This window comes from Ipomoea nil, unplaced genomic scaffold (assembly GCF_001879475.1).
Source record: "Ipomoea nil cultivar Tokyo-kokei standard unplaced genomic scaffold, Asagao_1.1 scaffold2403, whole genome shotgun sequence".
Lineage (NCBI taxonomy): Eukaryota > Viridiplantae > Streptophyta > Magnoliopsida > Solanales > Convolvulaceae > Ipomoea > Ipomoea nil.
The window spans coordinates 412087-552521 of NW_017618831.1; the positions used below are offsets into that span (position 1 = coordinate 412087).

The 140435-nt window shown below is 36.0% G+C and overlaps 19 protein-coding genes across 35 annotated transcripts in view; 9 read left to right on the top strand and 10 right to left on the bottom strand.

Moving 5' to 3' along the window:
- Positions 1-13314: 13314 nt before the first annotated feature.
- On the top strand, positions 13315-18377 carry LOC109152292 (nuclear transcription factor Y subunit A-1-like). Of its 7 annotated transcripts, none has more exons than XM_019299890.1 (6): positions 13315-13391; positions 14524-14822; positions 15721-15844; positions 16211-16279; positions 16786-16950; positions 17647-18377. In XM_019299890.1, exons 1-6 carry the CDS (start codon positions 13347-13349, stop codon positions 17965-17967), a joined length of 1023 nt encoding a protein of 340 aa, XP_019155435.1. In that variant the 5' UTR covers positions 13315-13346; the 3' UTR covers positions 17968-18377. The 7 variants fall into 7 exon arrangements, with proteins under 7 accessions (XP_019155435.1, XP_019155436.1, XP_019155437.1 ...); XM_019299891.1 differs by having other exon boundaries at positions 14524-14815; positions 15726-15844; XM_019299892.1 differs by having other exon boundaries at positions 14524-14815; positions 15729-15844.
- A 528-nt stretch (positions 18378-18905) lies between these two features.
- LOC109152291 lies at positions 18906-22949 on the bottom strand. The gene is made up of 5 exons (XM_019299888.1): positions 22832-22949; positions 21602-21916; positions 20789-20990; positions 20150-20378; positions 18906-19415 (listed from the first exon to the last, which is right to left on the bottom strand). The coding sequence occupies exons 1-5, from the start codon at positions 22925-22927 to the stop codon at positions 19172-19174; spliced, it is 1086 nt and encodes a 361-aa protein (XP_019155433.1). The 5' UTR covers positions 22928-22949; the 3' UTR covers positions 18906-19171.
- Positions 19151-29859, top strand: LOC109152287 (calcium-dependent protein kinase 8-like). Of its 5 annotated transcripts, none has more exons than XM_019299883.1 (10): positions 19151-19234; positions 24704-24709; positions 26922-27230; positions 27469-27592; positions 27691-27834; positions 27914-28066; positions 28153-28268; positions 28345-28512; positions 28700-28930; positions 29584-29859. In XM_019299883.1, exons 2-10 carry the CDS (start codon positions 24704-24706, stop codon positions 29737-29739), a joined length of 1407 nt encoding a protein of 468 aa, XP_019155428.1. In that variant the 5' UTR covers positions 19151-19234; the 3' UTR covers positions 29740-29859. The 5 variants fall into 5 exon arrangements, with proteins under 5 accessions (XP_019155428.1, XP_019155426.1, XP_019155424.1 ...); XM_019299881.1 differs by lacking the exons at positions 19151-19234; positions 24704-24709 and adding exons at positions 25828-26088; positions 26339-26423 and having other exon boundaries at positions 26601-27230; XM_019299879.1 differs by lacking the exons at positions 19151-19234; positions 24704-24709 and adding exons at positions 25828-26088; positions 26339-26397 and having other exon boundaries at positions 26601-27230.
- A 2303-nt stretch (positions 29860-32162) lies between these two features.
- On the bottom strand, positions 32163-38412 carry LOC109152293 (adrenodoxin-like protein 2, mitochondrial). 5 transcript variants are annotated; one of them, XM_019299898.1, is made up of 9 exons: positions 38167-38412; positions 37968-38037; positions 37786-37871; positions 36428-36483; positions 36192-36298; positions 35704-35753; positions 35516-35598; positions 35294-35435; positions 32163-32283 (listed from the first exon to the last, which is right to left on the bottom strand). In XM_019299898.1, exons 1-8 carry the CDS (start codon positions 38233-38235, stop codon positions 35321-35323), a joined length of 636 nt encoding a protein of 211 aa, XP_019155443.1. In that variant the 5' UTR covers positions 38236-38412; the 3' UTR covers positions 32163-32283; positions 35294-35320. The 5 variants fall into 5 exon arrangements, with proteins under 5 accessions (XP_019155443.1, XP_019155445.1, XP_019155444.1 ...); XM_019299900.1 differs by having other exon boundaries at positions 32276-32291; XM_019299899.1 differs by lacking the exon at positions 32163-32283 and adding an exon at positions 34947-34962.
- A 2225-nt stretch (positions 38413-40637) lies between these two features.
- Positions 40638-41931, top strand: LOC109152295. The gene is made up of 3 exons (XM_019299902.1): positions 40638-40750; positions 40841-41207; positions 41675-41931. Exons 1-3 carry the CDS (start codon positions 40685-40687, stop codon positions 41710-41712), a joined length of 471 nt encoding a protein of 156 aa, XP_019155447.1. The 5' UTR covers positions 40638-40684; the 3' UTR covers positions 41713-41931.
- Positions 41932-42860: 929 nt separating this feature from the next.
- Positions 42861-44390, top strand: LOC109152212. Its single transcript, XM_019299800.1, has 3 exons — positions 42861-42895; positions 43223-43301; positions 43855-44390. Exons 1-3 carry the CDS (start codon positions 42872-42874, stop codon positions 44388-44390), a joined length of 639 nt encoding a protein of 212 aa, XP_019155345.1. The 5' UTR covers positions 42861-42871.
- A 1452-nt stretch (positions 44391-45842) lies between these two features.
- Positions 45843-51454, top strand: LOC109152286 (sulfite reductase 1 [ferredoxin], chloroplastic-like). Its single transcript, XM_019299878.1, has 8 exons — positions 45843-46205; positions 47477-48259; positions 48349-48645; positions 48906-49103; positions 50087-50221; positions 50303-50419; positions 50536-50694; positions 50987-51454. Exons 1-8 carry the CDS (start codon positions 46020-46022, stop codon positions 51050-51052), a joined length of 1941 nt encoding a protein of 646 aa, XP_019155423.1. The 5' UTR covers positions 45843-46019; the 3' UTR covers positions 51053-51454.
- Positions 51455-51529: 75 nt separating this feature from the next.
- Positions 51530-52035, bottom strand: LOC109152297 (photosystem II 5 kDa protein, chloroplastic). The gene has a single exon (XM_019299904.1). The coding sequence runs from the start codon at positions 51938-51940 to the stop codon at positions 51635-51637; it is 306 nt and encodes a 101-aa protein (XP_019155449.1). The 5' UTR covers positions 51941-52035; the 3' UTR covers positions 51530-51634.
- A 4184-nt stretch (positions 52036-56219) lies between these two features.
- Positions 56220-59950, top strand: LOC109152290 (protein RETICULATA-RELATED 4, chloroplastic-like). The gene is made up of 8 exons (XM_019299887.1): positions 56220-56883; positions 57486-57554; positions 57996-58127; positions 58279-58332; positions 58435-58479; positions 58866-59005; positions 59418-59543; positions 59642-59950. Exons 1-8 carry the CDS (start codon positions 56347-56349, stop codon positions 59697-59699), a joined length of 1161 nt encoding a protein of 386 aa, XP_019155432.1. The 5' UTR covers positions 56220-56346; the 3' UTR covers positions 59700-59950.
- Positions 59951-60012: 62 nt separating this feature from the next.
- Positions 60013-63874, bottom strand: LOC109152288. 3 transcript variants are annotated; one of them, XM_019299886.1, is made up of 4 exons: positions 63745-63874; positions 62784-63566; positions 61350-61895; positions 60013-60572 (listed from the first exon to the last, which is right to left on the bottom strand). In XM_019299886.1, exons 2-4 carry the CDS (start codon positions 63564-63566, stop codon positions 60477-60479), a joined length of 1425 nt encoding a protein of 474 aa, XP_019155431.1. In that variant the 5' UTR covers positions 63745-63874; the 3' UTR covers positions 60013-60476. The 3 variants fall into 3 exon arrangements, with proteins under 3 accessions (XP_019155431.1, XP_019155430.1, XP_019155429.1); XM_019299885.1 differs by having other exon boundaries at positions 62784-63579; XM_019299884.1 differs by having other exon boundaries at positions 62784-63587.
- A 10440-nt stretch (positions 63875-74314) lies between these two features.
- LOC109152267 lies at positions 74315-78768 on the bottom strand. Its single transcript, XM_019299856.1, has 3 exons — positions 77857-78768; positions 76366-76914; positions 74315-74513 (listed from the first exon to the last, which is right to left on the bottom strand). Exons 1-3 carry the CDS (start codon positions 78709-78711, stop codon positions 74412-74414), a joined length of 1506 nt encoding a protein of 501 aa, XP_019155401.1. The 5' UTR covers positions 78712-78768; the 3' UTR covers positions 74315-74411.
- Positions 78769-83919: 5151 nt separating this feature from the next.
- LOC109152214 lies at positions 83920-88213 on the bottom strand. Its single transcript, XM_019299801.1, has 3 exons — positions 87356-88213; positions 85803-86336; positions 83920-84021 (listed from the first exon to the last, which is right to left on the bottom strand). The coding sequence occupies exons 1-3, from the start codon at positions 88211-88213 to the stop codon at positions 83920-83922; spliced, it is 1494 nt and encodes a 497-aa protein (XP_019155346.1).
- A 3171-nt stretch (positions 88214-91384) lies between these two features.
- Positions 91385-94659, top strand: LOC109152433 (protein TRAUCO). The gene is made up of 3 exons (XM_019300125.1): positions 91385-92530; positions 93659-93898; positions 94367-94659. The coding sequence occupies exons 1-3, from the start codon at positions 91423-91425 to the stop codon at positions 94459-94461; spliced, it is 1443 nt and encodes a 480-aa protein (XP_019155670.1). The 5' UTR covers positions 91385-91422; the 3' UTR covers positions 94462-94659.
- Positions 94660-97261: 2602 nt separating this feature from the next.
- Positions 97262-103001, bottom strand: LOC109152369 (ABC transporter G family member 12-like). The gene is made up of 9 exons (XM_019300015.1): positions 102612-103001; positions 100726-100805; positions 99862-100323; positions 99359-99481; positions 98991-99122; positions 98546-98833; positions 98192-98464; positions 97769-97876; positions 97262-97685 (listed from the first exon to the last, which is right to left on the bottom strand). Exons 1-9 carry the CDS (start codon positions 102883-102885, stop codon positions 97323-97325), a joined length of 2103 nt encoding a protein of 700 aa, XP_019155560.1. The 5' UTR covers positions 102886-103001; the 3' UTR covers positions 97262-97322.
- Positions 103002-104241: 1240 nt separating this feature from the next.
- Positions 104242-110586, bottom strand: LOC109152370 (ABC transporter G family member 15-like). Its single transcript, XM_019300016.1, has 9 exons — positions 110006-110586; positions 108152-108231; positions 107270-107731; positions 106941-107063; positions 106705-106833; positions 105800-106084; positions 105455-105724; positions 105265-105372; positions 104242-104835 (listed from the first exon to the last, which is right to left on the bottom strand). Exons 1-9 carry the CDS (start codon positions 110247-110249, stop codon positions 104473-104475), a joined length of 2064 nt encoding a protein of 687 aa, XP_019155561.1. The 5' UTR covers positions 110250-110586; the 3' UTR covers positions 104242-104472.
- A 3217-nt stretch (positions 110587-113803) lies between these two features.
- On the bottom strand, positions 113804-117377 carry LOC109152371 (exosome complex component RRP45A-like). Its single transcript, XM_019300017.1, has 7 exons — positions 117092-117377; positions 116325-116534; positions 115917-116012; positions 115715-115829; positions 115493-115573; positions 114816-115004; positions 113804-114485 (listed from the first exon to the last, which is right to left on the bottom strand). The coding sequence occupies exons 1-7, from the start codon at positions 117226-117228 to the stop codon at positions 114048-114050; spliced, it is 1266 nt and encodes a 421-aa protein (XP_019155562.1). The 5' UTR covers positions 117229-117377; the 3' UTR covers positions 113804-114047.
- A 7788-nt stretch (positions 117378-125165) lies between these two features.
- LOC109152368 lies at positions 125166-130261 on the top strand. The gene is made up of 10 exons (XM_019300014.1): positions 125166-125974; positions 126072-126196; positions 126338-126400; positions 126667-126756; positions 126908-127073; positions 127184-127373; positions 127621-128459; positions 128653-129249; positions 129328-129393; positions 129934-130261. Exons 1-10 carry the CDS (start codon positions 125795-125797, stop codon positions 130039-130041), a joined length of 2424 nt encoding a protein of 807 aa, XP_019155559.1. The 5' UTR covers positions 125166-125794; the 3' UTR covers positions 130042-130261.
- A 2534-nt stretch (positions 130262-132795) lies between these two features.
- LOC109152215 lies at positions 132796-133335 on the top strand. Its single transcript, XM_019299802.1, has one exon. It carries the CDS (start codon positions 132796-132798, stop codon positions 133333-133335), a length of 540 nt encoding a protein of 179 aa, XP_019155347.1.
- Positions 133336-139994: 6659 nt separating this feature from the next.
- The window catches only part of LOC109152367 (heterogeneous nuclear ribonucleoprotein H-like), a 3516-nt gene continuing 3075 nt past the window's right edge, over positions 139995-140435 (bottom strand). The window contains exon 3 of the mRNA XM_019300012.1: positions 139995-140435. This exon is cut by the window's right edge and continues 61 nt beyond it. Coding sequence (XP_019155557.1) covers positions 140181-140435 — 255 coding nt within the window. The 3' untranslated portion in view covers positions 139995-140180.

A 140435-nucleotide genomic window follows, 5' to 3' on the forward strand; every position in this document is an offset into this window, starting at 1 on the left:
ACTAGTTATGCAAGCTAAGTAATAATAAATTTGAATGTGTGTACAATGTTTGCGCATATATGTTGCAAAGTTAAAAGATTTATTTATGTATTTTATTGTATTCGTACGATTTATTAACACACACATTAATACAAGGTTTATAAATGCATCTTTGTATTTGAATAAGTATGGACATAATCGTTACAAACATGTTTGCCAACTTTTCTTGACGTCGAAAGAGATAAAAGTCATTTATATATTCAATTATTATAATCTGAGGACGTAGTTAAAGTGGGCGCAATTGGTTACACGATATATATAAGTATGACATAATCATTATATTACAAACACGGTGGATTGCCAACTTTTCATGATGTGTATAGCTTTAAATAGATATATAAAATTTCATGACATACTAGTTTGAGATGATGGTGAATAGAAGGGGTTGTGGGCTTGTGGAGTTGTGGTGAATGAGTGATGGCAAACTAGATATTTTGAAAGGAGGTGTTTGAGATTTTATCTCCTCATCGAGATTTGACAATTGAATAAACAACTTTGATCTTTTTTCACGGCATGTAAAGTTGGCAAATAACGTGTTGGTAATGATTATAGTCATACATTCATAGTTATTCATAAATAAAGATGTGTGTGGCCCAATGCCCCACTTTAATATATTGTCGGGTTATGACAATTAAATAAATGTCATATATCTTTTTCCATGTCATGCTAAGTTGGCAAAATCCCATTTTTAATTAATGATTATGGTGATACTCATTCCAATACAAAAGGTGCTAATGTGACTCACACCCCTAGAGCTGTCAAAACGGGCCTGGCCAACCCGTCGGGTTGGGCCCGTTTAACCCATATTTTACATGGGCTGGGTTGGAGGATTTCCAGCCCGTCCCGTGTAACCCGTGGGGGATACGGGTTATACAGGCCGGCCCGTATAACCCGTATCCCCACCCACCACACTTCCAAATGTGTTGTATAATTGGGGATTTTATTAATATTTAAAAACATTGTTGCTAATAAGACTTAAACCCTTAACCTTTTACTTAAGTTATTAAATTATTACTATTAAAACCAATTATGCTAATAACACATGTTGAACATTTTAATATAATTATCTATCTATTTACATTATTCACAAGCAATATTAAATATATAATTGATTTATATTACATTTATTACAAATATTAATTAATACAATTAATTATATCTTTATATAAATATTAATTTAAAGTTTATTTATTATATAAATTACATAAAGTAATAAATTATATATTTTATAAACTTTATAACTTAATACTTTAATAGTATATAGTATATATTATAATTACAAAATAAAAAATATTACATGTAAAATATATTAGTATTAAATATAAATTAAATAAATTATAATTACATATTAAAAACTAAAATCTAATTTTATATGTATATATGTCATATGTGTATATGTTATATGTGTATATACATATTTGTATATATATAAATATACATATTTGTTCACCATGGTTAACATGGTTGATTTAAAATAGTCTTGGCTACTAATTTAGAAGTCATGGGTTCAATTCAAGCAAGGATAACATAAAAAAACATAATCGATATGATGCACGGATAATTGTCCAAAAAAAAAAAAAAGAATAAACTGGCTGGCCCATCAGCCCGTCCTACACGTGTTGAGTTGGGAAAATCCTAACCCGTGAAAAAACGGGTCGGCCCGTCCCGTCCCGTTTCTAGTTGAACCCGAGACGGGCCAGCCCATATGGGCCGGGTTGGCCCGTTTTGACAGCTCTAACTACCCCCACTTTAACGGCAATTTATATCCTACACCACGGCGCGCGTTGCACTATGCGCCCAGATGCAAAACGACGTCGTCTTAAATTTTTTTTTTTTGAAATTTCCCGCCCCAGTGAATGGCAGTAGTTTTTTCTTAAAAAAAAAACCCGCTGTTCAAGAATGTACATAATGTTATACTAGAATACACATAATGTTATACATGAATGTACATAATTATATAACAAAATATACATACTCTTTTTAAAAGATAATACACATAATCTAACATAATACATAATAAACATAAACATTTAACATAATACACATTAACTCTTAACATAATACACACAAATTTTCTGATTCGGATGTACATAATTGTATAAAAAGAATGTACATAATTGTATAAAAAATACACATAACTGTATGAACCAATACACATAACGTTGTGAACAAATACCCATAACGTTGTGAACAAATACACATAATCTCAGCAACTTCCTACCGCGCCTCCCAACACTACCCCAAAACAACGTCGTTTTGGGAGGCGCGCGGCGCACAGTGCTATGTGCGACGTGGTGTAGGATATAACGATGGCACTTTAACTCCTTAAGATATGATAATTGAATAAATTAAACAACTTTTATATATATATATATATATATATATATATATATATATATATATATATATATATATATATATATTTTTTTTTTTTTTTTTTTTTTTTTTACGTCATGCAAAGTTGGCAAATATCTTGTAGCAATAAAAAATATATGTTCATACTTATTCAAATTAAAAAATGCTCATGTGAGGCACTGCCCCAACTTTATCTCCCCTTGGGATTTGACAATTTAATAAGCAACTTTTATGTTTTTCCACGTCATGAAAAGTTGGCAAACAATGCGTTGGTAATGATTATGGTTATACTTATTCTTCTCCCAAATGTTTATACTTATTCAAATATAGATATGCTCATGTGGTACATTGCCCCCACTTTAACATCTCGTCGAGTTACTATGACAATAAATAAATTACATATTTCTTTTTTCACGTTTTGCTAAGTTGGAAAATAACCCGTATTTAATGATTACGTCGATAGTCATTCAAATACAAAGATACATACGTGGCCCACTATTGTCCCACTTTAACTTCGGCCACCTCGTGATATGATAATTGACTAAACGACTTTTATCTTTTTCCACGTCACGCAAATGTGCAAATATCGCATTGATAATGATTATATATGTTCATACTTATTCAAATAAAAAGATGCTCATTTGACTCACTGCCCCCACTTTATCTCCTCCTCGGGATTTAACAATTGAATAAAAAAAATTTCCTTTTTCCACATCATGCAGGTGGTTGCAAATGTATTTGTAATTATTATGGTCATACTTATTTAGAAATAAATATACTTATATATATGGCCCATTGTCCCATTTTAACATCTCGTCTGGTTATGACAATTGAATAAATGACATATATCTTTTTCCATGTCATGCTAAGTTGGCAAAAAACACGCTTTTAATGATTAGGGTGATACTCATTCGAATACAAATTAAATATGCTCATGTTGCCCACCGGCGCCACTCTAACTCCTTCTCGTGATATGGTAATTGAATAAATAACTTTTATCTTTTTCCACGTCATGCAAAGTTGACAAACATCGTATTGGTAATGATTATATATGGTCATACTTCTCCCATATATGGTCATACTTATTCAAATAAAAAGATGCTCATAGGGCCCATTGCCCCCACTTTTTCTCTTTCTCGATATTTGACAATTGAATAAACAACTTTTATTTTTTTTTTTTTCACGTCATGCAATGTTGGCAAACAACGCGTTTGGTAGTGATTAAATTATATATATCTTTTTCCCCTTCATGCAAAGTTGGCAAACAACCCATTTTTAATGAATATTATGATGATACTCATTTAATTTGAATATAAAGATACTTATGTGGCCCACTACCCCCACTTTAACTCTTCAACACGATATGATAATTGTATAAATGCCTATTATCTTTTTCCACGTCATGCAAAGTTGGCAAACATCGTGCTGGCAATGATATGATTAAATGTGCCAATATGGTTATACTTATTCAAATAAGAAAATTTTCATGTGGCCCACTTCCCCCACTTTATTTCTTCCTTGAGATTTGATAATTGAGTAAACAACTTTTTTCTTTTTCCACGTCATGCAAAGTTGGCAGACAACGTGTTTGTAATGATTATGGTCATACTTATTCAAACATCTCATCACGTTATGACTACAATAGAAAAAATGACATATATCTTTAATTTTTTCCACATCATGCTAAGTTGGCAAACAACCAATTTTTATTGATTATGCCCATACTCATTCGAATATAAATTAAAGATGCTCGATCTTCTGACCCATTGCCCCCACTTTAACATCTCGTCGGGTTATGACAATTGAATAAATGACATAGATCTTTTTCCACTTAATGCAAAGTTGGCAAACAACGCGTTTGTAATAATTATGGCCATACTTATTCAAATAAAAAAGATATTCATGTGACCCACTTCCCCTCACGTTAACTCCTCCTTGGGATTTCCACGTCATGCAAAATTGGCAAACAACATGTTGGTAATAATTATTGTCATTCTAATTCAAATACAAAGATTCTAATGTGAATCCCACTTTAACATCTCATCGCGTTATAACAATTGAATAAATGGCATATATCTTTTTTCAAGTCATGCAAAGTTGGCAAACAACGTGTTTGTAATGATTATGATCATATACTTATTCAATTACAAATTAAGATTCTCATGTCGTCTACTACCGGCCTCCATTTTAACTCCATATATATATGACTTATTGAATAAATGACTTTAATCTTCTCTCCGTCTTGCAAAGTTGACAAAATTTTAACTACATAGTCAAATAAAAAGACACACACACAGAGAAAAATTTAATAATTAATAAGAATTATTCTAGCATCACATGAGTCGTGTGTCCGTAAGTACAAATAAAAAATTTAATCCCGCAATTTTCTCTATATTTTTAATCTAGTCCCTCAATTGACCAATATTTATCTCTTTAATGCAACAGAACCTTTTATTTGTAACACTATAAATCCATTGCTCCTGCATCAAACCAGCATGACATGTTGAGGATGAGTCCTCTCCCGTAGGCTCATCCGGGCATGAAATCTCAATGTTGAAGAAAGAGTCACTTGATAGTGACAACATTGATGAATATCGTGTCGTGTGTGGTTGGAAGAATTCATGGCGGGGCAATGATCACTCCATTGCCTCCATGTTTGCACAAATTCTACAACCTATGCATTGCTAAATGGTTGATGAAAAGCCGGACATGTCCTATTTGCCCGAGGATATGTAGGGTGGATTAGGGTTAGGGTTTATGCTTAGCACCATTAGGAATCTCCCCAATATTTCCCTTCTTGTTTGTAACAACCATATTTAGGCACTCTTGTAAGCTCGATCGATACCTGATCTCGGTGCTTTCTAGTGTTTCGAGTATTCTTATAAGCCCAAGACTAGATCTCAATGCTTTCTAATAAGCACCTGATCAATGTTAGCACTTAGGGTTTCAGGTGCTATGATCTTGTAAACTCGAGACCTCAGCTGCTAAGCTCGAGATCAGACAATAATACTTCCTGGTATTTGGATCTTTGATCTTGTAAATCCAAGATTAGATCTTAGCGCTTTTTAGTAGGCACCCGATTGATCTTATTAGCACTTAGGATTTCATCAGGTGCTATGATCTTGTAAATCCGAGACCAGAACTGTTAAGATCGAGATCAGACAATAATGATAACAATTGAGGTCTTAAAATTATAAAGTCTGCAGTAAAATTAAAACACGAAAACGAAAGATGTTTTAGGTAATAATGTTACAAACAAGAATGTAAATATGGGGGAGGTTCCTAATGGATCGGAGGAGCTTAATTAGCATAAACCCTAACCCTAATCCTAATCCACCCTGCATATGCTCCGGCAAATAGGACATATCCCGTTTTTCCTCAACCATTTAACAATGCATAGGTTGTGGAATCTGTGCGAACATGGCGACAATGGAGTAATCACCGCCCCCGCCGTGAACTCTTCCAAGCACACACAACACGATTCATCAATGGCGTCACTCTCAATCTCCTCTTTCTTCAGCATTGAGATATCGTGCTCGGACAAGCCTACCGGAGCGGCCTCCTCCTCCTCCTCCGCCTCCGCCTCCGCCTCTTCGCCGCCGCCATCGCCAATATCGTTCAAATCAATGACCTCCACGCCATGATCGGTGTCCTCCATCGCCAGCGTTCTCGCCGCCATCCTCGGACTCCGCGGCGGCGACACTAATCCCCTGGGGTCGGGAGTGATTTCCAAGATCATCAAAACGAGCAGCCCGTGCTGCCAGTTGCCGTCTTGGGCGTCGGCGAAAGCCATCGTCGCCGCGTTCTGAGCGATTCCGTCGACGAATGCGGCACCCAATTCATCACGGTACCGGGCGAGTGCGCCGGAGAAGAAGGCCAAAGCAGTTTCCGGCGAAGCCAAATCTTGCCGAGGATTGAAGGGAAAACTGGTTGTAACTTCGGTCACTTCGAAGGTTGGGACGTCTTCTTGAATCATCTGATGGAAACTAAAATTGCCGATGTTTGGTTCGGCATGGCGGTAGCAGAAGACGTAGCATCTTCTTACCATTTTGTCCTTTGTCAAGAAACTGAAATTTTTTTCAGAAAGAGATTAGTGAGGGCAAAAATGTAAAATTACTGATTAGTGACAAGCATTTTATTATATAATTTTATACAATTTAATCAGAGTTTTACTACTCCAATCAAGACTATGTGGTTTAATAGTACCCGGGTTGGACTTCTATTTGAAAGGTTATGAATTTGAGTCTCAGTGGAGGTGTTATTGGTTCTTTGTGTTTCAGTAGGTTGAGAAAGTATATGAACAGATACTACATTGTAATAGAATCAGTAACATTCAAAAAAAATAAGAGTTTTACTACCTGATGTGGCGAATATTGATAATCTACATTTTTTTATGTGGTTCCAATACAAATTTTTACAATAAAAATTTGAATAAAAAATGGAGTACACATAGTATTTTCCATTTAATAATTATTTAGCAATTTCATGTTCCAAAATAATGATCAATTGAAAATTTCACTGCACAAAAAAAACAAAAAAGCAATTAATATAAAATTAATACTAAAAATGGTTCCAATTATTCCATAATTTCCAAATCTGGTTAGCCCAAAATGGTTATTCAATTATGCAAAATTTTACCCATTTCAATCCTACGACGTTGCTTACATCAAAGACTAAAATTGAGTAAAGTTTTGCTTAATCGATGAAGCATTTTGAGTGAATTGATAAACGATGACCAAATTAAGAATTATGACATAATCGAAGAACTATTTTGTGTATTATCTCATAAAAATGTAAAATTACTGTTTAGTGACAAGTATTTTATTATACAATTCAAGAATATCTTAGCAATTTCGTATTCCAAAATAATGATCAGTTGAAAATTTCATTGCACAAAAATGAAGAACAATTAATATATATCTATCCGATCCGTATATACACAAACATATATAACACAAGAAGTTTAATTTTTACAACTTTAATTAATTAAATTGAATTGAAGAATCAAGCAAGTGGAGCGAATTACAACTAATTAAACAAGTGGGTGGGACTATAGTTAAAATATTTAGTTCAAAGTTCTAATAATCAATATAATTCTCCATTCACAATTGCAAAAACTCATGGGTGAAGATTGAATAAAAATAATGGATACAAATGGTACTCATGGGTGAAGATTGAATAAAAATAATGGATACAAATGGTAACTTTAAATATATAACTAGATTAGTCACATACCGATTGACGATGATGGTGAACAGAGGTGTTGAGAGTTTCTGGTGATTAACGATGGTGAATCGCAAATTGAGATTAGAGGTTGATTTTGAAATTAGATGCTATGTATAGATGGAAATCAGCGATGGTAGAAAGCGAATTGATGAAGGTCAGAGACTTTGCGTTTTGTTGCTATGTGCTAATGGAGATCAAGGATGGTAAATCCTAGGTTGATGGCGACGCTATGTATCGATGGGAGTCGGCGATGGCGGCATATCATAGATGGAATTTAGGGTTTTGAAAATAGTTGTTACGTACTAATGGAGAGCGGCGGTACCAATTGGACAACAGTAGATTTAAGGTTGGGATGGAAAATCCTAGGTTGATGGAGATGTTATGTATCGATGGAGTCTAGGGTTTTGAAAATAGTTGTGTTACGTACTTGTTGGTTTTAGGGTTTTTGGGTCCAGGGAGGTCCAACACAACCTTAGTTGGCGGATTCACCTTTCAAAAATAGAAGTGAAATAATAGCTCTGTAAGTGTATGTGTATTCTTGGCCTGTTCTCGCCGTCCCCCCGTACACTCCTAAGGGGCATCCTTTTTATAGTGGGATCTCCTTTTGGATCATTCAAAAAGTATACATTTAAGGCCATAAATTGGCTCATTAATTCTAGGGGCCGTTGGGCTGCCGTTACTGGGCCTCCCAACGGCTTGTTGACCGGGCCTCTTAAATTGACCTCTTTATTGCTTAACAGCTATCTCCGAGCTGACTGCCTACTCGTGCCGACCCCTTACTCGCGCCGACCTCCGGGTCGAGCCGACCCCTTGGTTTTAGCCCCTATCCCTCTTGGGCTTTTCTTTTTTCTGGACATGGCCCTTTCTCCTCTTGGGCCTCTCTTCTTCTTGGGTTTCTCTTCTTCTTCCTGGGCCCCGAGCCCACGGGGTTCACACCCCATCAGTACTAATGGAGAGCGACGGTACCAGTTAAACAATAGTAGATTTAGGGTTGGGATTCGTTGAGATTATGAATATGTAATTTTTATTAAATAAAAATTTATTTTCAATTATATATGTAATTTTGTCAAAGTTAGTGGGGACACTTGACCCACCGATTCTAGAAGTTAGTGGAGGCGTGTAAGCATCATGCGAAAGATATAAGAAATCCAACTAGGTTGCACACCTCCACTACCTCCCTTATTGGGTCAAATTCCCTCTTGTTTTGGGTCATGCAATCGCCCCACTCCGGCCATTTCTTTTACACTTTTCTAAAATTGGTGGGTCAAGTATCCCCACGGGTCGTTATATCGTGGACTGCGGTGCACGTGCACCACGGTCAAAACAGCGCCGTTTAAATAAAGAAACGGCGCACCGTTAGTGTTAACGGAGCACGCATCTTTTTGTATGTTAATTACCAACTAACACTACAGTATATCTAAACTGACATTGCCTCACATATTATTTTTATATTATCAAATGAAACTGTAGTTATATCAAAATAATATTGTAGTTGTGGTGAAATGAAAGTGCAGTGTATATAAAATGAAACTAAATAACATTTCACATATTTGAGTGTATATTGTACAATGAAGCTGTAATTATATCAAAATGATCATGTAGTTGTGTTTTAATAAAACTATAGTGTATATAAAATAAAATTAAATAACATTTTCACATATTTGAGTCTATAAATATCGAATGAAACTGTAGTTATATCGAAATGAAACTGTAGTTTTGTTGAACTGAAACTGCAGTGTATACAAAATGAAACTGAATAACAGAGTTATTTTTTGCTGAAGGGTGCGGAACGGCGGGAAACTGATGCCGTTTCTTTTTATTAAACAAAACGACGTCATTTTGATGTGCAGTGCGTAATTAATTATGCACCATGGTGCACGATATAATTTGTCGTATCCCCACTAACTTTGACAAAATTACATATAAAATAGAAAATAAATTTGTATTTAATAAAAAAAAAATTACATATTCATAATCTCAACGAATCCCAACCCTAATTTGAAAAAGCAATGGCAAATCATGGATCGATAAAGATCACAAACTTTGAAATTAGTTGCTATATATGTACTTATGGAGATCAATGGTGGCATATCATAGATCGATAGAGATAAGAAATTTTGAAAGTATATGCTATGTACTAGTAGAAATCGGCAAATCGAAGATGGAGATCTAAGATTTTGAAATCAGTTGTTACGTACTAATAGACATCAGCGATCCCAATTACTTATGATCGGCATGAATTGAATTTTAATCAAATTGCTTTGGGTCGGTTACCAATGTCAGTATACGCTTAGCAAAAGGTGAAAATTGTGGGTTAGAATCCGTGCTACTCTGATACCAGTTGGCATGATCAAGCACTTACTACTTGCTAGCCTCAATTGCACAACATGTTGTCATTTGAAAATTGGTTTTAGTGGTGATTGTATATGTGAGAGGGTATATATCCTCACACCAGATATATCATCTCAGAGGAGTGGATCAAAAGGGAGTGAATAGTAAGTGGTTAATCATGAAAGTATATAGTGTTCGGAATAAAGTTCTAAAAAAGTGGTTGGAGAATTGTGAAGTGGTTCAATGATAGAAATACGAACAATATTCAAACGGAGGGCTTGGACTAAGCTACTTTTGTCTAGACACTATAGTGTTTTCTATGTTAGAAATCACGTAATACTTTCACAACGGAACAAGGGAGACACTACTAAATGCCAATGCCACTCTCATGGTCATTGGTATATCAATTAGCTTTAGATCCCATTCTTATGGTGACCTAAATTAGTTGAGGCAATTGATCAAACATGTAGTGTTCACGTCTCCTTACAATCCATTTTTCTCAAAGCAAAGTTGGAAATGTGTGTGGTGTGGCTATAGTGTTTCCTTATTTTCATAGCAACAACACTTATCCATGATCCTCTTGCATAATTGGGCCCAAATTATACAATAGTTCATACAAAACAAATCATCAAGCTCACAACTATAATCATCATTAAATCATTACACTATCTCATATTGCAATTTAATTCACATAGCATCTATCACAAAAGAAGACTTAATCACACCCCTGTAGGAAATCTAGCTATTCATGATCTCTGTTGAAAGTAAGAAAACTCAAATGAATAATGATGAGATAAATACACTGGGATATATGAATAAGTATGCGAATTCGAATTTAGCTCGTATGATTATATAAGTGATTGAGCTCGTGAAAGATGTCAGTGGGTCAGAGAGTCCCAAGTTGATTATGGTTAGGTGGAAGTGCCAAAAAGTCCCCCTCAAGGTATTAAATGTGCTATTTATAGAGGTGTGAAGGGAGCACATACCAAGGGGTCGGCATGTGCACCACGTGTGACTCATGCACATGGCCGGTTGTAGTTGTTGTCGATTTCCCCCACGTGTGTGAAGGTTCTTGGTGTCCCTGTTCCTTCTGCGGTCGGGTAGAAATAGTGAAATCACTACAAAAAATTCGTTGATTTCTGACGTACCTTACGGACAAAAAATATGATTTATAAATGGACACCGAGAAAATCAACCTGGTGAAGAGGACCCGACCAAACTTAATTGGGTCCAAGCCCGAGTCCTGAGCTTGGCACTTTGGAGGTCCCATGCTGAGCTCCGAGCTCGGCACCTTGAGGAGGTCCAGGGCCGAGCTATTGGGCTCAGCCTTTGTGGCTTCATGGACGGTTGTAGCGCGCATAGTGGAGCATTAGACTCGATCAAGGAGGTCCAAACTACCCTCCATTTTCTCGCCGAAGCGGTTGGGGCGCGACCTAGTATAAAAACACTACTCTTTGTCTTATTAGGGGATCATGCATGACTCAATTCCCTTGTAATGCTATTACACGAGTCTTAATACGATCTTGTCCCCGTAACAACTATTTCTTGCATAACATTCAATATTGTCTTTGTCTTTGTCTTTATCCCTTATTATTCTATATTTATTGAGTTATTTGAGTCGGGCTACCCGTGTCAATATAATCCATGAGCCCCCATCATCGGAGTTTGATTATGTGACCACCCATTTAGAATGGTAATAAAGATACCATCACACTACATTGGCTAATTTAATTAAACTTGAGTTCACAATGAATGTAATATATATACAAGAATCAAACCTTCAATTAATAATTGTATTAACAACCCGTTTACCAAATGCTTCAAACTAATTGAGTTTAAAAGTTCTTTAAAAAAAAAAAAATATTTATCAACAAGAGAGAATGACGCCCTAAAAGCCAACTACGTACTCTACACACCAACTATCCTATGATAGCAAAGTGAGCAAACACAAATGCAATCATCCATCCAAATCTATGGAGTAATTAAGCCCCCTCCCTAGTGCATTTCGCACCTCATTCTTTAATCTACTCTTTCATTGGCTTTCAAAAAGAACATGATTTAATTTTTTATTTTTTATTTTTAATTTTTTTGGAAACAACACCATGATTTAATATGTACTTTAAATCTACGAGAAAGTATAGGGGTACTAATTGGTAAATAGCTGTTAGCTGATTGAGTTAATATGTTTGATTAGTTGATATCATTAGCTTATTGTAGAAAGTTGTTTGGTAAATTAGCTGTTAGTGCATATCTGATTGCATGCAAAACGACATTCTCAAAAAAATTATCAAAAAAGCTATTTTGAACAACTTTTTAAATTTTAGCATTTTGGAGCAATAAACTCTTACAAAAAGTTAATTAATCAAACACTTATATTTAAGGGATAAAGTACAAATAAGCCACTAAACTATTTGGAAAAAAGTAATTAAGCCATCGAACTCAAATAACCCCCAAATAAGCCATTGAACCCGGAAAAAAAGAGCAATTAACATTTTTAACAGGTTAACTCCAGATTTTTACTGACTGGATTGCCAAATGTTTATTTTATTTACGTTTTTTTTATTATTATAATCAATCTACATAGTAATATATTTTAAAGTAATTAATCAAAGTAGTTTTGTCTTGTCTAGATCTAATTTATTTATTTATTATTATTTTTTAAAACAAAAGATCTAGTGAAAAAATAATAATAAATAAACAAATCAAATCTCGACAAGATAAAACTATTTTGTTTATAATTATTTTAAAATATAATACTATCCAAGTGGATAATATTAATAAAAATAATAATAAACATAAATAAAATAAACATTTGGCAATTCAATCAGCAAAAATTTAGAGTTAACCTATAAAAAATGTTAATTGCTCTTTTTTTCAGGGTTCAATGGATTATTTGCTCTTTTTTTTCGGGTTCAATGGCTTATTTGATGGTTATTTGAGTTCGATGGCTTAATTGATGTTTTCCAAATAGTTCAGTGGCTTATTTATACTTTATCCCTATATTTAATCAAGTCAAACATCTAATAGTGGTCAAATAAGTCAAAATTGACTGATAATTGCCAATAATTGATCAAAGGCAAAAAAAATAATATATTACTCCGTATGTTACTTATATTTTTTATATTATTATTTTCTCTTTTGATTATATAACATAATATCGTACAATAATATAGATTTTTTTTTTCACAAATTAAAAAATTACCAAATTTCAAACTTCTCCGAAAAGATATGAATGGTTAGGCCATTTCCCAAATTTCACTATTCTTGGTGTTTATTATCCCAGACATTTATCGCCAAATCGCAATTATCCAAATTATTAAGGGGGAAATAAGCAAATATAGAAAGCTTTACATCCCGTTACGTGTCGGTGGCGGAGCTCGTGAGTGTACGAATTTATGAAGTGTCGTCAGTTCCTTGCGTCATCTGTTATCGGTCACTCGGTTAGTCTTCGCACCCCCCCCCCCCCCACCCCCCACTCCCCTTCTCTATCTCTCTCTTCCTAATTTCCACAAAAAATTTTAAGAGATATTTTTCATCCAATCACTAATCTCTCTCGCATCAGGTAAATATTTCCCTAATTTCGAATCTTTTTTTTGGTAAATCAAACTACCCAATCCCAAATTTTAGTTCTTATTCTTCTCTCTCACTAACAATTTAGGAATTTGCGGCCTTGGGGGGTCTCAAATTTTGCTACTTTTAGGGTTAATTTTGATTCTCGTGATTATGCCTGTTTAGATTGATGCTTTATGGCTTTTGAGCAGAATTTATGCTCTCGATGCTGTTCCATTGCTATGTGACATTCTGACATCAAAATAGTTAATTTTCATCTTTGACAAATGGAAAGTTTATAGCTTTATTTACTGGGTTTTATTGAAAATGGGTTGCCAGATTACAAGAAGGTATGGAGTCTATGGGATTTGATGTAAACAGTAAATATGGAGTGTCTGTGGTTATGACTGTGTTCTGTTTTACTGATAAATCAGCTTATAATTGTGTTATTAGTAATAATTGAGCAGCTTAGGAAGTGATTACTGTGGTAATTGGAAGAGTTTAGAGTAAAACATAAATGTTAGGGTGTATTATATATTAATTATACCTATAGTTTCTCTTTTTGGAGTCAACTATTTGTACTTGCACAAAAGGCGAAATCCCTCGTCCCGGGCCCACACCTTGGCCCGACAGGATTGTGGAGGGGTAAATCACGGTGACTCAGCAGCTTGTTAGTTGGGAGCCAACTATGTTGTACTAACTTGTGTCTTTCTGGTAATGGTACAATTCATTGTTAATCTTTGCTGTGTTGATTTTGGGTGTGTCATAATGTTCTTTGAGTAATGCATTATATTTGGGTTTCTTGTGCTGCTTCTGAACATAGGAGGCAATTGTGAAATGGAACCTTAAGCATACAAGCTTCTCATAATTGTTTGCGGAAATTGGAATTGATATTTGTTCTAGTCATAGGTGCTGGATAAAATGTTCGTATGAAATTTATGACACTGCTTATTTGCTTAAACATGTTTTGTTGGAAATCTTAATTGACACTGCTTAAACATGTCTTGTTGGGAATTTATTTAGGAGATTTGGTTTTCGTTCTCGAAGTGCATCAAGATTATGCAACCGAATTCCAAAACTGCAAATCTTGTGGGAGCCAATCCACATAACATTCCTCATTCCGCTGACTCTGCTGAACCTTGGTGGAAAACGGCTGGCTACAATTCTGTTCCTCCGGGCATGGTGCAGGGAGATGCTTCTGATTCGTCTTCTCTCGAGCAATCTCTGGACGACCAATCACAATCTGATGGTGGAGTAAATCCCGAAGGTGATGACGGTACTGAAAAATCACAAACTAGCAAACCTTCGCTTCAAGGTAGGATGTAAGTAGTTCTAAAATGAACAACAGAATAACACATCTTACTTTAGCCAATCTCTTCAAAGTATTCTGTGGCACGTGGCCTTGACGTTGAATTCTTTCTTCTATTTTTCTTACTCTATTTCTCTTCTACATCATTGCTTCACACAAAACCCGCCAACTAAAAGCTATTTTTTACCAATAGGATAGTTGAAATGCGGTATGCTGCTATCACTTCCAATAGGACTGCACATTTTTTTAAAAAAAAAAGTTTTAAGGTTCTTGTATGCTTATATCCATAGATAAAATGAACCATGACAATAACTTATTATGCTATAAAGCAATTAGTTAATTTAGACAACTTAACTTCTTTGAGGTATAGATGGAGATTTTGTTATTGCTTCACAGTGGGATGTTCCTCTATCAAACAATTATGAACTACAATATGGTTCATTTCTGTGCCCAAAAAAAAAGACCTTTTTTGTGATATATAGTCTGTATTTGTACATAAAGATATAGCAAACTATGAAGGATTAAGCTCCCTATCAAATTCTTACCAATGAAGAACTCCTAATAATTGGAAATCAACATAATTCCTAAGAATCGGGGATCAGCTGAAGAGTATAATCAGGAACTATACATTCTTTGCTAGCTGTACTTTTCTACTCAAGAAAGTAAATATCAGATTTTCTGTAGTTTCTGTAGCAGTTGGGGCTCATGGCCTAGCTTTGGTTCTTTTATTTCTTAAGTCATGAAAAAATAGCTTAAGACATGAAACACCATTGGTAAATTTCCCGCCTCCCAAGCCCATACAGACAGGAAAGAAGTAAAAAAGAGAGGTCTAATTTGACCAAATTCTTTTACGTAAATGTTATGCTCTCATCTTGTTTATGTAGTTATTACTAATGGAATCTTCATTTAAGGTTAGAAGGAAGTTGTGGAGGACAAGTAGATAAGAATCTTCAGCAAGTTGCATCAGTCATTCCAGATGGAAGTGATGAGCACCTAACACAGCCACAACAGCTTGAATTTGTTGGACATTCAATTGTAAGTAATTTTATAAGGCGTCCATGGGTAATTGTTGATTAGTAATTCTCTGCCCGCATAGGCAGCTCAGTTGGTCACGGGGGTGAAGTTTGGGAACAATGACCCAGGATCGAGTCTCACCAGCAGCAATGTGGGAGCAATCTCTCAAAGTGAGGGGGGCTCCTTGTGCGCAATAGGCAAAGGTCTAGCTTCTGTGTTCAGCTAAGATACCATGATTTACATCCTCCCAAATGCTTTGTCGGGCCAGGGCGTTTGGGGTCCTTGGGGTTGGGGATTCAACCTTTTGGGAACAATGATAAGTAATTCTCTGTGGAATAAGATGCCTCAATGATCTTCATGTGCCTGATTTGATGTTTTGACTTTCAGGCTTGTGCTCCAAATCCATACATTGACCCGTATTTTGGGCAAATGATAGCTGCTTATGGTCAACCATTGGTATGCAAAATTGTTCTCGAGTGAATATTTTGGTCACATTTTGATCTGAAGCAATTCTTTATTTAGACATGGATCTTTATCTATGCCTTTTTGATTCTTGTGTTTGGAATATTAGTATTTTCATTTAATTTTAATTATGTGGTATGTGGATCTTTCTACCTCTTGTAATTCTTTTAGGATGGTTGCATAAATAAGAAGCTATTCGATTTTACTCGGGCCTCTGTGCTTCATAGGATATTGTGTATAGGAACGATCATTGGTTATACTCTTTAATCTCTGGTTCATAGGGCAATTACTTCGGTTCCAGTTTAATTTTTAGTGTTTCTCAAGCATCAAGAGTTCATTCTCGATGAGCTTTGTGTGTTCTTTTTAGAAGATAATAAACTGCTAAGATCTGAGGGATTTTTTTAATGGATAGATTGTCAGTTTTTGTACATCTACTTCGGGAAGAACAGTTTTAATTCTTTCTTTAGTAGCTTGAAGCTAACAAATTATTCGGTGATCAGGTTCCTCCTGATATACTTGATATGCACCGTATGAGGATGCCTTTGCCCCTCGAAATGACTCAAGAGCCCGTTTATGTGAATGCCAAGCAGTATCATGGGATTCTTCGTAGAAGAGAGTCACGTGCTAAAGCTGAACTTCAGAAGAAGCTCATAAAAGTTAGAAAGGTTAGTTTTCTCGACTTTTTCCTCGGAAGCTTTGATTTGTTTTACTTGATGCATGTGCTACATCTCGTAATATGAATTCAACACACCGGATAAAATGCTTATGTGTCTATCTAAACGTCATATTGTTTAGTTTTTAGATCAAAACTACAACTTGATATGAATAAGTGCAAAATTTTTAAACTTTGCCAAATTAGAACTTCAATTAATAATGCACTTTGTATTTACTTTCATGGCCTTCAAATTAGCTGTTCAAGCAATTTAATCGCAATTCTACTGTTCATCTCTGCTGTTATTTTTCATAGGAATAAGGATCAAATAGGCCACTCAACTGCACACCAAATTGCAATTGGCCATCGAACTTAAAAAAATGCAATTGGGTCCCTGAACAACGCAAACTCATGCAATTCAACCCAAAATGACCTGTTTACCTAAAAACATGCTGACGTGTTTTTAAAATTATTTTTTAATTCGGTGACCGTCACGTCAGCACGTTTTCAGGTAATCAAGTCATTTTTTTGGATTGAATTGCGTTGTTTAGGGACCCAATTGCACTTCTTTTGAGTTCGATGGCTTAATTGCAATTTGGTGTGCAGTTGAGTGACCTATTTGACCCTTGTTCCTTTTTTATAATAACCTCGATGCCAATTGCCAAGAAGCCTATCAACAATTGCATGCCTTGTGTTTTTCTGTTTGTAGCCATACCTTCATGAATCTAGACATCAGCATGCTCTGAGGAGAGCTCGGGGTTCTGGAGGGCGATTCGTGAAGAAATCTGATTCCAATGCTCCAAAGCAGACGGGCTCCGGTGGATCTCTCTCCCCCCGATCCCTTACACTCCCTGGTCCCGAATCTTTCCCGTCTGGCGCTTCAAATAACTGTCAAGAAGCAGTACCTAAGCCTCATCTTCATCAGTACATAAACAGCGGGGGCAGCTATGGAAGCCGATGCTGCTCTCAGGAATCATTATATCACGTGCATTCTGCCGAGTCCTCGGGAGGAGGCTCCACACGCAAGTAACAGTGAAGCACCTCTCTACCCCAGCTGTCGCCACGCAATTAGCTTCCGGTGAAATGTAGGAAGATCGAATACGATCCAACGAGGAAGCCATGTATGGATCTCGGGCGTTCATGCTGGGCGGCAATTCATTCCTGGCTCATGAAATCTTTAGCTCTTCTGTTTTGTTGTTCGAAGTAATGGAAGTAGGTGTAGGATTATGAAGCATGTATGTGTTTTGTGAGGTTAATAGTTAATGGATTGTTTATCAGTTAGGAGGATCTGAAGTATAGATAGTGTGATGTAGCAAATGGTTGTGATTTTCCTTTCTGGTTTTGTGGGACTACTGGGATTTGGTCTTTGTTTACCATAAAACTTTTCTTTTTTATATACATAATAATAAGATGAATGGGAATTGAACTTCAAATTTCTTACTTTATGCTATGTAAGTTCACAGGGTCTTTCTTATTATATATTTTTCTTTTTTCTTTGATATATATATTGTGAACCAATATCATTATGCATTGTTGATCTTGCTCGATCGTGTGGTTTATAATGATTTTGACCTAGTAAATATACATCATTGCACCATTGCACAACTGTACCGGATACACCATTGCTCCACTACTCAGATCTTGACCGTCCAATTTCACACTTCAACGGTGCATGGGGTTCACAAATTTACATGATAGTAATGGTAGTTACAATATACATCAATCAGCTATGAGTAAACGTAAACTTGTTTACTTCATTATGGTCTTTTGTCAATTAAGATTATAAGACGAATTTACCCTGTATATAGTCCTTGGTGACTGCAAATTTTCCTCATAATATATTAACTGTTTCATCATATACATATACATAATTTGTTAACTGAAAATATATAATATGTTATAATAGGGGAACAGAGAAGACCTCTATATACTAGTTTTAGAAGCTAAGAAACATTCAGACCCAAATCATAGCAATCAACAATGAAATAAATTAACGGATCTGAATTTATATATTATGCTGATCCATGAAGGGAAAAAGAAGAAAGGAGCAGAATAGGGTCTGATAGTGAGATTAGCATACAAAATTATATCATGCTATGAGGGCCAATCTATCTATTCTCATACCTCAACTTTTGAGATCTGAACTGAGATAAGGAACAGAAAACTTGGCAGAGAGAAGAGAAACTGAACACACCGCTTCCCCTGCCAGTTTATATTCTACATACATTTATAATTTACGAGTTATCGTCATGATGTTGGGGATCACTATCTTCTAAATCATTGATAGAGTCCTCAATGTCGTCTAGGTCTCCCATAGACTCTCCATCTATGTCTTCAGTACTGCCTTCGCCATCTTCAGTCATGTTATTGTGCTCTGTGACATTGACCACGGTTTGTTTGTCCATCATTCCTGATAGAGCCAGACTAGGAGACCACTCGATCACGTCATCAATAATGTTGGAAACCCGCTTTTGATACCTACAAGAAGTATTTCACCATTAAACACAATTATAGCAAAATACTCCAGCATTTTTACACATGGCAATGGTCTATATGGCAATATGGTGTAACAAAACAATATGGCACTGTAGAATCCTAATCATATGAGAACTACTTCCCAGGTGAGAACTTGTGGACGACTCCAAACCATTGATCTGCAAGATCTAATGGATGAGAAATCAAGTAAAAAATGAGTGGGGTCATTTTCATAATTATTACAAATTTTTAAAATGAGCGGGGTCATTTTCATAAATATTACAATATTTTGTTTATTTTCAACTGTTAGATCTACTTAGATCAATGGCTTGGATTTGTCCACAGGTTCTCACCTGAGGCATGGTTCTCACCTGATTAAGGACCTGGCAGTGTAAATGGAGAAGGGAATAGATGGCAATATGGCAGAATACATTACACTGGTTGATCTAAGAATCATTTTTGTGTAGATGGAGAAGGGAATAGATGGCAATATGGCAGAATACATTAGGTTGATCTAAGAATCATTTTCGTAGAGATAGTTATGAATTGAAAAAAATAGTTAAATCGCGCAGGGGAAAGATAAAGTGTTGCTTATTCACTGCATCAAGAGATTTCTCCCTATTAGGCAATTATCCACATGTAATCTACGCCCTTCTCCATTTCCATCCCTCCTCTTTATATCCTTTATTTTAAATGATTTTCTCGTCTAACAATGAACACATAATGAGTCAGTTTACCTGGCTCTTGCAGCCTCATCTGGAGCATGATGCCTCATAACCAGTATAGCAATCACCGCTACAATTGCATAGAAAAGCCTTGCTGACCACTTCGGTGGCTCCCCCTCATCTTTCTTGGGCCAAAACTGGAATAACTCTTCAAGAGTTGCTTCCTCAGCAAGTATATTGGGGAAAAACCAGACACGCTTTCCAAAAAGAATCCATATGGTACCAAAGGTTAATGCTCTCACTGCAACATACAAGAATTCCTCAGTTTGTTGCAAGTTGCAATAAAAATAATTGACTCCACATCAAAATAAGTGAATTCTGTTATAACTCATTTCGACCTGATGGGGTAGGCCAATTCATGGGTAGCCTAATGAAGATGAAAGTCATGAAACTATATGTACAAACTCACATGGAAGATATTTTAAATTTTTTTTTTTTTCATTCACTTTTCACTTTAATAAACCCAAGTCCCAAGATGAAGATACTTGGACTAACTTAGAAGATAATGAAGTGAATATATAGCTTAATATCATTATGCTTCAATCTTTGAATGTCTCTACTACAATTGCTTAAACTTGTGCAGAGGAAGCAAAGGGTAAAGAGGCATACAAATCCAAGAGTAAAGATGAAAATAAGCATCAGATAACTTACATAAAAGAAGGCATAGTATGAGGAGGAGGAGGCTGGCACATGAGTAGAGTATAATGAGCTTGCACCGATGGGGATACACAGGAAATAAGCAGATTGCTAATGTCAAAACTGGCCAGGAAAATGAGAGAAGCGTTTGCCAAAGGGCACTTCGTTTTTCAAATGTCCAAGCAAAAAAGGCATCATTTTCAGAGAACACTTGATCCTGCTTACAGAAATCAGGAAAAGTAATCTTAACTACAAGGTATGACTAATTATAAACAGAAAAAAGGGTCTTTTTTTATGTAAGGATAAAAAATGAGGACCACTGGCTTATCAGGGTGTAAAAGAGGCATCTCTATTTATCTATTGATCCATTAAAAAGCTAATACCTTGAATGAGATTCAATAGCAGATCAGGATAACTAACTATAAGCTTTTTCTCAAGGCCAAGAAGGATAATACATCTAGCAATGGTGAGAAATACCACCAGATTCCAAATAGCTTAACATGTCACATTATTTAGAAATATTGTGAGACAGATTAAAGACCTTTGCTGAAAGCAGAACATTCACGAGTATCCTTCAGATCACAAAGTTTTGATAAACTCTCAAAATATATTCTATAAAGTTAGTATTATAGTATGGATAAATATGATAGGAAGATAGTTATACACTGCTGACTGGGAGAGAAAAATATGATAGTATTATAGTATGGATAAATATGATATAAAGCCATAACAGTGCATAAAAATCAAAGCAGATAGTTATACACTGCTGACTGGGAGAGAAAAATAGATCTCATATAAATATGATGGTTTGAGTAGAATAATACATACATGATATATCTCCAAATGCGCTGGCCAAGTAGACAACTTTTTCTTTCCAGGCCGAACAATTTTTACTACACGGTCACAACGCAGTAGTAGATTCTTTCTAAGCAAAGTATTTGCAATATCATCAGTTTCCAAATTTTTATCTGATTCCAGTATATCTTTAAATTCTGGGTGATTTCTCATAAAGCTCACAAAGTCTTTTCCTCTGAAATACTCAACTCGAGTTTCCTGCAGGACAGCCCATCTTGACATCAAGTCCTTGTGATCTCTCACTTTCTCGGCAAATGACTGGAAAACATCCTTCTTTGCAGATTGTTTCTGGAATTGGGATTGAATACATAAAAATTAAGATTACATAGGGATTTTTTTTTTTTTTTTTTTTTTTAAATACGTGTATAGGAAATTAAGCAAGAAAAATAAATAAGACTAGAATGACAATTTTAATTTAGTCAGCAAATAACAGTTAAAGGTTGAAAAACACAGGAACAATGATAACTTGATGAAACTCACCTGTGCTTATGCACACTCAATTCTTTGGTACAGAAGGTCAAAATTTAAGACAGATTATTTGCTTTCTAGGCAATCCTTTTTCTGTCTACCATTAACACTCCAATAATTTTGATGAGATAATTCTATTTTATTTCTTCATCTATTTTCATTTAGTCATACATAATGATTGCTTCATGCATGACTTCCAATAATTTTAACTCATCAAAAGTTTGAAAGATCCAGATAATTATATTTTGTTCTGGCCAGCCAATGTTTCAGCACCATATCTGTCAGAGAAAAGGAACTTCAAAAAAAAAAAAAAAAAAAAAAAAAAAAAAACTAATTATATATTGCGATTTTTCTGTTGGGTGAAAACTATGAAGAAAACCTCCTAGATGGTACTTATTATCCCTCAGCAATTGCGAAAGAACTACTGTGAAACAGCAATTTATAGGATTTTTTTTTCTCATTTTTTAAGAAACCTGACCAAAAAATCACATGATTTAGATTTTAGACTCAATAACGTTCCAAAACAAAGAATTTTGTTATCCATGAAGATTGAAATTGAAGTAATTCCTCAAAAAGGAACAATTCTCAGCATTTTCACGGATCTATCTGGAGAGAAATAGATTACAATTGAATGACCTCATAATAAAATAACGGGAATGATAAAGCATACGTATCGATACAACAGGGTGATGGATGCATGAATGTGTATGCATAGATGAGGAGGTTGTGAGTTACCTTTGGAGGAGCATCGCCGGTGGGATTCGAACCGTTCGGTACAGAACCGGCGGATCGCCGGACCCTCTTCTTCTCTGCTCCTGCCGGTTTCTTCATCTCTCTCTGAATGCGTTACTGACCGCCGATGCACCTTAAGTTAATTCATGAAATTGGGCTTTACCTTTGGGCTGTTTGAAATGTGTTAAGCCTACAATGGGCCTGGTGTGGATTTTAATGTCTTTGTTTTTTACAATTTTACTATATAACCAAGATTTATCAACTTCAATCCTTATGCTATGGACCTGTGTTGCATTGTGAACACGGTAACGGTGTCGTTAATGATACTGTTATTTTCTATTTTTTTTTTTATATTTTAGACCGCTTCGATATAGGAATATATGTTCATAATTGTAAGTTCATAATGTCAGAGCTCTGTGTTCATAATTCCATAATTGTACATTCATACTTCCATAACTGTACATTCATAATTTCGTAACTGTACATTCATAATTTTCGAAGCCCTATGTTCACAATTTTAGAGCTCTATGTTCATAATTTTATCACTATATGTTCATATTGTAAGTTCATAAAGTCAGAGCTCTGTGTTCATAATTCCATAACTGTACATTCATAATTCCATAACGATACATTCATAATTCTATAACTGTACATTCATAATTTCATAACTATACATTCATAATTTTCGAAACTCTATGTTCACAATTTTAGAGCTCTATGTTCATAATTTATCACTATATGTTCATAATTGTAAGTTCATAATGTCAGAGCTTTGTGTTCATAATTCCATAACTTACATTCATAATTCCACAATTGTACATTCATAATGCCACAAACGAATAACGCCGTTAACAGCGAGACAAAATCAAAAAAATAAAATAAAATAAAATAACAGCAATGCCGCGTTTTCCTTGAAAACAACGTCGTTTTGGACTTGTGTCTACAATGCATTGTTGACACGAGTCCAAAGCATAATTTGCGTATCAACTTTGCGCGGGCTATATACAATCAAGATATGAAACATGTATAAAGATTTTATGATCCAATAGTACCAAGTTACTCTCTTATGTGAGAAGTAATAGGTTTGAACCTTGGTGGAGGTATAGTAAGTTAGTAACCTCTCTAACTTTGTAAAGAAGCAATTACACCCATGAAGAATACCTCCATATCACACAAATTGTCTAGGCTTCTCTAGAGATTACCTTGCTTAACAAAATTAACATGATATAGGCAAAAGGTATCAGCTAAGGTCCAACGCAAAGGACTTGAAACTAAAAATGTTCTATTCTAAAAATTGCAATACACCATTTTATCAAGCCAACTTTGTTAGTAATTTTATGTAATATTGTTACTAACATTTGTACTTTAGATTTTATTGATACTAAAAGTTATGAGTTTTTAGCTCTTAATTTATTTTATTCTCTTAGGCTTAGGAGCTCTATTCTTTAATTTGAATAGTTTAAATAATAACCCGAGAAGTTACGTTACAAATAGTTAAGTTAGTTCGAGTATTGAACTGAATGGTTACGTTTCAAAAAATCAAGAAAAGACTTCGAAAAATGAAAGATCATGAGAGTTCAACGAGACGAGACGAGACGAGACGAAGAGTATAAGATTTTAAGATCGAAAGTTGCAAAGTTCAAATGGTGGAAGGGCATACTTTTCAAGTAAAAAGACTAGACAATTTGTGCAGAATAAAAAGATATGTTCAGTGCAAATTGAGTAGTATAACAGTTGGAAAGTCTGACGCATAAAGCTACTTTCAGAAAAATTCGCTGGTCACTATCCACTTATCAATAGACGTTTGAAATAGGTTTCTCTCCAACGGATCCTTTTCAAAACATGTATAAATACCTTCATTCAAGACTTAAGAAGATGTTGGTCTATTGAAGTGAATACTACAATTGATTCAAGTGTTCTTAACAAGTTCAAAGTAAGACCATTGAGCATCCACATTAGTTGGGAAGAATATGAGGATAATGTAAGAGTGATTAGGAGAGAGAATGTGGGGAAGGGAGGAAAAAAAATAAAAAAACCAAAATAAAAAAACAAACGAAAAAATAAAAATAAAGAACTGTCAGGCGCGCCGGTGTGGGCGGGTTGCTGTGCGCGAAACGCGCATAGCAGCCCCTTTTTCTTTTCTTTCTTTTTCTTCTTTTTCTGCCATTATCCTTGTATTTGCAAGATAATTATTTCCACAAATAACTCTACCCCACATTTGTTATTATCTCCATTGAGAAGAAGTCATTATGAAATCTCCCCATAATATGCACAAGTGTGGATGCTCTTAGAAGCTTGGGCTACTTAAAGGAGAAGATCTAGTTCGTCATCAAAGTCAAGTCTTCTAGTTGGAGAATTAAAGAAACCTTTTCTTTGAAACCTTTGTAATTCTATTATGTAGAAGTAGAAAGAGTCAGAGTAAACTTGGCGTTGAGTTGAAAAGTTCAAGACCGGCTTGGTGTTCAAGGCTTGAACCATTAAACGTTCTTCTTTTACTAAAAGGATTAGTGCAAACCTCTTTAACCGAACCATTATAAAAATCTCTTACTCTCTCATTTATTCATACTCTAACATGACCAAATTATAACTTTTTAAAAGAACAAAAATCGCGTGCATATCACTTAAAATGAGTTAATAATATTCCTGTTATGCATTCTCTACGAAATCTTTCGATTTAATTAAATGAGTAGTTAAATTTTTTTTAAAACTTTATAAGTCTATTCACTCATCTAGACTTTACCCCAACGGACCAACAAATATTTTTCATTTGTTTTATTATTTTTATTTTTTACTCCCTTGCATTAAAAAAATATTAAAATATTTACGGGTAGATTAAATTTCAAAAAAAAAAAAAAAAAACTGTCTAAAAAGCACACGAACGTTGAGAGGTTTGACAGAGGATGTCGTTGGAACGACAAGTCAAAAGAGAGGGAGAAAAAGTAGAAAGAAAAAGGGTCATTCTGTCTCATAAATGGTGGATTTAGAGAGAGATAGAGACAGGGGATGAGAGAGGGGGCAGCAGCAGGGGGTTCAATTCTAGAGAGAGAAAAGTCTGCAAAAGGAGGTAAAAATAAAAAGAGAGAGAGAGATGACCCCCTCTCTCTCTTCTCTGTCAATGGTGAATTCGGTTTCTTCTTCTTAATCACTTTCGCATTCTCTACCTTCTTCTTCATCGTCTACTTTGCGTTTTGGCCTGGAATTCCTCGGAGTTTTCTGCATCCAAATCCAATAATTCACAGGATAAAAGGGCATATATCAAGGTGCGATTTTTTTGTTTTCTTTTTTGGTTTTCGTTTCATGTAGCTTCATTTCTCCTGCATTTCTTTAGTTTTTGAGCTACATTGTTTCTGGGATTTCGTTTTCAGGTTGTTCTTTGTGTTTCTAGCAAATTTTAACGTTATATGTTCGTTAAATGCATTAAAAGCTTCGAAATTCTGGTGTTATTCATTATCTTTTGGGGTTGATTAGCTCATTGGTTTCTTATTTTAATTTTAAATTTTTTCTGGGTAGAATTGCAGAATTTTCCTACATTCTTGGAGAACCCAGAATCAACACTCCCTTTATGAAAGGTTGGCATATATTTTTGTATATCTAGGTACATTGTCGAACTACGTAAATCTTGTCTGTCTTCTTTACTTTCTGCCATTGTTATAGTTTATTGTTCTCGTTAATCTCATTTTCTAAATTATTGGTGAAATTTTACAATTATAATACCAATAATTTGCTCCTTTGGTTTGTTTTGTTTTTTTGGTGGTTTTGATGAAATGCTTAGGAGTTAGAATACAGAGGTGAAATACTCCAAGGTTTGAACTTTTGAATGGGGAATTGCTGTGCAACCCCTATTGGTTCTTCTGGGAAGAGGACTAAAGATATACCTAAGAAACCTAAGAATAAGGAAGCCAAGAATAAGGGAGCCAAGAATAAGGGAAATCAGAATAAGGACAAGAAGAAGCCCAACCCCTTTTCCATTGACAATGGGGCAGCAGATCAAGGGAGTGGGGATTCTAACAACAACCTTGTCGTGTTGAAAGATCCCACGGGGCGTAAAATCCATGAAAAATATGACTTGGGGCGTGAGCTCGGGAGGGGAGAGTTTGGGATCACATACTTGTGCACAGATGTGGACTCGGGCGAGAAATTCGCGTGCAAATGCATATCGAAAAAGAAGCTGAGGACTGCTGTGGATATCGAGGATGTGAGGAGGGAGGTCGAGATCATGAGGCACTTGCCAAAACACCCAAACGTCGTGACCTTGAAAGGCACTTTCGAGGATGATAACGCTGTGCACATTGTGATGGAATTGTGCGAGGGAGGGGAGTTGTTCGATAGGATTGTGGCGAGGGGACACTACACCGAGAGGGCGGCTGCTGGGGTTGTCAGGACTATTGTCGAAGTTGTCCAGGTATTGTGACCTTAAACCAATTACATCTTTGCATATAATTATTGTATCTATGTTTATACTATTCTAGTTTCGAATGAAATTCGTTGTGGAACAAGAAATGGACATAAAAACTCAACTCTCATGGCTTAAAAAAGTTCTAATCTTTGAGTTTCTTTTTGTGGGTGTTAAGAATTTCTAACTCTTTAGTACAACGTTTCTTGGTGCCATCGATAAAGGCTTATGCTTCATTGCGTTGCAGATGTGCCACAGGCACGGGGTGATGCATCGTGATCTCAAACCCGAAAATTTCCTCTTTGCCAACAAGAAAGAGATGGCTATGTTAAAGGCGATTGATTTTGGGTTATCTGTTTTCTTTAAGCCCGGTAAGTGAACATTGATGATGAAATCAAGAAACAATGTTAACCATTTTGCCCGGAAACTTTTATAGTCCTTATGCCTTTGAACCATCTTTCTTCTCTAGGAGAGATCTTTAACGAGATAGTTGGAAGTCCTTATTACATGGCTCCCGAAGTTCTGAAACGCAATTATGGCCCGGAGGTTGATATCTGGAGTGCTGGAGTTATACTGTACATTCTTCTTTGCGGTGTTCCTCCTTTCTGGGCAGGTCTGCTTCGATCTTTATTACTCGTTCAACCAAATCAAAGCATAAAAAGCTTGTTTCGTAACGATCATTATTAATGCAGAGACCGAGCAAGGAGTGGCTCAGGCAATTATTCGATCGTCAGTTGATTTCAAGAGAGATCCTTGGCCAAAAGTTTCTGATAATGCTAAGGACCTCGTAAAGAAAATGCTTGAAACCGAGCCTAGTAAGAGGCTTACTGCTCAGCAAGTTCTCGGTAAATCTTTCTTCTATGCCTTATTTCTATTGTTAACGAAAATGGTTAATTCTAATTTTTTTTTTTTTACAAATCTAATGTTGTAGAACATCCATGGCTACAAAATGTAAGCAAAGCGCCGAATGTTCCATTGGGTGAGACAATTAAAGCAAGACTTAAGCAATTCTCGGTGATGAACAAGCTCAAGAAAAGAGCTCTTATGGTAATTTTTATCTAACAGAAGCTCAAAATGAATGAAATTCTCGACGGTTAAGACTTTGGTAATGTTGCACGAACAGGTCATTGCTGAATTTTTGTCGGTGGAGGAAGCTGCTCGTATAAAGGAAGCGTTTGACATGATGGACGCTGACAAGAATGGAAAAATATGCATTGGAGAACTTAGAATTGGCCTACAAAAGCTCGGTCATCAGGTCCCCGATCCAGATCTTCAGATCCTCTTGGAAGCTGTAAGTGCAATAATTTCCCCAAAAAACGTTGAATAGAGTCCCACATCGAAGCCAGTTTCTCTTTAGAAATGTGTTTTTACAAACAACCTTTGACAGTAAAATACAAAACAACCTTTGATGACCCATAATTCTTTTTAATGTGTGTATGAATTGTTCTTGTTGATGTTTCTATGCATGTTTTCTGCAGGCTGATATTGATGGAGACGGGAGTTTGAACTATGGGGAGTTCGTTGCTGTTTCTGTTCATCTCAGAAGGATGGCTAACGACGAGCATCTGCACAAAGCTTTTTCATTCTTTGATCGTAATAGGAGCGGTTACATAGAGATTGAAGAGCTCCGGGTTGCCTTGAGCGATGAAGACGATGGCAACAACGAAGAAGTAATTATAGCCGTCATGCACGATGTAGATACAGATAAGGTTAGCTTTCATCTCTTGCACTAGATCGAGCTAGCTCTCATATATATATATATATATATATATATATATATATATATATATATATATATATATATATATATATATATTCATTCACTTGTCTATCTGTTTAAACAATGCAGCAATGTAGCTATATGAACCCTAGTTCATAGCGTTGGCAACACGTCTAACTGTCATATTAAACTTTTAGTTGAGACAGAGCATATAGTTCAATTCATAGTATACGAATCACGTGTTGTTTGGTAGTCTATTCATTCATTCATCCTCACAATGATCATCACATTTGAACTTGATGTTTGAACCAACTTATCTCGAGGCTATGTAGCTATATGAACCCTAGTTCACCGTGTTTGCAGTATGTCCAATTATCAGCTTAGACTTTTAGTTGAGATAAAACATAGAGTTCAATTCATAGTACACCAATCACGTGTTGTTTGGTAGTCTATTCATTCATTCATCCTCACAATGATCATCACATTTGAACTTGATGTTTGAACCAACTTATCTCGAGGCTATGTAGCTATAAGAACCCTAGTTCACAGTGTTTGCAGTACGTTCAGCTATCAGCTTAGACTTTTAGTTGAGATAGAACATATAGTTCAGTTGAGGAGTTTTGCGTGTGACATCTTTTGCAGGACGGGCGCATAAGCTACGAGGAATTCGTGACGATGATGAAGGCGGGTACAGATTGGAGAAAAGCGTCCCGGCAGTATTCGAGAGAGCAATTCAATAGCCTCAGCTTGAAGTTAATAGGGGATGGATGCTTAAAGCTCATAAATGATGGTAGATGAACAAGAGAAAGGGGGTCATGCAAACTCTCACAATACAAGCAAGTTATATAATGCACATTCCTTAATTTACATGTTTTTACGTTAATTTACTAAATTAAATGCCTCATTTTTTTATATTTACTTCTTCACCCTTGCCATATGTGTACCCATATTAGGGTTGAATGTTGTGAGTTAGATGTACTAGTGGAGAAAAGGGAAAGTATTGAACTCCAAGGTTCCCATCTCCATGCTTGTGATGGAAGAAGTGAAACAAAGAGAGAATAGGGAAAAGAGCATAAGCAAGAGACTTACAATGGAATCAAACAGTAGCTTTGGCGTTTACGATGGTCAAAATGCTAAAGTTGGCGAATCCGCCATTAACCAAACATGACTAATAACCTTGACGTTGTTAGTTGTATTTCTAACATGTATCACTTCTTGTTTCTGGAATACAGAATCAGAAGAGAGATTTCCATTACGTTATGGTTAAATGTTTTATGCGAGTTTATGGAGATGGCCAGAATGCTTTATGGGTCTATGGTTAACCTAATATCTATGTGTAGAAGGCCGGGGTCGATGGTTAACCTAATATCTATGTGTAAACATGAGATGAAACAACGAGTTGGTGCATATTTATAAGGAATGGAATGAAGTGTTGGACTTCTTCGCAAAATCTTCAATCCTATATTACCGTTAAGGGTATATTAATGTTATATTTTATTTATATGTTTCTCTAATTTGATAATAGAACGATGAACTTTTTTATTTTTTATTTTGAAAAAGGAAACCCTAGAGATTTTTTTTTTTATAGAAAAGATTAAAACGTACAAAAGCATACCCACAATGAGATAATGAGAACATTAAATCTAAGAAGAATAATAATTTTGGAATAATGAATTTTTATTGAACACTTAAGTCATAGAATATGCATGAAGGGACTATTCATAGGAATATAAAGAATCCTAGTTGAGGAATAATACAATGAATATACAAAGAGAAGAATGCTAGTGTGACTAGGAGATAGAGTCTTAATACGCCTCAAGCTTGAGGTTCTCTAGAGAGAACACTGAGCTTGTTCCTTAGATCAATGAATCTTGTTGTGATTATTCCAGCAATTTTTTTTTTTTAACCGTATGCCCTCTACAATCAACTATATAAATAGCATAGACGTTTGTCTTTAGTTTCATGGGAAAGAACCAAGTATATTTGGAATAATCATCAACAAATATAATGAAGTAACAACGATCTTCATTCGATAAAACCGGGGATGGTCTCCAAATATCTGTGTAAATTAAATCTAAACAGACGAACTAGATATGGTGACTCTTTCTAGAGGAAATCGTGAGGGTTTCCCCAGTTGACAGGCAGAACAAATAGAACTGTACTACTACTATCGTTTGATGACTTTGACATTGAACAATGATGTAGAATTTGATGTAGGGCTCTAGAGTGAGGGTGACCAAGACGGTTGTGACAAATTTTTGATGACACTTTGGATGTGGCGACTGTCATTGATTTTTGTAGCGGAAATTTGTATAGTCCTCAGAGCTTTCTCCTCTAAGTAGAACATGATTGGTGGTGAAGTCCTTCATAACAAAAAAAAAAAAAAAAAAAAAAAAGACGGATGGAACTCAAAGAAAACATTATTGTTAGTGGCACAAAACGTTTGACAAACAAGAGAGAATTGGTGAGTTTTTGAACATGTAAAATATTTTGTAATTGTAGGTAACGCGCGATAGATGATATAGAAGTGTTTTCATCTACTGAAAATGTTCAAACCTGTACCATTACCGACTTGAAGAGTGTTGTTGCCGGTATAAGTTTCCACTTGTTGTAGTGAAGAGGAGTGTGGAGTGGCATGATGTGTAGCTCCAGTGTTAAGAAGCAACCAATGTGGTTATTGGCTATATGTTTGCTCTAAATGTAAAATAAATGACTTGTTAAAAAATATAATAAATTTATATAGATCGATCTTGAAATACACAAAACAAATAACATAATTTATTTATTTGATTTCACGCATGCATTATATATATAATATTGGTCTCTGATCGATCTGATCTCTCAGCTTCTCTTCCTTCCAACCCTTGTTCACCTTTGCAATGAATTCCTCCACTCTCCTCTTCAACTCATCATCACCATCTTCTTCTTCTTCTTCTTTATGATCATCAGAAATGCAAACAACCCTATCTGCACCCTCTTCTACTTGAGGATTAATCACTTCCACTACTAAAGCCTTCTTCTTCATCTCAGCCGCCATAGCTTCATTACCACCTTCCTTCTCCTCCGTCCACGTCTGCTCACTAATCTTCCTTTTCTTATTCCTAATTGTCCACTCTTCTTCTTCTTCTTCTTCTTTTTCTTGTTGTTGAGAAATAGCATTGTAAGGATAATAATAAGCGGTATTGTTTTCTTCATCATTATTATCACTGTCGACATCACCGCCATGAGTGCATGCAGAAGAAGTGGTTTTAGCAGGAGGCATGGCGATGAGGATGGCCATGAGGAAGTTGAAGAAACAGAAGACGAGAAGGGAGTTTGAAGCAGCCATGGCGATCAACTCAACTGTGGAACTCAACATCATTGATTAGATCGGGAGATGATGATGGAATGGAATGATCGAGCTGCTGAGGAAGCTAATAAGGTTGATCTGAGGATGGTAAAATGTTGTCATGTTTTTGGGCCTTTTATAGGGCCATTGAAGTGTACCTAGGAAGTCTCTCTCATCTTTTTTTTATTATAAAAGAATAAAAGAATAGGAGAAAGAGGTATTATTGAATTGAAGTGTACGTGGTGGGGAAGCTGATGTAGTGGTTGACTTGGAGATCAGTTTCATGTTTGTACAACAACAATAATAATGAAGAATCTATAAGACCCAATCATATGCAACTTCATAGCAACTCAACTGGTCCTTCCAATTCATTATTTAAGTTAGAGTAAATACCCAAAATGGTCCCTCGACTATAGTTAAATTCACAAATTAGTCCTCGACTTTCAATTTCAACCAATTAAGTCCTTAACTTTGTAATTTTAACACAATATGGTCCTCCGTCTATTTGACCGTTTGTTGACTGTGATTTTTGATGATATATATGTAATTTCATGGTCCATCGTCGGTTTTTTAAGGTTCTGGTTGCATTTTCAGACCACACTGTTACATTTGAATCCACTGCCGAAAGCAATCTACCAAATCCGGTCGCCTTTCTTCATCCTCCCTTTGAATTCAATGTAGTTAAGTTCGTACTAGAGCGAAGAAGACGACGTGTTTCCGAACCAGTGCAACATCATCCTGGAGGCCTCCATGTGCTTCGACAAGAGCTGAAGGTTCTTCTGGAAATCGTCGATCACGGTCAATAAACGGTCAAATAGGTGGAGGACCAAGTCGTGTCAAAATTACAAAGTTAAGGACTTAATTGGTTGAAATTGAAAGTCGATGATCAATTTGTGAATTTAGCTATAGTCGAGGGACCATTTTGGGTATTTACTCTTTAAGTTATTCAGGGGAGATTTCCACTTTTTTAGTCTTTGGATAATATTGGTAATAATATCCTTAAGGGCGGATCTAGGCTCAAATTGTCCCATCTTGCCCCCCTCCCCCCTAATATTTCATTTAAAAAGGTTTAAGTTTTTCCGGCCAATTTTCACCGGTGATTTGGCCGGAAGGACCAAATCTGCTAAAAAAAACATAGTCAAATGACTAAATTGTTAATTTTAAAAGTCACGGACTGAAATTAACACGTCCCTTATTGTCATAGGACCAAAAGTGTAATTTACTCTTTAAAAAATTATTTTGCCGAAAACTTAGTGAGTTAGTGATAGCGTTTATAACACGAAAAATGAATTTGTTTCTCTTTACTAAAAAAAGGATAATGTCAATGTAAACTAGCTGGAAAAGAAAAACAAATAGTCTAAGAATGCCAACGGATCCTTACTTTGTTGTCCTTTTTTCATTGTTTTATTTCTTTGGTTACATATATGGAACTTATATATGAGCTAAAAAGTAAAATATTAATATTAGGTTCTCCAAATACGTGTACACTAGAATCAAACGTTGTATTTTATGATTCTTAGTAAAGTTGTGTATCAAACTTATTTTGGTTGCTAGTACACTAGAATTGTGATACCCTACCTCGACTCCACAAGAAATTATAAAGTAGTACTTAAATTAGGCCAAATTAAATCTCCACTCATGAACTAATTTTTGTAGTGAGTTGTTTGATAACATAGTTAGCATATAAGTCAATTTTAACTTATTTGACAATTATTAAATGTTTGACTTGGTTAAACAATCAATATGAGTGATTGATTAATTAACTTTTTATGACAATTTATTGCTCCAAAATGCTAAAATTTAAAAAGATATTCAAAGCAACCTTTTTGATCAACTATCAATTATCAGTTAATTTACCAAACACTTTTCTACCATAAGCTAATGTTATCAACTAGTCAAACTCACTAACACAATCAGCTAACAACTATTTATCAAATACGTCCAAAAATTTGACTTGACCGTATCAAATTGAGCCTTGTATCCAAATGTGAGTAAAGTTATACGAAATTAACCAGTTTAATTGTATCCCGAGACATCGAGACTTACATCAGCTATACACGAAGTAAACACGGAGGTTTTAACGTTACATCTCTATACCGATTGCTTAAGAATAATACCAAGCTTGGCATTTTCTTCAAATGAATTAATTATGGCGGAAAGAAAGATTAGAGGGACATAAAGACAAGATTAACTTGTCAACCACAAATAAATTATTAATGCATTTTTATGAGATTTTTTTACACGTATTATAACACCACTTTCGATCCTCAAGTAAAATTTATATTGGAGTTACTATTATCTAGAGTTCTCCGCGTATATAGTAATTTTGTCATGTTTAGCCCTAAACTTCTAAATTGATCACCTGTGATCCTTCGATTTTAAATCGTTACCATCCGTGGTCCTAGTTAACCACTCATGGTCCCTCAACTTTCAAAATGTGACCAGCTGGGGTCCTCCTAGAAGGACCGCGGCTAGTTAAAATTTGATAGTTGAAGGGCCATTGATGTTAACTTAGACCACAGATTGTAACAATTTAAAAATCAAAGGATCACAGTGACCAATTTAAAAGTTTAGGATTAAACGTGACAAAATCAATATACTCGGAGGACCCCATATGGCCATATGACATTATCAAATATTTAACTATTTAAGACAGTAGCATAAACGCAAGTTATAGATTTAAGAAACGCAACCTGCGGGAAAAATTGAAAACTAATGAATGGAAACTTGTTAGAAAATACGAACGAAATGATTAAGTGAACATAAACGGATCTGTTAGCTTTTGTATGATGATTAGGAATACACTTGGAAGCTTCTGCAGTTGAATGTCTTAGAAGAAAACTCATTTAACAAATTGTAGATCAATGAACAGTGAAGGTTCAGTGAATTTTCAATTGCGGCTATAACCGCCCATGTATGAAAACTTCTTTCTTTCTCCTTTTTAAAAAAAAAAATAATAAAATAATTTCATGCTAATATGTTGTTATTATACAGGTCAAAGAATTTCAAGTTACAGATACTTACAGCAAAAAGGCCCTTTGACAGATGAGTTTAATGTGGTTTTGGCTTATATCCATCAACGGCAAAATTCCTGGTGGCTGCAGGAAGGGCTAACCGAATTCCATCGAGTTCAGGTTTTGCGACTATTTGACAACCCAGGCGTGAACTGAACACAGAAAATACGTGCATCAGACTTGAATAAATGATTTAAACATTATTAAAAGACAGCGAGAACGGAGAACCTACGTTTCTGTGAGGCCGAAAGCAAGATCCAACATGTCATTCTCTTCGTCGCTTGGGTCTTCTAGTTTATTGTAGTAGTCCACGTCCTGTCAATGCAAGTTACAACAAAAAAGCATGCTGAAGATTCGGTTACTCGTATGAAATTCTTGAAAATTTCGGGGAATGTGAGACAATGACGTATATATGCATACCATCACGATTACATGACAAGTAGAGCAGGCGAGTGACCCTTCACAAGCTCCTGCATAAGGGCGGGCATTATTTTGTTGCATCAAAATGTCGATAAAGTGTAACATAAAGAAACATATATCATGGCGTTGAAGGAACTGTGACCTTGTGTGGAGTAAACTGCAAATACACTACTTACCAGAACCCAAGTCCCCAGTGCATCTGTCATGTACTTTATTTATTGTTACGAATGCATTTTAATTCATTCTCACATATCTTTAAAAGCCAATGTGAATTAACCTTGTCGCAACTGAAAGTCAGATTTATAAGTCTGAATGATACATTCTAAGAGAATAACAGACTAAACTACTGCCAACTACTATGTAGTGTGATGGCACATCTGTTACCATTTTAAATGGGTGGTCACATGATTCCCTGGTGGTGGCGGCATTGATTTTTTGGGCTGAAAAAGATTGATAAAGTATAGAATAGATACTATCAAAGAGCGTACCTTCAAGGTCGATGTCATTTTGATGAGCAGCTTCTAACATAGACATTCCAAGAGGAACTTTTATATGATGCTCTTCTCCATCCTTGTCTACAAATGTTACCGAAATTCTACAAATTGCAAACAAAGACAAATCAGGGAAAAATGAAAACCAGAGGCTTATTTGACACGTATAAATGTTGAGGAAATTCAACATATTGCAAACAGACAAATCATAAAAACAAAGAAGATAGATGAACTTTTGCTCTTCTTCTGAGTTGTTGCTCCCTGCTTCAGAGCAAAATTGTTGATGCCTCTGGAACACAGAAGGGGAAAAAAAGGAAGGATTACCCACAAGAGGAATAAAAAAAAAAATTGGCATTCCCAAAAGATCATTAATTTTAAGTATAAAAGAAACATTTCAATTCCCCTTCCCAAAATAAAAAACCAAAGGGAGATTAAAAATATATATAGCACAATTTGGGTAATGGAACGAACACTTTAGTTGCAAATGAAATAGAACATATAGGTTCTTAAGTGTCTCTAACTTCCATACGACATGAAAATTTCATACAACAAGATTTTCTGCTTCCCCATTTTCTTCTGCTTTGGGGTAAGAGAGAGAGAGGAGTAAAAAGGAAGGAAAAAACTGACGAAAGGGTCTTCGGTTTTACCATTTTCTTCTATTCTGGTGTGAAAAGGGGAGGAAATAAAGACGCAATGCATATTCTTTTGAGATCAAAAGAAAATCTAGGAACAAAAAATAACGTATAGCCTACCGTACTAACTCATATTTCTTGTTCTTTGCTTGCTTACTGTCACTCTAAGAATCTTTATATATAACCACCTTCTTAAACTAAAGTGTATAATGATATAGCAATCCTCCTTGTAATTTGAATACTCTATCAATCTGCATTAGTATACCCAATCATGTATACTACAGAGATTAGTAAATGTCCTGTTCCTAGAACTGCCTTGAGATAGCACAGTGCAACACAATTCAATAGAAGTGAGTTGCTAAACGGAAGTTACAAACTTTAATTAAGTTCTAACTTCTACACACAGTTGATTAAATGAATGCTACAGGCTTTTAACTTAACTTTTAAATAAAGAAAGCTAAAGACACTGAGTTGCCTAAGAAGTCATACTCGTACGTGTTCTTCTCCACTAACATATCAAAGTTAGAGAAGCCTTTCACTTTGATTACATCGGTTACATGAATCCAGTAACATAAACTAGTAAAATTCAGAAGACACAAGCAAATTATGGCCCTGTTTGGTAACACAATTAGCTTATCAGCCAACTTTGGCTTATTTGACCACTATTAGTTGTTTGACTTGGTTAAACAATCAATATGAGTGATTGATTAATTAGCTTTTTGTAACTTATTGCTCCAAAATGCTAAAATTCAAAAAGTTGCTCAGAGTAGCTTTTTAAAATAATCTTTTTTGAGAAAGTCATATTGCATGTAATCAGCTAAAAGCTAATTTACCAAACACTTTTCTACAATCAGCTAATGCTATCAACTAGTCAAACTCACTAACCCAATCAGCTAACAACTAAGAGCTATTTACCAAACACCACCAATAATATATGATAAATGCACTCAAATACTTACTGCAAAAGAAGTTTCCCTGGTAAGGTATGCACTTGCATTACATTTTACACCAAGTATTCTGTACCACTCTTTCGCAGTCCTATCTGCTAATCATAGCAATACTTGAGAAATAAGAGCTCATATTATTCAAAAATAAAATAAAATAAAATAAAACCTAAATCAATGTGATAAAATTCTCATACCATTTACAGAAACCGGATTAACAAGGATGTCAGGGAGGTAGCACTTTTCCTTACTATAATTCCTACTAACCTGCAATTACGCAGCAAAATTTAGTGAGCAAGCAGATAGAGAGATGAGAAATCCATATTATCTCCATGCAATAATGCGCGCGCACACATTTATGTTCGGAAATATAGAGAGAGAAATCGGCATAAATACATAATTTGGCCGGAGCTGAGCGGAGAGGTAGCGGGAAGCTAGCCGGCGGATACCGTTGGAACGGAGCATTGGAAGATTGGTTAGCCGCCGTGAACGGAAAACCTTATAGGAAAACAATAAAAGTGTTTCTTTACTGTTTATTCAATGGAAACTGGAAAGCTCTCTCGAACTCTGGGTTCGGGTCGCGATGGAAAACGGGTATGACCCGTCGAGAAGATTCGAATGAGTTTTGTGTGGTTCTTTTCCAATAGTTATGCTGTGCAACAGAATGTACCATGCGTATGGTGCATACGATGCAAAACGACGTCGTTTTAATTAAAAACGCGCGTTCCACTTTAAAAAAAAAAAAAAAATCAGGTTCGATTCTCGGCAATAGCATTATTGTGGATATATAGTTATGAATTTCTGGATATATAGTTATAAATTTGTGGATATATAGTTATGAATTTATGGATATTTAGTTCATTCATTGTGGATATTTAGTTCATTCATTGTAGATATTTACTCCATTCATTCACTGTGGATATATAGTTATGAATTTGTGGATATATAGTTATGAATTTCTGGATATATAAAAATGTTATTGCCTGGAACCGAACATGATTTCTTCTTTAAGTGGAACGCGCGTTTTTTTTAACCAAAACGGCGCTGTTTTGCAACCGTATGCACCTTGCAAGGTGCATTCGGTTGCACAGCATAATTTGCGGTTCTTTTCCGGCGGAGACCGTGGGAAGTTTGATATCTATTAGTGGGCCATGAAAGGTGATGGGCCCAACATTTCGATGGGCTAATAATAGAAGATCCGACCAAGCTCATATTAAGGTGATTGTACGCCCTGTCCCAAAATGACGTCGTTTTTATAAGTTGTATGGGAAGTTGACGCGACAGTCGTCGTTCTGTCCGTCTAATTTTGTTATAGTTTTTTTTTTTTAATTGTGTTTATGTATATTTTATTAAGAGTTTATGTGTATTATGTATTATATTAGATTATGTGTATAATGTTAAGAGTTTATGTATATTCTACTATACAATTCTGTACATCCAAAACAGAGATTTTTTTTAGAAGTCAACGGCAAAAATGGAAAACGATGTCGTTTTGGCCAGGGCGCACGGTGCACGATATAATTTGTCGTAACATAGTTAGTTTATCAGTTAATGTTGACTTATTTGATGTCTATTAACTGTTTAACTTTGTTAAATAATTAGTACGAATATTTAATTCATTAGCTTTTTGTAACAATTTATTGATCCAAAATGCTAAAATTCAAAAAACTTTTTTAAATAGTTTTTTTGGATCAACTTTTTAAAAAAATGATTTTGAATATATTCAGCTATTATCTGACAGTAGAGCCGCACAGGACCCCCATTTGCTAGGGGCCCAATTTTTTTTAAAAAAAAAGTATTGCAGATATAATCTATTATTTTTTATACTTGATAATTATTTTTTATTCATAGATTGGTTTTAATTATAATTAAAAAAAAAATTAGAATGAATTAACATTGAAATTTTGGTGAATAATTTTGTGTTTAACTATGAACGAAAAATGAAACTTTTAAATTAATTTTGAATTGTATTATTTCTTTGTTAAATTTTTATGCATTATATTTTGAGAAAAATATTTAATTACATTTTTATTTTTGTCATAGGATACAATAACGTGAAGTCCAAATGGATTTGAACTCAATTACCTTAGCGACTTAGTTACATATATTTTCTAGATCGTCTAGACTTCTATATTAATATTTTAGATGTCTTTTGAGATTATGTTTCTTACCGAAATCTCTATCATTATAGTAAAATTTAAATATTAAAAAAAAATCTCTCTCTATCTTCTTGCATGTCATTTTATTATTGTCTTTGTCTTTACGGTTTGCTTTATTATATTTATATTATATCTTGAAATAAAAATAATGAAGGTTCAAATTAAACTATTAGACAGGACCCATATTTATAATGAAACCATTTTATGCAATCAAGTAGTCAAACTCAGTGGAGGTGTTATTGGCTCTTTGTGTTTCAGTAGGTTGAGAAAGTATATGAACAGATACTACAATGTAATAGGGCCAGTAGCATTCAAAAAAAAAAAAAAAAAAAAAAAAAGTAGTCAAACTCAAATATTAACTAACAGCTATTACCAAACACTCCCTAAATATAATACAAGTTTTTAGTAGGCCCAAAATTCCATTTCTTAATTTAATAAATAAATCTTTAATTAAAAAAATAAAGTAAATAAATATTTAAAAAAAAAAAAAAAAACTTGGATTGTTGGTAAAGTTTATATACATCGATACTTTCATGACGGGCAGAAACCTGCATAGTTATGTTTTCTCTTGCTTGACAAGATAATTAATTAATTAATCGGATTTTAAAATAAAAATAGATTAAATAAAAATTCTAAACTAATTACAGTCCAAAATAAATACGTAAATATAATCTCCCCCTCTTCTATTATGCATAGAGTTCCCGTTAACTTCTCTCTACTCCATCTCGGCTAGCTCTTCTTCACTTTTTGCGACGATGGCTGAGTATTATTTTGACGATTTTGAGTATAGCACTTACCAGAACGACATCATCGACAGCCAGGTCAACTAATCATATAATTTTATGCAGTTTGATATAATTATCATATTGAGTGAAACATGTGTATTATTGTATTTGTTTGATGATTTCCAGGGTTTCTATGTGTCGAATGATGTCGGGTTGAAGATACCGTGCGGTATACGGCGAGTCAGCCGTTGCGACGGCGCCGCCTACCAGAGAGCGGAGGCGGCGGCCCGGTTCGCGATTGAGAATCACAACAACGAGAGCGAGAATAATGCGGGGCTCGTGTTCCGGGAGATTCTGAATCTCAACGTGCAACCAAGTGCCGGGAAGATTTATTACATAACAATGGCGGCGGCGGAGGATTCTCACGGCGGCGCCGCCGCCAGCGGCGTGGGTGGTTTCAGCTGCTATCAGGCGAAAGTGTGGGAAAAAATTAGCGGCCGTTATAGAGTTGACGTCTTTAGGCTTGCCCCTTTCCAGGCAGCCAGTTCAACCGGTACATATATACTCCACTCTCCCATTGTTTCATTATTCTTTGAAATTTTGTATTTTATAGAACTTTGAAAATTTGTGCTTTTGATCTAGACTTATAATAGGGGTGTTTGGTAAATAGTATTAGGTGATTGGATTAGTGAGTTTGAGTAGTCTATGTCTAATTCTAGACAAGTGTTTGATAAATTAGCTGGTTGATTACCTGCAAAAATGACTTTATCTGAGTTTTTGAATTTTTGTATTTTAAAACAATAAGTTGTTAAAAAAAAACATTCATATTAGTTGTTTAATTAAATAAAAAAGTTAATAGTGATCAAATAAGTAAAAATCAATTGATATACTAACTATTTTAACAAATAGGGCCTAATTGTTCTTTATTTAATTTTTTTAAGCAATTGTTATTTATTTATTTATTTATTTATTTTTGAAATCTTCTTTATTTTATAATTTCTGGTTTATTAATGTCATTAGCTGGATTCTGTGGAAGGGTGCCGGAATATTCCAAGTGATTTTGAGACATGAGGGTACGGATTCCTGGGATTCAGGAATGAGTCAGCAGCAAAGAAGTATATAGATACATTTGATGGAGAGCTTATGCCATTGTATGTTGGACCAATTAAGCTTGTACAATTGGTTATGAACTGGATTAAAGTTCAATAAACAATATGGATATTAAGATATCTGAGCAATTACATAAGGGTGCCGCTATATATGCACCCCTCTCATTTACACTGCATTTATTAGATTACCACTTAACAGACTTAAGTTAGCATCATATTTGTCACGTCAAAATATTTTGGCAAAGGTGATTGGTTTGATAATCACAATACTACAAGTTAATTAAACTCCTAAATTAGGGTAATCTATTGGCTTTCTTGACTTGAACGAGTCAGTTATATACAATTTAAGCTGGTTTACCTTCTTGTAGTCATTTGTTGGATATGACCACAAGTCAGGCCAAGCATATATAGCTTCAAAAGTGGTGATCGAGTGCGTATAACATGATTTTCATATCAAAAGGTTACGAGTTTTGTTATTGTTAATATCCTCTCAATCGAGCCCATTGCATGCATGCATGAGATTGTAGGATAACAAAAAAAAAAAATGCATAAATAAGTTGACTAATAAGTATATACATCATATCATTCCAAATTGGTGGTCAAAGGATTGAATTCGATCCCTGATGGGAGACATTGATTCTTTAAACTGAAATAGATTGAAAATGCATAGAACAACTGAACAAGTACTATTTTGTAATTAATCATGAGTATTTAAAAAAAAAAAGTATGTATATCATTAATTAATCAAAGGAGAAACCCATATATACAAACATATATATGGTATATGTAGGTTGGCAAGATGGCATCCTTTTATGGAAACCAAATCATATGTTGTCTGTAAACCCTAGATAGCTATCTCCTTCTTTTTTCACCTTCCTCTCGGATCGGATCGGCCAGGCCAGCCACCATTAAAGGTGAGTGTATATACCATACTTGCTAATACACATAAGCCACATATAGCATTGTATACCCTCAAATAGTGGTTTATGTTGTGACATAAAAAAACATTAGTTCTTTAGAAATTTTATATTTTCAATTTACCATTTTTTTTAATGTAGGTTCTCGGTTCTTCATGAAGAATTGTTAGTATATATCGAAGCAATCTCATATGGAAAATCAAGTCCCCGAACCGGTAATTTATAATTATGCAAGAGGGTTTAATTTCCTTCGGTCTTTCTTTATTGTTAATTTTTTTTTAACCACGAGGCGTTCCGAGTCTTTTTCCGAAACTCCATTCGCTTTAAGAGGCATGAGAGCTAATTCCATCTCTAGGATCGTCCCCACAAAGAAACTCCTTTGCCGAACAATCCCTTTTAATATTTTTTTTATTGTTATACCTTAATTATGCATTTTATTTACTGTCATTTTTTAATCATATATAATTGATCAACTGGTTAATATAATTAATTACACATAACACATTGTTATTAGTTTTGACTCTCTTTTTAATATATTGCAGAATTGTATATTGAGAGTAAATGGTTGTTCATGCGATGAATGTTGTTTGAAGTTGAGGACGCTTCTCTTAAAAGTTGATGGTACATATATACTTCATTTATTATTTCATTTTCATAATATATTTATCTACACAATATTCCTAGTTAGAAAACCTAGCTAGTTTAGTTTACTTCCGTATAGTTCTTTGCTAGGTAGAAACATCATAAGGCGGATTTTATTCAAAGCGTACCTTTAAGTAGCGACTGGGGAGTGGGACTATTCTGAATATCAAACTAAATGACAACATACTATGCCTCATTGGCTCGATCAGGACTCCCACGTCTTAGACTCGCCACATACCAATCGGAATTTAACTCCTTTCTGTCAATGTTACGTTATGTTGTTGGCACGACTCAAATTATATTTTCTCTATAATTTGTTATAAGTCAATGATCTTGTAATCTAGTGGTATGAAATGACTCTTACAAATGGGAGGTCATGAATTTGAACCCGTGGGGGACTCTTTGTACTTCTGTAGGTTGAAAAAGTAGATATGAATATATACTACTATACATTGTAACAGAGTTAGTAGTATAAAAATAAATAAAATTATAAGTGGTATAATAAATTAAAATAATTGATTGATTGTGGTAGGAGTGGAGTCCGTTGGCCTAGATGGAGAAAAGAGATGGGTCCTACTAAGAGGAGATGCAGACCCTATAAAGCTTCTAGGTGCCCTTAACCTTAAGGGCAGGGAGGCTGAAATAATGTACTACTGCAAGCTTGAGCTCAGAGACATTAATACTACTCCAGATTACCACGCCGCCGCCGTGAAAACACCACAGCCCAACTCCGCCGAGAAAAAATCAGGTCACCGCCGGCGGCCACCGAAATGCCGGCTGCATGGCAGCGATGATGATGATGAGGAGGAGGAGAATGTACTGTATTCCGGCCACGTGCGTGAGAGTTATGTGGCGGCGGTGCCGCCTCAGGCGGAGGAGGTGGCGGTGCATGCTCGTAAAGAGTGTTCGGTTCCCGATTGCCCTTTCCATGACTGTTATTTGAAGAGTTTAGCTCCGCCGCCGCCGGCGGCCAATAATTATGGGTATATGTTGAGCCCGTATTACGGCTTTCAGCAGCTGCCGCCGGCGCCGTGGGGGTATGGGTACGGCCGGTATAGTATGATGTAATGTTTTATGTTTTTTTTTTTTTTTTTTTTTTTTTTTAATTTCATTTGTTCCATAAATCCCCAATTTATATTTTTAGATGATAATTTTCATTTTTCATGTCTTAATCTTACTCTTTTAGCATATATCCAATCAACCAAAGTATGTATAGTTGGGAGGAAAATTTTGAATTTTAGTATATAAGTTGCACACTCTTGTGCAACTTATACATATAACTGATCAATCATGCATAAAGTATATTATTTTAGGTGGACCATGATTCATAATTTTATTCATATACTCTGTAATTTGTATGAACCAATTATGCATAAAGTATATTATTTCTATGTATAAGATATTTTATTTTTCATACTCATAGTATATTTATTTATACGTAACATTCATTATTTGAATATTTACAAAGTAGTACAATATAAAAACAACTTGAGGGTTGATCAGTTATATGTATAAGGTGCACACTCTTGTGCATTACCCTTTAATATGTGTTGCAATAAAATAGTCTTTCGGAATTGAAAATAGTGAATTTAACGGAGCCGCCTACATTTGAAAATGTTGACCCGCACACGTACGTCCGCCCGCACCGCATCATTGCTTTCGTTTTCGCTTTTGACGCTCAATATTGTCCACATTCAATGTACCTGTCACCCCAACAACAACTAAATTACAATTTCGGTTTTGCCACCATTATCACCCACGCGCCTTCTTTCTCACGCCCCAACAATTTTTATTACTATTTTTTTGCTTATTGAATGAAAAGGAGCAATAGCTTATTTAGTACACAAAGTTTTATATCATAAATATAAATTTGATATCTCAATTATTATCATGTTTACCTTTTTGTTATCTAGTCTAGTTATTATTAAAAGGAAAGTTTTTTTTTTAAAAGAAAATATCAAATTAGATTTGAACAAAAAAAAAAAACAAAAGTTAGCTGACGTGGGCAGCTTAATTGATCACAATATTAAAATTTGAGAACAATGACCCGAATGATGTGAGGGAGCTCATCCTCCCAAATCTGTTGGGCCAGGGCGTGGGAGCTCAAAATGAGGAAACTCGTCCTCCCTGTTGAACATATAACCATTAATGTGTAATCCAACTACCAGCTTAGGCTTTTAGTTGAGATAAAACACATGCTTCAATTGCGACTATGGTCCGCGTGTTGCTTGGAACCCACTGCACACTTGAGGGGGCGTTTTGAGCATATAACTATTAATGTGCAATACAATTATCATCTTAAATTTTTAGTTGAGATAGAACACATGCTTCAATTCCAAATGTTTGGATTCAACATTTAAAAAAAAAAAACCCTTTTAGAAAAAAAAAAAAAAAAAACAAAAACCAACAAAGGAAACAAAACGGAAAGCAGCGCGTGCATATTATTGTGTGCGAATACGGAGCCAATTTACCCTGGAGATACAAAATATAATCTCGTGCCAGGCACGTGACGTTCGCACTTGCATAATTGCGTTTCGCACTTTTCAGTATATAAACTGCGAAATATCCCTCTCGCAGTCCAACTCTTCTCTGTTCTTCATTGTTTCTCAGCCGGAAAATCTCCTCAATCGCCTTTGATCAAAGCTCCTTTTCCGGTAGGGAAATTCTCTCCGTCGTTTTCTGTTTCTGTCGGAGGGGATGACGACGTCGTTTGGAGCAGCAGCGGCTAGGACCGCCATCTCCAAGGATCCGAAGATTCAAATTCCCAGTTGCACCGGGCTGAGGAGCGGCTCCGATTCGCTCCGCCTCAGCAACCGTCTTCACGTGTTTCGCGCTGCCTCGGCTTCGAGTCCTAACGTTTCGGTCATTAGAGCCGTAACGACGGTAAATTTTTCTTCCTCCCCGCCGTCATTTCATCCGTTACTGTTAATTGCACTGTAGAGTGGATGCTTTTGGTGAAAATGTTCCATGTTGTACATGAAATGAGTGGATGGAGCAATAGTGAAGTTTTCAGATCGAGGTTCCACCAGTGTAGTACACTATGCAATGTTTGAGTGTTAGATTCTCATTTAATTTTGGGGCAAAAAGAACAAAAAAAAAATGAAGTTCTATAGCCCTAAGTTGTTAGGGTACAAACATAGCTGCATTGTGTAAAGGCTTTTCTCACTTCGTGCTACCACTGTTCTGGCATTGGAATTTCTATGGCTTTCAGAAATTGAAACATAAAGTAGTGGCTTTGGTTTAAAGAGAATCGAATAGTTAAAGGGGGATTTGACAAAAAGTTGCATTTTTCATAAGTATATATGCTTAAAAAAAAAAAAGGAATCCTGCTTTTTTATTTGACGCAAATTGCATTTTCCTCAACTATTGATGAATGATGCTTAGTAGTTATTTATGGGTCACATTTGAAGATAACTTTCCTAAAAAGTACACTTCTAAATTTAGTATTTTGGGTGAAGTTGAATAAAAAGGCCATAGGTGGATACCATGGCTTTGGATTGAAGGGCATGGAAACCATGGCCATTAGCCAATCATATGGTGTCTCATCAGGTGGGATTTGTCCCACCTGATACACTTTATACTACTCTACTACAAGACTGATAGCTGGGATAGCATAGTGCACTGCTCATGTGCCATGCAGGGGTGACTATGTGGTTTGTTACGTGTATAGGCATTTGTGCCTGAAACAAATTTTTAGGATATGTGGGGTGACTGGGAATGACTGATTTCAGCACAAAAAAATGGTGGTGTGAAAACAAGGTGGGAAAATCCAATAATTGCAATTTACATATGTTGAAAGGCTGTAAGAGTGATGGCACTAAATTTTTGTAATTCTTAGAGCTGCATGTTGGTGAGAAACATCAAACAAAAATAAAATAAAATAAAATTGTGAACCATTCATCTCTACTGATATCAATGCAACCTGTGATTGTGGAATAGAAACATTGAATATGACTCATTTGGAAAATAATATTACTTGATTCTTTGTTCTATGTGTCTGTTTGCCTGAAGCAACACTTGTATTGGCATTTATATCCTATTTCATATCTGCTGCTGGTGAAAGGAAACAACTATACAGTGAAGCTGGTTTGGGATTTACTTCACTAATATAACATGGAGATTTCTCAATCTAATGATTTTTTGTCATTATGCAGCCATCGGAGTTGGACACTTCTGCCAAACCTAAACGTAGCAAGGTTGAAATATTCAAAGAGCAAAGTAACTTCATAAGGTATCCTCTCAATGAGGAAATTCTTACAGATGCACCTAACATCAATGAGGCTGCTACTCAATTGATCAAGTTTCATGGGAGTTATCAACAATATAATAGAGATGAGCGTGGGAAAAGGTCATATTCATTTATGCTCCGAACAAAAAACCCTGGTGGAAAGGTTCCAAACAGACTCTACTTGGTCATGGATGATCTTGCTGACCAATTTGGAATTGGAACCCTTCGATTGACAACGAGACAAACATTTCAACTCCATGGTGTCCTGAAGAAAGACCTTAAGACTGTGATGGGCACTATTATCAGAAACATGGGCTCTACTCTTGGTGCATGTGGTGATCTCAACAGAAACGTACTGGCTCCAGCAGCACCATATGTGAATAAAAGCTATTTATTTGCACAACAAACTGCTGATGACATTGCAGCACTTCTGACTCCTCAATCTGGGTTTTATTATGATGTTTGGGTGGATGGGGAGAGATTTATGTCAGCAGAATCTCCTGAAGTAGTCAAAGCTCGAGAAGATAATTCTCATGGAACAAACTTCCCTGACTCAGCTGAGCCCATTTATGGAACTCAGTTCTTGCCAAGGAAGTTTAAAGTTGCTGTTACTGTGCCAACAGACAACTCAGTTGACCTTTTCACAAATGACATTGGCATTGCGGTTGTGTCAGATGAGAATGGAGAGCCTCAGGGTTTTAACATATATGTAAGAATTTCATCTATCATACTGACCCTTCTTTCTTTTTGCATGTGTTTGAGGGATATTAATGCAAGCCATGTATGACTTCTTTGCAGGTTGGTGGTGGTATGGGTCGAACTCATAGGATGGAGACCACATTTCCTCGCGTTGCAGAGCCATTGGGCTATGTTCCAAAAGAGGACATATTGTATGCTGTGAAAGCTATTGTTGTTACCCAGAGAGAATATGGTAGAAGAGATGACCGTAGGTACAGCAGGATGAAATATTTACTCAGTTCGTGGGGGATTGAGAAGTTTAGAAATGTTGTTGAACAGTATTATGGAAAGACCTTCGAGCCCTCCCGTGACTTGCCTGAGTGGGAATTCAAGAGTTACTTGGGGTGGCATGAACAGGTTTGCTACTTTAGTATGCCAATGTGTAAAATTTTGTTGTTTTAGGATTCTTGATCTTCTCATCCCTTTTGCAGTTTTGCACATTCTCTGTTAATTACCAAAATTTTCATTTTAAAAATATATTTTAATATTTTCATTCCCATGTTGGTGGTCTAGAAGTTACTCCCTAGTCCACAAATGTTATCATGAGATATTAAAATTACGGAGTATATTTTAGAGCTTAAATTTGTTAATGATAATTCCATGTTGTACCTTGGCAGGGGGATGGTAGATTGTTTTGTGGGCTTCATGTCGATAATGGTCGGGTAAAAGGAGAAACTAAGAAGATGCTTCGGGAAGTTATTGAGAAGTATAACTTGGATGTGCGCATCACTCCGAACCAGAACATGATCCTTTGTGATATCCAGCATGCATGGAAGGACTCCATTGCTACAGCTCTTGCACAGGCTGGTCTGTTGGTAAGTCTTTGTTCATAGTATGCAACTATGCATCTGTGTGTCTTGAAGGACTAATTAGATAGCCTCCACGAAACGACCCCAATTACATATTTTTTTTTTTTAATTGCCTAAGTTATAAGGCAGCATTTTGATGCTAGAAATTTCTTATAAATTTGCCTATGAAGCAATCCGTTGAGGCACAAACTTATAAGAGTAATGTTTTAAAAGATAATAGTTTGCCTAGGGGCTGCTCTGTCAGTAAAATAAATACCGAATTTTTTAATTGCCTAGTTAAATGGCACTATTTCTAGGGAGAAAATTTTCTTATTAATTTACCAACAGAGCAATCCATTGGCAAATTTGTAATACTTTAAAAGTCACAATTTACTGACAAAATTGTCTATTGGAAATTAATTGTGCCCAATTTAGCAACATACTTACTGATGACATTCGATCTGTCAAAAATATCCCATCTCTAATCCGATGTTTTTTAAGCATGGTGAAGACATGTAATATAAAGATATAAGTATGGTATACACATTATATAGTAGAAAAGTCCTTTGTTTTGGGTCTCCATCTGTATAAGGTTAGTACCCTTGTGATTCATAAAAGAACATATATGCTAGTATATAGAAATGCCTGAAAACTGTATGATAGATTGATAGTTAACTGGAATTAGAATGCTCTGTTCTCTTGCACAGATTGTGGAATTTAATGCATGATACTTTGTATTGTTGTGGGGTTTAGGAAAGATGTATTTCAGTAAAGTTGAACTTGGGAGGCTTTATCTTTGAGAGTTAATTAGCAGAGCTGATAGTTTTTGTATGAAGCCTGTATAAGATGCGAGTACCTATAACTGAAGGGTGCTCTTTGATTTAAGAGGGAGCTGAAGAAACAAAATTTTACTTAATTTGTTTATATTCTTGGTGTTGATCTGAGGAATCATGTAATTTAAAGTTTGCTAGATGTCTTCTCACAAACCTCCATCTATTTTTTATGTACAGGAACCTAGGCAGGTGGATCCCCTCAATTTAACAGCAATGGCATGCCCAGCGTTTCCCCTGTGCCCTCTTGCAATAACTGAAGCTGAACGTGGAATTCCTGACATTCTTAAGCGGGTTCGAGCAATGTTTGAGAAGGTATGTAGCAGAGACACTCGCCAAACTTAAACGATTCGATCATAATAGCACCATTGCTAAGCTTGGAAGTTTTGGCTTTAGGTTGGCCTTGAGAGTGAAGAATCTATAGTGGTAAGGGTAACTGGCTGCCCTAATGGCTGTGCTAGACCATACATGGCTGAACTTGGCTTGGTTGGTGATGGTCCTAACAGTTATCAGGTAGTTCAAGCTCTATCTTTGTGGGAATATGGCCCTTTTATTAACCCTTTCTGAATTACTGTCCTTATTCTGTGGAGAGAGGAAAGCTGACTAGGTCACAAATTTTCTTTATATAGATTTGGCTTGGTGGAACAACCAATCAGACTTCATTGGCAAAGCCTTTCAAGGATAAGGCTAAGATTCAAGATCTTGAGAAAGTTTTGGAGCCTTTGTTCTATCATTGGAAACAGAATCGGCAAGCAAGTGAATCATTTGGTGACTTCACAACCCGCATGGTAAGAAGCAAAATAAACAATGTTTTGAAATTATCTCATATTTTCCTCTAAAAGGTCAAAATTATCTTTACTTGAAATTACTCAAATAACTAAGAGAAAATCTTTCTGTTTTCTCGGAAAGTTGTTTCAAAGTCAAGAATCTGATATGTTGTGTGTGTGTGTGTATCCTTGAAAACTTTAAGCTTGTAGTTTATTGAAGGACACAGACATAAGATTTTGTTGTGGTGTAAGTAACGAGCTCCCATATATGTATTCCGGCGATGAATTAATGCAAGTTCTTATAACTTGTCAGGGATTTGAAAAACTAAACGAGTTGATTAACAAATGGGAAGGAAGCCTACCTGAGTCCTCATCTTGATATGATGCGAACCTCGATTCTGACAAAGAGACCTGCGAAGAAGCTATGGATGTACGAACTTGCTAGATTTTTCAAGATAAGAGCTCCCATCATCAAATGCTGGCAAGTTAAGTTATTCTCAGCAAAATATGCGAGAGCCTGAGCAAATAAATAGACTGCTGACTTTGTTGTCAGCTCTCTCAATGTAGAGTCTTGGCCTACATTATCTAACAAACCATGCAAGTACGCAGAACCTGCACTCACTTCTTCCATTCGTGTTTTTTTCATTATGCTTTCTTTCTGTTTTGTGTGTGTGTGTGTGTGTGTTTTATATAGTGACTGCATTACTGCTGCTCTTTAGCTTGAATGGAATACATAATTTATCTGGATTTTGCTCAATAAAAGGTCTTTTCGTTATCTTCCTTTCTCTATTACTTGGTTTTAATTTTAGCGTAGAAAAAACAGTTTGTGCTTCAATTTAGGCAAGTATGGTTGGAGTATAAACAAAGCAGGGGAGAAGAGAATAGATTAGAAAACAAGGTTTTACATTAAAACCAATTACAACATATTACAGACAGAAGCAAAGGTAGGTTTCTTGGTTTCTCACTTGTGGCAAATCTTGGCAGTGGGCATTGTCACACAGATAGGTCCATACTTCTTCTTGGCCTCCAGAGTCCCTCTCTTCGGCTCGTCCGCCATGGCAATCTTGGCGATGGAGCACGCCGCCGCCATGGCAACGCCAAAAACCAACTCCCTCCTCCCGTTGCTGCTCTCTTCCCCGGTCTTTGCCATGGCGGTTTCGCCCTCAGACGCCTTCGAGGCCCTGACGGTGAACGCCCCACGGCGGCCGGCGGTGGGAGCCTTGGCGACGGCGGGGAGGAATGCAGGTGACACTGTCATGGATGCCATAGCCTCGGAGTTGTTCTTGATCACTCTTGTGTTGTTTGTGTGTTGTGGAGAAAGAGTTTGGGGGGAGGGGTGTTTGGTTAGTTAAAAAGTGTGCAAAGGGGGGGAAATAGGTGATTCATAGAAATGCAATCCATTTTCTTATCCCAAAAAGGATATTTTCCCCAATGGATTATTGCCATGTGTGACCTCTCTATCTTGGGTGCATCTTTAGTGGTGGATAGACTTCTCCTGTGGGGCACCAATTCCTCTCTAACATTATTTTGCTTTTCTTCATTGTTAACCTTTTCTCCTTGTTGACAACCAATCAATGCATAGATGATGGATGTCTCATGGCGTACTATGTGATAAAACAACTAAACTATATAAACCCATTTTACATTTGCACAAGTATATGTTGAGATGTTCCCACGGCCAACTTAATTAGTTCTTGGGTGGTAATGATAATATAATCAGAGTCTTGATAATTGCAATATAACATTTACACCCAATATGATGAGTTTCTTGTGGGCAGTGTTGCAAAAATCGGGCCTAGGCGGTCGGCCATCTTGGCGCTCTAAGCGCCCTAGGCAGTCCCCAGGCGCCTAGAGGGTGCCTAGCGACTTTTTCAACCTTGCTTGTGGGTACCGAACACTTTTCCCACTGTGATGGGTTTCTTTCTACCACATAATGGGAGGTTATTTGTAGACACCAAACACTAGTCCTCTCACATAATAGACTGTTGATTTATCCCTTCACTATTCTTCTTCTCCATAGGGTTTCCCATACCCTGGTCCGACAGAGTATGTGGAATAAAGTAGCATGTGGAAGAATGTAAGTCATGATAACCCATTGACTTAGCAGATAGGTTAAATCCCTTCACTATTCTTTTTTTTTTTTCTTCTTTTTTTTTTTTTTTTTTTGAGAACAATCCCTTCACTATTCTATTAAGTTAGGGTGTGAGTTTTGGAGGCGAAGAAATTTCTCTTTTTTTAGGCAAATATATGTTGGGATGGGTGAAAAGTAATATTATTGGTGTATTGTATACTCCGTAAGCAGAACGTTGTATTCTAAAAAGATTAAGAGGTAAATGATTTTTTATTTTTATTTTTGAAAGTAAGAGGTAAATGATTAAAAAGATGATTTTTTTTTATTTTATTTTTAAATGATTATATATATTTTTACATAAGCAAAAGGAAATACCTACATATAAGTGCCACTACTGAGGCTTGGATCCCACTATTATATATTTATATTAAAACATATTAAAATATCGAAAGATGTTTGCTTAATTGAGTATTTTTAAATAAGGCTCGACCAAAATTTAATTAATTTCTCCTCAAAATATGTAGATACTATTGCAATACGTAAAATAAAATAAAAATATAAGAAATACAAACGTTTTAATGTGTTCAACTAATTCCACTACTAATGAAATAGTAGACGCCATCACCATATATATGCTCACATTTCACTTTCAAGTTGGATAGTTGAAATTTGTTAACAAATGCATTATATGTAAAATTTATTATTTTGATTAAAAAACAAACTATGCACGATAGTGACATTTTCTAATATTAAAATCTTCATAATATTGCTTGTATGAAGTGTTATGAGAAGTTAATAGTGGGAAAAGATCATGGTTTACTCCTATTGTATTTTTTTATGAATTATTATTATTATTATTATTATTATTATTATAATTATTATTATATATAAGTAGTTTACCAAAAACACATTATTAGACAATAATTACGAGTTTCTTTTTGCATGTTTGATGGTATGAGTAATTATCTTTGTGTCGAGTGAAAACAAAATATCTATGAATATTATTATTTTTTTAAAAAAATGACACTTTTACTTTTAAAATTGTATGGAAGTAATTCAAAAGAATTAAGGCTATCTTTATCACGACAAATCTCTCTTACTTTGTAAAATGAGTCTATTTTCACATCATCAAATTTACAAATTCTCCATTATTTGTTCTACATCTCTACAAATCTCTTTCACTTTTAAATGAATCTCATTTTCATATATTATAAATTTAATAATAAAATAATAGTAACAAAAAAAGGTAAACTTGCCGGCATCTTTCCTAGAAAATCTGTCAAGCAAGTTGGCTAACAAATTTACAAATCTTGCAAATTTACTAGTCACATGGCATAGAAGAAATATAAAACAATATTTGCATTCATGCCATCTTTCATATCCCTTAGTAAATATATTATTTACAGGAATAGGGTTAGTTTAATAAGTCATTTTACAAACAATTAAATGACGAAAAGTGACAACGATCATGATTAAAATACAAAAAAAATTGTTACTTCTTTATAATTCATAAACAAAAAGAAAATTTATTTTTTCCTTTGTAAAGTTATCTTCAAGGCTAGGTGATAAATGTAGGGATGAATGTTCAATTGTTTCAAAACTTGAGGGGTCAAATTCAACGTTTATTTTGGTATTAAAACACACATAGTACTATACTACATAGTACACGTGACAAGTGACAAACAATATTACAACACGCGTACGTTAGTAAACATAATATATTGTGTGTCGAGTCTAAAATTAGATTATAGCATAGTATAAATTTTTACACGATTTTTTAGGATATACATAGAAAAGAGAAAATAGAGAAATATAAGGAATTTTTTTTTTTTTTTGAGATCTGACACAAATAGTTAACACGTCAGCGGGCGCGTGCACTGCATGCAGAACATACACACGTGCACTGCACGCAAAACACACACCGCAGCTATTTTTTTTCTCTCTCATTAAGACCCACAAAAATCATTCACTTGCATGAATTAAAAACACACTCCCTATTTTCAAAAAAAAAAAAAAAAAAACACACACACACACACTCTCATTCTTCTCTCACCTCCCCATCATCACATTGGACCCCACAAAAAATGCATTGATATGGATGCTCTTAGTTACTTGACCTTTAAATATGAATAATGTTTTTTTTCTTACAAAGAAAACTTGTCTCCATTATTGAAAGGTGTGTACTAATTAAAATATATTTATAGTTCAAAATTCTACTTTTAAGTTTGAATCTCAAACTTAAGGAGCACCAATGATAGGTTATACACTCGGTCGGACTTTGACCGCTGACCTTTTCCCATTATGTCCCGAGCGATACCAACGGTCCGAGCGTCACCTTTATTTCCTGACCAACATTTTCCCTGACCGTTGTTCTGCCCAAGCTCTACCTAGCCGCTCAGGACTTCGGCCCTGCCCAGCCTTACGTGTCGTCATTAGGCATCGACAGGGCTTTAATGTGCGTAAGGACACGTATATGCCACGTGGTGGCCATGCCAGTTGCCCGGGCCGTGTTCCTCGCCTCCTCGTTTATAAATACGCGCATTTATTACGGCTGGGGGAACTTTTTGACCGATGATATAACAGATCATTGCTTAGAGGCTCTCAATCGTTAATCCATCGAACACTAAGCTAGGGCGATCGATTTAGCTACTAGTCTACGTGTGTATTAATACTATCAATCACCAATTATGTCCTGCTACACCCTAAAATTGTTAACAAAACAAAGCTTATGAAACATATTGTAGAACATTTGATTTAGATTATAACACAACCTTTTAGTCTTTTACAATATAAACTTTGAAATGTTATCGTTGTATTTAGTTCAAATTTTTATTATCTATTTCTTTCAAATTATGGAAATGTACAAGTAAACTTATTGTGTTTGTTTTATTTGGTTCATGTAGACGTCAAATTTTATTAGACAAATATGATCCATCAGATTTATAAAAATCTTATTATTTTAATAAATTTCCTTTTTACATATTGCATTAATATTCACCTTACTTAGAATAAAACTAATTTAATTAAATCTTGATCAAACCCATTCAAAACGGTTGTTCTCATTTCTTCAATTTTTTGTTTTTGAAAAAAATTCACCAAATTTTTAGAAGGTGAAAATCTAAATTCTTTGAACCAAACATCAACTAATAGAATATTTGAAATGATGCCGGCACGATCTCGATTTACTGATTTAGTATGTAGTATTCCGTATTTGGAATAAGAGATTAATGTTTGAATTTTGACAGTTACAGCAACAACAATAATGTGAGATGCTGTGAACAGATCCTTTGTACACATCAATATTTAACACAGTCATTATAATTTATATCTTTCTAAATGTTTCGTCAAATCAAGATCACTAAGTGTGGGACCGTTGAAGTTAGGGATTCAATTTTGGTTCAATTTTGGGAGAAGAATATTCAAAATGAAGACCATGAATCCATGTTCCGGAGTATATAGTAATGAACGTACTTTCACAATGCGAGCAGGTACCATTCCTTCAACGTGCATAAAAGAAGTAGTTAACTAGTTAGAGCGAAGACCAAAGCTGCGCGCCAGCTACCAAACTCTCTCTAAGGGCGGCGTTAACAACAACAGAAGCAATGTCGATCGCCGCCGCCGGCTTCCTCTCCACGCCGCGATCTCCCTCTCCTCCTCTCCCCAGGCTCCTCACTCACCGCGCCGCCATTTTCGCCTCCGTGCCGGCCACCGTCGCTCGTCCGGCTTCCATTTCGGCCTCTTTGAATCGCTCGCTGAGCCCTAGCCGCCGTACTTTTCTGCTGCTTCCATTCGCTGCTGGCGGCGGCGACGACGGAGGCGTCAACGGCGGGAACTTCTCCGGCGGAGGCGGCGGAGATGGAGACGCGGAGGGCGGCGATCAGAGCAGCAATAATAAGAAGGAGGCGTTAATGGTGTTGGCGGAGGCGGGGAGATCGCTCGAGAGCTTGCCTAAGGACTTGAAGGCGGCGATCGAGAACGGAAGGATTCCGGGATCGATAGTTCTGAGGTTCCTGGAGCTCGAGAAATCGGCTTGGCTTAAGTGGCTGCTCGGCTTCGGAGGTTTCAAGGAGCGGCTCTTAGCCGACGATCTCTTCCTCGCTAAGGTGGCAATGGAATGCGGCGTCGGAATCTTTACCAAGGTTTTCTGAATTCGGAATCTCAAAACTTCTATTTACATTTTTCTCCCCACATATTCCCTGAAATTACATTTTTACCCCCAAGTTTCAACTTTTACACAATAATATATGCTTCCAGACCATAGAGGTCATTTCACAGGGAAACATGATTCGTTGATTCATTCATTTCTCATTACGATATTTTTTAACCTTTTAATTTGAGAATTTTTGATAATGAAACCCAAACTGTTAACTGGTTACTGAACTTCAAAATGAAATCAAAATCTTTCAAGGTAAGACAATCATCTATGTAACATAAGTGAAGAGCTAAATTTCTGTGAGGAAGAATTGGATAAGAAGATTGTCTTTTGGTCCTGGTTCAGTAATCTTTAGAGAAGAAAAGGAGGAAACTTTGAACTTTTTTGATGAATGGGAAAAGAGATGTTGAGTGGGAGGCATCAATATTAGCATCACTTTTGTTGTTTTGGGACAAAAGAATGTTATCATACTCCATATTTGCATTTAAAAACAGGGGAAAAAAAAGGAATAAGCTTTATCATAAAAATAGCATAGTTTCTTTGTGTGAAGTTTGCCCACATTTTAAATTTTTTAATTTGTTTGTCCAGACTGCTGCTGAGTATGAACGCCGCAGGGAAAACTTCTTCAATGAGCTGGAAATTGTTTTTGCAGATGTGGTATGGTTCTTGTATTTATTATCCATAATAGTGTGACATGTTTGCTTCAATTTTTTCATTGTTTTTGTTATAATAAGTTGGTAATTTAAATAAAGATAATGCACCCAAGGCCCGAGCTATTTGCTGTAATTTCTCCTCTACACATTTTTCCTTGCCAGTCAAGTATGGAGGTGGTATTTTGCTTTATTTTCTGCAACATTGATTGTGGCATTGTGCAGTGACAACTATCTCAGCTCAGAGTGTTTACAATGTTTTCTGGATGTGAATGAATTTGTGAAATTATTAAAGGAGTTTATATGTACCTATTGAATTATGGAGCCTGAACTATTTCAAACTTAAAGACTCTTCATTTATTTGATATCCTGTTGTGATTGAATAGCACTGCATTGTAGTTCAAAACTTTACTCTCACCCTTTGTATATGATTCTTTGGTCTGCTTAGGTAATGGCCATAATTGCAGATTTTATGCTTGTCTATCTTCCTGCTCCTACTGTATCTCTCCGACCACCTATTGCACTTAATGCTGGTCGTCTTGCTAAGTTCTTCTACAACTGTCCAGAAAATGCATTCCAGGTAAATTATTTCCCAATAAATTTTAGTTTTTTCAAGACAATAGGCTTTTGATTGCATAAATAATAAAGTAATTAACATAATGATCAGCTATGATCCTCTGATTCCAGGAGCAGGAAAACATAAAAACATCTGATCTTGTGTATTTCTGCAGGTTGCTCTGCCTGGAATATCATATTCATTGTTACAGAGATTAGGTGCTATAGCGGTAAGAAATATGTACCCTAATTTAAATTTCTTCTGAATAACACAATTCTGAGAGTTGATTGTTCTGAATCTCATAATGTCTTCGATTTTTTTTTTTATTCAGCGAAATGGGGCAAAGCTCTTTGCAGTTGGCACCACTTCTTCTTTGGTAAAGTTTTTATTTTAATAAATATATGCTACTTAGGACCCTATTACTGAACTGCTGCCTATGAACCACACATAAAAGGTGAATGGGACTTATTCTGGCCTTTGAGGGAAGGAAAGGGGTCTGCGGGGATATGATGCTAAACTTTGAAAAGCGAAAAGTTTCTGTTTTTCTCGCTTAAATGTGTTAAAATTGAAACCTTGTATTCCTCCTCCCTCCTTTTTGGTGGGGCTAAGATTCTATTTTCCATCACATGGTTCTGTCTGTTCCTTGTTCCTTTCATTTCTATTATTTCCCAGAGTAAGTTGAAATCTTCTCTAGTGGTCTTGCATGATTAACAGTAGTTGAAGCTGCTGGGCTTTGTGGAGGAACTAACGGTTTCTTTTCAGGTTGGTACCCTTGTGACAAATGCAGTGATAAATGCACGGAAAACTGTTGATAAGTCCTCGGCAGAGGGGGTTGAGAACGTACCCGTATTATCGACTAGTTTTGCATATGGTGTCTACATGGCAGTCTCTAGCAACCTTCGGTACGTATAGATTGGATGCATATTGTTATTACTCAAATATAATTGCTACGAACCAACTTGGTTGGCATGAATGGCCGTGCACTCTTGTTCCTTAAGAGAGTCAGGAGTTTGAATCCCCTCTCGTATGGAAAAATCAATCTGGCCAGCACTTTGCCCCTTAATTGGGTCGGCCCGGTGCGAACGAGGATTATTCTGAGTATGGTACGGGCTTAAAAGTGCCTCCTACAGTTAGAGTCTGCTCAGGACACCTCATGGCCTGACAAAAAATATATATATAATTGCTACGGGTTGTCAAGTTACAGTCTTTTTTTTGTAACTTGTCACTAATAACATTCAACGAGCCCTCTCTAATTCTCATCGCTCGAGAATTCCTGCATCCAGGTTCCTCTAAACGAAGTTTTGTCTGCAACAGGTACCAAGTGTTGGCGGGGATTATTGAACAGCGGATGCTAGAGCCTCTGCTGCACCAACACAAGTTGGTTCTGAGCGCGCTGTGCTTTGCTGTTCGGACAGGCAACACCTTCTTGGGTTCATTATTGTAAGTTTTTTCGACTCCCTTCTTGAATGCCAGTACCGCTTCTCCATTTCATGGCACGCCATTGTTCTCTAAGCATCGTATTCTGAATCGCTTCGCAGGTGGGTCGATTACGCACGCTGGATAGGGATTCAAAAGGCGGAAGAAACCGAAAGCTAGAGTGAGTTCTCAGGTGAAACGTTTTAGTTCTTCCATTAATGGATGTCTGGTAATTAGTTGACATTACATTACAGAAACTTAGGTCTCTGGAGATTGATTGTTAAATACTTAAATGTTAAATTTGCAGTTCATAAGTGGCATACTTAGGAATCCTGTATTAGAATAACTTTTTTATGATTGTTTTGGGATCAAAATTCAAACTTTTTCAAATTTCTTCCTTTTTCAAATGGATTATACCCCAATCCCGAGAACTCCACTATTCCTGCCTTGAAAACTCGGTGGAGGAAGTTAATTGTGGAATGTGCCTTAATTGATAGTCGAGAGATATAGTTTGGAATGTTATTGTTAGTATTTACCTTATCCTACTATACCTTATTAAACATGAGTATTCAAAATAAAGTGATTTTCTATAGTGTTGATGTCTATCGGCACAAGTGTAGATAGTACCAGAGTACAATTATACATACTAATTAAAAGTGTAGATAGTACCAGAGTACAATTATACATACTATTTTCTTTTAATTATTACTCGGGTACTATCAATACTGGTGTTAATGGTATAACTTGATATACATACAATGTATACATGATTATACTTTACATTAGGCACCATAGTAAAAGTGTAAAACTCTCAAAACAATAGGAACAAAAGAACACTTTCCCCTTAATTGTAGTACACTAGTGAAGCACAAAAGTCCTAAATTTGTACTTAATGTTAAGAGTATAAAAGATATAAGCAAACTTATAGTACGTGTATATATATATATCCTTTGTTCCTCAAGCAATCACCTCGTCTATCTTGCAACTCCTTAACTTTATCGTCGCACGGGTTTTGCTCACTTGTTCGATGCTACAGCATTCACTTCTATCATTCTGAAACCAAACATATTTACATACGCATTATTATCCAAAAGTACAACTTTATAGTCATATATTTAGGTGATTGATACTAGTTGGTACCGGGTTCAAACAAAAGAGTGTATTCGTAATCTTCTGATACGAGAATCATGCTTTACCCGTCTTGTGATCTTGACTAGCAAAGGAAGTAAACTAGTCGAGTTCAAATCAAGAATGTCAATAGACTGTTTTAACTTGGCTACCCTGACGAGGGAAACACACTGTCACTATTCGAGGATGTGCACTGGGTAAATTCTATCTTGTAACCTTAATCAATGTAAACTAGCACATGTTGTCTATAGCTGACCATCTCAAACTAATAAGGTCAATAGACCACTCTCACTAGAACTTGTAACTTGTAATTTTGTAGTTATCAAGTCAATAGTCCAACCAACTTGTCTGGACTTCTTAAGGGTCAAATCTTTGATTAATGAGGTCAAAGATCCGGTTCATTAATCAAAAATTTGACCCATTAATCAAAGATTCGACATGGACCTTCTCACGGCTCGTGAGACTGTTTCATACAAGTTTTGCCCTTTTATTTATGGGTGATGTTAGGATGTCTATTCATTTACTTAATTTAAGGTTGACTATAGTACTAATTTAGGATTTTGTGACACTCAAAATCATAAATGACATTTTGACTTTTGACAAACTATTAGGCAACATGTCATTGGAAGTATGTACTTGTGTAGTTGTGTGCATGGTTGACGTATATGCAAAATCAACAACCAAAAAAAAAATGGAAATTACCCGCAACCGCCTTTCCGCCGGAGAGAAGACCTGAATCTTAGAAATCTGGTCGGCGGAGCGGTTCCCTCCGACCGAACACGGCCCCATCCCCCGTTTCCACGACCGGTGATACGTCGTCACGATCTCGTCCCGCGGCGGCGCCAGCTTCTTCACCGTCTTGAAGAAGAAGAAATGCGGCGCCTCGCAGGGGTCGCCGGAGCGCCGCCGCACGTCGAACATCCAGAACGGCGGCGCGCTGCTCTCCCTCCACTTCACGAACGTCTCGATCGGATTCTGCAGGTGGCTCCGCGGCATTATCCGCTCGTAGATCTGCGCGGAGTATCCCCACGAGACGGAGAACGACCACCGCAACCGCCGCTCGTAACATATCGCCTGCTGCAGAATCCTCGTCTGGTCCAACTCCGCCGGCTTCATTAGCCGCCGCGCCGACTCCGCCCTGTCCGTGAACGGAAAAATCGGATCCGCCATGTCGAAGTGGTGGAGCGACATTAACGGCACGTTTGGGTGGTACGACAGAAACCCTGACACGTCACCACGCATGTCCATCTGCAACAACAATAACACCAAAAAACGAAAATGACATCCAAACAAAAACTTAATCACCACACTAAACAGTAAACACTATCACTTACTAACTCGAAAAATTCTTCCTTTTTTTTTTTTTAAAAAAAATAGATAAATAAAAACAAAAACAATACACGTACGTTCATGATACATTTTTCTAATCGGAGAATCAAAAAAAATGAATAAATATATAATTGGAAGAGAAAAAACTAAAGAAATAGAAAAACAAAAAATAAAAATTAAGGGAATTTCTTGTATACGAATATAAATGTTGGAGAATTGGAAAATGAAAAATGAAAATTTCGGAGGAGAATTGAAAAGATAGAAAATCATACTACCCTTTTCAAAATGAAAAACTGGGGAAAAAAAATTGGAGGAATAGCAAATTGTAATATTTTTTTAAAAAAATAAAAATGCACACATTTACTTATACATTTCTCCTTTAAAATTTTGTTATTTTACTAGCACACATTTAAAAATATTTTTCATTTTAAATTTTAAAAACAGACCTTATAGTCGAGCTGATGGTTGCGACTCTTTCAAATGGGAGGTCACATAGCACAATACTTCATTAGATCTGTTTATATGGACAATCACTACATTGTAACAAAGTTTATATTGACAAATATTACAGAGTCCGTATAGATCGATACTAAATTATAATATAGTATGCAAGACAATGCCAAATGCCAGTTCTGCCCACTCATAAAGCTAAGGTATGTCATTTTATTAGAAAAATGGAAAATTGACGAAATATAATCAAAATACGAAAATACTATATATATATATATATATATATAATTTGAAAATGAATAATGGAGAGTGAAAAATTGATGAAAATAACCCCCAAAAAGAAACGAGAAAACTAACCTGATGAAAACCTGAATGAGGAGAAATGTTGACTCCCAGGTCGGAAACGCAAGACATTGTAGTCTTGTCGGCGCTGGTGAATCGCGAGTATCTTTTCAGGCAACCCATGATGTCGTCCGACAGAGCTTTCGCCAGAGGATAACTCAAAATGATCCCGGCGCCGCCGAACGCCTGATTAAAAGAGAACCAAAAGTTTGACAGAACAAACTCCGAGTGGCCGCCGATGTAGAAGAATTTGGTGTGATCGTACTGCGCTACGAGGTCCACAATGTTATCCACCATGAAAATGGAGTCGTCGTCGCCCATAACCACCCACCGGACGCCCTCGCCGGCCTCCCTCACGATCTCGCTGATCCCGTGCACCATACGCGCCACCCTGGCGTCCACGTGCTTCGTCTTGTTTACCACTTCCGTTATGTTGTACGATATCTTGTACGGCGGCGACTGCGGCGACCACGGCAGGAGGTCCCCCGTCGGCTCCTTGTCCAGTAAAATGTGCCCGCGCGTCACGTTCGGCCGCCACCATGACTCCACGTAAGCTTTCCGGTTGTGCCACGCGCCTTCCGACCCCACAATCCCGAATATCAGGTGGCTCATATTGGTCGACGCCGCCTCAGCGGCGGCGACACCGGCCTCGGATTCTCCGACGTGGGCCAAATCGGAGGGGCAATTACGGGCGTTGGGGATCAAAACAATCCCCAAGAAGAACACCACGCCGGAAACCAGCAAAGCCTTGCTAAGGCCCACAACCAGAGCGTTCCCACTCGCCGGAGAAGATGTCATCTCGATCGGAAAACTAAGGAGCTAATCAAATTAAAACCATGTAAAAACATAAGTCAAACCAGACCAAATTCATTCTGGGTTACGTTGTAGATATCTGTTAAAATGAGATCAGATGTTTTTTTCTTCAAAAATGGATAGAAATTTGTGGTGGGGAGCGGATGGTAGGTTGTTCACGTACTGTTTATGTTTGTTCTTGTGATCTGCGTGATTCCTTCTGCGTTACTGATCATACAAACTGTAAATAAAACGAGTATAAGGTTTTGGAAAAGCTAAGGATTATGCATGTTTTGTGTTTTTGAAAGATGAATGGAAATATATTGAATCAAGTAATTAATTGGTGTATATATAGCTAAACTTCGGCAGAAAGGTTGAATCTTTAACTCCAAGAGACCCCATATCCTGGCGTGACAGAATATTTGGAAGGATGTAAATAACATCATTCCATATAGTTCATCATATAGTGTCAAATGTCGGTGCGCATAAGGATCGGATCTGCCTACTTTGGGCATAATTCTCACACTATCGATGTCGAAATTCGAACTTTAATTTGGTCTCTTTCTCCAAATAATGTCTACTAAACTAGCCAGTTAAACAGATAAAATTTCAATTTTGATCATATGACTATAGGGGTTTGTTAATTTTAGCACCTGACTTTTAAAAGTGTCAATTTAGTACATTGAGTATGTAATTTTTGTCAATTTTGGTCACTCCGGCCAAATTTCGCCGGAAAAAAAAGACGATTTTACCAAACTTCAAAAGACGATTTTGCCCCTCATATTATAGACTAAATGAAGGATTAAGTTTTTCCGATGAAATTTGACCGGCAATTTAACCGAAATGACCAAAATTGATAAAAATTGCATAGTCAAGGTACTAAATTGACACTTTTGAAAGTCAGGTGCTGAAATCAACAAAGCTCCTATAGTCATATGATCAAAATTGTAATTTTCTCCAGTTAAGCACGTGCGGACAAAATAGCTCAATTGTTCACCTAAAATAGCAGGTCTACATTCTTTCTCAATGGTTGCACTCGAAACATATATAGCTCTAAACGGACCAACTCAGAATACAATTCTACAAGCGAAACAGACAAAAAAAAAAAAAAAAAAAAAAAAAAGAGGTAATCGACCTTGTGACATTAGTCTATAAGCATTATTTAATTATTATCTCTTTAGTTGCATATATGATTCTCACCTTACAGCTCAAATAAACCTTGATTTCAACCTGATGCTACACTCACATTCCGTTGCATTGTATGTCGCAATTATATTCCCTTTCTACTTTGGAATCATGTAGTGAAAGACTGAAAGTACGATGGAGTAAATTGTATTCTTGTACTATATTATACATGAATCTCTCAATTCAAATACTTTAATTTGTTTGAGATTATATTAATGAAAAATGTCTTAAATTGGACATTTAATTTTATGTTCTTTTTGCAATATAATATGTTATTTTATTTTATTTTCGTACGTTAGACAAAAGAAACATACAATAAGTGCGTAATTAAAGTTTCATTAAAAGCTAGCAATATATGTTCATAAAGTATAACATAAATATTATTATTTGTATAATAAACGTTTCCCAGTGATCTGATATAATTCTTAAAATTAAATTAAATATTGCGCGCGCACACACATATATATGAAAAAGTTCAAATGCGGCGAGGGCTTTAGGTGCAGTGGTGCGGCAGAATTTCAGAATACACCAACAGTGTTAACAACATATATACACTAACAGTGTAAGGGAAACACACCACAATGAAGTGTAAAAAACACAAAAAAAATACACAACATATCCAAAAAATACACCATATAACTCACCACCCCCAATGTTGTATTTTCGAACACGTACTGTATGGTGTTTTTAATAACACCTAAGTAATTAACACAATAACAAAAAAGAAAAGTTTTTTCCCCTTCTTGTTTGGTGATAGATATTTGAAAAACTAATTACATATATTCATTTTAAATGTACAATTTTTTCGTGAGATGAAATTTTGCTGCTTAAAAAAAAAAGAACATTTATCTAACATGAATCTCGACCAAAAGATCGAAATCAACATAAATATTACATTATATTTAACGTAATTTTTTGGAGCAATTTTTATTCTTGGTTTATACATTTTGTTTGGAAGAGATATAAAGATGGCATGCATGCATGTCTCAAGAATCAAGCAATGACGTCATCTGCCATGCATCTTCTAGTTTTGATGACGGCGCTTTCGGAGTCAACACTATCAATCGTTACATCACAGCATTCACTTCTACCAATCTGATGAAACAAATAAATATATATAATAAAAAAATAAATAAAATTGACGGGGGAGGTTAATTGGTTGGAATATTGGAGTCAACTATAGAATCAGAATCAAATATTTGATAAATGGAATAAGTTTTAATACTTATTTTTTGGATGACCAGAGAAACACACAATTATATATTATTTAAGGGTGGGCTTTGTGTAAATCTCGCTCTTGTATAAAAACTTGCAAACTATATAGGAGATGTACACTGCACTTGGAAGATTCGGTGTGTGAGATGGACCGAAAGGGTGTTGGCAAGAATCAAAGTTTCGACCTTATGGTACAAGAATAATGTTCCATCTACTCGGCCAAGGACTACAAGTAGACTTTTTGTTTGATAGTGAATAAGAATTGGAATTCTTTTTCTTTAAAAAAAAAAAGAATTGGAATTCTTTGAAATTAATGATATATAGGCTATTAATGACTTATTAATACTGGAGTTTGAAAATTTTAAAAAGTCAATAAAATTAATTGATTATGGTTACATATGCGATTGGCAAATTACCCTTTAAGAAGTAATTTTAATTTGAGAATTGCTGCATTGTCGTTCCTAATCCTAATTTTAGTCTTCATTACATTTAAACTGTAATTGATTTTCCATAATTGTTTTATGGTAGGTTAAAGGCCCACATTGAATGATAAGTCCGATCACAAACAATCCCATAAATTTAATTACCATCTTTCAATCTTTAAAAAAAAATTATTTTGTTGTTGTTAAAAATGAGTTGAAATTATATGGATGCAAATGAAATGGTAAATAAATTTTAAACAGTCAATTAAACTCTTAAATTTTTAAAAATTATAATTAAATTCATAAGCATATTATTTTGAAGCATTAAAGCACATAAATTGATTAGTGACCTATAATTACAGGTTACCTAAGGTTTCGGCGACCCTTTCACTATTTTCCTACAACAATCACTGGTGACTTTGACGGTCACCGGTCGCGGAAGGAGAAGGCAAACCAACTGGTCGCTTCCTCCAAACACGATCGGCGACCGGACGGTAAAGTTAATGAGCATATTTGATCCTTTTCCCATTTTATTATAATATATTTTATTTGTTTATTTTTGAATTAATTCAATTTTTGGTCCTACATTTATAGGTGATAACCAATTTTTAGTCCTTTTTAATCAGAACATCAACATTTGGTCATAGTATTATTGTGACATACAATTTTTTGTCCTCAATCTACAAAACAGTTTTAATGATGTTAAATACAAAAATATTTCGGTCTTCAATTACAGATTTTTTTTATTTTTTTAAAATAAGCATAAAAATATAGCGGGGTCAACTTACATGATTGAAATTTCTTTGTATTTAATGATATTTCAACGATTTTTTTTTTAACGTTGACGGATGACAAAAATGGTCATGACACTATTAATACTTGGACCAAATGTGTATGTTCTGATAAAAAATGACTAAAAGTGAACTATCACCTATAAATCTATGACAAAAAATGGAATTAATTCTTTATTTTTTAATCTTCAAATATTAATATTTTATCGTTTAAATCATTAATATTTTCTTTAAGAAAAATGAAAAAAAAAAAAAAATGCATAAAGCCTCCGGCAATCCATAGTAAAACATACCTTTGCGGGGTTTGTGACGGGTGAGTATACTACAATCTTGGAAATCCGATCAGCCGACTGGTCGGCGATGCAAGCTGGCAACCTTCGCCGCCACGACCGCCGGTACGTCGTAACAATCTCATCCCGCGCAGTCACCGACGACTCAAGAAAGAAAGCGTGAGGGACAAGACACGGGTCCGTCGAGGGACGTTTGCGGACATCGAAAATCCAGTTCGGCGCCCGGGGATTGGGGTACCATATCTGAAAAGTTTCGATGGGGTTCTGCAGATAGCTCCTCGGCATGATCTTCTCGTAAATGTTGGCCGAATATCCCCAGGCGACGGAGAACGACCAGTTTCTGGGCCGGTGGAAGCACAGCAGCTGCTGCAACATACGAGGTTGGTCGGAGTTCGCGGCGGCCATGAAATGTCGGGCCGATTCGGCTCTGTTCTTGGAGGGGAAGATCGGGTTCACCATGTCAAAGTGGTGAAGGGATATTACCGGCGCGTTTGGGTGGTATGATAAGAATCCCGATATGTCACCATGCATATCAATCTGTAATATAATAGGATTAATCAATATGTCCCCATGCAAAAATCCTGCCTAGAAGCCGATTAATCTGCGCGACTTTAGGCGGCGGCTACCTAGCATATCTAGTGGTCTAAGCTGCCGACGACTAGGCCGCCTAGGTTGATTAGGCATCGACTAAGCACCAATTAGACTGCCCAGTCGGCCTTTTGACCAAAATTAAGTGTTTAAACTTTAGATGTTTTTAAGGTTAATATTCAATACAGATATATACCTGGTGAAAACCTTGGTGAGGAGTGAGATTAACCCCAAGATCAGCAATGCAAAAGGCAGTAGTATTATCAGAACTATGGAGGTAGGAATACCTCTTGAGGCAATCCATGATGCCATCCGCCATGGCCATGGCCAAAGGAAAGCTCAACACAATTCCAGCTCCCCCAAAGGCGTTCTTGAAGGAGAAGTGATAATTTGAAGGAATGAACTCAGAATTCCCCCCAATGTAGTAGTACTTAGTGTGGTCATATTGAACAAGAAGATCCACCAAATTATCCACCAAGAAAATCGAGTCGTCGTCCCCCATCACGACCCACCTCAGCGGCATCCCTTTAGCCCGTTGAGGCGCATCCCGGACGGTCTCCATGATGCCGTGGACCATCCGGGCCACACGTGAATCCACATGGTTAGTTTCTTCTATCACCCGACTTATATTGTCAGACACCCGATAAGGAGGAGAGGCAGGAGACCACGGCAGGAGCTCCCCCTCCGGGGGTTTATCCAACAAGAGGAACCCTAAGGTGGCGTTCGGCCGCCACCACGACTCTACGTAGGGTTTCCGGTGGTGCCATGCTTTCTCCGACCCCAAAATCCCAAACACCAAATGGCTTAGATTGGTGGGGGAATTGGAATCATCATCACTACTCTCAAGCTCTGATCTTGATTCATCTAATGAAGATGAAGAATACAAAGAACTTAACAACAATCTTAATGAAGAAGAAGAAGAAGAAGAAGATGATGGGCAATAATTAGTCCAAATCCCTATTGGAATCAGCAATGCAAGAGTCAAGAAAACAAGAAGAGGACAGCAAAGTAGCAGCGATTTACAGCCTCCAATTACAGCAGACTTGCCATGTGTAGATGGCATCTTGAAAGTCAGCCTGCAATTGGGTTATCACTTAATTAGCTTCTCACTAAACAAAGATCATATTAGAACATATATATATAGCTTGACAACTACATGCATGTATGTTCTGCAATCTGCATTTCAAGATGATAAGCATATTACAATATTCCTTGTATTATTTAATTTGGTTAACGTTTCCTATAGCTTATTTTGCACTTCTCAAGAACTTTTTAACACGAGGGGGTTATGGATCCAATCTCATAGATTAAATCGCACGCATCTTCAAGATATCAAACAACCTTTTTGTTTTTTTTTTTTTAGAGTTTTTGGGCCCAGAAAGGTCCAACACAACCGTGATTATGGGATTCACCTTTCAAAATAAGGCTATGAATCCTAAGAAATTAGACACAATGATTTTTTACGTGGAAATCGAAAGGTGAAAATCACAGGCCTTTTTGGGACGTGTCAACCCTAAATTCACTATTCTGTAGGATTGCTTGTACAAGTTGTATGGCTATTTTGTATATAGAAATATTGTGTAGAGATAGAACTACTTTGTACACTGAGAGGGAGTCTTCTGCATGCGTGGAAGAGTGGTAGAGTCTTTTCATCAGAATGTACCTGGCCTTCTAATCAGGAAGAGTGATGGAGCCTTCTCTTGTTGCCAAAATGGAGTCTTCTTTGGGAGTCTCCTTAGCGTATGAGAGAGTTCTTCCCCTTTGGGAGAGTGATGGAGTCGGGATGAAAAAATAGTGGGTGGTTTTTTAGTGTGTAAGAATGGATGAGCCCCCTTTCTTGTGCTCTTGAACCTTATTTTATAGTAGTAGGATGGGATTATAGCCCTTGGGTAATTAATAGGGAATTTATGGGTAGTAAATAGGTACTTAATAGGACTTTATGGGTGGATAATGGGGGGTTAGGAATTGAGAGCTAATAATTAGGAGATTAATATGTGGTAATAATTTGGACATTTAGTAGAGGTTAAGGACTAGTTTAATTTGAGTTTAGGTGGGCTAATCGGGGCTAGGCGGTCCAACTAGGCCCAAATATTGGGTATCCATCACTTTTTTTTTTTTTTTTTTTTTTTTAAAAAAAAAAAATTTAAACATGACATGTGTGTATCATGTTACTGAAAGATATGACATTGGGTTAAGACCGACGGGAGCCATGCACCGTTCATTGCCTCCTACACCGGCTTCGAGATTGACGCCTGTGAATGCCCCGCTACCAACGCCGCCGTGAACTACACCCGCTAGTGTAGTAATAGCAGCGAGAAACGATTCTGGTGGGATGAACCGACGATGTTAGAGTTGAGCGTCCACTAGACGCACCAACTCATATAGCATTACACGAAGCTTTGTTGCCATGTTTGAGAGATTAGTCCACATCAACTAAATATCGATGCCATGTAATCAGGGAAAATGGGAAATCTGTAAAAAGTTATAGGCAAAAAAAAAAAAAAAATTAATGATTTGTGAATCAAAATATATGTTATGAAAGGTCATAGTGCGGCATGAATAGTCTTATATAGTCCATGGTGCGAGATGACACTATAGCCTATATTAATTAATTAATATCCTCATCAATCATAAATAAATGAATAATTGAAAAAAAAAATGAATTTTTAGTCTCTCAAATGTTTCTTGCTAGTTGTTTTAGTCTCTATCTTTTATCATTAGTACATGTGTATTTTCTAATTTTATTATCTTTATTAATTATGACTTTTTCCGTGTTGGTATTTAATCGTATTAGTGTCTCTATTACAATATAGTATTTGTCCACACATACTTTCTTAACCTATTGAAATACAGAAAATCAATGCTTCACTGTGGTTGGAACCTGTGACATCTCATTTGGGAGAGCCACAACTATGTAAGGTCTTTGGCTTCTACATAAACTTGTTAAAAAAATTTACAAATGAAATATCGAGATTAAAGAAAATTATAATTAAAAGGAATAAAGGTCAAATAGGCCATCGATCTGCACACAATAATAAAATTAGACCACTGAACTTAAAAAACAACAATTGAATCCCTAAACTAACCAATGTCATGCAATTAAGTCAATTTACAAGTTTTGCAGGTTAGTAATAGGTCACCCAAAATTTAAAATATTTTTTTTTAAATTATTACTTAAATTTAAAAGAGACTCTCCTTCTCTTTTTAAAGTAATAATTTAAAAAAATATATTTTAAATTTTGGGTGACCAACTAACCTGCAAAATCTGTAAATTAGACCAATTGAATGAAATTGGTTAGTTTAGGGACCTAATTGTTATTTTTTTAGGTTCAGTGACCTAATTGCATTATTGTGTATTTGATATTTATTCCTAATTAAAAAATAAACATTAAAAAGTACATACTAAAATACTACGGAAGTACGGACTACGAAGTATGTACTAAATAAAAATTTAATAGAATTTATTAATTTTTTTGCTTTATGGGCCAAAACTGTAATCTTTTTGAAGAGTTAGGAAAATATAATACAATCGTAAAAAGTTAATGACTAAATGGTTAACAATGAACAATCGATGATCTAAAATTGCATTTTTTTCTTATATAATTATGTGTAGTTGAATAATGAATTGCTTCATTTTGTTGAAACTCAAAGAAATAAAAGATAAAATACTAAATTTGTTGTTTAACCATCACAAGATATGAGCTAAAAATTTTATATATACCAATGCTATAAAAAATTATGCAGTTAAAAAGTAAAATTAGAAAATAATTTTCAACAAAACCAATAAAAATGCTGTTTAAAAAGTAACAAATCTTTATGATTGAAATGTTGTATGCAAAACTAAGAAGAAAATGATAAAATTATGGAGTTTTTTAAGCGTACAATAAAGAAATATCAATGTATATATAAGTTATCAATGCAGTCAATTACATTAACATAGTTTTAGTTCCAATGAATTATGACTTAACAATGAGATTTAACTATGTTAAGGAAAAACTTAAAAGATGAAGGGTAACATTGGAACTATTTGTATTAGTATAAGAAAGAGATTATATAAAGAACAAGTCTTTAATTAGGGGTGAGAATAGGTCAAACCCTTACAAAAGGGCCTATGGCTTGGCCTACTTAGTTATGACTTGACAAATTTTACTGTGGATCGCGGTCCACAATACATTGTGGTACAAGCATCAAACCGTGTCGTTTCTTTTAATGAAAAGAAAAGGGCACCCGTTCCCGCCATTATGCAATAAAGTAACTATGTGTCTCTGTTTGTGTAACATATTCAGTTCTATTTTATATACACTACAATTTCATTTCAACACAATTACAGTTTCATTTGGATATAACTAATTTTCATTCGACATTATATATTCAAATATGTGAAACTGTTATTCAGTTACATTTTATATACACTATAGTCTCATTATAATGCAATTACATTATCATTTCGATATAGTTACAGTTTCATTGGATAATGTACGCTCAAATATATGAAACTGTTATTCAGTTTCATTTTATATACACTGCAGTTTCATTTCAACACAACTGTACTACAGTTTCATTTCAATATAACTATAGTTTCATTCGACATTATACACTCAAATATGTGAAACAGTTATTCAATTTCATTTTATATACACTATAGTTTCATTACAACACAACTACAGTATCATTTCGATATAACTACAATTTCACAGGACAATAGCACTCAAATATGTGAACTGTTATTCAGTTTCATTTTATATACACTGCAGTTCCATTTCACCACAACTACAGTTTCATTTCAATTCAAATACAGTTTCATATGATAATATAAAAACAATATGTGAGACAGTTTCATTTTAGATACATTATAGTTTCATTTTGTAATTAACACACCAAAAATACGGGCCCCGTTAAGCTGTAACACCAGCCGTTTCTTTACTTCAAGAAACGGCGCCATTTTTGGACCATTGTCCACGATATAATTGCTGGTTATGGCTCGACTCTGTTGGAAAAAATTAGCTTAAAATGGCATAAAATGACATATTAAGTGGCTATTTTGTGGTACAATTATCAGTGGGGTCCACTTCCGATATGGGCCGGGTCAAAGTGGATTCGGATTCTTCGTAGTAAGACGAAGAGATTGATATATTGTACGCTCAAAACGGATAATGGGTGAATGAGATATTGATTCTCAAAGTAGACCCATTTGAGTTGGGAAATGAAGGGAAAATAGTGGACTTTGTCCCACATTGGTTTGGAAACAAGATTTGCCCCTCTTATATACATGAGCTCTTTTGAAGCTTGTAGAATTGTATAGCATAGAGACTCTCTCGCGCCGGGGGGGGGGGGGGGGGGGGGGGGCAAATCAAAATCCAACTAGAGGAGATCGAAAAGGCTTGATTTAAGCCCGAGCTCGCGTGCGCCGGCACCTGCGGGCACGAATGTCGTCCGAAAATTGGCTGGCCTTGCGGGCATAAGTTATGCCAAAACCGAACCGAGAGGACCTACTCTCGTTCTACAAAGAGCACGAGAGGAAACCGAACCGAGAGGACCTACTCTCGTTCTACAAAGAGCACGAGAGGAGAGGTTGTGGTGCTCTGTGTTGCTGGTCCTCATGCTCTCGTGTAACGGTCTGAAACTCATCTGTTACAGAGAGGTAGAGCGGCATTTTACACAGTGAGAAACAAAGGAATTCCACAGAGAGGTAGAGCGGCATTTTACACAGTGAGAAACAAAGGAATTCCAGTAGCTTTCAGCTTCTCAAAACTCTGCTTTTACTCTCTTCTTTACCAACTAGTGTTCACTGCTTTGCTTTGTTTGCCGGGTTCCTTGTGTAGGTGCTCAAACTCAAAACTCTGCTTTTACTCTCTTCTTTACCAACTAGTGTTCACTGCTTTGCTTTGTTTGCCGGGTTCCTTGTGTAGGTGCTCAAACAAGGAATCGTAGCACGTTTTATCCTGGGAAACCTAGGCTACAACGCTCCTAGCACTTGTGGGAGGTAGAAAATAAGGTTTTAAGGAAAAGAACTTCGTGTTCGAACTCGTGCTAAACCTATACCCAAACACTCCATCTTTTCCTTCCCAATTTTTCTGTTTTCCCATATAATATTAATCTTTTCATAGGATTATTATTTTTTGAATTTTTCAACCATATTACCCAACACACTCGACTTATTTCCACCCCTATCTTTAATGCAATCTATTATACTAAGCTATTGCAATTTTATTCCCATTATAACCCTAACAATATTGTCTTTTATTATTTTTATTTAGTAAATATTAATCTCTTAAAACATGATATTAGTTGATACATAATTGTAGAATGATGTCCTATTTACATAAGAAACATATGATACATAATCGCATGCCTGAAGAATCAAGCAATGATGTCATCTGCCATGCATCTTCTAGTTTTGATGACGGCGCTTTCGGAGTCAACACTATCAATCGTTACATCACAGCATTCACTTCTACCAATCTGATGAAAAAAATAAATATATATATAATAAACAAATAAATAAAATTGATGGGGGAGGTTAATTGGTTGGAATATTGGAGTCAACTATAGAATCAGAATCAAATATTTGATAAATGGAAGAAGTTTAATACTTATTTTTTGGATGACCAGAGAAACACACAATTATATATTATTTAAGGGTGGGCTTTGTGTAAATCTCGCTCTTGTATAAAAACTTGCAAACTATATAGGAGATGTACACTGCACTTGGAAGATTCTGTGTGTAAGTTTGACCGAAAGGGTATTGGCAAGAATCAAAGTTTCGACCTTATGGTACAAGAATAATGTTCCATCTACTCGGCCAAGGACTAAAAGTAGACTTTTTGTTTGATAGTGAATAAGAATTGGAATTCTTTTTCTTTAAAAAAAAAAAAAAAGAATTGGAATTCTTTGAAATTAATGATATATAGGCTATTAATGACTTATTAATACTGGAGTTTGAAAATTTTAAAAAGTCAATAAAATTAATTGATTATGGTTACATATGCGATTGGCAAATTACCCTTTAAGAAGTAATTTTAATTTGAGAATTGCTGCATTGTCGTTCCTAATCCTAATTTTAGTCTTCATTACATTTAAACTGTAATTGATTTTCCATAATTGTTTTATGGTAGGTTAAAGGCCCACATTGAATGATAAGTCCGATCACAAACAATCCCATAAATTTAATTACCATCTTTCAATCTTTAAAAAAAAAATTATTTTGTTGTTTTGTTGTTGTTAAAAATGAATTGAAATTATATGGATGCAAATGAAATGGTAAATAAATTTTAAACAGTCAATTAAACTCTAAAATTTTTAAAAATTATAATTAAATTCATAAGCATATTATTTTGAAGCATTAAAGCACATAAATTGATTAGTGACCTATAATTACAGGTTACCTAAGGTTTCGGTGACTCTTTCACTATTTTCCTACAACAATCACTGGTGACTTGACGGTCACCGGTCGCGGAAGGAGAAGGCAAACCAACTGGTCGCTTCCTCCAAACACGATCGGCGACCGGACGGTTGTCAGTGATTGTTGTTGAAAAATGGTGGAAGGGTCGTCGAAACCCTAGGTAACATGTAATTATAGGTCACTGGCCGGTTTTTGGGTTTCAGTATCAAAATAACATATTTATGGATTTAATTACAATTTTTGAAAGTTTAAGGACCTAATTGACTTTTTGAGTAAAGTTAATGAGCATATTTGATCCTTTTCCCATTTTATTATAATATATTTTATTTGTTTATTTTTGAATTAATTCCATTTTTGGTCCTACATTTATAGGTGATAACCAACTTTTAGTACTTTTTAATCAGAACATCAACATTTGGTCATAGTATTATTGTGACATGGCAATTTTTTGTCTTCAATCTACAAAACAGTTTTAATGATGTTAACTACAAAAATATTTCGGTCTTCAATTACAGATTTTTTTTTTTTAAAAAAAATAAGCATAAAAATATAGCGGGGTCAACTTACATGATTGAAATTTCTTTGTATTTAATGATATTTCAATGATTTTTTTTTTAACGTTGACGGATGACAAAAATGGACATGCCACATTAATACTTGGACCAAATGTGTATGTTCCGATAAAAAATGACTAAAAGTGAACTATCACCTATAAATCTAGGACAAAAAATGAAATTAATTCTTTATTTTTTAATCTTCAAATATTAATATTTTATCGTTTAATTCATTAATATTTTCTTTAAGAAAAATGAAAAAAAAAAAAAAAAAAAAAAAAAAAAAAAAAGATGCAAAGCAATAAGAATGTAAAAGTAAAGGCCTAATGCATAAAGCCTCCGGCAATATAAAACATACCTTTGCGGGCTTTGTCACGGGTGAGTATACTACAATCTTGGAAATCCGGTCAGCCGACTGGTCGCCGTCTCCGGCGAAGCAAGCTGGCAACCCTCGCCGCCACGACCGCCGGTACGTCGCCACAATCTCATCCCGCGCAGTCACCTCCTCCACCGACTCAAGAAAGAAAGCGTGAGGGACAAGACACGGGTCCGTCGTCGTACGTTTGCGGACATCGAAAATCCAGTTCGGCGGCCGGGGACTGGGCCCCCATGTCTGAAAAGTTTCGATGGGGTTCTGCAGATAGCTCCTCGGCATGATCTTCTCGTAAATGTTGGCGGAATATCCCCAGGCGACGGAGAACGACCAGTTTCTGGGCCGGTGGAAGCAGAGCAGCTGCTGCAACATCCGAGGTTGGTCGGAGTTCGCGGCGGCCATGAAATGTCGGGCCGATTCGGCTCTGTTCATGGAGGGGAAGATTGGGTTCACCATGTCAAAGTGGTGAAGGGATATTAAGGGCGCGTTTGGGTGGTATGATAAGAATCCCGATATGTCCCCATGCATATCAATCTGTAATATAATAGGATTATAGGGGGTTAGTTGAATAGTTTAAATAGCTGTGAGCGGATAAGATTATGAGTTGTTAGTTGATAGATGTTAGCTGATTGGGTTATTGGATTTGAATAGTTGATAATATTAGTGGATTGTAGAAAAATATTTGATAAATAAGTTGTACCAGGAAGTAATTTATTTCAAGTGGGTATAAGGGTCAAACTACCCATAAGTCAACTACATAGTGTAATTGGATCCCTAAATAAATAAAAAAAAAAACAATCATTTAAATCTCCTCAACCGGTAAAATTATTCAATTAGTAAGTTAAATCTATGCGGTGTTGACACGTGTCATTTTTATTTTATGTTTTAAACAATTCTTTATATTTTATGTTTTAAACAGATCTTTTTATATATTAAATATTAAAAATATTATTAAAAGAATAGCGATGGTTGTGGTTGTCCGGCGAGGACAACCACGACCGACGAGGAAGACGACCATGGCCATGGCTAGACAGTCATGGTCGTCTGGAACGAGGGCAGCGATCATTGCTATCGCCCTTGTTCCAGATCTAGAAGTTGGTCCTTACACGGTCATGGCTATCCTCGCTGGACAGCTACAACTGTCCATGAAGAAGATAGCCACCAATTGTCCGGCGTGGAGAACAGGTGGCTGTTTTTTTTTTTTTTTTTTTTTTAATAATATTTTTAATTTTTAATAAATAAAAAATTTATTAAAAAATTAAAATAAAAAATACACGTGTCAACAACGTATATATTTAACCTGATAAACAAATTAATTTAGACTTATTTGAACAATTTTATCAATTTTGGGGACTTGAATGAAACTTTTTTTTTTCTTTTTTACTTAGAAAACCCAATTGCATTATCCAGTTGACTTAAGGGGCCATTTGGATCATTTTTCAAAAGTGCGGAGATAGCTAGAATGCACATATATACCTGGTGAAAACCTTGGTGAGGAGACAGATTAACCCCAAGATCAGCAATGCAATAGCCAGTAGTTTTATCAGCACTATTGAGGTGAGAATACCTCTTGAGGCAATCCATGATGCCATCCGCCATGGCCATGGCCAAAGGAAAGCTCAACACAATTCCACCTCCCCCAAAGGCCTGCTTGAAGGAGAAGTAATTATTTGCATGAATGAACTCAGAATGCCCCCCAAGATAGTAGTACTTAGTGTGGTCATATTGAGCAAGAACATCCACCAAATTATCCACCAAAAATATTGTGTCATCGTCCCCCATAACGACCCACCTCAACGTCCCTGTAGCCCGTTGAGGCGCATCCCTGACTGTCTCCATGATCCCGTGGACCATTCGGGCCACACGGGGATTCACATGGTTGGTTTCTTCCACCACCCGACTTACATTGTCAGACACCCGATAAGGAGGTGAGCTGGGAGGCCACGGCAGGAGCTCTGCCCCGGGGGGTTTATCCAACTGGAGGAACCCTACCGTGGCGTTGGGCCGCCACCACGACTCTACGTAGGCTCTCCGGTGGTGCCACGCTTTCTCCGACCCCAAAAGCCCAAACACCAAATGGCTTAGATTGGTGGGGGAATTGGAATCATTCCTACTCTCAAGCTCTGATCTTGATTCATTATCTAATGAAGATGAATAATATAAAGAACTTAAGAACAATCTTAAAGAAGAAGAAGAAGATGATGGGCAATAATTAGTCCAAATCCCTATTGGAAGCAGCAATGCAAGAGTGAAGAAAACAAGAAGAGGACAGCAAAGTAGAAGTGATTTACAGCCTCCAATTACAGCAGACTTGCCATGTGAAGATGGCATGTTAAAAGTCAGCCAGCAATTGGGTTATTATCACTTAATTAGCTTCTCACTAAACAAACATCATATTAGAGCATATATATATAATACTTGTGCAAGAAAAGTTACATTATATTATACTCCATGCAAATAAAGTATAGAAAGAAAGAAAGAGAAAAGACTAACTTCATGATGCAACTTTTGTAGCGATTTGTTAGTTGTTGATGATTAGTCCCTTTGCTTCTATATATAATCCTCACTTCTCTTGAAGAGTTACTTCTAAGTTAATACAATCCTTAATTGGACTATTTTGAAATATATATCCCATTATTGATTTTTAATTGAACCGGATTAAATATGTTTATGCATGTAGTTGTTACTCGATTTATGATCCGTTTGGAAACTTGGAAAATGACTTCTGCAAAATCCAGTCAACAGAAAACATTTTTCATTAACTGGGAAAAATGGAGCCATTTTGGCGGAAAATGACTTCTGTCAAAATTTGAGGGAAGTCATTTTATGTCAAAGTGTTTAAACATACAATTCTACTCATTTTTCTTGAAAATAAACTAAACACATCAAGTTTTCCAAAATGCAACCAAATATTGAAAAGGAAAATGTTTTATGAAAAATGACTCATTTTCCAGAAGTCATTTTCCTACTTTTCAAACGGACCCTTAGTCGTTAATTCAGGTGCCGGGGGTTAGAGTTTGTCCAAGGATGTCTATAATGTTCAACATGATAGGAAATGCTTAATTGAGTGATTAGTTTTTGTACGTATAACAATAACCCATGAAAAAAATATGGGAGAAATCTTGAATTCTTAACAATATAATGTCACCGTATTTGATAAAAAAAATATCAAAATACTAAATGGGATAAAAAATGCATAGTTAAAGACTTAATATAAGGTCCTGAAGACGTACGTTGAATTGAAGGTGGAGAAAATAAATCACGGAATATGTCTTAGCTTAAGTGAGTTATTAATCTTCAAATGTTTGTACATTAATATAATGCCTACAATAAGACTAAATTTATACCTTTCTTTTTGGATTCTTGATAAAATTCGAACGTGCAAATTAAATTGCTAACAAAGCAAACTCTATAAACTATATAATGGACTTAATATGATCTAATTAAAAGTCAAAACTAATTTTAACATTTTAAAATAATTTAAATACCATTCTAATATTCCTTACAAATCTATTTAATTGTCTAGACAAATTCAGTTACATCTAACGGTGTACTTTCCATACTTTATAATAATGATGGATTGAACTAAAGAAATGATTTAGACGTACTATAACTAATCCGGAAATTAACTAAAAATGAAAGTTGATTGAAAATTTTGAAAACTAAAATATGTTGATTATTTAGATGATTAAATAAAATTAGTTTATGGGAAAGTCATGGGTTATAGATGAGATGACATAGGTCTTCTCTAACTTAACCATAGGCCTCGAGTTAGCAAAAAATTAAAACATCTAAAAAAACATACTTTTTGATCATCAAAGTGGTAGAATTTCCAATCACTTTTTCAGTGATCGAAATTTTTGACTGTGAATTCAAAGTTATATTTTTTGAGTTAATTTGAGCAGATGTCTCTTGTTTTTTGTGGCAATTTTAAATTTGATTTTAGACTATCATTTTTGTCATTTTACACCCCAAGTTTTCATATTTTGAACAAATTTGATATTTTTGATGATTTTTCCAATGAAACCTATTTTAGGCAAGGGCTTTTTTCAATTATAACAAGGACTTTTTTCATCTCTTCAAAGATCTTTCGACGTCTCACAATTTCATAATAAGCATTCAACTTAGCTGGAGTTATCTTAAAATATTTTATAACTTAGCAAGTGATTACATTTTCCCTTTGCATATTGCAATGTTTTAGTTAATTAATTAAAACCTAATGTGGTCCCAAAGAGTCTCATGTGTGGTCCGAAATGGTGCTACAACACGCTTCTGGATGGACAAGTGGATTTTCCCGGAACCACTGTTTGGGCAGCTCAAGACGCCTCTTCCTCTGCCAGAATTATATGGTATGGTTCGGGACTACTGGGATGAGGCAAGGGGATGGAAGTGGGAGTTATTAGAGCATGCCTTAACATATGAAGCCATGGAAAGACTAGCGGGGAAAGTTTTAACGACATTGGATATGGACGATGAACCAGGATGGGGCTTAGAGATCAGTGGTAAATTTACTATAGTTCCATGTATGATACCCTGGTGGATAATCACGGCTACCCTACTGATGAGATGTGGAGACGCATTTGGAGAATTCGTGCTCCTGCACGAGTTAATCTGTTTCTGTGGCTAGTACGCCATAAAAAGGTTATGACGAATGCAGAAAGAGCCAGACGAAAATTAATAGATGACCCTTTTTGTTTCCTTTGTGCAGGTAAGATTGAGGACTTGCAACACTTATTTCGAGACTGTTCGGCGGTGACGGGTCTCTGGGAAGCAGTCATCCCCAGAAGCACGTATGCGAAGCTGAACGCCCTTCCTTGGGACCAGTGGTTAGAAGTCAACCTTGCCGGCAATATAAGATATGGTTTTGATAAAGATTGGCAAACCCGTTTTGGGGCGAGGATGTGGTGGATATGGCGTTGGAGAAATGAAGGGATTTTTAATAACCGTTCTCTGAGGATGCAGGAAAAACTCGAGTGGCTCGCAAAGTACGATGTGGAAGTCAAGGGGGCTTTCAACAAACGTTTACACCCGGGGACTGGGGCCATGCAGACGGCCAATGAGCAGGCTGGATGGAAGAAACCGGATAGAGGATGGCATAAACTTAACATTGATGGTAGCTGCAAAGGACAAGGGACGGCTGGATGTGGCGGCCTGATCTGAGATGAAGCCGGAATTTGGTGTGCAGGTTTTTCGTCCAACATCGGGCGGTGTCATGTGCTCGAAGCGGAAGCATGGGGAGTGTTCCACGGTCTACGCCTGGCAAGGCAAGAAGGCATACAGAAGCTCATGGTAGAAAGTGACTCTAAGCAGCTCATTGACAGGATACACAGGAATCAAAAGACAGGTACCAAAGTATGCAACATCATATGGCGGTGCATAAGGGAAGCTGAGGGTATTCCGCACGTGAAATACGTGCATGTGTCACGTGAGGGAAACATGGTAGCTGATTTTCTGGCGAAGGCAGCCTTTGCAAATCCAGTGGGTTGTCGTACGCTCAAGGAAGCACCTCCGGAGATAGATGATCTTCTCAAGCAAGATATTCTAGGAGCTACTTTCAGTAGACACTCATGACTCTTGGGTATCACCCTCCGTTTTTATCAAAAAAAAAAAAAAATAGATGAGATGACATAGGTCTTCTCTAACTTAACCATAGGCCTCGAGTTAGCAAAAAATTAAAACATCCAAAAAAACATACTTTTTGATCATCAAAGTGGTAGAATTTCCAACCACTTTTTCAGTGGTCGAAATTTTTGACTGTGAATTCAAAGTTATATTTTTTGAGTTAATTTGAGCAGATGTCTCTTGTTTTTTGTGGCAATTTTAAATTTGATTTTAGACTATCATTTTTGTCATTTTACACCCCAAGTTTTCATATTTTGAACAAATTTGATATTTTTGATGATTTTTCCAATGAAACCTATTTTAGGCAAGGGCTTTTTTTCAATTATAGCAAGGACTTTTTTCATCTCTTCAAAGATCTTTCGACGTCTCACAATTTCATAATAAGCATTCAACTTAGCTGGAGTTATCTTAAAATATTTTATAACTTAGCAAGTGATTACATTTTCCCTTTTCATATTGCAATGTTTTAGTTAATTAATTAAAACCTAATGTGGAAGTTTTTTTTCCCCATAATCTTCATCAATTGGGGGAATTGGCAGTTGGGGTGATGTAGGGAAATTTTTTTTTTTTTTAGAATTGTTAAACTCCAATCAATTTTGAGACGTGGCTTCAAAGTATTTACACTAATTAAATTGGGAAAATATCTTTCTTTCTTATTTTGAAGGCTAGTAAACTTTTGCTTTGCAGAAAGAAACTACACCTCATCATTTGATGTGAAATTCTAGCTTGGATGTATTACTATTATTGTCGTATATGTAGTGTAGATTTTTAGTGCTCATGATTGATCAAGAATTCAAGTTTTAATTGACTTAAAATACTTTGTTTGAGATTATATTAATGAAAAATGTCTTAAATTGAACATTTTATGTTCTTTTTGCAATATAAATGTTTTTTTTTTTTGGTTCGTACGTTAGATAAAATAAACATACAATTAGTGCGTAATTAAAACTTTCATTAACGGTTCTAAAAAAAAAAACTTTCATTAAAAGCTAGCAATATATATGCTCATAAAGTATAACAAAAGTTATTATTCTTCAAAAGGCTGAATCCCAACCCTAAGGGCCCTCACACCCCGGCCCGACAGAGCATTTGGGAGGATGTAAATCATGGTGACTCAACTGAACATGAACCACAGAGGCTAGACCGGTGCTCACTGCGCACAAGGAGTCCCCCTCACTTTGAGAGGTTGCTCCCACACTGCCGCTGGTGAGACTCGATCCCTGGTTATTCTTCCAAAGTTTCACCTCTATTATTATTATTTGTATAATAAACGTCTCCGAGTGATATGATTCTTAAAATTAAAATTAAGAATGCACGAGCTTAGCTCACTGATTCAGTATGCAATATTTGGGAGAAGATACCAAGGATTGTCCAAAATATTATATATATATATATATATATATATATATATATATATATATATATATATATAAGTATTTAACGCATGCAATAACAAAAAATGTAACAGTCTTACACACACACACACACACACACACACACACACACACACACACACACACACACACACATATATATATATATATATATATATATATTCATAGATTCTAAACGTACAATTTCTTCGTTAGATATATAAAAGTATTTAACGCATGCAATAACAAAAAATGTAACAGTCTTACACACACACACACACACACACACACACACACACACATATATATATATATATATATATATATATATATTTATATATTTATATATATTCATAGATTCTAAACGTACAATTTCTTCGTTAGATAAAATTTCACAGCTCAAAGAAAAAACAACATTTCTCTAATAACATGAATTTCGACCAAAAGATCGAATTCAACATAAACATTACATTTTTTTTTATTCTTGGTTTATATACATTTTGTTTGGAAGAAATGTTGTGGCCATTCATGCATGCCTCAAGAATCAAGCAATGATTTCATCTGCCATGCATCTTCTAGTTTTGATGACGGCGTTTTCGGAGTCAACACTATCAATCGTTACATCACAGCATTCACTTCTACCAATCTGAAACAAATATATAGGATATTAATGACTTATTAATACTGGAAGGTTTGAAATTTTTAAAAAGTTAATGACATTAATTGATTATGGTTACATTTGCGATTGGCAAATTACCCTTTAAGAAGTAATTTTTTTTTTTTTTTTAATTTGAGAATTGTTGCATTGTCGTTCCTAAATCCTAATTTTAGTCTTCATTACATTTAAACTGTAATTGATTTTCCATAATTGTTTTATGGTAGGTTAAAGGCTCACATTGAATGATAAATCCGTACGTTCACAAACAATCCCATAAATTTACCATCTTTCAACCTTTTAAAAATTAAATTTTGTTGTTGTTACGCGCGTTGTTAAAAATGACTTGAAATTATAGGGATGTAAATGAAATGATAAATAAATTTCAATTGTAATAATATGATCGCAGGTTCCCTTTTGAAAGTTTAGAAAAAATTATAGAGATAACGATAGCTTTAGATCATCCCTACGGGACTCCACTTGTCCATTGGGTGCAAAGAGAAGTGATGGGCAACTGTCTTTCACTTTTCTCTATCTCGTATATTTGTGGACCTATAAATATTTAGTACTATTGAATATGCTCTTACACACTATTTTAAAATTGGATGATTGTAATGTTATATATACAAGTTTTGTGTATATTTAATTTGCTCTTAAGCATCTCATTGAGAGTTTTTCATATTTTTCCACATTTTCAATGATATGGAAGATAGATAAGGGATGTGGGGAAAAAGAGATTTTATTGATAAATTTAATTTTTGTCAAAGAAAAAAAAAAAAAAAAAACTAAAAAAGAAAAGAAAAAAAAAACTACATGCATGAACTGGGCAAATTATATTATGCACCGCGGTGCATAATCGATTATGCACCGCGCGTCTTTTTTTTTTTAAATGAAAATTAACAGTGTTTATTTCCGCCGTTTCGCACCCTTTTGCAAAAAGTAACCTTGTTATTTAGTGTCATTTTATATACACTGCAGTTTCAGTTGAACACAACTACAGTTTCATTTCGATATAACTATAGTTTCATTCCATATTTATAGACTCAAATATGTGAAAATGTTATCTAATTTTATTTTATATACACTATAGTTTTATTAAAACACAACTACATGATCATTTTGATATAATTACAGCTTCATTGTACAATATACACTCAAATATGTGAAATGTTATTCAGTTTCAGTTTATATACATTGCAGTTTCATTTCACTATAACTACAGTATCATTTTGATATAACTGCAGTGTCGATTTGGATATACTGTAGTATCAGTTGGTATTTAATACACCAAACAAACGGACTCCGTTAACTCTAACGGCGGGTCGTTTCTTTACTTAAAGAAACGGCGCCGTATATGAGCCGCGGTGCATAATCGATTATGCACCGCGGTCTATAATATAACAACTGCATGAACTGGGTGCCTAGTGTGTGTTCTATATGTGCTCGTTGAACGTGTCATAATGGTCCTCAGTTGGAGAACAATTTGACTTTTTAGTTTATTTTATTAAGAAAAATAGTCAAATAAATCTCTGAAAAGACAAAAAATACCCTTACTAAAAATAAAAAAAATCATGACTAAAAGTGTCAAAAAAAATAATCTGAGTTAAATGACAAAAATAATAACGTGAAACTAAGTTTGGAATTGTACAAAGGACTTCCGTTGAAATTAACTCTTTTTCTAAAGAAAATGGAAAAAATATATATGCAAAGCAATAAGAAGGTGAAAGTAATGGTAATGCATAAAACCTCCGGCAATCCATAGTAAAACATACCTTTGCAAGCTTTGTGACGGGTGAGTATACTACAATCTTGGAAATCCGATCAGCCGACTGGTCGGCGAAGCAAGATGGCAACCCTCGCCGCCACGACCGCCGGTACGTCGTAACAATCTCATCCCTCCCAGTCACCGACGACTCAAGAAAGAAAGCGTGAGGGACAAGACACGGGTCCGTCGTCGGACGTTTGCGGACATCGAAAATCCAGTTCGGCTGCCGGGGATTGGGGTACCATGTCTGAAAAGTTTCGATGGGGTTCTGCAGATAGCTCCTGGGCATGATCTTCTCGTAAATGTTGGCGGAATATCCCCAGGCGACGGAGAACGACCAGTTCCTGGGCCGGTGGAAGCAGATCAGCTGCTGCAACATACGAGGTTGGTCGGAGTTCGCGGCGGCCATGAAATGTCGGGCCGATTCGGCTCTGTTCATGGAGGGGAAGATCGGGTTCACCATGTCAAAGTGGTGAAGGGATATTAACGGCGCGTTTGGGTGGTATGATAAGAATCCCGATATGTCCCCATGCATATCAATCTGTAATATAATATACATAGGATTATATATTTTAAGAAGCACGTGAATTGTACGGTTGTACCAATAAGTAATTTATTTCTATTGCAAAAATCCCGTCTAGAAATCAATTAATATATGTTCAGACGTTAGGCGTTAACCGGCTGCCTAGCGTATCTCGTGGTCTAAGCGGCCGACGACTAGGCCGCTTAGGTTGATTAGGCGCTGACCACATAGGCCTCCTAAGCACCGACTAAGCACCAATTAAGCTGTCTAGTCAGCCTTTTAGCCGTTATTCTTTTTTTTTTTTTTTTTTTTTTTTTTTTTTTTTAGAGCAAATGCCAATTTTGACCCACGAGTATTAGCAAAATGACGGTTTTGGTCAACATATTTAATTTCTACCAATTTTATTTCATCCACGACTATTGTTTTAGTACCAATTTTCATCCACGACTATTATTTTAGTACCAAAATTCATCATACCGGTCACCCTTCCATTTTAGACATGTCGAAATTTAAAAATTTTAAAGGCATTTTCGTCCTTTTCGACTTAAGATTCTAATTTGAGCATTAATAAATGAATTTAAGCTTTAAGATTGATCTCAATTCGCAGTTCTCCTCCTCATCCTATCTTAATTTGAGGAGGAGAATTACAAATTGGGATAGATCTTAGGGCTTAAATCCCTGTATTCATGTTAAAATTGGGATCTTAATTTGAAAAATGACAAAATACCTTTAAATATCATATTTTGGCATTTCTTATACGAAGGGGTAACCGACGTGATGAATTTTGGCACTAAAACAATAGTTGTGGATAAAAATTGGTAGTAAAACAATAGTCGTGGATGAAATTGGTAGAAATTAAATATGTGGATCAAAACTGTCATTTTGCTAATACTCGTGAGATCAAAATTGGTATTTGCTCTTTTTTTCTTTTTTTTTAATTAGTTATTTCACTTAAATAACATCGTTTTGAGCAAAACTAACCTTAAATGGTTTAAACTTTAATGTTTTTAAGGTTAATATTTAATACACATATATACCTGGTGAAAACCTTGGTGAGGAGTGAGATTAACTCCAAGATCAGCAATGCAAAAGGCAGTAGTATTATCAGAACTATGGAGGTAGGAATACCTCTTGAGGCAATCCATGATGCCATCCGCCATGGCCATGGCCAAAGGAAAGCTCAACACAATTCCAGCTCCCCCAAAGGCGTTCTTGAAGGAGAAGTGATAATTTGCAGGAATGAACTCAGAATGCCCCCCAATGTAGTAGTACTTAGTGTGGTCATATTGAGCAAGAAGATCCACCAAATTATCCACCAAGAAAATCGAGTCGTCGTCCCCCATGATGACCCACCTCGGCAACGTCCCCCTAGCCCGTTGAGGCGCATCCCGGACCGTCTCCATGATCCCGTGGACCATCCGGGCCACACGTGAATCTACATGTTTAGTTTCTTCTAACACCCGACTTATATTGTCAGACACTCGATAGGGAGGAGAGGCTGGAGACCACGGCACGAGCTCCCCCTCCGGGGGTTTGTCCAACAAGAGGAACCCTAGGGTGGCGTTCGGCCGCCACCACGACTCTACGTAGGGTTTCCGGTGGTGCCATGCTTTCTCCGACCCCAAAATCCCAAACACCAAATGGCTTAGATTGGTGGGGGGATTTGAATCATCACTACTCTCAAGCTTAGATCTTGATTCATTATCTAATGAAGATGAAGAATACAAAGAACTTAACAAGAATCTTAAAGAAGAAGAAGAAGATGATGGGCAATAATTAGTCCAAATCCCTATTGGAAACAGCAATGCAAGAGTCAAGAAAACAAGAAGAGGACAACAAAGAAGAAGTGATTTACAGCCTCCAATTACAGCAGACTTGCCATGTGAAGATGGCATCTTGAAAGTCAGCCTGCAATTGGGTTATCACTTAATTAGCTTCTCACTAAGCAAACATCATATTAGAGCATATATATAATAATAATTGTGTAAGAAAATTTACATTATACTCCATGCAAATAAAGTATAGAAAGATAGAAAGAGAAAAGACTAACTTCATGATGCAACTTTTGCAGCCATTTATTGATAATTATAAAATGATAGGATACAACTATTATTTGAGGATATGTACTGGGTAAACTCTGTTTTTTTATATAATGGGTTATACAAATCATACAAAAGAGATAAATTACTTTATAATAATCTTAATTGTATAATAGAGTCGACTAAAATAGTGTTCGCAATAGGTCAGCTTTGAAGAAATGGATTTATATAATGGCGCACCTTTTATTGACTTTGAAGGAAAAACTAGATAGCTAGACACCTACATGCATGTTCTGCAATCTGCATTTCAAGATGATATGCATATCACGTTCCTTGTATTATTTGGTCAACGTTTCCTATAGCTTATTTTGCACTTCTCAAGAACCTTTTAACACGAGGGGGTCATGGATCCAATCTCATAGATCAAATCGCTCGCATCTTCAAGATATCAAACAACCTTTTATTTATTTTTTATTTTTTATTTTAAATTTAAACTTCTCATGTATGTATCATATGTTATCGAAAGATGACATTTGTTAAAATGTAAGTAGTAAAGTGGAGCGACAATACTTGACTTTAAGGTTCACACTTAAACTAGATTTTGTTGAGTGGGTCACTAGTCCGATGAAAAAGCCACTAGTCCAATCGCCTTCTCCACTAGAGGGGCGATCTTTCTAATTGCCTTCCCCGGGGAAGGTGACCGGACTAGTCGCCTTCTCCAAGTGCGGAGAAGGCGACCAGTCCAGTCGTCTTCTCCACTGGAGAGGCGACCAAAAAGGTTGCCTTATCCGGTGAAAGGCGGCCAGTTGGTTGCCTTTCGCCGTAGATGGCGATCGGCGACGACTTGGTCGTCGCCAGATTTTTTTAGCCGGAATTAAAATGACCTGTAATTACATATCATTTATCGGTTCATGGGTTTTATTTACTCATTTTGACAAGTTTAAGTGTTGAATTGCTCTTTTTAAAAACTTAGGGACCTAATTACACTTTTAGCTAAAGTTTAGAGGCCTATTTGACCCTTATAAAATATAATTTTTAATATAAAAAATGCTGGGCCAATATATAATTACATTTTTTTTTTTAATTTCTGGCCCAAAACTAACCCATTGTTGCAGGCCAATACCTAAAATCTTTTAAACTCACAAATATTTTTTATTTTTTCCTGCCAATATGGGTTTTTCCAGTCGCACACGAGGCTAGCTACGGTGTTGTGATTACACAAGCAAATGGTAGCTTTGTGGCATCGAAGAATGGCCAGGTACGATGCATGGATGATGTTCATTTAGCTGAGGCCATAGCTATCAAGGAACAATAGTTATGCTGTGCAACCGAATGTACCATGCGCATGGTGCATACGGTTCAAAACGACGTCGTTTTGATTAAAAACGCGCGTCCCACTTTTAAAAAAAAAAAATCAGGTTCGACTCTCAGCAATAGCATTATTGTGGATATATAGTTATGAAATTGTGGATATATAGTTATGAAATTGTGGTTATATAGTTATGAATTTATGGATATTTAGTTCATTCATTGTGGATATTTAGTTCAATCATATATTGTGGATATTTAATTCATTCATTCATTGTGGATTTTTACTTCATTCATTCATTCATTGTGGATTTTTATTTCATTCATTCACTGTGGATCTATAGTTATGAAATTGTGGATATATAGTTATGAAATTGTAGTTATATAGTTATGAATTTATGGATATTTAGTTCATTCATTGTGGATATTTAGTTCAATCATATATTGTGGATATTTAATTCATTCATTCATTGTGGATTTTTACTTCATTCATTCATTCATTGTGGATTTTTATTTCATTCATTCACTGTGGATCTATAGTTATGAAATTGTGGTTATATAGTTATGAAATTGTAGTTATATAGTTATGAATTTCTGGATATATAAAAATGCTATTGCCGGGAATCGAACCTGATTTCTTCTTTAAGTGGGACGCGCGTTTTTTTTTAACCAAAACGGCGCCGTTTTGCAACCGTATGCACCTTGCAAGGTGCATTCAGTTGCACAGCATAATTTGCGATCAAGGAAGCTCTCTCCTGGGCCAAGGAGAGGGGTATTTTAAAAACAATAATACACTCTAATTGTCGGATGATATGTAAGTTGCTAAAATGCTCCTTACGAGACTATACCTATGCAGGCTGTATTCTGAGTGAATGTCGGGATCTACAACGGCACTTTGATATGGTGTCTATCCAGTATGTTTCGAGATCAGTGAATATAGCTGCTCATGTATTAGCTAGGGCGGCATGTTCGCGACCTGATCCTCTTATTTGGTCTACTTCCTTACCGCATTGTATTGGACACTTATTTTAATGAAATTTGGTTATATGGTTTTTCAAAAAAAAAAAAAAAGAAGAAAAGATAAAGATAAGGCAATCGTTATACCGTGCACCGCGGCGCACATAGCAATGTGCGCCCCGCCCTCCCAAAGTGATGTCGTTTTGTTAAATTGTGTGGAGAATTGACGCGACGGAGTGTATGTGTATTCTGTTATACAATTATGTACATTCTATTATACAATTATGTACATTCAAAACAAGAGATTTTTTTAAGAGTTAAGTGTTTATGTGTATTATGTTAAGGGTTTATGTGTATTATGTATTATGTTAGATTATGTGTATTATCCTTTCAAAAAAGTGTATGTATATTATGTTATATAATTATGTACATTCTATTATACAATTATGTATATTCGAAACATGGAGATTTTTTTTTAAGAAGTTAACATTAAACATCGGAAAAGTGTATGTGTATTATGTTATATAATTATGTACAAAATTTCTATAAAAAAAAAAAAAACAAAAAACAAAACGACGTCATTTTGGGCTAGAGCGCACGATATAATTTGCCAAGATAAAAGATTAATAATGTCCTATTTATGATCCAAGAGTTAAATGGGTAATATTAAAGAGCTATTGGAGGCTCATGTTCTATTTTGGGCCTTAATTCACTGGGCTATTTGGAAAAAGGCCCAACACGTTACTATAAATATTACATAATCCTTTTCCAGCAATCCGGCACGCTTGTGAGTCGTAAAGATGGAGGACCTGAGAGCAACCTACAGAGACACGGAGGACGAGAGCAACGAATCCTCCCTCAACACCACCGCCACAGCGACGGTCGCCGCCGACTCTCCCATGACGGAAACGCCGCCATCCGCCGCCGTCAACGGAGGAGCCGCCGCCGCTTCTGAAATCACGGCGCCGCCCGAGTCCGAAAATCATAATTCGGTTGCGAAACGCAAGTCTCCGGCGAAATTGGCCAAGGCGTCTGAAACAGAAGAGGAAGAGGACGAAGAGATTGAGGAGGAGGAGGAATTGGAGCCTCCTACGAAGAAGCATAAGCCACTATCTCCTGTAACCCCGTCGTCGCCGGCTCAGCCGCCAGATGTGGAACGAGCCGAGGGTGAAATTACTGATATGCCCTTGGACACTCCGGTAGTCACCACTACGCCGACGAAGACTACTACCGAGGCGAAAGAGCCCGCTTCGAAGAGTAGCAAGAAGGCAAAATCGAAGAAGAAGAATAACAATGTGTGGACGAAGCCCACTTCGAGAAAGGGGAAGAAGAAGAACAAAAACAACGGCAACCAGAACGGGAATAAGAAGAATGGGAACGAACAGGAAGCGGAGGACAAGGTGCTGATAACTCCGATTCCGAGGTTCCCGGATAAGAATGACGATGGACCAGAGATGAAAATATGCCTTTCGAAGGCCTACAAGGCAGAGAAAGTTGAGGTGAGCGAGGATAGATTGAGTGCTGGAAGTACTAAAGGCTACAGAATGGTAAGGGCCACGAGAGGGGTGGAAGAAGGGGCATGGTATTTTGAGATTAAGGTGATGAAGTTGGGGGAGACGGGGCATACACGGCTGGGGTGGTCCACTGAAAAAGGGGACCTTCAGGCGCCGGTTGGGTACGATGGGAATAGCTTTGGCTATAGAGATATTGATGGGAGCAAGATACACAAGGCACTTAGGGAGAAGTATGGGGAAGAAGGATATGGTGAAGACGATGTTCTTGGATTTTATATCAGTTTGCCAGATGGGGAAAAGTATGCGCCTAATCCACCCCGCCTTGTTTGGTACAAGGGACAGAGGTATATGTGCTCATCTGACCCTAAAGAGGACCCTCCAAAAATTGTGCCTGGTAAGCCATTGCTCACTTTCTGCTCTACCTGTATTTGTCCTTCCGCCTTTTTTATATGATCACTGATGACTGCATTATATGCTTTTTATGTGTGTGATTGTGGATTTGATAATGAATTATTTATAGAGGGCTGAGGATCCAGTTGTTCTATTACCTTGTAACCACTTCAATGGATTCATCTGGCTTTATCTATTGATTTATTTGTAGTTTATAATATGCATAGATTGTCCACCTATATGAAGGCATCCCATTTGCTTCCACACCAAACTTATCTTCTAAAAAAACCTATCTTTATAACTTATCTAGCTTTGTCTTACATATCTGCCATAAAAATACCACTCGGACAGCAATTGCTTCCTTCAAGCATGCTACTGGATGTTTGATTGAATAACAACAGCTCTCTTTTTAATCAAAAGAACTGTTGATTAGAATGCTTAATTAGTCTATAGTTGTGGGCACATCTTTTATAAATTCGCTCAGTTGCAAAAGAATGAAGGGTATTGTGGCCTTCTTTTTTGTTTTGGTATATATATTATGTGGAGATCAGATTCAAAGCCAATTATAGTACCTAAAGAGGGCATTGCTAACAATGTGGGTTCAGGGTGTAGAAATAGAGCTGTGTCCAAATCCCATCACCCCCATCCCCCATTAGATGTACAAAAAAAAAATAGATCTTTATAATCTTAAGTAATTTGAGTTTGTTACAGATTTTCACATTATACTACTCTATCTCTCCCCATATCCTGAACCTATCAATTAAGTTATTCTAGGAGGATCTAGGGCAGGGAGTCAAATTTGAAATGGTTTATTTTAGATGCACTTGTGTTCTTCAACTGCTAATGCATTGGCTCAAATGCGCCTTATGCTATCATTATGGTTGTGATTTGTGAACTGAATAGAATCATAGATAATGATGCATAGTTCTGTTTCCAGATCCTCAAATCTAGTTGCTTATGACTTTTCTTTATCAACACAACTCTGTTGAAATAAAGGCAAAATGATTGATTGCTGCACACATATAAAATTGGATTTAGTTACAATTCTTCATTTAGATATGATTTTTTTTTTTTTTTTCTATAGTTCATGTAGTTCTAACATCAAAACCATGTGCTGATTTTGGTTGACCAGGGAGTGAGATATCTTTCTTCAAAAATGGCATATGTCAAGGTGTTGCTTTCAAGGATCTTTATGGTGGTCGTTACTATCCAGCTGCTTCTATGTACACACTTCCCAACCAGCCTAATTGTGTTGTGAAGTTCAATTTTGGCCCTGATTTTGAATGCTTTCCAGAGGATTTTGGTGGGCGCCCATTACCAAAGCCTATGATTGAAGTTCCATATCATAGCTTTGAAGGAAGAGTTGAGAATGGTGTGTCAAATGATAACAAAACTTAGTTACCATATTTAACTTTGACAAACCTATAAAAACCTTAAGGTTGTCTCTGATTTAATTTTTTCAATTTCATATTTTTTTGTAACTTTCCTAACCATTAGTAGTACACGTCTGGCATTTGAACAATCAAATATTGTAACTCAGATTTTCCTTTTCCCTGTAATTGCAAAATACAATCCATTTTTGCCCATTTTTCATTAATAATTTGGCTTTTCTTTGTTTATGAAGTTGATGCACAAGAAGTCACTTATGTTGCTGTCTTATTATTCTACTGCTATTATAGTTTACAGCTTTATAAGGGGTAAATCAAGGGAATTTATGTATCTGCCTTATTTTCCATTTCTTCCCATATGGTTTGGAATTGTGGTTTCTCATTTGTTTAGCAGTTAGAAAAGCCGGGGCTTATTTGTAGATTTTACATAATACAAATCTTTCTCATGACAGGTAATCAGTGGCATTCGGTCAGAATGTGCCCGATGCTCAAAGTGGTAAATCAACAAGATTGTAATAATGTGGAAGCTGCTGAAATGAACAGCTAAGCTTGTGGATATACTCAGGTTGGTTGTGTTTAAACTTTGTAAATGAAATCTGTAGAAAGCTACATATCTTCTAATTTTCCAGATTTTACCTAGTTGTAATATTATTAGTGCCTAGAGAACTTACTCTTGCTGAAAGAGAGAGTTGGCAAACTTCCCATCGGTTTCCATTTGCACATTGTGTACCTTTTCTTATGGACTTATGGATAGAAGTCTCTTTGTATATAGGTTTCTCTACTTGTGTTGTTAGAGTAATGGGCTTAGAGTGATTTCTGCGGAACTCATTCCTCGAGAATAAGAATCTGTTTGGTGTGCAGAAACTATGCTAGAAAAGAGTCTATTCCTTGTACCTTTTTCTTTCACTATGTGTGGTGGAAGGAATATTGATTCCTTTTGAGGAAGGAATCTAAATATATCCTCCTAAGATCAAATTTTATTTTGATTGAGATAGTACAATTTCATTATCCCAACACACCAAATGGAGCCTTGGTCTTTGGAATCATTGTGCCAAACTTTCCTTACATTTTTTATGGGGTCGAAACTGTGTTTTGGCTTAGTGAGAGTGCATAGTGGGGCTCCACATTATTCATCATAGTTTAATGTCTTTAGGGTATAAACCTTGAAGTGTTAAGCCCTTTGGGAATTGACAATCTAAAGCTCCATTTGGGAGAGCGGTGAGATCGGAGTGCTCCAACCACAGTGCTTGTATTGGATCCTTATCTCTCCAATTGAAATTTTTGTGATTGGAGCAGTCTGTGGCCATTGGGGAAGTTGGTGCATAACTCCTATAATCACTCTCCCAAGTGTACCCTAACTCAATTGGGGATTTCCTCAATTGTTTTTCTTGATATATCAAGTCAATTCCTAAATTTTTAAAATATATTTGGATTAGTTTAATAAAGAGATTTTCACTATTGAAGAGAGGTATTGAGCTTATTGAAATAAACCATAAAAACTTCTAAGAAACTAATTGAAATGATAGTATCCTAATTAGTTATAGAAAATACTATTCACTTTTCATCTCTAGTTTATTTTTTTAATTTTCAAGTTTTCAAATATTTTACAATTTATATAATACAAAGTTATTTTAAATCAAATTATTTTTATGTGAAAATCTTTGTGGTTGATTGATAGGTGGTGTCTCCTGTTTATTATGCTTGTATTTAGTTATAGTCCTCTAAGATTGTTTAAGATATTATCGATTGCAATGGACATTGTTTACATTGAGTCAATCATCAAAGTCCATATTTTTGTGTTACCATTTTTTTCCAATGAGGGAAACTTGCAGAGTTGCAGCCATTATTCAAGGGTGGGCAAATTATTATGTAGACCCAAGGTGGACTCGGGTCCAAAGATACACAATTTACATATTAAATGTTCACAATTTACCTTTTAAAAATTCACAATTTGTGATGACCCTGTATTGTATTCACAAATTCTCAAAACTTAGAAACACAATTTATACTCTAGAAGTTCACAATTCCAATACTAAAAATACACAATTTAGGACCATGGTCCACCTTGCAAGGTGGACCTTGGACCATGGTATAACAACTATCGAGGGTGTGTATTGGGTAATCCCGGTCTTATGTAATAGCCCACTTTAGGAAAATCCTGTACGACGGGCTCGGGCTCGACTGAGAGGGTGTTAACAACTTGTGAATTTTTGATGTGAAAATTATGCTTCACCCACTCAGTCACCCCTTTCGGGCTATTGTGTTACCATTCTTTTCCCAAAAGGTTGAATCCCCAACCTTAAGGGGCCCCCCCACACCTCGGCCCGACAGAGCATCTGGGAGGATGTAAATCATGGTGATTCAATGGTTCGGCGGACATGGCCAAATGTCGGTGCGCACAAGGAATCTGTCCACTTCGGACATAATTCCCACATTGCCGCCGCCGAGGTTCGAACTTTGGTCTCTTCTCCCAAATACTACCTACTGAACCATTGAGTTAAGCTCGTGCGGGCATTGTGTTACCATTCTTGTTATTGAGAAGAGTTGTTTGGTTTGCTAGTTAATTATACTCTGCTTTGCAAACCAAACAAGGACAAGGCATGTATTGACTAAAGATTGGAATGATAGCTACCGAATTTCTTTATTTATTTTAGACTTTTTTTTTTTTTTTAATGGATGAGTAGTTGATGGCTTGTTGTTTGAAGTGTGCTGTCCTTTAATGAATTTGGGAGGGTGTTTTATGGTTTAGTACTTGAGTTGTGCATCTAAATTTTCATAAAGTCATGAGTTAATTTTCATCCCAAGTGAAATTTGATTATTAATATTGTTTGATTATACAGTTAATATTGTTTGATTAAGTTAGCTAAAATTAAGTTTTTCTATTACAACGTTTGTTTAGCGGCTTTATGGGCAGCAACAACCGTTCCTCTGCTAAACTCGCATTGTTACCTAGTTCAAGTGACAAGTTTGACAATGCCTGGTTGAAATTTATCTAAATTGAATTCACCTTTTTTACAATAATTACTTAACTTTGGAAGTGAAGAAGTATGAATAATACCTTGCTTTATGGTAAATAAGAGTCATAGTTCATTGTTCGGTAACATTAATTTGAAACTCTATGTAAGAGGTTGTTGGTCTGGTATAGTCCCACTTGGGTTGAGTACTCCTGTGAATTGTGTCAGCATGTCTGGTAGCTGTAGCAGTGCAATCATGTAGTAGCTGCGGTGCAATTCTTCCCAAGTTCGTAGTTTGTAGGTTAAGGTTGGTTCTCACCTGATTAGAAATATATATATATATATATATATATATATATATATATATATATATATATATATGTATATATATATATATATATATATATATATATATATATATATATATATATATATATATATATGGTGTGTCCTCCTAATGAATTGGAGAGTTGAGACCTTCTTGGGAAGACAATGGATGCATAGTGTAATGTCTCTTGGATGGAAAGGGTGGAGGAGTGATCTTCCTGAAAGAAGGCCTCTTGCTAATACGGTGCATAGTTGTTTTGGTATAAAGGTTGTAGAGGTAGGGCATGGCTGTCTCCCTTAGCTTGAGAACGACAAAGAATGCTAGCCTGTATGATGCAAGAATGGCTATGACTGCACCCAAATCCCACCATTTCGAATGCTCCACCGATATCCCAAGAATGGTGGTCAGGATAACCTCTCCGTTTAGCTTAACCTCGCTAGAGTTCATGGGTTCGAACTCTAGCCCTAACATGTCGTTCTTGTATGCTCCCTGCCATTTCCCAAAGTTTGTCGAAATTATATATATAGACACACACACACACACACACCGAGTTATGTCTAATAGAAGCTTACTTGTAAACCCCATGCCATGTAGTTTACATAGGAAATAGGGTATGTCCAGAAGAACTTTGGAAGATATGGGAATGGCTGGAAAAAACCAGCCGAAGCCATCATAATTCCCTGCATTATAAAGAATGAGCATTCCTTATTAGTAGTCTAATGTGATTACGATAAAATAAAGGTACGTTCTCTTTTGATAGTACCCTTTTTTTGGCTGTACCCAGGGTTTTCACCGTCAAACACAATGACTAATTCCCTCACTGAATTGTAGACACCTCTTTTGGGTGGGACAGCTGGCCTGGAAATTTAAGGCTGCTTCATACCCAAAGCCAATGATCGAATCATTGACCTTTGGTTAAGGATGGATGAGTCTCTTCCACTCAACCACACCCTCCCAGGTTCTGTTGAGAGTACTCATTTGGACGGGATACTTACAATTAAGCCGGCTCCTATAATGAGCCCCATAGTGAAGTTGGGAACAATGGAAGCCACAACCATCATGCAGCTCTCTACCACAGCAATGGAGCACAAAAGATCAACAGCAGCATATGTGAAATGGATGAAGCCAGGGTGAAACTTGACCAGACTGTAAGTAATGGCTATTGAGCTAAAAGACATCAAAACCAAGAATGGGAATGATGAGATGAAGTTTGAGAGGATGAACAATCCAACCCCATAATGCCCATTCAATCTCTCTTTGTAAAATATCTGTCAAGAGAAACTTCAAATGTCACACCATATATATCGATATATATGAACTCGAAGATGCAATGAACACAATTATCTTACTTTCATTTCTTCAATGAAAGATGGGAAGCCTCCGATGGACATGAAGGACATGAAGCCGGAAATGAATCCGCCGCAGGCGCCCCTCGCCATGATCGCCCGGTAGTTTGTTCCGACATCGTGAAAGACAGTGCCGACACAGACAGAAAGTACGATGTACATTATTATTCTCAGCCAGTAGTAGCTGAAATCTCTTGACATGTTTGTCATTGATCTTCTTGTCAGTGTTGTAAGTTGCTTCCACCATCTTGCTTGCCTTCCTCCTCTTTCTTCCACTCTTACTACTCCATCCTGCTAAGCATTCAAGAAAAAAAAAAAAAAAATGTTGCCCCCGGGGCATAGTTCTGTAGTCGAATCATTGAATGTGGGTGTGATGACACAGCAAATACCTCGGTATTCCTTAGTTACCCGTAAATTGATGCATACACGCATATAGATCTAGACTTACCATTTTTGACATTTCTCGAAGTTTGGTTTTAACTCTGCTTGCATATTCTGAGTATCTGTAGTTTCGAAGAAGCCTTACTCTTATCTCTGTGGTTGGTAAGTATGTAGTGGAACCAGATGACTCTTTGATATCCTAAATAGGGTAAACATGTTTGAGCAAAAAACAAACAACATATACGACAAGAGAAAATGATAAGCGTGCTCTTAAAAAGTAAAAACACTCATCACATGTCCTGATGTACGGTGAAACATTTTATAAAATTCTCGTGAATTTGTGGGAAGAGATGTTTCTGAAATAATGTAAAACGCTATTCATCGAGACCGTGTAAGTAAGAGAAGAAAATGAGAGTACGAGTAGTATAGACTTACAGTGATTCTTTGAGAACCTATGAGGGTAGCAGTGACATGGTCAAAGTCGGAATTGATACAACGTAGGAAATGGTCGGAAGGGTTTCTTCTATTTGGACATGCAAATCCACAATCTGCAAAGAACTGTAAAACAACACACAAATAAATGCAACTACTTAAGAAAACAAATTAAATAAATATATTCTTTAATTTACTTCAAAATACAAATGCTAATTTACAGGCTATTACATATTAGCGGGGTTTACCCTCAACTTGCATGGTAGATTCCTTAGCAATTGAACACACAAATGTTCAAACTCTGATTTGTTCGTTTATTAAACAATATCTAAAATTTATTCATTTATGTTCGTTCAGACCTATCCCTATTCGCATCGGGCCGGCTCAATTAAAGGGCAAAATGCTGGCTATTTTTTTTATACGAGATGGGGTTTGAATTCCCGACCTCTTTTAAGAGATACGAGTGCACGGTCACCCACGCCAACCGAATGATATACTATATATACCTCAACAGCATTCTTAGCTTCTCCAAAATAAATAGTTTCGCCGGAGGACAAGAGGCAAAGATCATCAAACTGCGCAAAGACTTCACTGCTAGGCTGGTGAACGGAGCACAAGACGGTTCTCCCACCGCCGGCGGCCAAGTTCTTGAGAACCTCCACCACGAAAAACGCGGCGGCGCTGTCTAGCCCGGTGGTGGGCTCGTCCAGGAACAGCAGACGAGGCTGCGTCGTCAGTATCTCCAAGGCAATGCTCAACCGCTTCTTCTCGCCGCCGCTTATCCCTCTCAGGTGCCAGTTTCCGACGAGGTTGTCGGCGCAATCTCCGAGCCCCATCTCCGATATCACGGACTCTACTACCTCGGCCTGCTTTTTAAGGTTGCCTGGAAGCCTCAGTTGAGCTGAGTATGTTAGGGTTTCTCGTATTGTGAGTGTGCCCATTAATACATCTTCTTGTGTCACGTAAGCCTGCATGTATGCATGCATGGGATTCAATTCCGATATATATAAGTACAATATCGATGAAATTACATATTTACTACTTTATACATATATATAAAAATATTTAACTTGGGCACTTTAATATAGTCAGGTGGAGAGGTGAATTACGTGTGACTCATAGGCTTCTTAGGTAAGTACCCACAAAGAGTCCATTACATTTGGTGTAATTCTCGCAATGCAACTATTAGAGCAACTCCATTAGGGTTTTGGGTGATTTTTTGCAAAATAAATATTTGGGGTTGAATTGGTTTTTAGACAAATAGGAGGGGGGCTTTTTAGTAATTTTTTCTCCTGCAATATATAGTGTTTTTGTGGGTTAATTTTGTATTAGGGTGAGGTATATTATTATAATTAAATAAAAAAAATTACCACATCACCATAGTTGAGCCTTCTCTTTCGTCCATTGAGGAGAATATTTCCAGTCATGGCAAGATTTCTTGAAAGTCTACCTGCAAATTAATGGAACAACATTATAACCCAACGGGGTAGCTCAAGTGACAAATGAGCTCTCTTTGTGGAGAAAAATTCCTGGATAAATCCGGATTTAATTCCTACAAGTGACGATTCCTTTTAGGCTAGCGAACGGAGATTAATTAGGTGAATCTTGAACCGTTACACGGATAAAGAAAGATCCAGATCACCCATTTACACACAACAAAGGAACAATTGAAATATATAGTAACTTTGAGTTCAATTTTTGATCTACATCTGCTCCCACTTTCTACTTCGTTTTCTACTTGTTGGGTATAATGATCATTGTTTTTATTCTTTCACTTTAATTTTTTATCTAATAAAATTTATATACGTGACGAGAATTATACTCCATGAAATTACATCTATCACTTTCCCATTTTTCCCCATTTCTCGTTTCATATATGATATCTAGACAACCACCTAGGTTTCAAATGTCAAAGGGTAGAAAAAAAAACATTAATAAAGTGTACGGACAATTGCTGCAGACAACATTATCTCATCCTATCTACCTTCCGTTCAAAAGAATGAAATTCATTAATGTTGTTTTCTACCCTTTGACATTTGAAACCTGGGTGGTTGTCTAGATACCAACTTTTTTTTTTTTTTGAAAGGAAATATCACCTACTTTTTAAATAATTAACACATATATTAAAAAACTAATGTAATTAACAAATATCTAAAGACATAAGAGGTAAACTGCACTAACTAGCTAAAAAGACCATGTGCGATGGGCTCAACTAAGAAAGTGTTAATAAGAATGAGGCTCAACCAAGAAGGAGATAATTAGAACTTAAGTTTATATTAGATGATGTTAATAAACCGAATGCACACTAATTTAACTCGCTTCACCAAATAGATCGCGGACAAGAGGCAGCGAGGATCGATACATGATGTGCCCCGACCCGACCCATATTTAAGGCGTGGGTACGGTTCATATCACATTATTATCTTCTCTAATTGTAACAAAGTTTTTATTCTATTTTTGTCCATCAACCAATTCAAGTAATGAAATGCCTTCAATAATTACATTAAAGAATTTCAACTCCCTACTAACTGCAACACACTCTAGCATGCATGGCAGATCTATTATTAGTCCAGATGGCATCACTCCATGCATCTTTTTCTTTTATAGCAAAACAAAAATGATAGCAATCTCGTATCAATTAATTATAGACACTACTAAACTATATTTATATTGGCATGCTTATACAACTAACTAAACTACTTAAACTATCCTAACAAAACAAAGTAATGATTTTTAGTAATTTAATGCATTGTAACTGTTAGGATCTATCCAAGGTTTACCGCTACGCCAAAAGTTAGTTAGTAGCGAAGGTCTTTATTACTGGTCTCCGCCCAACCATCTCCTCCTAGCACTAGACTCTGATATCACTTCTTAAATCAGGCGTTTAACACTATGTCAAAAAGATATAGTTATATATTCATCTACACATTTTCGAGAGGCAAGATATTAGTTGGACTTAATCCTTTACGGACTTCTGCCCAACAATCTCCCTAGCCACATCGTACTAGAAACCCTCGGAGCGGTGCAGACTAGATATCAGAAGAGATAGAGATAGAGAGAGATCAGAGATGGAGATTATATATTGACCCCTGCTAAAGAATCAAGAAGAGTGGACTTGCCAGAACCAGAAGGACTGGCCTTTACGGACTTCTGCCCAACAATCTCCCTAGCCACATCGTACTAGAAACCCACAGAGCCGATCAGACTAGATATCAGAAGAGATATAGATAGAGAGAGATGGAGATTATATATTGACCTGCTAAAGAATCAAGAAGAGTGGACTTGCCAGAACCAGAAGGACCCATGATTGCCATGATTCTACCAGGCTGAGCAAAACCTGTTACACCATTAAGCAGCCTCTTGGTTGGTCCATTTCCAATGTTATATGGAACCACCACCGTCAGATCTTCCCACCCCAACCAATCTCCACCCTTGCTCCCCATCATCATCATCATCTTATCATCATCTGCTGCCACCTTCCCATTTTCAAGATCCATGCAGACTTCAGACTGTGGAGCTTCAATCTCCATTCTTATTATTATTATTATTAAAGTGAAGAAACTAAGATCTACAAAGTGGGAAGTGGGAAGCAACCTTTATACTATGTACTAAATATATAATCTGCAAAGGTTAGTTTTAACAACAAAATTCCTCACTTTCAAACATATATATGGCTGTAATTTATTGCAGCAATAAATTTGGGCTGCTTGTGGAAGTTGAGGAAAAGTTGGGCTTTTATTAACGTCATTATTGTTGTTTGATGTTCGTTCTTCACTGCTGTCTCTAAGTGCTACTCAAGATTCCATTAGAAGAAGAAAAATTGTATAAGCAAAATATTTGATAAATAGATCGAAGTATAATATATTATATACTCACTCCGTCCCTAATTGAGTGTCTTACTTGCTTTTTGCACGGTTTTTTAATACAACATAACAAATGTTATTAACTTTTCAATTTTGTCCCTCAAAAGTAGGTGTTGTTTGTACAAAGTACAATTGTACTTACCTCTAGAAATTTGGAAAGTCAAAAGGGTAAATTGAGAAATATAGAGTGATAGTTATGTTCAATTTTAGAAATATGACACTATTTTAGGACAAACCAAAAAGGAAAGTAAGACAGGTAAATTGGGACAGAGGGAGTACTATTCATTTTTTGTATAGTTCATCCGTGCTTGAAACACTTTTTTAAAGAAACGAATGTGCAGACACTGGAGCAAGAATGTATTTTGTACCTTGCTTTGTTGGCATTTATAAATTTGAAGCTGATGATATGATAATGATATAACTTTGCTTGCACATAAAAAATGATTTTAGTCTGCCTAACAATGTGATACAACATGTTACATACTTACATGTAAATGTACATAAATAATGTACATGTCTCATGCATGCCCTTCTATTTTTGGAGGAACAACTGTCCCTTTCTGCACATGGCCATGTGACCCAAAATTTAAGAGGAAAACTTAGGTGTCCTAACTTACTCACCAACATGAAAATGATATATGAATTCTCATAAAGTGAAATTTTCACCACATAGAATAATTTCAGTCAAGTTAATCAGACTATTAACTTAATAATCATAAGGCTACATGTTTGACTTCCAACAGAAACGGTCTATTGATCTTTTTTATTTGATTCAGTTAACTATGAACAATCTAGACTGATTTGCTTGTGGTCATTTGTTGACTAGGGTCACAAACCGAATTTTACCCCATACACACCCAATTAAAGAAGAAAGTGCTGGTCATATTAGTTTTTCTATACGAACTGAGAGAGAATTTTGAATTCCCAAACTCAGATTATAATGTTTTTATCTATTGATGGACCAACATTGCAATTGAATTACTACATATTAATTGTTTCAAGTAAAAAAAAAAAAAAAAAAAAAAAAAAAAAAAAAAAAAAGACACACATAATTGTATATTGATAATTCTATGAGAACTTATTACACAAAGTACTTTTCATTGCAACATAAAGACTGCAGAAACTTGATCAGATCAAAGTGATCAAACCAACAATATGTCACAAATTGTTATAAGTAATGGTATATGAACATCACAAATGCCTCAAAACTTCACTCTTATCATATCTTATTTCTCCCTAATGAACCTTTTGTGCCTAAGGAGTTGGAGAGCCGAGGCCTTCTTGAGACGATAGTGAGCGGAAGTTATGGTACCTTTTCGAGGACAGAGACAGAGACGGGCGCCTCATGAGCGAGGGCCGCTTGCTGAGCCGATGCAAAGTCCTCTTGGCGTATACAGACCGGAAGAATGGTAGTGCACGTTCCTTTACTTTGAGGACGATGAAGAACACGAGCCTGTAAACGACGATTAGGCAGTACAAGGCGAGTAGATCCCACCACTTGGAATGATCCATTGGTAATTTGAACATGGTTTTGAGGACATCCTCGCCCTTCAGCGTTGGATCCCCGGGGATTAATGGATCAAACACGAGCCCAATCATGTCATTCTTGTAGGCACCCTGCACCCACAATGCACGAAAACTCAACTACAAGCTTAAACAAATGGCGGGAATACACTCACTAGGCCCCAATACCAAGTTCTGTCTAGGGTCACTCAATTGGGCTATAATGCACATGAACCAAACTACACTAAAAATTAAATCAAACCAATTAGCTAGTCTAACTCATGGCCTTATAAATCCATATGTTCTCTCTTATTTTATCAATGTGGGACTTTTAACATGCTCAACAAAGTGCATTAAGGCCCCCATACCAAGTTCAAGGATGTGCTCTATTTCAACCAACGTTTAACCTAATAGTGAGATTGCACATTTATATACTACGCTCAACTAAGAAATCGGACCGACTATAAGATATGCATCCCCTTAAAGGCAATGATCTAGCTATGAATACCAACGAATTCCAGTTTTTCAGTTCATTCCTCTTACCTGTAGGGACCATGCGCCGTAACCTATGAATGAAACTGGATAGCGCCAAAACACTTTGGGAAGATCAGCCAGCAAGCGGAAAAATCCAGCAGTCATCATCATAATTCCCTGCAAAAATTAACGTTTATGGTAAAGATTTCGCAATAGTTTGATCGTTCGAGGGGATAAAGGTTCGTTTGGCTTAGCTTACAAGAACACCAGCGCCAGTAATGATTCCCATTAAAAAGTTGGGGACCAGTGAAGCTACGATCATCATGCAGCTTTCGACCATGGCAATACACCCAAACAGGTTTAGGCAAAAGAAGACGTATTGAGAAAAGCTGGCCTGGAACACCATGTAAAACGTGATGGTCCCCGTAATGGCTGAAACCGCGACCAAAAATGGGAAGGAAGAAAGGAAGTTTGATAGTATAAACGCTCCAACTCCGTAGTGTCCATTGAGCCTTTCTTTGGTAAAGATCTGACGAGAAACAAAATAGTTTTAACTCCCGAACAAAGATAAGTAAATGTGGAGGGGCAAAATAAGGTTGCTTACTCTCATTTCTTCTATAAACGAAGGGAAGCCCCCGATGGACATGAAAGTCATGTATCCCGTTACGAATCCACCACAAGCTCCCCGAGCCAAGATGGCTGTATAACTGGTCCCAACACGAAAAAATAGGGTACCAACACTTATAGATACAAGTATATAAATAACTATGCGTGACCAATAATATCCCATATCCCGTGTCATGTTTTTAAAGGATCTCTGAGTCAATGTCACAAGTTGCTTCCCCCATCCAGCTTGGCTTCCTTTTATCGTTTCTATCTCGATATCTTGCTGCATAAAATGAATATACTATGTTAGGATCAAACGCTTACCACTACGTCTTATACTGTCAATTTTTGAGAGGTAGGGCCTCCGCCCAACAATCCCTTGGTGGTGCTGGACTTGGCCCTTCATCCACCCAACAATTTCCACTCCTCCCCACCCCCCCCCCCCCCCAAGGACCTGCCACCCGTGACCTGATTCTGATACCACTTGTTAAGATCAAGTGGCCCCTCATCCGCCCAACAATTTCCACCTCTCCCCCCTCCCCCCGGGACCTGACACCCGTGACCTGGTTTTGATACCACTTGTTAGGATCAAGTGCTTACCACTACGCCAAAAACTATATCTCGTAGCAAATGCGCAACTTTATTTCTTTATACCGCCACTTTTTCAAGAGACAGGGTACTGGACTTGGCCCTTTTGGTCTCCGCCCAACAATTCTCCTAGCCACCTGGTGCTGGACTTGGCCCTTCAGCGGCCTCCATCCAACATACTAAGATGGGCACTCAAATTGAATAAATAAGATGTATTTAGTCAATGCAACCGAGAACATGTAACATCTCAATGCAACACATCGGCATTTTACTTAACTAGTCCACAGCCAAGACATTTGACCTTGAAACACTTACGATTTTCGAGAGTTCTTTCATCCTAGATCTGGCCCTCGCACCGTATTCCGATCGTCTAAACTTTTCAACAAGCATAGCTTTGATCTCAGCAGTAGCCATATTCATCAGATAATCGCTTTTGTGTGTTTCCTGTAAACACAATACCAGATAATCATATAAACAGAAAATACCATTCTACAATGTGTTAAATTAGTACTAGAAAGAACGATCATTAGTCGCTACAATTTCATTCTTACACGAAGCCGCATTGAGCCTTTTAATGTTGCTGTCACAATGTCGAAATCAGAATTGATGCAACGTAGAAAGTGGTCAGACGGATTTCTTCTACTCGGACATGGAAACCCCGCTTCAGCAAAGAACTGAAAAAAGAAAACAAGAAATCTTGAACAGACCGAAATTTCTGGAGCAGAATTCTCAACATTCTTTGTGTGTTTATGGGTCAAACCACTAAAAGATTAAATCCAACAAATTAGTTAATCTAACCCATGGCCTTATAAACCCATATGTTCTCTCTTATTTTATCAATGTGGGACTCTTAACAGATATATATCCATATGGTCATTACCTGAATAGCCGTTTTCGCTTCTCCAAAATAAACAGTCTCGCCTCCAGATAGCAAATAGAGGTCATCAAACAACGCGAAAACTTCACTACTAGGCTGATGAATAGAAGAGACGACTGTTCTTCCATCCCGACAAATGTTCTTAAGAGCTTGGACCACGAAGAAGGCTGAAGCGCTGTCAAGACCGCTAGTTGGCTCATCGAGAAAGAGTATGCGAGGTCTCACAAGAATCTCGAGCGCAATGCTTAGCCTCTTCTTCTCCCCGCCACTTATGCCTCTCAGCTGCCAATTCCCTACCAGCCGATCAGCGCAATCTAGAAGCCCCATTTCCATGATCGTCCCCTCGACAATTTCTTTTATGTCTTGATTAGTCATGGTAGTTGGGAGCCGCAGTTTGGCTGAATATGTGATAGCTTCCCTAGGCGTTAGTGTTCCCAGCAACACATCCTCTTGTGTAACATAAGCCTGTAATACACAGACAGCCATGGAAAAATTACAAAGAATCTTGTGATAGCTTATCAGCTAATTTTGGCTTATTTGACCAGTATTAGCTGTGTTTCGCTTGGTTAAAAAACCAATATAAGTGTTTGGTTAATCAGCTTTTTGTAACTCCAAAATGCTAAAATTCAAAAAGCTGCTCAAAAGCAACTTTTTCAATTAGCTTTTTGAGAAAAGAATTTATACAGAACAGCTATCAGCTAACAGTTAATTTACCAAACACCTATCTACAATCAGCTAATGTTATCAACTAGTCATACCCTCTAATCTAAATATCCAATCAGCTAACAACCATTTACCAAACAGAGCCGAAGGCAAAAAAAAAAAAAAAAAAAAAAAAAAAAAAACCTGAATTAAGAATAAACTGCTCAAAAAGAAGCTACTTACGACAACACCATAGTCCAGTCGCCTCTTCTTCCCATTAAGAAGAATATTACCAGTCATGACAACATTGCTGGCCAGCCTACCTGCAATTAGACCAAGCATTATTCAACAATCGAAAGGAGTGGCAGCATATTAGGTAGCTAATTCCCTAATTATACTTCTCGAATCATCGTAGAAACATTTATCAATTGTGAGCTTATCAAATAGTATAGAATTTGTCATGAGAACTTCAGCAATTACGTTAGATCAGAGAGAACTCATGATGTCTAAAAGATTACTTTAGAAAGTCCGTTAATTGCCAACTACTAGTTTAGCAAGTTTAATTCCCATCTTGTTAGGCCCCGGGCCATAAAAATACCCTTCCTGAAACAGGTTCTGTGTTAAACCGATACCTCTGCAGCTACATGGGAACATCATAACATCAACTACAGTGGACTATAATCAATACCATTATGCATAATGTCTCACACGAGGGAAAGAGAAAGAAAAAGGCAATATAAGAAAAAAAAAAAAAAAAAAAAAAAAAAAAAAAAAGAAGATAGAATAGAGATAATATGAATGTAAATTCATGCACAGAAATAAATACACCATGCTCAGATAGTTGGTTAAGTCAGTATTCTTTCATTTATTCAAATGTCCTGTGCCTAACCACTTTAGGAGTTTAGTCAGAACCAACTTAATTGAGCCACTGTGTCACATTCATTACACAACGTGACAATACATTATGTAACATTTCAACCCCAAAAACCGTAGGGGTGAAAATGAAGAATTTCACATCTGATCTACCTTGAAATCTTACCGTAGCAACTCATGAATATGATGATAATCGACACTGATATTTTTGTTGTTTTTTGATATCCTAATAACTAGGGAGTGAAGGTCAAGAAAAATGGCTTTTTTTTAAAATGTGGATCATTTAATTGTACTTCACTCTAAAAATTAAATAAACAAATGCATCAATCACACCTTCATCTCTCAATTGAAGCACTTTATTATGAGTTCTCCATCATCCTTTTTTTAATTAATGACATAATCTGCCCTCCCCTCAAAAAGGAAATGGTAGTTCAAGTGTCAAAACTGTCTTTTTCAAGAAAATTAAATTTTTCTTTTCTAGAAAGAAACAAGATCTGAACTTCTGAAGTTCATTCTAGATGAACAGAAAAAAACGAAAACTCCAAGAAAATCAATACAGCCAAAATAAAAGAAAGATTTTGGTTTCCTCACAACCCCCACCCACCCCTCCTCTCATCACTCCTAGCTCCAGAGATATGATCAATAAAAGCCCACAAAAGATCAGACACTGCTATAGAGGACCAATGAATGTGTAGCAACAATTTTTCCAAATTAAGGTTGTCTTGATGACATCTATATATGCTCCACTTTTGTTGTCTTTAGTGACATCAAGAGAATTCTACATGCAAAACAAACTTAGATTGTTTACATATGTTTTTACACTATCATGCTTTCTCAACTACTATCATAGCAAAGTGATTAAGTAAGTAAGACAACTCAAAAACAGATGATCACTGTCAAATGTTAAGACCAGTTTGCACTTCTTAGTCACACAAGCCCCATAAAAGCATAGTTTACATTGTTTCCAAAATGTTGAATCCCCAACCCAAGGCCCCCACATCCCTGCCCGACAGATTATCTGTGAAAGGATGTAAATCATGGTAACTCAGCTGAACACATAGGACACAAGGAGCCCCTCAAATTGAGGGTTGCTCCCACACTGACGTCAGTGAGACTCAATCTCGAGTCATTATTTTCAAACTTTATTCCTGTGACCAACTGAGCCTATGCGGGCTAAAAGCATAGTTTACAGAAACAAGAGAGAGAGAGAGAGAGAGAGAGGACCTGCTAAGGAATCAAGAAGGGTGGATTTGCCAGAGCCAGAAGGACCCATAATGGCCATAATCCTACCAGGTTCAGCATACCCACTGATCCCTTGAAGCAGCTTCTTGGTTGGGCCTTGTCCAAAATTTGGAAGCACCACTGTTAAGTCTTCCCACACCAAGTAAGCCACCCCCTGCCTATGCACCACCCCTCTCTCAATATCCCCTCCTCTACCACCCCCACCACCCGCCGCCTCTATCTCCATGACCCCCCCTATGCAAAGCTCAAATCTTTAAGCAACCCAACCACCAATGCCCCTCCAATCTTGATGATGAACACTGCCCAGTTGTATATCACACCTTTGTAGCCCTCAAAAATCAGCAAAAATCCAAAAAGCTCAAGTCTTGCATCTCTGGGTATACATACACATACTCATACACACCAAATATAAGAACATAAAGAGATATGGGGCAAGGTTTATGGCAATGGGGGATATGAGTGGAAAGTGATGGGGGGTGGGGAGACTTTAATGTGGGGATGGTGGTGTGTACAGTTGCAGCTGCGGTGGTGCAGTTGTGACAATGGAGAATTGATTGCATTTATGGGACTTTTAGCCGACTCTGTCCCTATGCAATGTCGGATTTGGAGCTTGCTTTTTACCTGCAATTCTTGATGATCATTAATTATAACCACTAGTCTTCCTCAACTACCATCAAATAAAACCATGGTCATGGAGGTGCCTTGAGAACTTGGAAACCCACCATTTTATTAATGAAAAAAAAAAAAAAAAAAAAAAAAAAAAAAACCCTCAAATGCATACATACAAATGATACAATATAATAACTACTCTTTCGATGTAATTGTGTTAGCAACTCATTTATTAATTGTTCTGAGTTGAGTTGTGTTAAAAAAGAAGGAAAAGTTACACTTTGGCTCTTTAAAGTAATGATAAAATTCGTCCATACTTGTTAAGTATGCTCACTTTTCGTTCGGAAGTTAATAACTGACATTGTAAATTTCGTTATTTTTCTAACAAAATATTAGGTACGAAATTTGTAACGTCAGCTATAGTTTACAGACAAGAAGATTGAACACGACATGTTAGGAAAAAAAAACGATATTTATAACATTAGTTATAATTTATGAACGAAAAGTAAGCACGGCCAACAAATAAAAATGAATACTAGAATTATCCTATAACTTATTGATTAAAAGTGTAATTTTTCTTTTTCTTAAAAAAAAAAAAAAAAAAAAACTATACTTTCAGTTTTATAATTGTATTAGCTACTCATTCACCAATTGTTCTGAGTTGCTAAATTAAAAGGCTAAAATTTCATTGATGTGACACTTAGTATTACTCATTCACCAATTGTATTAGAGCATCCACACTTGTGGATATTGTGGGGAGAATTCAGAATTAAATCTTCCCTTCATGAGATAATAGCTAGTGTGGACATGAGATAATTGAAAAATAATCTCCCTGCAAATGTAGGGAGATTCTCAAAAAAAAAAAAAAAAAAAAAAAAAAAAAAAAAAAGCAATAAAGCAGTGAGAAGCAGTGTTGCGTCTCACTGACCACCCAGCCTGGCGCGTGTGCGACACGCGCCCGGCTGGGCGATTGAGAGTGGCCGCCAGCTGGCGGCCACTCTCATTTAATACAAATCTGGCCGTTGCTGGCCGAGCAACGGCCAGATTTGTATCGGTTGCCGGCAACGGTCACATTTCCGACCGTTGCTGGCAACGGATACTTTAAATAAAAAAAAAATATAATATATATTCATCTATAAATACCACATGTCTTCACAATTTTTTTACATTTTATCCCACTCTCACAATTCATTTCTATAATTCTTTCAATTTCTACTCAATTTCTTTTATCATAATGAAAAAAGACAATACTTCCAATCTCGTAGGCATGTTGGAGTAAAATAGAGAAAGAAATAAAATATAAATTTATAAATAAAATAGATAAAGAAATAATTAAAATATAGTGAGTTAAATGGTGGGGTCCACAAATAACTCCTAAATATCTCAAACTGATGTGGAGAAGAGTTATTTGTGATTGAGTGAGATAGTGGAGAATGAGGTGGATGCTGGGGCCCACAAATAACTCCTAAATCTTTCCAGCTGATGTGGATGCTCTTAGCTACTTATTCCTCTGCAGATCAGACAGAATCACAGAAAAGAGTGTTAATTTAATTTAATTTAAGAAACAAGCAGTGACCAAAATTGGGTATGTGACGGAATTAGTTAATTCCGGCAGTGGCAGCTGGGACGGTGGAGATTGAAGGCCGGATATTGGAAAGAAATGGGGAGGAAAAAAAAAACAATACATGCAAAAAGACTAAAATAACCTCAATTTTTTTACCATTATTATTTTTCGGCGAAATTTAGCCGGCAATTTGACCGGAGTGATCAAAATTGACAAAAATTACATAGTCATGGTACTAAATTGACACTTTTAAAAGTCAATGACTGAAATTAACAAGATCCATATAGTCATATGACCAAAATTGAAATTTCGTCTTACCAAAAATTTGTCTTTGAAGATTATTTTGTTGGATTCCTTGCAGGCGAAGGATTTTATATACCAACTTGATCTAGAGGTGTCCAAACTTCAGTTAAAGTTCGATTAACCAATAACCACCCAATCGAAGAATTTTAGTTAATCGTTTTTTAATAAAAAAAAATTCAGTTAATGATTAAAAGATTTGCAAAATTTCAGTTAATGGTTAATTCGGTTCGAAACTATCAGTTAATCAAAATTATATATATATATATATATATATATATATATATATATATATATATTTGGACTTTATAATTTGTGCTTTTATGTTTGTAATATTATTATGATATTGTGTTTGTATATTTTTTTATGAATTTATTATTATAAGTATTATTTTAATTAAATTTATTATTATTATAGGTATTATTTTAAATATTTAAAATTTTAACTTAAAAAATTTCAATTAATTGGTTAAATTTAAAAAAAAAAATTAATTCGATTAATTCGGTAATACAAAATTCGATTTAGTTAACGATTAAATCTTTAAAAACTTCGATTAACCGATTATACACCCCTTAACTTGATTAATGCGGCAACGCCTATAAAAATAAATAAATAAATAAATACTCCGTAAGAATTTTATTTTTAGGTGCATTAAATGCATAATAAAAATAATACAGAAAATGTGCATTAAATGCATATTAAAAATAATACAGAAAATTGGCCTGCTTAAATTGTATATGAACCTAGGAAATAACGCCTCGATCTAAGCGATTACAACCCGCAGTTCTCAATTTTAATCTATAAATAAATACATATGACTAATGGATAAACGTGATTCTCATATAAAAAATCTATAAATAAATACATATGACTAATGGATAAACGTGATTCTCATATGATTGTCTCTTTTTTTTATGAAAACATAAAAAATCTTGTCTTAGAAAATCAGAAATTTAATATTTATCAACAACTTTTCAATTCAGTCTGTCCTATCATATATAAAAGTCATAAATTTAACATCTTTTCAACTGTGATTCAGAATATAAAAATATTTCAAATCACTTCACTTCAGACCAGACATGAAAACAATCACCTAAAAATTGTGTAATAAAATAACAACGAAAATATTTGGTACACTCCAATTTTATACTTCCAACTTTTATTCCCTCTTACATGTTTTTGATGTAGACACTTTCTTGTTGACTCACATGATGAAAATAACAAATCTTTATTTGTCACCTCATGGAGTAGAAGTAAGGGAGTAGAATTTGGGAATACGCATAGTAGAACTCAAATAACAAAAGGTATTGTCAAAAATGCATATTTTTCTTGAATTTGCAATTTCAATAGCTCAAAGGAAAATACAGTGACTCACAGAAATTGATCTCCACTACAGAATAAGTCATACTGCATTAGAACCAAAATAAATAATACAGAGTACTGGAAGACTATATGGAACATATATGGGATCAGGGGAAGGTGAAGCAAAGTTTGATCAAGGAAGAGGGCACTTAATCAAGAACCTTGGTGAGGAAAGACTCCGGATATCCTTTAAATTGCACCGGCATTTGCATTTGACCCTTTCTTCTTCTTTCGCTTGCGCTTAGGCTTTACAGCACCCACGGAAGTGTTGTCTCTTTCAGTTGGTGTTGCACTTCCATGTGCCACCATTAATGAAGCTGTTGAATTAATATCTGCATGTGGTTGTCCTGGTTCTGTTTCGTATGACTTCTCGGTGGGATCTGCCTGCATGTTTTGATCTTCTCCAACTCCCCCGCTACTTCTATCTGACTCTGAAGATTGCGGTTCAACATCCATGTCATTACTTTGACTGACGCCGCACTCCTCTGATTTTACCCTTTCTTTTCTATTTTGTTTAGTCAAATCGTTGATTCCCCCATGACCATGATCACTAACACTAACTGCAGCAATAGCAGGTCTATGCCGCTTGATCTTTCTAAGAGCCCTTTCTGTGTTGTATGATTCAACCTGCACATTATGTATGCCAATGCAAATAAAATTAAAAGATGATATATATATAGTATTCTGCTGTTTTGAACCTATTGTGGATATAGTATGAAAGCTCTAAGGAGAGCGAGTGAGGGGTGAATAGTCCTGCCAAAAGGCTCAGTAAGATACAGTGACTAAAACATCTGAAACCCAGCCAATTCCGCTGAACTAAAATCTAGCGGCAAATGTATTTTATTGTTTTCACACTATAAAAGGTGATTTATAACCTGTAACATAGGACCTATCTGTAAGAAAGTGTTTAGGCAAATATGGAAGCCGAAGGTTTCTACTTAACAAATTATCACATACCGCATTCTTTATCTTGCTCGTTATATCTGAAGCCTTTACTGAGGCAATGCGTAGGCATTGCATTATAACAGCCTGCACAATACCATCTCCTCCAGCCTTTTGGATTGCACAAACATCACCATTTGCATTTAGGGTGGCAGTGATTCTAGCTCCCATTACAGCCTCTTCAAAATGAGTTGGATCTATCACCTGGGGGGGCCAGTACAATGGAAGAGAAATAAATTAGCAACCAAATCTCCATAAATGCACCTAATTGAGTCAAAACTTAGGGTCCGTTTGGAAACCGGGAAAATGACTTCTGGAAAATGTTTTCCGAGTTTCAAGTGTTTGGTTGCAATAGGAAAATCCAGTCAACAGAAAACATTTTCCGTTGACCGGGGAAAATGAAGGCATTTTGGCAGAAAATGACTTCCGCCAACACTCAAGGCAAGGCATGGTTTCCGCCAGACATCATTTTTTTTATAAATAATATTATTATATATTTTTTTATATTCTAAATAAAATATTTAAAATGTTTAATTATACAATTCTACTCATTTCGCATAAAATGAACCAAACACACCAATACAGTTTTCCAGAATGCAACCAAACACAGGAAAGGAAAATGTTTTCTGGAAAATGAGTCATTTTCCAGCTTTCCAAACGGACCCTTAGGGAGGTGTTTTATCCAAGCTTACCACAATGTTATCTTTACCGATAAATGCAAAGGTGACTGCTATAGGCATATGGTGTATAATCAAAGGAAGGGGCTCCATAACCTGTGCGGTGTAACAAGTACACAACTCAACTGTAAGTTCTTTTAGAAACAAATCAAGTAGACTAAAACATGGTGAGGGAACAAAAATGTAAATTGGTAGCTTTCCAATAGTAAGGAGAAGGAGCAAAACCAAGAAGCAGACCTCAGGTGGATGCATTATCACTTCCGGACCATCTTCTCCTCCCAAGGTGCATTCAGGTCTACGAAATGTTGAGAGAGCAGCTAAGGCAGCAATATTGGCAGCATCAACAAGATTCCTATTCTCAGAAAGTGGGGAAAAAATAATTAGATTCTAGGTCTTGAGTCGGACAAATATAATAAGTCATAAACACATTACAACTTACCCTCCATTGTCTAGAATGTGAAGATCAATACGAATAGCCCAAACCCATTTCCCAGCAACAACACAGAGAGACTCAGTATCTACAGCTCGGCTTTCCCTGCATGTTCAATCTTCATTAGCAGATACTCGAGTGGTTCATGACACTCTGTCACTCTCATAGAATTTCACTATTACTTGAGGAAATTATCCATTAGGCAATGTTAAACCTTAAATAAAATACAAAGTTAATAGAAAAGTGAACGTATTACATCAAACATCAAAACCTTCTTCTTTACAAATGTTCATTGCTTATTCTTCCTAAAATGTTTTAGTTTATCTGTAATTCAATATCTTGCACCTCAACAACACAGTTCTCTTACTATCCAAGATCATGTCATACTTCTTTAAGAGAAGATTAAAAGAAAATTACCTCAATCCACGATCAATTATGCGTCCCAACTCCACAGCGGACTCTCCAGGACGGCCTGCCTCAAATGAAGGATCAGCCATTGGAGAAAACTCAGTATAGATTGCAAGGGTTCCCTCATTAGGTCTTTCACGATAAGGTTGCACTAATTGAGAAGTAACAACTCCCATCACATGTGTGTGCCCCAGCTGCACCTCTGATGAGCCATCATCTCTGCACATTCAACAGTCTGAAGGCTAATGACTTGAAAGAATAAAATAGAAAGAATAATAACATTCTGAGCAACTATATGTCATACATTAAATTTCCATTATGCAAACTATCCACATATTGGCATATAATTCCTTCATTTCTATCCAGTAACCATGAAACTTTGAGAATATGTTCTCCACTATCCAAAGAGCTAGTAACTTTAATTACTGTGATCTGCCATGAACTCCCATGAATCTCAAAATTTTATGAATCAAACTCCAAGCTAGCACATTGTAAAGTCAATTTCATTATAACATACAGCCAACCCAAAAAAAAAAAAAAAAAATGCGGTAAGACTTTAACACTACATTCATGATTCACCGGCTGTTAAGCACTCAACACTACTCCATTTCAATACTCGCAACTATAGATTTTCCAGTCCATAGAACAGATTCATATCAAGGTCACTACTCACTACAATACTACATAGTTGGACGTCAGTGACTAATAACACCACATTCTCAATACTGAATAAAATCAAAATAAAAGCCAACTGAGAATGGAAGTAACATTCTTACCTGCCAAACTTGATAGTGAGCCGTCTATAATCGAAAGGGCGCCGGCCGTCGACTCTGAGGTCGGAAACCAAAGCGTTTTCGATGAATTGCTTGTCGTTCACAGTCAACCTCCAGGAATTAGCCAATCTCTGCTCCATTTTACATATATCTAATCAAAAACAATGGTGAACCATGAGAACTCGATTACGAACGAAGCACTCAAAAGTTCAAAGAATTCCGAGCAGTAAGGCGGAGCCCGTCGGGGAGGAGAAAGCGTGCTAGGGTTTATGAATTATGACAGGGAGTTCCCCGCCAATAATTTTGGGTTTAGCTTAAATATCCGATTGACGGCGTCACATTCCGTTTCATGCCACGTGTTTGTGGCGTTAGCCCTATTAAAATTTGAAGAAAAGTTCTAGGGATAAAGAAAAAATAGGACGTTTGGTTCGAGATGGAGAATTACGTGGAAAGAAATTGTAATTTCATGGGAGATGAATTACTGAAACAAAGTGAAAATTTAAATTTCAGTGTTTAGTTTACAGGAATAGAACTACTGGGAATTTCAATTCCAATGTTTGGTAAACATGGGAATTGAAAGGGAATAAGTAGTATAAAGTCAAAAATGTTCAGTGTTGTGGTTAGGCATTAATTTTAGGTTAAAAAAGAAAAGAGTAATTTTGACTCATCACTATCTTCTTTTTTTTTTTTCCTTAAAATTCCCGAAAATAAAATCTCGACATGGGATTTTAATCCCATGAAAATAGGGGAATACAATTCCATGGAATTGCAATTCTTTTCAACCAAACAAGGGAATTTTATGACCTTTGAAATTAGGTGGGAATTAAGTGGGAAGTGAATTAAATTCCCTTCAACCAAACGCCCTGTTAAACTCTTAAATTATTTATTATTTATAAAGTGTAATAAAGCCATCAAACTAAAAAATAAAAAATACAAAAAAAAAAAAAAAAAAAAAAAAAAAAAACTTCAATTAAATAATTAAACTTTAAAAAAAAAGTGTAATTATTTTCATTTGAGATGTTATTGTTAGTAACCTCCAAATTAAAGGGGATTGAAATGCCACATTAATATGGCTTTTGATGACTTTGATGCCCAATTCACACAAGAACAACAACAACAACAACAACAATAATAATAATAATAATAATAATAATAATAATAATAGTCAAAAAACCCCTAAACTTTATCCAAAAAGTCAATTAAGTCTTAAACTTTTAGGAGTTGTAATTAAACTCACTAACATGTTATTTTAGAACAATGAATGTTCTAAATGCACTAACCTGTTGGTAACTTGTGGTTGCAGGTCAATTAGGGTTATAGCCGGCAAACATCCGATCAAATTCCAACAAGTTAAGTCAAATATTATTGTCCTTGCAAGATGGATCTGAGTCAAAAATACATAATTTACATGCTGAATGATCATAATTTTGTAAAAGAGTAAATACCAGCCAAGATCCTTCGAGTTTAGTGGTTCCGCCATCAATGGTCCTAAACTTTCGTTTTGACCTTCCGTCATCCTCTGAATTTCAAAATTGACCTCCAATAGTCCTTTCGTTAAGTTTGTCCGTCTCAGCCGTGAAATCTAAGGGCATAATAGTCTTTTTTGTTTAATTCCCCCAAATACACGTACAATCTGTAGAGCTTTCATCTTGGCCATCTTCTATCGGCGTACCCATTAAACTTCAGACACCAAACTCTCATAAATATTCTTCATTTGAATCTGGCACGAAGTCAACAGTCATGATCAAAGCAAAACAATCTACCAGAGTACCAGATCGTCATTAAAATTCCAAGAATTTCATGTTTCCAGGTACCCTTTTGATGCAAATTCCATCTTGTCTTGTGTTTGAGCTATGCAGGAGATGATAGTACTGTCGAACGCTATCATCTTTTCGTTGGTTTTGAGGTACCGGGGATGCCTTATGAGCTTCGCCGACGAGGCTCTGATGATTCTAGCACTGGGAAATGGGAACTGGTCAAACCTGGATCATTACACGACTGACAAAGGCGGCACGATACAATCGTGAAATCAGATGTTGACACAAATAACCTAGAACTACTAAAAAGCTAAGGAAAGCAGATAAAAAATGAAAATCAATTGAGTGTTTTCATCTTATTTCATCTCCCTTAGTTATAAGACAAGCGAATAAGCTGCAACCCCAAATTGAATTCATAAGAAGAAATAGTAGAGAAGTGAGAAACGAACAGCAAAATCCCTACCCGAAACCGATCGAATTCCGACCCTCCGGAATTCGTAGGAGCTGAGCGTGAGCTTGTGCTTTTCCGATTAAGATGCGTCGGAGAGAGAGAGAGAGAGAGAGAGTCAGAGCAGCCGTCAATGGCGGAAGAGAGGGAGGGAGTAGCAGATTTGACTTGGACCAAGTACTCTTTGGTATAATTATTAGCAAGAGTAAATACCAGTCCCTCGAGACCACCAGCGAGACTCGGCGACGGGAAGTGAGGCGAACAACTAGACAGACGGAGTTTAGACTTGAGAGGACCGTCGGCAATTTGCGAAGAAGGGCCGGCATTAAACGGCTCACGGTTGTATTTGGGGAAATAAATAAAAAGACTATTATGCTCTTAAGATTTCACGGTTGAGACGGAGAAACTTAACGAAAGGACTAAAGGAGGTCATTTTTGAAATTCGGAGGATGATGGAGGGTCAAAACGAAAGTTTAGGACTATTGATGGGAGAACCACTAAACTCGAGGGACCTTGGCTGGTATTTACTCTTTTGTAAAATGTATGTAAATTACAAATATTCAGTATGTAAATTGTGTAATTTGAACTCAAATCCACCATGATCCATTGTATAACGGCAAATTATGATGTGCATCCGTATGCACCATGAATGGTGCAAACAGATGCAAAAACGACGTCGTTTTGCATCAAAACGCGTATCCTACTTAAAAAAAAAAAAATCAGTTTCGATTCCCAGCAACAACATTATGTTATTCATTTTTTAGTTCATTCATTTTGAATTTTTAGTTATGAAATCTGGATGTATAGTTATGCAATTCTGGATGTGTAGTTATGAAGTTATGGATGTTTAGTTATGCAATTCTGGATTTATAATTATGAAGTTATGGATGTGTAGTTATGCAATTCTGGATGTATAGTTATATGAAGTTATGGATGTGTAGTTATGCAATTCTGAATTTATAGTTATGAAATTATGGATGTGTAGTTATGTAATTTTGGATGTATAGTTATGAAATTATGGATGTATAGTTATGCAATTATAAATTTTTTTTTTTTTTTTTTTTAAAAGTTAAACGTCAAAACGACGTCGTTTTTTCATCTGGATGCACCATGCATGGTGCATACGGATGCACAGCATAGTGATTGGTATAACAACTCGTCAACTCGGGTTTTACTTATCGAGTTATTGCAAAAGCCCAAGATATTGAGCATTTGGCCCATAAAGTGTGGACTCAATATCCTGCCCAGCCCAAAGTAATAAAGCCCAATAATAGCCCAAATTAATAGCATTTGATTTCAAATTAGTCAAAGCTTAATTTAAAAATGAGTTAATACCCAAAATCGTCCTCAACTATAGTGGTTTTTCTCAATTTCGTCCTAAACGACTTTGGTGACCTAATATCGTCCCAGACTTTTGTGTTTCACTCAATTTAGTCCTCCATTTGTTATTCCGTCAAATTGGTGTTAAATTAAGGGACAATTCAGTAATGTCAATATTGATCTCTCTTTACTTTCAACTTGTGAAGTGCGAAATTCCTCTTTCTTGTACGAATTACACCCAGATTTACTCCCGGACCTGCAAATCAAATTTTATATTCGCAGTTTTAGGAGTAATTCTGGAGTAATTCGTAAAACAAAAAGAGATTTCGCAGTTCACATGTCTATGAGTAAAGAGATGTCAATATTAAAATTATTGAATTGTCTATTTATTTAACACCAAATTGACAGAATAACAAATGAGGGACTAAATTGAGCAAAAACACAAAAATCTGGGACTAAATTGAGCGAAATACAAAAGTCTGGGACGATATTAGGTCACCAAAGTCGTTTAGGACGAAATTGAGAAAAATCACTATAGTCGAGGACGATTTTGAGTATTAACTCATTTAAAAATATATTTATTAGAACAGAAAGTCTACAAACTATGTTAGGGTATGTTTGGTTTAAACATTAGAAATGGAATGGTAATGCAAATTAAATATTTAGTAATGATATTAAGTTTAAGTCAGAGTTATCTTGTTTGGTAGTAAATAGGAATTGGAATCAAAATAAATAAATAAATAAATAATTAAAATAAAAATAAATAAATATATAAAATATATAATACATGTATATACACATACATATGTGTTTGTGTATATATATTGTATTAAAATTTCATATTTAATGCATGAAAATTGATTTTTTTTTTTTATTTTTCTCCATTATTTTTTATTCCATGGTTCAAAAGCAGAAGAGTAAAAGAATAATGAGTTTTGTAATAATTAAAGGATTTAATTTCAATAGTAGGATAACAAAAACAGGCAAACAAATATTGTAATGAGTATCAAAATTCATATTGGGTGCAAAAGTCTACAAATTATTCTGTACACGTGGACACGCATCCAAAGTATATTACATACTGAATATTCATAATTTTGTAACGGTAAATTGTGAACATTTAATATATACACTGTGTATGTAAATTCTAAATATTCAATATGTAAATTATGTATTTTAGAATCAAGTCCACCTTACAAAGTGAATCATATAACAACTCGCAAAAGTCTATAACCAACACACCATTAGTTTACAGTTTACTGTATATATTTTGAGTCCAATGTATTATGTGCACATTTATTATTATTATTATTATTATTATTATTATTATTATTATTATTATAGCGACTAAATTTTAAGTGAAACCGAGTCCATTGTTGGTGCAATGATACATGAACCATGGTACTATGGTAGGGACTGATGTATAATTGTCAAACCTGAAAAGGATTCCAAAGAGATCATAAGAAATTATAGGGGTTTCTAAGCAAGAATCTCAGAACCCATGAAACACGGAATACATATATAGACATTGGGGGGCCACATGTAATACGGAGAATTTAAAGATAAGATATTAAGATTCCATTAGTGAACGGACGTGACCGATACCAAGATTCCACGGATCTCTTACTTTATTTTATTTGATACCAAATTTATTACACTCCCTAATTTTTTTTATCAAACAAAATATATGTAGGTCAACCAAAGTATATTAAATTGGTAATTACAAAATTATAAGTTTGATTTATAACGAAAGCAACAATGCTTTACTAACTAAGGTCACAAGTCAGAGGTTTATCTTATGCACACAAATTTTTATTGTCATTCAAAAAGATGAAACTTATCACGCTAAAACAAACCAACAACACTAAACGTCACTAATAGCACCGAAAAGACCTATGATTAAATTAACCAAGAAAGTATTAATAATAATTAAATCTGTAATATTTATATACAATAACTATATTCCACCCACTTAATCACGTAATGTGGTTATATGTGATCTACCAAATTGTTTGTATTCACATATGGGCCCTATATCGTTTTATCAAAATTCATATTTTTAGCTCAATCTTTTCAATTGGAACGTAATTCTCTTTTGGGGTTTGCGTAGGGGTGGGGGTAAGCACTACTAATAGTAAATGAAATATTTAAGAGAAATAATATTGTTTGATTATTTTATTATACTATAATTAATTAATAATTTTAAAATTATTTTATTACAACCCTCCTACCGATCAACTAATCCTTAGGGGCTGTTTGGTTTAAAAAATATGTTAAGATAACGTAACATTTTAGAGAATTTCACATAATATAAAAATATGAAAAAATATCATTATAAAAATAAACTAAAAACAAAATTTGGAAATCTCGCACTCCCTATACTAGCCTCTTCCTTTGTGTAATAAACTAAATTCAATTAAAACTTACTAGGAAGAAAAACGTTGTTTACCAAGTACCTTATGGTCCAATGGTATTCGATTGCTCCCTTAAATGGGAGGTGATTGGTTCGAGCTTCATTGGAAGTGTTCAGTAGTTTGGGTATCCCTTTTCCTTATAATATAAAAAAAAAAATGTTGTTTTTGTAAATTGACTTATTTACATTTTTTTTTTTTTGCAATATTTAGTACCCCATCACGATCTAAATCCCTAAACTTGCAGTTATGTTAGCAACCCGTTATGTTAGCAACCCATTTACCAACTACTTCAAATAAATAGACACACAAATAACCCCGAAAGATGTGTCTAAGTGGATGAAAAATGATTTTCAAAATGAGTTCAATTCTTAATAACACCTTAATACATTATTAGTCGAATCTGTCACACAAAATCTCCCTAATACAATTTGTCTCTCATCTGTAATTCGTGAACTATTACATAAAAATAAGATTTATCATTAAGTAATAGATGCAAGTCCATCATCACTCAACAACAACAAAAAGGAGAAAAAGCAACTTTAGGAATTCTTAAAAAGGCACCATGATAGGGGAATAGAAACTTTAGAATTGCCAAGAGACAAAGCTATGGCTGCTTTGATAAAGAAAGGATTCACTGTGCATGTATAAGCATGGAGGATAATGGATTCTTGATGCATCATGCACTTGCTCAAAACAATAATAAAATATCTTTTATGTCAAATTTCAACAGCCACATCTCAATATAAAATTTTAAAAAAATAAATGAAAATCTCACTATTTTCTTTCTAATGACTTGCATACACATAAAAATATAAAATTAGTCACATCTACCTCACCTGATAATTACCCTTTTGTCCAAATAATCCTCATAATAAATGACAACCAAATCCATCGTCACCAACCAAAAATAAATATTCAGTTCTAAGGTTGAAAACAATCACAAGTTGATATATAGAATATATTCACATCCTCAAGCGTAGCTTTTTATATATATTCAAAATATGTTGATAACCTACCACGAGGTATTCATGTTTTTTATAACCCCAGGATAAATTATTATTCCTTGAATCCGAGTCCAAATTATACAATTTACACAATTTTTAAAAAGTAAATTGTGAATATCAAGTATGTAAATTGTGCATTTTGAACTCGTCTCCACCTTGCAAGATAAATCCTGGTCTATGGTATAACAACTCCATTTATCCATATAAAAAAAATCTCAAAAACAAAGCCCAAAAACTCCATTTGTAGAACCTTACACTCTCTCCTCTTTCCTCCGGCAATGAAAAAATTCGACAAAAAAAATCACATAAGAAACCAATGATATTGCTCAAGGTATTGATATAGCCATTTACAAACTAAAATTGTCATTTTCTCTTTCTATAATTAACTTTCACTGTATGAAAATTTTTTAGTTTATATGTAGAGGGATTACAATAGCCTATGGCTAAAGTCAATAAGAACCCTAAAATACGGCAAGCAATAGAAATTTACTTATTGTCTGTCAAAGAACATGAAACCACTTAGAATAAAAAGAGCAAATTAAACTTATATTATTTTTAAAAAAATTAATTTCACTGATATTTTTACGCATTTAACTATACATAATTGGCCAAATTCAAATTATTTTCGTTTTCTAGACATAACAAATTTTAAAAAGTAAACCAAAGCATCAAATCGATATTAAACTATTAAAGACATGAAAAGAGTTTAAACATATATATAAATAGGCATTAATTAGAAGTCATATCTGGTAGGTAAGAAAACCTACCAGCACATTATAAGCAGTTTACAGGCCTACAAAAAATGAGTTAAACTGTCCTATGGCTAACTCAGTTAGCTCGACCGATCACCTTAAATGTTTACTCCAATAGCGTGTGAGGGTTCAAATCTTTCTTAGTGGGGATCTTGACTGATCAAAGGTGATGAAAACCCGGGGATTTACCTCCTCTAGCGTAAGCTGGGAAATTAAATGTATCCAAAAAAAAAAAAAAAAAAAAAAGAGTTGAACTACCCCCATCAAGAATTTTACTGAGCTGTCACAATTACCATGAAGGAGCTGAGAAAAAGTCAATGGTTGTAGTTGCAGATGTAGTTATAACATGCACATATGGAAAATCTTGGGACCCTCTGAGCATCTGTCCAAACCCCCAAATTCTCCCCACAATTTCTTAGCTTCTTAATTACCCCACTCCCTTGCCCCCAAACCCCTGCCAAGACTGAATCTATGTTGTATTGCCAAAACAAAAAAAAAAAATGGTACCTGATGTCCTTTGAGGGGCTGCAGTGAAGTCTTTTCTGCTGTGGCCCATATGGCTCCATCAGGTACAGAGACCAAGCATGATGTCCAGTACTATATCAGCCAATCTTAGTCCTATGTATGATGTCTGCATGGTCTGTCCTATTGCCTGCTTCTCCAAAAACTATGTTCAAGTTCTTCCCCTTGTTCTTCATCATCTCCATCATTCTTTCTCCGGGGCATCTGATAGTTTCTATTTCTGGTTCTGGTTCTGAATCTTGGCTGGTGCATGAGTATGTGAGGCAAGCCGATCGACAATTCGAGCAGAAAACCAACAGGTTTTGGGAGTTTTAAGAGGAATCGAAGAGTTGGGTAGAAGTGGAACTGCCTTATGATCTTGTTTCCTGTGTCAACAATCAGTGCACACAAGTCAACAGAATAGAGGGGGAGCCGAAGAAGAAGAAAGATGGGCCAGAGGAGACTCCTGAGCCATTACTGCCTCTCAGAAAGAGAGTTTCTTTGAGGAAAATGTCCGAGTCGTCGGTATGGGTGACTGGTGAGAGTGGATCAATCTATGAGAGGTTCTGGAATGGATTGCAGTGGGTGATAGCACCCCATGAATTGCCAGTCTCTGCAGGCTATGCAGTTTCGGTCTTCATTGTCAATCAGACCATTCTTGCTCTATCAGAGGCTGCAGTTTTGTATCAGGTATGTGTATCACCAATTCACCATACTACCTACCATACATAACTTGATTGAATCTCTGAAACAATATTGAATAGCATAATTTCTCGGTTTTCATCAGATGCAATTGGATGAAAACGGGCAGCCCGCTTGGATTGATTTTTCACCTAACTGTAAAATGATTAAGGAAAAAGAGCCTTGTTCTGCAACCCAACTAGTTTCAGGAGTTGTCTCACCTGAGAGGAAGTGAGTAAAAGCACTTTGAGTTTGTGCTCTTCTTTCTGTTGTCAATAAAATTTATCTGGTGGAAAAACACATGAATTATGCAACTGCAGAAACTTGTCAGCTAACAAGGCCTTCATTTTGCTCCCCATCACCCACAATCAGGAGAATATATTTCTGCACCAAGAATGGATCATTAATAGAACTTACTGAGGTTAATCCTCCAAGGTAAAAAATTGTAAACTACAAGACCCTTCCACCTGCACTTATGCATCAAGCTCAGTTTTATTGGCACATATTGATGTCAGTGTTGCAAAAATCAGGCCTAGGCGTCGATTAATCGGCCCCTAGGCGCTAGGCGGTCGGCCACCTAGGCGCCCTAGACGGTCCCCAGGCACCTAGAGGGCGCCTAGCGATTTTTTCAACCTTGATTGATGTAATAATACATTTCAAATAAATGAAAAGGACTGATTCTTACTTGGACGTTCGTTTAGGTGGAAGAATCATGGCAGACCGGCTGGTGCAGATGTTGCAGCTATTGCTGATGCTGCTGCATTTAGACCTGAAGTAGTTTTCACTATTAGGTGAACTGTCTTTGTTGAGCATATAACCATTAATTTGCAATCCAACTATTAGCTTAGGCTTTTAGTTGAGATGGAGCACATGCTTCAATGTGCAATCCACAGCTGAATTTTTCCTTTCGTGTCTGAACTTGGACCTGGTGTTGTCCTGCAGCGCAACCGGTGATCTTTATGAGTTCGATCAAAACTCGAAGCCATCGTGGAAGAAACACATACACAAAGAAGCTTCCACACAAGACACCTTGTTGAGACCCTCCACAGGCTGCACTTTACATGGACTGAATGGAGCTCAATCTTCATCTCTATTTCTCTTGAGTAAGGTACTTTTGATTTCTTTGGACTCGATCCATTTCCAATGCCGTGCATCTCAATAACATAGCTACGGCAAAGAGAATACTTTTTAACCAATTTGAAATGCAAATGCTTGAAGGGTGGGAACTTGACAGAGAGAAGGTTACAGCAAAGGAAATGGAAATGGATTTACCATGGAAGTCCAAGGGATCTTTCTCTAACATCCATCACATGTGTTGGTCAGGAAAATCAAAATGAAAATGCATATTCACTGTTTCTCACAACTGCAACTGGAAATGTTTTGGAATATCGCCTTCCGACTCATTCAGGTACATCTTTTATATTTGAAGGAAATTAGAAAATTTCTTCACCTGTATTCAGAACAAAAATGAGGTTTGTTATAATCTAAGATTGGACTAAGGTTACTCAATTGAGCTATAATACACATGGGCCAAACCACACTAAAAGACTGAATCCAGTCAATTAGCTAGTCTAACCCATGACCTTATAAACTGATATGTTTCTGTCTTACAAAGTTAATATATGCTGAAATTAAAATATTTGGTATGAAGACAGGCACATCTAAAGAGAATGAAAATCCAGACAATTGGGTAAATCATATGCATCCCTCAGATGCCAAAGCAGCAAGAGGTATTGTAGGAGTACAATTGCAACCTGGCAGAATGATTTTCCCACTAGATGATGGTAGGCTGGGGGAGCTCCATTTCTCGGGCATTGGTGGCGAAAATATTGGCCCAAACTACCAGGTTAACACTAAAAGAAAAGTATCACCGAAATACGTGTGGTCTGTACTAGATGCTCCCGAGACTGAAGGATGGAATGCCGAGTATTGCACTGAAGAAAACGGACCCTCAAACTGCATTTCAGGAATAAGAGATGACACTAGTGAAGCAGATAATAGAACACCAACAACTAGGAGGAGAAAAGGTAGTAAATCACAGCAAAACTATTTACCAATCATCACATCAGGCACTAGCAGTGCCACTCCTCTGGAAGATTACGATATCCCAGATGACTGGATCAACAAAAATTTCCGGCTTCGTGTGATGCACGAAGGCAAATCCTTCTTCCTCATCACAGAAGATGGCATGACATTCGAGTATCTGAATGCTGAAAATGTGTGGTTCTGGCTGAGTCATGATCAATCTACAGCTATGAAAGGTGCCGTTGGAAGCTATAATGGAAGCTTGTTTTTGGTAGATGAGCAAGGAAGTTTACTTATCAGAGAGAGAACCAACAGTGAACTTGCATGGATTGATTGTACTGTCATGAGAGGAGGAAGCCAGGTAACCAGTGGCCCTCCATGGGATGGCCTGTCCGGGAGAGCTCCGAGGGCTACACTCGAAGATGCACTCTTCTTCGTCAGCAAAGCTGGAAGGTTACTACAGTTCAGAGTAAGTAGCATAAATAGTAGATTCAGTTATCTGGTTTGTAAGTCAGGAGAATAGAAAACCAGACAAACATTAATACTAAGAACAACTATTTTTGCTAACATCCCTGTTGATCATTTCACAGTAAACGAGTTCCTACTTGTTCTTGAATAGTAAGTAATGCATAGAGTGCTAACTAGTGTAAGTTGTTGTGCAGGTTGCATTGAGAAAGTTCAAATGGAAAGATTGCAGGAATCCACCAAACACAAAGATTGCAAGCATAGTAGACCGGGAAATCTTCAGAGAGAACATAGTGTTTGTCATTGGAAGTAACGGGCGCCTATATCAATACAACAAAGTTACTGAACTGTGGCATGAACACTTACAGTCCCAACACTTGGTTCTCTCAAAAGTGCCTGGAACCGCAATGAGGCCATCACCTCTCTCGTCGAAGGGTTCTCTTTTCATGCTCTCAGAGGATGGAGGACTAGTGGAATACAATTGGAATTCATTGGATGGCTGGAATTGGGTGGAACATGGAACCCCAGACCAAAGCGTAACTTTGGTTGGCTCCCCCGGGCCATGCTTTCGAGATTCTCAGCTGTTTTTAATAGGTTCAAATGGAAGAGTGTACCTTAGGCTCCTTGATCAAGGCACATGGCAGTGGAGGGACTGTGGCTTCCCATACATACCTGAAGAAAAGGCTGCAGATAAGTCAAAACAGAAAGGAACTTGTAGGAATGAAGATTTTGCTGCCAGAACACCAGAGTTTGAAGAAAACCTGCATCCTTCCAACAAACATTGTGACACAAAGGTTAGACTCTTTTAGTTTTTTGATCAGCTATTACAATAACTCCAAAATTGTTGTAACTTCATGTTGATTCATAAGCAGGTTTCATCTACAAGACCAATTGCTTTTACTGAAGATTCAGTCATATTTGAACTGAGAGATGGCAGAGTAAGTAACCACAAACTATCTGAAAACTCCCTCTAAACTGCCTGCAGAACTCCAGTTATTCTTCTCACTGCAAGACTTTATGCACCTGCACCACTATCAATTCAAACAAATAGCAGAAATAATGAGTGCAACCTCAGCCAAGTTGGTCAAGCAGTTGACTTGAAAACCACAAGGTTACAAGTTCGACTCCCAGCGGGAGTGGCCTATTAGCGTTCTTGGTTTAGTCGATCAACTATGAGCAACCTAGGTTGGTTTATCTCCTTGTGGTCCTTTGCCACTAGAGTCACAAGGTGAAATTTATGCACCTAGACTGGTTTACCTCTTTGTGGTCCTTTGCCGGCTAGGATCACAAGGCAGGGTTTACCCAATGCATACCATTGGGTAGTGGCTGCGGGTTTCCCTTGTCACCCAATTGCAGTTCCTAAAAGTAAACCAACCATATGAGATACAAACATAATTTCAATTTTCAACACTGGAGACTCACAGTGTCACACTCTTGGACAAGAATAAAAGATCACTAACATCATTACCTCATTACAGTTGGCACAAATGAGACGAGCAGGAGGCATGGATTGGAGATGGTCACATACAATTGGCACCCCCACAAGTCAATGCACAGAAAACTTTTGGACTGCTTTGGCATCATGAAAGCAAAAAACACACACTCACAATAACTGCAGGATATACAGAGTTACAATAAAATAGGGAAAAATCCATGGAGTTTCATGGCTGCTCAGCTGTACAGATTTACAATAGCAACAGTTCCAGTACAGATAGGTTTACAATTTTGTTCCCTTGAAAGGAACCAAATCCTGTGGCTTGTTAGGCAAATACATACTAATGTTTATACTATAACATACCGAGGGGGAAACACCAATGCTATTAACTACAGAGAAAACGCCAAGTATACTATCAATCACAATATTAAACAGAACTTTTAATAGACTGACCCGAACCGAAATCGCCGGTCTCGCGAGAGAATTTACCGGTTTGATCGGCGGAGCACAGAGTTCTCGCCCAAATACGGCCGCTCCACTGAGCGGCTATGTCGAAGGAATTCGACGCGCCTTGTGCCAGTTCGAATCCCGTCGGAGTTTGCTGGCCACCGCCGGTGAGCGTCGCCGGCCATATTGTGTACGGACAATTATTTATGACTGTGATTTTGCTGAATGAACTGCTACAAAACCAACATTTTGCGACAATTTAGCGCCATGCAAAATTTATTTAAATACGGAGTATAAGTTTTTTGGACAAAAGTAACTAAAAGAGTTTACATCAAAAAAAGTTTTATTTATACAAATTAAAATTGCATATCAATAAATATGAGTAAATACCAGCAGAGGTCCTTCGACTTTGGTGGCACTGCCACTTTTAGTCCTCAACTTTTAAATCAACCACTTTTAATCCTCTTACTTTTTGTTTCTACCCATCTATGGTCCTTCTATTCAACTTGGCCATCTAATCATTCTAATGCCGTTTTCCCAAGGGTAATTTGGTCCTTTCATAATTAATTTATTAATCATTATGTTTAATTTCCTCATCAGAATAGTCAAACAATGGTTTCCCCAATAAAAGCGGTGACGAATTATGAATGCATATATGGATTCACGAGCTGGTTTTGTACACGTTCATGGAGAAACCATTGTTTGACTATTCTGTTGAAGAAATTAAATATAATAATTAATAAATTAATTATGAAAGGACTGAATTACCCTTGAGAAAACGGCATTAGATGACCAAGTATATCAGAAGGATCATAGATGGCTAGAAACAAAAAGTAAGAGGACTAAAAGTGGTTGATTTAAAAATTGAGGACTAAAAGTGGCAGTGCCACCAAAGTCGAAGGACCTTTGATGGTATTTACTTCAATAAATATATATTGCTACAATTCACTTTGTGTCTAGTGACATGAATTAAATTTTTTAAATGGGAGGTCATGAGTTTGAGCCTTAGTAACACTGTCCACTGAAGTTCAAATCCAGGACCTCCTAGACCACAAAGTTATTGACTTAACAATACGTTTAATTTGCAATGGAATGAAATTTTTGAAAATAGACCTTTTCCTTTATTTATTAATGTTTTTTTTTTTTTTTTTTTTTTTGTGTCCCGAGAATGAATTATTCTCATTACAAGGGGATAGCTATTCCACGGCCCTCATAGTATTAGATTATGGTTTTATTTGACAAAACTTATTTAAGAACTTATAACTTATTTTAAGTTACTAATAAGCTATAAGTTATTAGCTATGTTTGGTAATATTTTTAAAATAAGTTAGTAGCTTAAAATAACAGTCTATATTTTGAAATCGTTTGAAAAATAAGCTAATAGCTCCATAGAACTTTTTTCCCATCTTTTATTCTTAGTATTTTAAATAAATGACATCATTTATTCTTAATTAAAACTATTTTGGCATTTTCTTTCTCCTAAATTTTTATTCAAGTAGTAATATTTATATCAAAGACGAAAATTTAACTGAGACCTCTATTGAGATGAAGGAAATTCGCAACAATATTCAAACTTCATTATAGGATGCTAGATCATGATTATGGTAATAGTTTCATTTCAAAATGTTAAATTTTAATATGTAAACAAATCTATTTAAATTTAAAACTATTTAAATTTGACGATGATGTCATTTTTAGTCTTTTTACATTTATTAGCTTATCAAAACGCTAATTTTACCAAACATTTTTAACATAATCAGGTAGTATAACAGTTTTTAGCTTTTAGCTTATAGTTTTTCAGTTTTCAGCTACTTTTTTGCTTTCACATACCTTTTTAGCTAAGTTTGCCAAACATACACGACATATTCATAGAATAACCTACATTTTTTTATTTCTTACTTTACTCCCAATTAAATTTAAAATTTGTTTAATTAGATTTTTTTTTCTTCCTATCACAAGTTTTATATATTTTTTCTATTTACCTAATTCTATGATAAATTTATAGTATTAGACCAAAATGCATGACATTTAAATTGTTTTTTTTTTTTTATAGTCATGCTATAATAATAATATGACCAAATAAGAATGTTTTGAATAAAAATAACTACAGATAGACTATCACTTATAAATATATGACAAAAATTAAATAAATAAACTCTGTTTATAATTACAATAGTAAATTTGTTTTAATTTGTGCCATCCTAATTACGAAAATGCCTTTTATCATGTGTTCTCTCAAACATCCATGTTTAATGATCTTGAACCCAAGTCTTCTTAATTAGGATTATCTTTCATTCTTTCCTACTCCCATGAAGATTAGAAAACAAAGCCATAATATCTTTATAAATTTTAATCAGTCAAAACCCTACCCTCCATCTCTCTATCTGAAATCTTCTCAGTTTCTGAAATTTTCTCGACGCACGCAGAAAGAGAATTAATAATAATGGTAGGATTAACCATGCATTGCCGCTCGTTGCCGAACCCAAGAGAAGGCGATCTGAGTATCCGATTGATTACCGGAGCCACGGCGACGCCGTCCGATTCGGCCGTCGACGCCACCGTGCACGACAACACCGTCGAATTCATCTTCGATCCTCACTACGAACTGCCGTCCTTGGACAGATCTATCCGTTTCTTCTCCGGCAAACTCGAAGCATTCTTCGGTCTGGATCCTCAGGTGGCCCGGGAAATCGCTCACCATATGGGGAATAGTGCTTACAATTGCCTGCGTGGTCGGCGTTGCGGGCTATACATGTCGGTGGAATTGGAAACCCGACCGCCACCGCCGGCGGCGGCGGAAGTGATTCTCGGCAATATAGTTTTCAACGGCGGCGGCGGCGATCGGAGCGGTGAATGTTGCAATGTGTGTTTGGAGGATTTTGAGGGAGAGGAGGTGATCACTCAACTGGCGATGTGTTTGCATAAATTCCACAATGAATGCATTGCCAAATGGCTGCGGAGGAGCAGAACATGTCCTATTTGTCGAGGGAGAGTTTAGTAATTAGCATTAGGGGAGAAAGTCTCACGGATTAAGATCTGTAAAACGGTGTTTTAAGGCATGTTATGTCCTATATTTGATTACTATTTTTTTTTTAAATAATAAGGGTCAAATAGGTCATGGAACTATACATCACGATAATTCAATTAAGTCACTGAATCTAAAAAATTAACAATTGAATCTTTAAACTAACAAATTTCAAACAATTCTTCACAATTTAAAGCTAGGTTTCCAACAGGTATCTTTCCAAATTAATTATTTTTAATATATATATATATATATATATATATATATATATATATATATATATATATATATATATATATTATTTTTAAAAAAATAGGACACTTTTTTAATTTAAAATAATCCATTTGAGATGATGACCTGTTGAAAACTTTTAAATTGGAAGAATTGTTTGAAATTAGTTAGTTTAAGGATCTAATTGTTGATTTTTTAGATGTAGTGACCTAATTGTATTATCATGTGCTATTCGATGGCCTATTTGACCTTTATTCATATTTTATTTTATTTTTGTTGAATACTACGTTACAATGTAGTACATCAATTTTCTTTTTAATTCATATTTTAGATTGTCATTGTTATTCGATAGTTAGATATATACCATCATATTAAAACACTTGTTACTTTCTTAAACAACAAGATTGAGTCCAAAACCCAACAATATAATATAAATAACTCGGCGAGATTTTGAACTATGATTAAAACCCTTCAAGGATCAAAGTGAAAGAACCCTTAATAATGAGTGATGACACTGATTGAGTACCACCATGATTGAGTCACATTCAACAAAACACCAAACTATACCATTGCCCCACCCCAATTGGAGTCCAGAGAGTACATAATTATGCACCTCAAAACTCAAAAGTGAAAGATAGAACAGATGACCAAATTAATGGTGATGATCAATAATACAATAATAAAGCATAGCTAAGCAATCATTTTGATTTACATGACCCGGCCTATTTATACTCTGTCAAGTGTCAAATCAAGAAAACAGAATTTAAGTTCGTACGAGCTTAGCTCACTGGTTCAGGAGGCAGTATTTGAGAGAAGAAATCAAGGTTTGAATCTTGACAGCAGCAGTGTGGAGATTATGTCTAAAGTGGGAAAATTCCTTGTGGGCACCGACATTTGGTCATGTTTATTTAGTTATTGAGTCACCGTGAATCCGTGATTTACATTCTCCCAAATACTCTGTCGGGTCCTTGGGGTTGGAAATTTAACTTTTTGGGAGAAGAAAAGAGAAATTAAGCCTGGAAACCTAAATGAAGGAGGTGCATCAAGAGCGCTTAGTTTTGAGGCACAAACGAACTTTTTAATTGAAAAAAGAAGAATTGATATAATATATCCGCACCGTACCTCAGTTGGTACATACTTGGGTGGTAGATTCAGGATGAAGCTAAGCTAGGCTCATGATCGAGTTTTGGTAGATGTAGTGTACATAAGAATTTCACTCAATATGGAGTGTTGCTTGTGGCATCAGGTCCTCTCACCTAGCTAGCTAGAAGACCGTTGATAAGTCATCGTGACTTATCTTTCTATAATCTTGTCGAGTCGGGGTGAGGGAGCCCTGGGGCGAGGGATTTTGCATTCAAAAAGGTGAAGAAGAATTGATAGAATATAAACTAAATATGGGCATGGCAAGCAATGAATGGTCCACAACAAAAGGAAAATAATATAATGGTGAAGACATAATTTGATGGGGAGGCTTCTTATGACTACAAACCCCTCATCACCACTTACATTCTGTCTGCTGCATGCATGCAATCATAAACTTCAATTCTAATAAAGCTTTTTGCAGATTAGATATGATAACAAAAGCTGAAGCTTAGCCAATTGTGGGTTTTCTTTTATCTTCTCATCATGCATATATGCATTCCAGGGCAATCATTTCATTCCCCCTTTGCTCATCATCTTATCTCAAACATGCTCAATATATATAACAACCTTTTTACACTCTTAGCTCATCACTTTAAAGACCACACAGTCTCCCAAAATCTGAATGTTTTAATCATGAACAATATTGGATATATAGCGAAGAAAATCACTAGTAACCACTACCCGAGAGTGTACATTAGATAAATTTCATTCTTGTGTAATAGCCAACAAACTACACAAAAGAAATAAATTGTACTAGAAAAACCATGTGACTGTAAAGCTATGTATATTCCAATATATGAAGAACACGATTACAACAACTGATATTACACTACATCAAGTTAAGCGACGAACCACTACGCTAAGTCACGTCCCCGGGCAAATCCTCATTTTTTCTTTCCCAAAAGGTTAAATCCCCAACCCTAAGAGCCCCAACACCCTGACCCGACAGAACATTTAGGAGGATGTAAATCACGGTGACTCAATGACTCATCAGATAGCGTCAAATGCAGGTGTACGTACATAAAGAATCTGTCACTTTGAACATAATTCTCACACTGCTGCTGTCGAAATTCGAACATTGGTGATCTATTTTTTAACATGAGAATGAGATGAGGGAGGTGAAATTGGAAGCCGATTCAAATCTATTAATTAATTAATTAATTAACAAATATGATATAAAATTAGGGCCAAACATGGATCCCAAAAAGGGGGATAAATGCATTGATTTTATTGAAAGATTCTCTTAGCATCATGCATAAGAATGATCAGAAGCCGCACGAGCCCTTTCATAGGATTCCTTAGCTTGATGATCAAATGTTGGCTGAGTTCATATGGACATATATACATACATACATAGATACCACAATCTGACACCTACAATCATCTCGACTACAATCCAAACTATCTTTTCTCTTTTGTTCCCACTCTTCTTGGACAAAGATAATGCCAATTTTTTTACAAACCAATTGAATTTCTACCTTCAATTATATATAAGTGTTATTTTATTTACGGATTCATAATATAGTAAAATTTTTTAAATTCGCACCGTCTAAGGTGTGTATGATCAGGTCAGGTGATGTGACACCAAGTGATTTTTTACATTATGATAAGAAATGGAAAATGGTGTATGGACTTTCATGAAGTAAAATTCAAGTCACATATTGTGATTTTATTGATAGAAAAGAAATCGAGTAATCAGAATTGTGAGTCACGTACTCAGTTCTAATTTTTTTTTCTAAATGAATTAGCTAGAACACTTTATGTAAGTCGTCGAGAGTTAAAAATGAAATAAAATTTGAAGTATGTGTACTATTCCATATATTTATATATTTCATCCGGCTAGCTAGCTAGAGAATTGGACTATCTATAATAACATCCCAAATGGGGCTTGCTTGACGACCGAGATTCGAATGGATTGGTTTTATTCATCTTTACAGTATAATAATTAACTATCTAGTAATGGATCGGGACTATAGATATAATTGGAATGAAAAAAAAATAAAAATGTCAAGAAAATAAATAGCACGGACTAGCTAGCTATACAAAACGCCTAAGAAAAACCTATATATATGTGCAACAAAGAAGCTTGATTTAAACTCGACCAAAGTAAACACAACTCGACAAACAAACTAGCTATAAAGGGAATTGTTTCTATATATATATATATATATATATATATATATATATATATATATATATATATAAAGGGAATTGGAAAGAGAATTCACTCACCTTACTTTGGGCAGTTCGATCACTTTTGGAGCTTCCACTCCAAAATAATCTTCTTGATTGTGACACATGCATGCATATCAAAGGAATATTAATCAATTAACTAGCACATATATATATATATATATATATATATATATATATATATATATATATGTGTGTGTGTGTGTGGATATATCTTAACTAAATTCTGCTTTTTTACCTAACTTTACCTGAAGTGGACTATGAAAAAAAAACTTTTTATGGATGCTTTTCAAATCAGATATATGGTTAAAGGCTACATCATCAGAACACTAGAGTCAAGGTTTTTCTTTAAAAGAAAAACTTCAAATTAAACAACCCGAAAAATTGAGGAATTACAAGTAAAACATACATTTTGAGATATGGTAAAAGCCTTAGCTAGGATCCATTAGGTTATTAATCCTAGGAATTGAATGATATTTTTGTCTAATTTTTAAAATTTAAAAAATTTCAAAGTTCGACTACCACTTAAATCGAAAGGAGATAACAGAAGAAATTGAAAATTTTCATTATGATTTACTCTTTCATAATCTTATCGGGTGGAATGGGGTGAGGGCTTTGCCTTTTGTATACAAGAAGTAGTTTGGAGAAGCCAACAATATAATATAACTTAAAACTTTAATTTATAGGCAATTTGTACACAGATTACAAGAAAATTAAACCAAACCTAAATATAACTACCTTAAATCCTGCTAATATTCTCACTAAAAAAAACATTCTAAAATGTAAAAAACTAATAAGAGATCACAGAATTAACAAACTATTAATCATGTGATCACATTTTTTTTTTTTTGCATAATGCATTGGTATCCATAATCGAGTCTCGATTAATTCAAATTCACCTCATTCTCAGAGTGTTGTATCATCGACTACACTAGCATTTTGAAAACCGCCGGCGCCGCCGCGAAGAAAAGCTCAACGTCCGGCGGCGGGAGGAAGAAAGTGATCGGCGTTTTCTGCAGCGTAAAACTCGGCGACGTCATCCTCCTCTTCTTCGGCGCCGGAGGGCAAGTCTTCATTTCCGGTATCCGAAACCTCTCGCCTTTCGGCGTCGCGCACGCCTCCACGCTTTCATGCTCGTCTTCGTCGCCGCCCTTAACCCGCTTGGTCTTCGCCGGAGAAACGGCGGCCGGAACGGTCGTCGTTTCTGTTTCGCTCGGTCTCTCTTCTCTACAGCTATCCATTGAACGATAGAAAGTAATTGAGTTGGAGATTTCCGGCGAGATATAGCTATGGAGAGAAAATTGAGTCGCAGAGATCTCTGAAAACCCTAGAAAATGAGCTGAGGAAGAAGGAAAAGAGTGGGGTTTTGGGAGCGATGATTAGGGTTTATATTGATGAGGGAAGGGCTAAGAATAAGGATTCAAAAGTTTCATATTTATCTACTCGGAAGTCGGAATCTTTTTACTCCATCTATTAAGATTTGAGTTTGAATTTCATATGATAAGAATAATCTTATCAAAATAAATAAATAATAAAAATATTACGAAGTAATTTTTTAAAAATTAATATTTAATTAACAAACTCAGAAAATCATATACCATCACATCATACAATATATATAATAGTCCCGAAACGATTAGTCGAGTAGATGATGCATAATTTTTATATCAGAATGTCACAAGTTTGATTTTTACCAATACACTCTTACTTGAACCCGCTATATAAGATCTCCCTAGTGCACTTTACCTCTCATGTTGGATTGTGGGTCGCATACCCTCGGATAGTAGTTATAATTAAGTTCGTCTAGTCACCAAAAAATAAAATAATACTAAAGTCTTTACATGTCTCGAAAGATTGATTGAGTGAGTACAACATGATTCTCATACCAGAAAGTCACGACTTTGATTCTTGCCAACACGGTACTCGGAATATTTAATATATAGTTATATACTATTCTACTAAAAATAAAAATGAGAATAAGTATATAATTTGGTCGGTCCATTACTCCATTTTGGAGGCAAAACTTTAATATATAGTTTGTTGGAGTTATTATAAGGTCAGCTGATTTATTTTATAATTTATAATTTATAATTTCAGAATTTAAGCTTAGGATACCTCCCAATAGGTTGAGAGAGAGAGAGAGCCTTAGGTTTTAAGTAAAATAATGTAATGTTGATGTCAGTGTAATTGTCTCACCCACACGTGCATTTCACTGAATTTTTTGAACTCTTTTGGTTGCCATATACCACTTTCTACTACTATTCTATTTCTAAATAGATGCCTTTCTATGACTATTTGCTTTTCCTTTTTTTTTTTTTAAATAATAATAATAATTTAGGCTTTTCAGGTTACTCAAACTGTATCAATATTTTTTAATGGAGTCATGGAGTAATTTAGTTGGCACAATAATCATGACAGTAGATTTAGTACTATACCTTCAACGCAAAATCTAGAAGATTGGCTTAATCTTAACGGGTTGAACGATCCGTCGGGTAAATTGCATAGGCATGTGGCAAGTGAAGTAGTTGGCTTGCAAGAACTCGAATGGACATAGGTTGGAAATTGTTGAATGAGTCATATTGCATAGTAAGTAGCGATTAAAGTTGACTTGCAACATCTCGACATAAGATTGTCATAACTATTTCACACTGTTTAACCAGCTAATCACTATAACACTATGTCAGCTCACTTACAATGTATTATCACAGTATCATGACATACGCAATTTGAATTCACTCTCAAGTCTCAATACCTTAGATTCTCATTTCGAATCGCCTCGCACCTAACTAGCTAATCACTATAACACTATGCCAACTCATTTGCAACGTGTTATCCTCGCATATGCAATTTGAATTCACTCTCAGCACTTCAAGTTCCCATTTTGAATCGCCTCGCACCTAACCAGACTAGAGTTGTTCGACCTCCCGGTCTCACTTATACAACATACCTAATTCAAGTGAAAGGAAGAGTCAAGAAACTAGTGCAAATCCTAATAGCATGTCATATATGTAGATTGAGAAAATAGTTTATGAACAGATACTGCATTATAACAGAGTCAGTAGTACTCAAAAAAATCCTAATAGCATGTCATGCCATATATGTAGATTCAAAAAGCCATCAAGACAGCAAAGATCAAAACTTCATATCACTAGAATTGAGAGGGAACTTAAAACAAAAAGAGAGCAATTCTCCCTGCATTCTACCCAAGATTCATCAAGTCAGATTGTGCCAAAAAGAGCTAAAAAGTTGTGTCATTGCACCCTTGAAACAGCCTCATTCAACTCCTCGAGCGATGAAGGGAAAAGCTCTATATACCGACTCCCAAGCATCATCCTATCCTTGGCCAGAGCAGCTTTGGCATCCTCGGGGTTAGCAAACTCCACGAATCCTTCTCCAGCAGGCCTCCTTTCGGAATTGAATGTGATATGAATAGACTTGTCTGACAAAACAAACTCTTTGAAAAAAGTTTTGATATCGTCATTGGCTGCTGAATATGGTAGCCCCCT

Bases quoted from the DNA above. Each gene is read 5' to 3' on its own strand.
- LOC109152292 (XM_019299890.1), top strand. From the start codon at position 13,347: ATGAAGTGTCGTCAGTTCCTTGCGTCATCTGTTATCGGTCACTCG. The intron at 13,392-14,523 runs GTTAGTCTTCGC...GAATTTATTTAG, and splicing joins CATCTGTTATCGGTCACTCG to GAGATTTGGTTTTCGTTCTC. The intron at 16,951-17,646 runs GTTAGTTTTCTC...TTCTGTTTGTAG, and splicing joins AGCTCATAAAAGTTAGAAAG to CCATACCTTCATGAATCTAG.
- LOC109152291 (XM_019299888.1), bottom strand. From the start codon at position 22,927: ATGAAGAAACCGGCAGGAGCAGAGAAGAAGAGGGTCCGGCGATCCGCC. The intron at 21,917-22,831 runs GTAACTCACAAC...TCCCAATTCCAG, and splicing joins CCGGCGATGCTCCTCCAAAG to AAACAATCTGCAAAGAAGGA. The intron at 20,379-20,788 runs GTAAGTTATCTG...TGTATGTTGCAG, and splicing joins CATACTATGCCTTCTTTTAT to TGAGAGCATTAACCTTTGGT.
- LOC109152287 (XM_019299881.1), top strand. From the start codon at position 26,646: ATGGGGAATTGCTGTGCAACCCCTATTGGTTCTTCTGGGAAGAGGACT. The intron at 27,231-27,468 runs GTATTGTGACCT...ATTGCGTTGCAG, and splicing joins CTATTGTCGAAGTTGTCCAG to ATGTGCCACAGGCACGGGGT. The intron at 27,593-27,690 runs GTAAGTGAACAT...TTTCTTCTCTAG, and splicing joins ATCTGTTTTCTTTAAGCCCG to GAGAGATCTTTAACGAGATA.
- LOC109152293 (XM_019299898.1), bottom strand. From the start codon at position 38,235: ATGCTCCGTTCCAACGGTATCCGCCGGCTAGCTTCCCGCTACCTCTCC. The intron at 37,872-37,967 runs GTATGAGAATTT...TGCTATGATTAG, and splicing joins TAATCCGGTTTCTGTAAATG to CAGATAGGACTGCGAAAGAG. The intron at 35,436-35,515 runs GTAGGTTCTCCG...TTCTGTGTTCAG, and splicing joins GCTTTCGGCCTCACAGAAAC to TTCACGCCTGGGTTGTCAAA.
- LOC109152295 (XM_019299902.1), top strand. From the start codon at position 40,685: ATGGCTGAGTATTATTTTGACGATTTTGAGTATAGCACTTACCAGAAC. The intron at 40,751-40,840 runs GTCAACTAATCA...GATGATTTCCAG, and splicing joins ACGACATCATCGACAGCCAG to GGTTTCTATGTGTCGAATGA. The intron at 41,208-41,674 runs GTACATATATAC...TAATGTCATTAG, and splicing joins CCAGGCAGCCAGTTCAACCG to CTGGATTCTGTGGAAGGGTG.
- LOC109152212 (XM_019299800.1), top strand. From the start codon at position 42,872: ATGGAAAATCAAGTCCCCGAACCG. The intron at 42,896-43,222 runs GTAATTTATAAT...AATATATTGCAG, and splicing joins AAAATCAAGTCCCCGAACCG to AATTGTATATTGAGAGTAAA. The intron at 43,302-43,854 runs GTACATATATAC...TGATTGTGGTAG, and splicing joins GCTTCTCTTAAAAGTTGATG to GAGTGGAGTCCGTTGGCCTA.
- LOC109152286 (XM_019299878.1), top strand. From the start codon at position 46,020: ATGACGACGTCGTTTGGAGCAGCAGCGGCTAGGACCGCCATCTCCAAG. The intron at 48,260-48,348 runs GTAAGAATTTCA...ACTTCTTTGCAG, and splicing joins CTCAGGGTTTTAACATATAT to GTTGGTGGTGGTATGGGTCG. The intron at 48,646-48,905 runs GTTTGCTACTTT...GTACCTTGGCAG, and splicing joins ACTTGGGGTGGCATGAACAG to GGGGATGGTAGATTGTTTTG.
- LOC109152297 (XM_019299904.1), bottom strand. From the start codon at position 51,940: ATGGCATCCATGACAGTGTCACCTGCATTCCTCCCCGCCGTCGCCAAG.
- LOC109152290 (XM_019299887.1), top strand. From the start codon at position 56,347: ATGTCGATCGCCGCCGCCGGCTTCCTCTCCACGCCGCGATCTCCCTCT. The intron at 57,555-57,995 runs GTATGGTTCTTG...TGGTCTGCTTAG, and splicing joins AAATTGTTTTTGCAGATGTG to GTAATGGCCATAATTGCAGA. The intron at 58,333-58,434 runs GTAAGAAATATG...TTTTTTATTCAG, and splicing joins AGAGATTAGGTGCTATAGCG to CGAAATGGGGCAAAGCTCTT.
- LOC109152288 (XM_019299886.1), bottom strand. From the start codon at position 63,566: ATGACATCTTCTCCGGCGAGTGGGAACGCTCTGGTTGTGGGCCTTAGC. The intron at 61,896-62,783 runs GTTAGTTTTCTC...TTGTTGTTGCAG, and splicing joins CTCATTCAGGTTTTCATCAG to ATGGACATGCGTGGTGACGT. The intron at 60,573-61,349 runs GTAATTTCCATT...GTTTGGTTTCAG, and splicing joins CGGCGGAAAGGCGGTTGCGG to AATGATAGAAGTGAATGCTG.
- LOC109152267 (XM_019299856.1), bottom strand. From the start codon at position 78,711: ATGCCATCTTCACATGGCAAGTCTGCTGTAATTGGAGGCTGTAAATCA. The intron at 76,915-77,856 runs GTATATATGTGC...ATTATATTACAG, and splicing joins CTCACCAAGGTTTTCACCAG to ATTGATATGCATGGGGACAT. The intron at 74,514-76,365 runs GTATGTTTTATA...TTTTTTCATCAG, and splicing joins CCGTGACAAAGCCCGCAAAG to ATTGGTAGAAGTGAATGCTG.
- LOC109152214 (XM_019299801.1), bottom strand. From the start codon at position 88,213: ATGCCATCTTCACATGGCAAGTCTGCTGTAATTGGAGGCTGTAAATCA. The intron at 86,337-87,355 runs GTATATATGTGT...ATTATATTACAG, and splicing joins CTCACCAAGGTTTTCACCAG to ATTGATATGCATGGGGACAT. The intron at 84,022-85,802 runs GTATGTTTTACT...TATTTGTTTCAG, and splicing joins CCGTCACAAAGCTTGCAAAG to ATTGGTAGAAGTGAATGCTG.
- LOC109152433 (XM_019300125.1), top strand. From the start codon at position 91,423: ATGGAGGACCTGAGAGCAACCTACAGAGACACGGAGGACGAGAGCAAC. The intron at 92,531-93,658 runs GTAAGCCATTGC...TTGGTTGACCAG, and splicing joins CCCTCCAAAAATTGTGCCTG to GGAGTGAGATATCTTTCTTC. The intron at 93,899-94,366 runs GTGTGTCAAATG...TTCTCATGACAG, and splicing joins TGAAGGAAGAGTTGAGAATG to GTAATCAGTGGCATTCGGTC.
- LOC109152369 (XM_019300015.1), bottom strand. From the start codon at position 102,885: ATGGAGATTGAAGCTCCACAGTCTGAAGTCTGCATGGATCTTGAAAAT. The intron at 99,482-99,861 runs GTATATATAGTA...GTTGTTTTACAG, and splicing joins AAGCTAAGAATGCTGTTGAG to TTCTTTGCAGATTGTGGATT. The intron at 99,123-99,358 runs GTAAGTCTATAC...TACCCTATTTAG, and splicing joins TAGGTTCTCAAAGAATCACT to GATATCAAAGAGTCATCTGG.
- LOC109152370 (XM_019300016.1), bottom strand. From the start codon at position 110,249: ATGGAGATAGAGGCGGCGGGTGGTGGGGGTGGTAGAGGAGGGGATATT. The intron at 107,064-107,269 runs GTAATGACCATA...TTCTTTTTTCAG, and splicing joins AAGCGAAAACGGCTATTCAG to TTCTTTGCTGAAGCGGGGTT. The intron at 104,836-105,264 runs GTAAGAGGAATG...TTGTGGGTGCAG, and splicing joins ACGGCGCATGGTCCCTACAG to GGTGCCTACAAGAATGACAT.
- LOC109152371 (XM_019300017.1), bottom strand. From the start codon at position 117,228: ATGGAGCAGAGATTGGCTAATTCCTGGAGGTTGACTGTGAACGACAAG. The intron at 115,830-115,916 runs GTAAGTTGTAAT...TTCTGAGAATAG, and splicing joins CACATTCTAGACAATGGAGG to GAATCTTGTTGATGCTGCCA. The intron at 114,486-114,815 runs GTATGTGATAAT...CATAATGTGCAG, and splicing joins CGAGCAAGATAAAGAATGCG to GTTGAATCATACAACACAGA.
- LOC109152368 (XM_019300014.1), top strand. From the start codon at position 125,795: ATGTCCGAGTCGTCGGTATGGGTGACTGGTGAGAGTGGATCAATCTAT. The intron at 126,757-126,907 runs GTGAACTGTCTT...GTTGTCCTGCAG, and splicing joins GAAGTAGTTTTCACTATTAG to CGCAACCGGTGATCTTTATG. The intron at 129,250-129,327 runs GTTAGACTCTTT...ATTCATAAGCAG, and splicing joins ACAAACATTGTGACACAAAG to GTTTCATCTACAAGACCAAT.
- LOC109152215 (XM_019299802.1), top strand. From the start codon at position 132,796: ATGCATTGCCGCTCGTTGCCGAACCCAAGAGAAGGCGATCTGAGTATC.